Raw genomic sequence first — 144179 nt, forward strand, 5'->3', positions numbered from 1 at the left:
CAGAGCCAATTGCGGGATCCATGTGTGTAATCACTGTTCCCCACACACTCTGCATGGATTCCCTGCTGTGTTAATGAGGGGCTCCATATAATGTAATCAGGAATGTAGTGGCAAAGTATGGTGAGTACCTATGACAGGTATCTGTCACCCCAGCATGCTCCACCTATGGTTGTGTGAAGGTGTAGCACATTATAGTGTGTGGCTCACTGTGACATACATTCCCAATGCTGGAGCACATCCATTAAACATCACTTGGACATACCATTAATAGGTGTCATCCATATGTAAACTAACTGAGTTATACATTTGATTGCAGTATGGAGTAACTGCCGTAGTACAGTCCACATACAAAACACCATAACATGTGTACAAATCCCAGATGCCCAAGTGGTAAATGCACTGACTATCATGCATGTTCCCGGTTCCACATCCTGAAAGGGGCGTTACGTAATCCCGAAGGCACGAATAATGGATGTTGGATGCAGGTCATCAGATCAGGTTTAGCACATTTTAGCGGGTTCATGCATTGGCAAGTGCTGGTAAGCGTCGGTTAAACACGACTATACGGATATGTGCGAAACAGGGCTAAGCTTTGCTGAATATCGCACAAATCACAGTCAACGATGTCCAGAACAGGTGAAACTAGCATTATTCACCCTTGTACTAATAGTGCCTGCTCTGAAGGGTAAAATGACCACTGCCAGGAGTAGAACATGCAAACATGTACACAATCGCCTAACACTAAGCTACCCAAGATGTACCAACGGCAGGTGTGTATTGTGACAGGTTAAAACACAAACATGCGGAGTCCAGGAAACAGTATACACCACCATGTACACAATGAAAGGTGTGTTCTTCCTCTCACTCTCTCTCTCTCTTTACATATATATAATAGAGATAGAAAGGGTGATACAGAGATATATGTCGATATATACGGATTCACCTATATCTGCAAATAAATAGATAGGTCAATGACATGTACACAACCATGGAGGTACAAATAAATAGGATACTGTCAACTATCGAATGTTTCACATACCGACACGCTTAATCACAAGGCTTAAAGACCGTAAGACCACACTACCGGAACACTAGAACAGCGAGTAATATTATCACAATGTTAAGGGACATTTAGTTATAGCTGCTGGTGCTGCGGTCCAGGTGGGTACTGTGTTCAACTGTGTTTGTGATTGCTGTAGACTGTGTAAGTGTGTGTTGAGGATGCCGTGTGCGTTTCCGTGGGACTGTAATGTGTGTGTGTGTGTGTTTGCATCGTGTGTCGGTTAGTGCTAACTCGGAGGTAGATCATTATGGTAGGTGTGGTCATAGCTGGCCATAGGCATACGATTACCACCTGTCCCACCTAAAGAGGGACAGCCCCTCCCTGGGCAGTTGTGTCCTGACAACAAATATTAAAAAGGGCAAATGTCCGAGATTATAGGACATAATTATGTCCCATATATTATGTAATAGTTGCATTAAATAGTTATTCCTTTGTCTAAAATACGTAAATGTTACATTAAACATGATAAGTAGCTAAAGTGCTACAAGAATAAGTATGTACTTAGGATAAAAGTACGTTCTATCCTGTGTACTGACCGTGGGTATGTGTCGGCCTGTAAACACCGATGTGTGTCCTGCAAATGTCCCACTATGGCCATTTGAAAAGGTGGCAACCCATGCCAGAGAGGTTCAGTCACCAACACAACTGCAATGAGTGCAAATATCTGTGACAGAAATACACGAGACAGCTGTCATTTAGTAACATTCCCTTACATAGTGAAGTATCAACCTCACCTGCATGCTATATAGGAACCAATTAACAATGGCTCAATGTATAAGCCCTCAACAACCATAGTTTTAGTGTACTAAATGATAGGTCTTCAATTAGGGAAGGAACCCACACACACATATATGGAATATGTAGACATGCAGTCCCCACAAACCTGTATATGCTATGTACACCCACCTACAGCTCCCCCACACCTGAAACAATTGCAATACAGACTGTAATAACATCTCAAACATCCACTCACTCAATTACATCTGCAGAAGCGTTAACATACCTTGTGAAAGACACATTTGTAATGGCGCCATGTGAAATCGTAGCTGTTGTATAATGGAACAGACGGTGATGTTACAGGTTTTGTTTGCAATAGTCCCTTATCAGATGGTTGAGATGACAGGTACACTCGCATGTAGAACCACATACTCTAGCCATCACACACAATCCACAGGGGGCATGAATTCAAAATATCCGTGTCTCTCCAAATAGCAGTTGCAATTCCTCACAACAAAACACATACAGGCCATCTCCCTGAAGGTAGGGCAAAAGGGCAATGCCCAAGTGGAGAATTCAATTATACCACACAGTTGCCGCATAATTGGCAAATGGAGTAGCTGCACAACTGATGTGCATGTAATAATTTACTCAGGAACACCAATTGGCGGCAGGATACCACATGTTACAGGTATCGACGTATATAAGGATGCCTTGCCATACATTCAAACGTATGCTCATACCATAGAACCGTTTAAACAGTAAAGGTGTAAGAGAGATATTTACGAAGACTTGGAACACTAACAAGGTATGTAGAACACTCAGTATGTTAATGTATGTAGAGTCTGTTTTGTATTTATTAAAGTGTATGCAATGCATAAAGTGGGAAAAGGTATTATGTAGTGATGTCTTGTTGAGCATAGTAATGCTTGTAGAAATTGTGTGTCCTGCTGTGGACCACAAGGTAAACATCTCATACACCGCAAGGGATGCTACATGAGGGCTCTAAACACAACAATTCCACACTACCCACTGTCAGTGGTAGGGTTTGTCCAACAAGTACGTGCCATATCAGGGGATAGTATATGTTGATATACTGTCACAGTAGGCATGTGTATGGCCATATAATGAGAATAACATGCCCAAGGTGGTCCTGCTGTGCAAGTATGCTTTGCATTATGGGATAATGTTTAAAATATGTGTAATGTACAGTATTGTAGGTAGATATGTCAGATATTTTACACAGCATAACTGTTATATCATGCAAACAAAAGACATGTCTATTGGCATGTACAATAAACAATAACAGGATACATATGGCTTGTCATCATGGGACACTGTAACAGCATGATAGCTAATTGAAATGGAAGAGCTACTCAATTATCCATGCACAAAGGACATGTAATAGCTTCACAGGTTCATAGTTAGGTACTATGCTGTCTGGCCAAGTCCATTTGTAAGCCCAACTACAGTGTTTTCACCGGCGGCACCTTCCTAGGGTAGTGTCCTGTGTCTGTGAACAGCAGAGCCATGTGTTATCTGCACCTGTATACAGTACAGCCACTGCAGTGATCCCTGGCATACATGTGTGTCTCCCATCCACCCATCGAGGTGTCTCATGAAGAGTGCTAGTGAGTGTCCCTGCTTGATGTACATAGGAATCATGTTCCAAAGCATGGTGAGTGTCTGGTTCAGGAATGTATCCCTCAAGCACGTCCCAGTCATTGTTGCATTTGTGTACATATCCATGAGCATGTTGCTCTCAGTGGCTTTTGCTTACGTTGCTTATGTGGAGTATAGCCATCAATATTGTTGTGGACATGGGCCCTGTATGTTCAGCAGAAGTCACCCCTGAGTATGCAAATGTGTACAGTTGTGGTGTCTGTAGTTGTGCCGCATACGTCATCCTTCAGAGGTCAATAATCCTCATGATGTGTTAATGTTGTGGTATGTACAGTCATTGCTGTTCTGTAAGGTACACCCCAAAAGGGGTGTTATACCCTTGAACGTGTGTCATACGTCAGGAGTATAGAGGTACAATGGGTGCCTTTGTTCCAGCTACAAACCCATTACAGATAAGGGTGGTCACATAGAAGGATATCCACACCACATTGGCCATATGGTTATCAAAGGAGTGGGTGCTGTATATGTGTGTACTAAGATTCCATATAATGTCACATGTATGTAGGGGACTACCACCTATGTGATAGTCAGTGGGTGATTGGTGTAATCCAAAGGGGATGTCTATGCACCTTGTGTCATGCAGCTTGAGGCCATGTTATCAACACCGGGTATCCATCACAGTGACACCCTTATGGAGGGTGTCTGTATCAGCTGGTGGATCAATCATGGCTCCTTGTTTGCAGTCATCTGGAAACCTATTCAGGGAAAGTCCCTCTGTGCTAGTCTGTACCTCAGGGAAGCATATACCGAATATGAGGGGCCCTATGACCGAGGACTGTGTTACGCCAAGTGTAACTGAATTACAGTAGGTACTACGGTATGCTACCCTCATTGTGTGGGTCCTGTCAGTGAGCCACTTTGCATAACATCTTGAGACATAGGGGTCGACGTGCAGGTGGATGTGTATGTTGTCAATACCAGAATGGAGAACGGTGTTGAAAGCCAATGAGAGGACAATGTAGGCTGTGTGGACCCCCTTACCGTCATCAACTACCCTGGTAACTGTATCAAAGGAGTCCACCAGGTGTAGGAGCCATGGTCTGGCCCTAACAAATCCAACCTGGGTGGCATCAAGGGTCTGGAGCCCACCAATGTCTCTGTGAATGACTTCCATGATGATGTGCCCCATAGCTTTGCAGAACAGTCCAGTCAGGTGTATAGGGCAATAGTCCCTCTGGTTCATTATGGCGTCACCTGTGTGGAGTGTGATAACTGTTGCTGTGTGCCATTCAGGGTCCACAATGTCTGATACAAGGCTATTAGTGAATCTGGTGGCCAAGTGGGGAGCCATGTCATTCTGAGGTTTGTGTAAATTGCAGCCTGGGATGTTGGACCGTCACATGGATTCTGTGTTCCAGGCCTTAGAGAGTGCAGGTTGGAACTGCGTAGTTGTGACTGCAGGGACTTTGCATTGTTCCTGTATATATTTTGGCCCTGTAGGGAGTGAGAGGGTGTAAAGTTAGCATTTAACCTATCTGCCAGGATGTTGCCAATATCAGTCAGTTCTGTAATGTTCCTGCCTAACCGTCGTATGTCAGAACAGATGTGGGTATTGCCATTGAGTACTAACATACCTCCATAATGCTTTGTGGTGGTCCTTGGAATGTGTCGCAGTAATGTTTACATAGCTAGCTTTGGAGGATGTGATAAGGGATCCCGGATTCCTACTGAGGCTGACCAGTGAGCTACCCCACCCACGGGATTGTACTCCACCGCAATAGCCTCCACCTTTTGTTGTACATTATGTCCATGGAACTGGACCCCCAGAGTGGCGTCCATTATCTGGTGGGTACCATCATGGCTCTGTTTGGGATAGCATGATCCATGCAATTGTGTAAGTGCTAATGAAGTGCACTGATGTATGTTTCAGCATTTGTAAGTACATTGTCCATCTGCACGGGTGTCATGACGTTTACTACCGCTGTCATAAGACATCTGAAGTAGGCCTTGTGGAAATCTTGTACTGTGTATTCCGTGAAGGGTGTGGTGCTGGGATGTGGATAACAAGGGTGATTATAGCATACGTTCAGAAACTTACCAATGAGGGGATAACCCCAGGTGTGGAACACCAGTCACATGTTGGTAATATCCATGTCTAGGATATTGTTGGCCTTGGTGGTGGTGTGTATGGGTTGATCCAGCCAAGTGGAGGTTATGAATCCCAGAAAGTGTTGGTCTAATGTGTCAGTACATGAGTAGGTATCCCAGTTAAGTGCGGGGTAGTGTCACTCTCACATCAGTAGTTCCTGTCTGAACCTCACTGTCCAGTACACCAAGAAATGAGGGCCGGTAGTCGTGGGGTATGGTGTGGACTCCGTAGCAAGTTACAATGTGTATAGCATTTCTGGCTACAGTTAGTTGCACGTGGATCACCTCTGATGCATTGTGCTAAGTAACCAGCCTGGAGGTGTGTACATCCTTGTGAAATATGTACACACCTCTGCCGTGGGTGTTCCGGTCCTGGTTACATGACTGAAAGGTGTGATCTGCGTATAACATGTCAGTGCAGGTGTGCTCTCTGGAGCCTAGAGGCAGGTCCCAGTCACTGCAGAGATATCGAAGTGGCCCATTATAAGGAGTGCCTCGCCTGAGTGCATTAGAGATAAAGATATCAAGCATTGAATAACATTACCCCAGGTTTTGCTTGCCTGTTTCTGTTCTGCTGGTGAATATGTTATTGGAAACTGTCCAAGACAGGCAGTATAGGAGCAGCAAGAGCCTTACATGTTATCTGTAATCCCAGGGCTGACAGGTGCAGGTCATCTGTGCCAAAGCATCGTGTTTTGTTGACCATGTCATTCAAAGCAGACAGATACTGGGTACCTGTGGAATGACAGCAGAAGCATAGGCAACTGTTGAAGTGAAACATTCAGTTGTTGTACAGTGGTATCAGTATGGATGAATGCAGAATGCTTCTCAGGGCTTGGGCGATACCTTCTGGGCTACAAGACCGGAGAGCTATTGCATGTCCCTGTACATGTAGTCCAGGAAGTTATATCTCAGGGCAGTCACACTAACATGGAGAATGACAGTCAAATTGTACCTGGTGAGGTGTGGCATGGGTGCATAGGTTATGTTTTGGATCCTGTTACCCGACAGCCAGATGTAAGCGACTATCGCCTTGTGTAGCCTGCTGAGTGGGACATCAGTGTGACCACCTACAGAGTCACCTATGACTGGTGTGTTGGGTATGTTATAACACCCTATTGGCTGTAGTTGATGGGGACACATGAGTCTGTGGGCTATAAGTAATTGGTGTTGTGTTTGGTGATGGGGACTGCCTCTGTTGTCTACACAGAGAGTATGGAGATGTTCAGAAAATGTTGTAGTCATACTATGTGTGGCCTGTGGTGGTGGAGATCTAGTGAGACTATGTGATGAGTGGGGTGTGTTGCAAATGTTTGACATCCCCACATGAATGTCAGGTTCAGTCTGGGTTGGAGAGAGCATTAACCCCAGCATGGCTACATATGTGCATCTCCCACAGGCTGTAGTGTCGTATGTTGGGAGGTGAGCATTGACTGTGTACATGAGACAATTGCTCTATTGCCTCATATTTCCCATATTCATCATATTGACAGGCATTAACACTGGTAAGTGACACTTGGACATACCTGTATATTCAACCATGTCTCACAAGATATGTGAGGTATGTGTGTACAACAGCTGTTGTACTGTAAGCAAGCTGGAAATGTTGGGACAGACAGTGTACTTGTAGAAAATGAGTTGGAATGGGTGCTATAGTAATTAGTAGCTCATGAAGTGCTTACATGTTCTGAACAAGTGCTGAGCATGAATATGCAATACAGATAGGGTGTTGGATAATATAAACCCACTGCAACCCACAAGTGGATATGCCAGTCATAATTGGAGGCACTGCACTATTACCCTGCTGAGTATGGTCTGCAAGTCTATGAACCTTTATCAATGTAGATGTTAGCAGTACAGATGTAGATGACAGTACGGATGATTTCACACTGCATAGCATACCTGTGACAGGTCATAGGACATCATCACCCATACTGTGTTCCAGCTACATTGAGTATACTAGATGTACCTTTGTATGTCACAGGAGTGTTCTACCAGTAGCCTGTTGACAGAAGCAACACTACAAAAGGTGTCTGAGTGACGTGTGCATATCACACCAGTGGCAGCTACAGTAAAACAGGGTTAATGATTTGTACTACCCCTCATTATAGCCCATACCACACAGACAAATGGGAGATATCTGCATATGTAAGGATGTGAATGGCCATGACCTACGAGCAATAGCTGTCTCAGTGTTGTGGACAACATACAGAATGGGCTTTGTGGGTGAGGTGCGTGACATATGTGCACAATCTGACAGCTGCTAATAGCATTGTCACCGCTAGGTGAATAACCTTGTACCCATTAACTACCACCTAGGCAGCGGTCAACATTATAGACACTGTGTGTAAGGGATGGTGCTGTGCAGTTCACCTCCCTGAGCTGGTGACATCTCCAGGCCTATTAGGTAGTCATACAAGGCACCCATGTCATGACAGGGTGCCATCCATGAGCATGGAGATCATTGGACAGGCATACTCAGCACTCGGGTGACCAATATCGGATCACATATCACCTTTAAGGGGTATTGGCCATGCGTGGATAGGCAACACCAGCCTTCACAATCCTCACCTCCACTATGCAGCATGCTGGCTACCTTGCATAAAGACATGTGCAACACTGTGATGTTGGACATGCTACACATACATATCCTGATCTGAAAGACATACGTCATGGACAGCCACCTTCCTACTACAAGGATCGCCACATGCTGGACAGATCCCTGTACCATACATGTTACATACGCCTGCCATACCATGCAATCCTGTCCATCAGTGCTGCACATGTCATCTTTGTCATGCATGGTGCGATGACCACATGGTAGATGTATCATTAACTGTCTGGATCAGTAATGTGGCACTGATGCAACAGGCAGTGGCAAAATGGCTGTCGGATACAGCTAGAAAACCTTGCCCGTACATGCTATAGTTGATAACCATCCCTGTGAATAACGTCCGGCTAGCCATTATCCCATGTGTATCACATGTGCAACACAGGCGATACGTGGCAGGATGTTGAACTGCTGTACAGTGCCGTGTAGATGTATATGGCAAAACACATGCATGTAAAGGCCTCTGTGCGCATGTCTGCATTGTCACTGCTCATGTCCGTTAAGGCAGTGTATGTGTTGATATGTGACATATACACAGCATCAACGTCACCAGCATTACTGTAGACTCATCCCAGCATGTGCTGATAGATAAGAACACCAGTACAGGCAAACAGACATGCCCACATCAAGACAGCATTCACATGGAGTATGAGCAATGTAATGAGGTGACACACATATATGGTGATGATATCTAATGCACAACGGGTGTTACATGTGTGTGACACAAACATGTCAGTCATGCCAGTGTCATGACTATTTGCAAAGATAACTGTTCATATGTACTAGATTTAATACAAATGTATGTGCAGCTGTATCTCTGTACATCTCTGTGATACCATGACCTGTCTCCACCATTATGTCTTCCAGATAATGCCTCATTCATGCCTGCTAGTGTATAGCTGGCTGGAGGATGATGCCCTCATACCATACCCCCATGATAACTATGAGGTGCTGTTCAGCCATGTGCCACAGCATGCCCAGCAGCGGGACGACCTGTGGCAGGAACTTGACAGGAGGGTTAATGATGTGGGTGGCCATAACCGCACCTACCAGCAGGTGCGCAGACACTTCATGGACCTGATACGACATGCAAAACAGCGTGCCAATACAATCACCAGGGAACAAGGTAGAACAGGTGGTGGGCCACCAACCCAGCCCCCACTCACACCTACCAAGGAGCTACTGGCCTGCCTGGGGACATCCTCAGAACAGCATCCACAAACACTAGCTGCCATCATGGAGGTGGGTGTCTCCCAACCAATGAGCCTGGAGTTGCCTGGTAAGTCACTACTGCACATATAACTATTATATCCCATTTAGTTGCATGTGTCACTGTACAATATGTAATGTAACATCATATGCAAGGTATGTTTACACACATGCCGCATACTGTAGTATGCTACCCTGTGTATGCAGACATGTGCATACTATATGCTATTGTACAGGCAAATGTGTTAACATGCACAGTGCATCCTGTAGCTGTCATACAGTCATGGATAATGTTCAAACTGCTGTCTCACCCCTATACAGGTACCTCTGGCGTGCCGCACAGACATCAGTCTGTTGCAGGTAAGACAGTTATCAGTAGCAGGCATGTTAATGCATTGATCTATTCGCCATGTGGCCAGTTAACACATGTACACATAATGTATGGTCCAGACACGATATACAGGTCGCATCTGTCATCAATCACACTGGCTACCCATGTGCAATATATCCTAACTAAATGAAACACCGACATGAAGCCACAGTATCTGTCATTGCTAGATGTGTGGACAGCTGTGCATACAATGGTGGAGGTGTTGTTCAATGTAGGAATATGTACTATACATTGGAACAACACATGTGTGGTACACAAACAGTACCACACAGTGAGCTGGGATATGGGCAGCCCACAGGATTCACCATTGTGGAATATGCCCCTGCAATGGGTGCACACATTGTGATGTGCCATCTGACATATCCCATACATGTAGTGTTCCTGCTGCAATATTGTCTCACAATCCCATAATACATACCCCACATACCAAACATAAAACCCTTTGTCTGCATAACACTTTGGACAGTGATGCATCTGACATCTATGGGTGTATGTCATATGGGACAACACAGACATGTGAGATAGGCAGCCATCACAAAGATTTTGCCAACACGTGTTCACACATGGCCATGGAGGATGGCCAAAGACATGTAGCAACACACAGTAGATGTGATGTGTATACACCCTGTTGCACATTGTCCACACATGGTCCAACTATAACCTTTGTTGAATGGTTACATAGTTGATGTGGAACACTGGACATCCTAAAAGCCTGTGCACAGCTTGTGGAGTTGTCACTTAATTTGACCATATAAGATGTGTTGAACATCATGACTGTGTCATAGCATGACAGTAGTCACCTGTACAGCTTCCACAGACATAGACACCACATCAGGCCACAGATACCATACATTTCCCTTGCTGCTGTTGGACATCACTGTCAGCCGTGCACCTCATGTGTGTGGTACATAAATGTCATGTGGGACATGGTGTATTGACAAGTCTGCCATGTGTGGACACGGTTGCCAGGCAGCTAAGACATTTTAGTAGTTATGCAGGGGTGTCGTCCGTAGGTCTTCCAGTGACCTGTCACATGACACAGCATGGTTTAGTGTGTATACACCTCAGCGACGTGGGTCACAATCCACAGTAGTTATGTAATGTGTATGCTTGCAGTCATGGCTATGCACTGTGTGTGTATTCCACACTGTATAGCAATATAGATGCCTCATGATGCCATGCAATGGCACAATGTCTGTACTTCACACTGTATAGCAATTTAGATGCCTCATATTAACCTTCAATGCTCATGCACATCTGCTAAAAGTGCATTCTATCTGTAGGGCATACAGACAACACTGCAATGTGATACCCATTACACCGCTGCACATGTGTTGGGACACCATTGTGTCAGACATGTATGCATGTCAATGCACACGTAAGCAGATTACATGTCATACTACATGTTAATGTCAAGGTCACATCAGCCATGTGTACTGTTAACCTGTGCTGGTCCACATGGTGTATCACAGGGATGCATGCTTACTACCATGATTGTGTGAACTACATGGCTTCTGATATGACACCTGCTTGCTATTGTGCGCAACCCAGGGATGTATGCTAACTACCACTATTAATGTCTGAGCTGCATGCTGTCTGCTGTATCACATGCATGCTGCATGCCATCTGTCAAATCACATGCATGGTCTGTCTTTGTGTCTGTGTGTCTGTGTCTGTGTGTCTGTGTGTCTGTGTGTCTATTGTAATGTAGAGTCTTTCTTTGCATTCACAGGTGATGAAGGTGTGTTATCCTCCTGCGGTCCATCTGATGTTAGTGTCCCCACGGACTCTAGCAGTGATGAAGATATGCATGAGGTACATGCAGGGTTGTCAGGGGCTGAATCTGTGCCAATGGTTGCCATCCCAGCCATGTCCCCCTCTTCCCCGCACACAGTTCTCATGCCAACACATACCCCATCACCAGTGGCCATAGAGGAAAGACAGTTAGCGTGTGTTAGCTTGGTACAGGAACGTGTGGTGGCTACAGAAGGTGTGTCTTCACACCATGGTGTCAGTGTAATGACTGTAGATGTGCCACACAGGCATGTGGCCAGAGCTGCTCGTAGGAGGACCTCTGGCAGACATGCACCTGCAGGACAGAGCACAGCAGCTGGTGTCACCAGACGTATGTTTCAGACTGTAATGGCGGCACAGACATGTGCTGAATGGCAGAACAGAGAAGGGCAGAGGCTTCAGAGGGCTGCTATCCGTTCTTTAAATGACAACATCCAGGCATTGGCAAATGCTCAACAACAGATTGCTGACATTCTGGACAGGCAATTGGGTGATATGGTTGGAAACCTTGACCGTGGCATGGCAATCTGCGAGCATGAGCTGTATGTGCTGGAACATCTGGTAGGAGTGAGGCATAGGCCACGTGGACGTAGGCCAGCTACACCACCTGGTGCAGGTCAATGTGAATGAGCTACCTCACATGCCCGCACCCACAGTGCCAGTAGCAGCAGTGCAGCTGGTGCTGCGTGGTCCACACCAGGATACAGCAGGCCACGTGGACGTGGCCCTGGACGTTCCCAGTGGGGACACGGTTCCAGTGGGCATGTGTCATCGGACATTAGCCAATCTGTACCTCTGCCTGGTAGTGCCCGTGAAACCCCTGGCAGGCACAGGTCACGTGGCCATGGCCAGATACAGTGAGCTGTACACCCTGGTCTGTACAATCTGGAGCTGTCAATAATACCCCTGTGTAGGCCAGACACATGGCAGAACTTTGTGCACACATACACGCACACATCAGAAACATCTGTAGGGCACCGCAACACCCACATGCATAACAACCACACATGTCCAATCAGATCACCGGCCCTAACTCACACACATGATGTCATCCACTGGTGCAGCCTATGCCCCTGCCAAACATTATCACCCTGTGCATATGATGATGCCTGTGCCACATCCCTGTCATTCACACCATCAGTGCAGGGACATGCTCATATGGTCTGATGCACAGGGTGAACAGAATAGTGAGATAAGTGTATATTACATTTGTTGTGTACTGTTGACACTCTCCAGACATACCATGTAGTACAGGTTTAGAATGCATTGTTATATGTTCACAGTATGTGTCTTGGTAACAACAGTAACAGCATGTTGGTAATTATGCCCTGCTTCCCTCCTTAAGGTCTAATTGCATGTGCCATTACGTTACAGTGTTTGCAGTTAGAGTGCATTGTAAATGTGGAGTACTCACAGGCATGTGTCTTGGTAGCAGTGTTTGCAGTTTCCCATGTGTAAATGTGAGTACTCACAGGCATGTATGGCAATACCAGCATGCTATCGTAGCCTCAACCTCACTGTTAGAAAGGCTACCATTGCACAGATGTCCACACATCTACTGATCCAGAAGCATGTGAGCTGTTTAATAGGCTACAGTGGCTAGAGGTGACATCCATACCAGGTCACATCACAGGTACAGTGACATGGTGCAGGGGTTTACAGCGGTCTGGCTGATGTCAAGGTTAGAGGCCAGTTGATAGCATGAGGCCTCACTGTGTAGCAGTAATACACTGTCACATTACAGGATGAGAACACGCACAGATATACACAGAAACACATAGTAACATGCCCACACTCACGACGGCAACTACACTATAAAGCACACTCAATAGTGTTGAGGTGAGGACCCCTGCCTATGTGGTAATCACCTTCACAGTACTGTGCACCCACATGATGCGACACAGAGAATGAACATGTACAGGTAGCCAGTAAGGCTGAGACCGACGGCATCAACAGGATAGTAGACTGCATCACCATGAGGGGTTAGGGATCCTGTCTGTTCTGTATGGTAGCATACACCCTCACTCCATGCACCAGACAGCCATACATACATACACACAAACACTGTGGAGTCCACAAATGTCATTCACATACAGATAGCTGACGTGTGATACATACACCACCTCTGCCTATGTCTTGCTTTCTACACTGCAGTATGTACAGATCTCTACAACAGTGTACATGGGTATGTAACAATTGGGATGTATTCCCCACCATACGTGGCATATATGGTCACACAAGCAAACACACATGGCAGTACTGTGAATCATACACCTGCTATATGATGATACGTCTGACAGACATGCAGCAGTATTGGCCGCATTATGTGTACCAACGCTACCTTCGGCAATTGTGCTGCTATATGCATACGGGTGGATGTAAGTGTTACAGGTGTCAAGTGATTTACAGTCTGTAACACCCTGACCGCTGTGTAGGTTGTATGTCTTCACCTTCAAGTAACAGTAATATAGCGTACTGTTTGCACATGTGATGGTAGGATGGCTTGTGACACACCTGTGAGCTGTCTTCAGCAAACACCATCTGCAAAGGTGGACCACCACTTTATGTACACACATCCATCCATACTTGATGTACATCCTACCGTACTGTCAGTATTTCACCATATACAGGTGTCAATGATGGGGCCGCATTGCAACTGCATGTTGTAGTTAGACACAGATGAACTGCATACATCAGCTACTGCACATGCATGGTAGCTGAATGCACACCACTACATGTATATGTGTGTTGGTCCTACATTCCTGTCATGTAGCCATGTTTGTATGCATTGCAATTGGTGGACATGTGTGATGACATACATGACACATGGACTGCTGTATGATATGATGGTTGTCATGGGTAACTAGTACAGAGGGAATGTTACCTCAGTCAACATTGCTACCTTATGTACTGTTAGCATTCAACAGCCATGGACCTACCTTCCATGTGCATGTGTGTGATTGCTGTAGCCACTTGTCTGCATGGAGGACAGCAAAAGCTATGCTATGTACATATGTGTTTTGTGTGTGTGTGTGTGTGTGTGTGTGTGTGTGTGTGTGTGTGTGTGTGTGTGTGTGTGTGTGTGTGTGTGTGTGGGCCATGTACATATCCATGGCAATTACATGTATGTCATATCCAAACATGAGTGTTTTTTGGTGTACAGCAACAGTCATCTGTTATAGCTGTATAAGACCCAGGGCCCGTGTTATGTGTAGAGCCAACCTGGTTATGAACAGTGGTATCATTGCATTGCATAACACATGATGGAACCCTGTCAGTACATGTGTAGTCTGCACAGTTGCTGTAGACCTATGTACAGTCCACTGGTCATGAGTAACATGGTATTGTAGTAATGTATGGATGTGTGTTGCTGGTCCAAGGACATGGTGATGTCTGAGGGCTACATAGTAGAATGCGGCATTTACCACTGTGATCTGCACCTGAGACATCTGTGATGGCTCTTGAATGTGTACTGGTCAGTACATGTGAGTGGCCTTCATGTACGTGGGGACACTAACACCTGGAACGGTCCGTCATGGTCTTATGGCCCACATGTCTGTATCTGAGGTATACAGTGGTAGTGCTATTGTGCACAACTGTGCCATATGCCAGGTGTTTCTCACTGCAGAGATGTCCGTATTCCCCATTGCTGGATCTGGATTGTCAGCTGTGATTATGAACGCTACACATCTAGAACTGATGACCGGTGTCAGATATATGTAGTGCAGCGTTCGTGCTAACACTGTTCACTATCGACACACGGTGCCCTTCCATGTTTAGAATCCGTGTGCTTACAAGACAGCTCTTTGCTACTACTAAGTGTGTGAGCATGCCCAGTATGCCGTTGTGTAGATGGACACACAGTACATTCCAAATGGACGTGTGCTACTAAGTGTGTGAGCATGCCCAGTGACACCTTGTGTCGGTTATGTGCCTCTGTGTATGGGTATGACTATTGAAATCCTGTATAGCGATAGTGGTCATCCAGGCAACAGATGTCCATACCCCATGTCAGGATGGATTCCTACATTGAACACACTGGTTGACTGCCTTGTAGGGTGTACTGTCTGTGGCGCGTCTCGTATCTATGTAGTGTTGTAATAGTGCTCCGTAGATAGGCAGTTGTCCCGCTCACACCACTGCCGTGTGTTTGTCTCTGTCTACCTTGGGACAGTAATATGCTTTTAGACTGCTCACTCTCCATACATTCCCTATCTGCATATTTGCCTTTGCTGATGATGTCATCCACCTAGAAGTATGCCTCTTGGAGTGCTGTGTTCCAGTACTCTCGGTAGCGCGTTCTGTAACTGTGTAATGCTGTAGTGTGATAAGGTAGCTAGGTGTATGTTCAACTCCCAGCCCTGCCAAGAGTGTGTGTGTGTGTCTGTGTGTTTCCAGCTGCCTGGGGACAGAGTAATGCTTTTAGACTGCTCACTCTCCATACATTCCCTATCGGCATTTTTGCCTTTGCTGATGATGTCATCCACCTAGAAGTATGCCTCTGGGAGTACTGTGTTCCAGTACTCTCTGTAGTGTGTTCTGTAACTGCGTAATGCTGTAGTGTGATAGGGTAGTTAAGTGCATGTTCAACTCCCAGCCCTGCCAAGTGTGTGTGTGTGTTTCCACCTGCCTGGGGACAGAGTAATGCTTTTAGACTGCTCACTCTCCATACATTCCCTAACGGCATCTTTGCCTTTGCTGATAATGTCATCCACCTAGAAGTATGATCTAGTGAGACTATGTGATGAATGGGGTGTGTTGCAAATGTTTAATGTCCCCACATGAATGTCAGGTTCAGTCTGGGTTGGAGAGAGACATTACCTTAGCATGGCTACATATGTGCATCTCCCACAGGCTGTAGTGTCGTATGTTGGGAAGGTGAGCATTGACTGTGTACATGAGACAATTGCTCTATTGCCTCATATTTGCCATATTCATCATATAGACAGGCAATAACACTGGTAAGTGACACTTGGACATGCCTGTATATTCAACCATGTCTCACAAGATATGTGAGGTATGTGTGTACAACAGCTGTTGTACTGTAAGCAAGCTGGAAATGTTAGGACAAACAGTGTACTTGCAGAAAATGAGTTGGAATGGGTGCTATAGTAATTAGTAGCTCATGAAGTGCTTACATGTTCTGAACAAGTGCTGAGCATGAATATGCAATACAGATAGGGTGTTGGATAATATAAACCCACTGCAACCCACAAGTGGATATGCCAGTCATAATTGGAGGCACTGCACTATTACCCTGCTGAGTATGGTCTGCAAGTCTATGAACCTTTAGCAATGTAGATGTTAGCAGTACAGATGTAGATGACAGTGCGGATGATTTCACACTGCATAGCATACCTGTGACAGGTCATAGGACATCATCACCCATACTGTGTTCCAGCTACATTGAGTATACCAGATGTACCTTTGTATGTCACAGGAGTGTTCTACCAGTGGCCTGTTGACAGAAGCAACACTACAAAAGGTGTCTGAGTGACGTGTGCATATCACACCAGTGGCAGCTACAGTAAAACAGGGTTAATGTTTTGTACTACCCCTCATTGTAGCCCATACCACACAGACAAATGGGAGGCATCTGCATATGTAAGGATGTGAATGGCCATGACCTACGAGAAATAGCTGTCTCAGTGTTGTGGACAACATACAGAATGGGCTTTGTGGGTGAGGTGCGTGACATATGTGCACAATCTGACAGCTGCTAATAGCATTGACACTACTAGGTGAATAACCCTGTACCCATTAACTACCACCTAGGCAGCAGTCAACATTATGGACACTGTGTGTAAGGGATGGTGCTGTGCAGTTCACCTCCCTGAGCTGGTGACATCTCCAGGCCTATTAGGTAGTCATACAAGGCACCCATGTCATGACAGGGTGCCATCCATGAGCATGGAGATCATTGGACAGGCATACTCAGCACTCGGGTGACCAATATTGGATCACATATCACCTTTAAGGGGGTATTGGCCATGCGTGGATAGGCAACACCAGCCTTCACAATCCTCACCTCCACTATGCAGCATGCTGGCTACCTTGCATAAAGACATGTGCAACACTGTGATGTTGGACATGCTACACGCACATATCCTGATCTGAAAGACATCACGTCATGGACAGCCACCTTCCTACTACAAGGATCGCCACATGCTGGACAGATCCCTGTGCCATACATGTTACATACGCCTGCCATACCATGCAATCCTGTCCATCAGTGCTGCACATGTCATCTCTGTCATGCATGGTGCGATGACCGCATGGTAGATGTATCATTAACTGTCTGGATCAGTAATGTGGCACTGATGCAACAGGCAGTGGCAAAATGGCTGTCGGATACAGCTAGAAAACCTTGCCCGTACATGCTATAGTTGATAACCATCCCTGCGAATAACGTCCGGCTAGCCATTATCCCATGTGTATCACATGTGCAACACAGGCGATACGTGGCAGGATGTTGAACTGCTGTACAGTGCCGTGTAGATGTATATGGCAAAACACATGCATGTAAAGGCCTCCATGCACATGTCTGCATTGTCACTGCTCATGTCCGTTAAGGCAGTGTATGTGTTGATATGTGACATAGACACAGCATCAAGGTCACCAGCATTACTGTGGACTCATCCCGGCATGTGCTGATAGATAAGAACACCAGTACAGGCAAACAGACATGCCCACATCAAGACAGCATTCACATGGAGTATGAGCTATGTAATGAGGTGACACACATATATGGTGATGATATCCAATGCACAACGGGTGTTACATGTGTGTGACACAAGCATGTCAGTCATGTCAGTGTCATGACGATTTGCAAAGATAACTGTTCATATGTACTAGATTTAATACAAATGTATGTGCAGCTGTATCTCTGTACATCTCTGTGATACCGTGACCTGTCTCCACCATTATGTCTTCCAGATAATGCCTCGTTCATGCCTGCCAGTGTATAGCTGGCTGGAGGATGATGCCCTCATACCGTGCCTCCATGATAACTATGAGGTGTTGTTCAGCCATGTGCCACAGCATGCCCAGCAGCGGGATGACCTGTGGCAGGAACTTCATAGGAGGGTTAATGATGTGGGTGGCCATAACCGCACCTACCAGCAGGTGAGCAGACACTTCACGGACCTGATACGACATGCAAAACAGCGTGCCAATGCAATTGCCAGGGAACAAGGTAGAACAGGTGGTGGGCCACCAACCCAGCCCCCACTCACACCTACCGAGGAGCTACTGGCCTGCCTGGGGACACCCTCAGAACAGCATCCACAAACACTAGCTGCCATCATGGAGGTGGGTGTCTCCCAACCACCGAGCCTGGAGTTGCCTGGTAAGTCACTACTGCACATATAACTATTATATCCCATTTAGTTGCATGTGTCACTGTACAATATGTAATGTAACATCATATGCAAGGTATGTTTACACATCATGCATACTATAGTATGCTACCCTGTGTATGCACACATGTGCGTACTATATGCTATTGTACAGGCGAATGTGTTAACATGCACAGTGCATCCTGTAGCTGTCATACAGTCATGGATAATGTTCAAACTGCTGTCTCACCCCTATACAGGTACCTCTGGCGTGCCGCACAGACATCAGTCCGTTGCAGGTAAAACAGTTATCAGTAGCAGGCATGTTAATGCATAGATCTATTCGCCATGTGGCCAGTTAACACATGTACACATAATGTATGGTCCAGACACGATATACAGGTCGCATCTGTCATCAATCACACTGGCTACCCATGTGCAATATATCCAAACTAAATGAAACACCGACATGAAACCACAGTATCTGTCATTGCTAGATGTGTGGACAGTTGTGCATACAATGGTGGAGGTGTTGTTCAATGTAGGAATATGTACTATACATTGTAACAACACATGTGTGGTACGCAAACAGTACCACACAGTGAGCTGGGATATGGGCAGCCCACAGGATTCACCATTGTGGAATATGCCCCTGCAATGGGTGAACACATTGTGATGTGCCATCTGACATGTCCCATACATGTAGTGTTCCTGCAGCAATATTGTCTCACTATCCCATAATACATACCCCACATACCAAACATACAACCCTTTGTCTGCATAACCCTTTGGACAGTGATGTATCTGACATCTATGGGTGTATGTCATATGGGACAACACAGACATGTGAGATAGACAGCCATCACAAAGATTTGGCCAACACGTGTTCACACATGGCCATGGAGGATGGTCAAAGACATGTAGCAACACACAGTAGATGTGATGTGTATACACCCTGTTGCACATTGTCCACACATGGTCCAACTATAACCTTTGTTGAATGGTTATATAGTTGATGTGGAACACTGGACATCCTAAAAGCCTGTGCACATCTTGTGGAGTTGTCACTTAATTTGACCATATAAGATGTGTTGAACATCATGACTGTGTCATAGCATGACAGTAGTCACCTGTACAGCTTCCACAGACATAGACACCACATCAGGCCACAGATACCATACATTTCCCTTGCTGCTGTTGGATATCACTGTCAGCCGTGCACCTCGTGTGTGTGGTACATAAATGTCATGTGGGACATGGTGTATTGACAAGTCTGCCATGTGTGGACACGGTTGCCAGGCAGCTAAGACATTTTAGTAGTTATGCAGGGGTGTCATCCGTAGGTCTTCCAGAGACCTGTCACATGACACTGCATGGTTTAGTGTGTATACACCTCAGTGACGTGGGTCACACTCCACAGTAGTTATGTAATGTGTATGCTTGCAGTCATGGCTATGCACTGTGTGAGTATTCCACACTGTATAGCAATATAGATGCCTCATGATGCCATGCAATGGCACACACTGTATAGCAATTTAGATGCCTCATATTAACCTTCAATGCTCATGCACATCTGCTAAAAGTGCATTATATCTGTAGGGCATACAGACAACACTGCAATGTGATACCCATTACACCGCTGCACATGTGTCGGGACACCATTGTGTCAGACATGTATGCATGTCAATGCACATGTAAGCAGATTACATGTCATACTACATGTTAATGTCTAGGTCACATCAGCCATGTGTACTGTTAACCTGTGCTGGTCCACATGGTGTATCACAGGGATGCATGCTTACTACCATGATTGTGTGAACTACATGACTTCTGATATGACACCTGCTTGCTATTGTGTGCAACCCAGGGATGTATGCTAACTACCACTATTAATGTCTGAGCTGCATGCTGTCTGCTGTATCACATGCATGCTACATGCCGTCTGTCAAATCACATGCATGGTCTGTCTTTGTGTCTGTGTGTCTGTGTCTGTGTGTCTGTGTGTCTATTGTAATGTAGAGTCTTTCTTTGCATTCACAGGTGATGTAGGTGTGTTATCCTCCTGCGGTCCATCTGATGTTAGTGTCCCCACAGACTCTAGCAGTGATGAACATATGCTTGAGGTACATGCAGGGTTGTCAGGGGCTGAATCTGTGCCAATGGTTGCCATCCTAGACATGTCCCCCTCTTCCCCGCACACAGTTCTCATGCCAACACATACCCCATCACCAGTGGCCATAGAGGAAAGATAGTCAGTGTGTGTTAGCTTGGAACAGGAACGTGTGGTGGCTACAGAAGGTGTGTCTTCACACCATGGTGTCAGTCTAATGACTGTAGATGTGCCACACAGGCATGTGGCCAGAGCTGCTCGTAGGAGGACCTCTGGCAGACATGCACCTGCAGGACAGAGCACAGCAGCTGGTGTCACCAGACGTATGTTTCAGACTGTAATGGCGGCACAGACACGTGCTGAATGGCAGAACAGAGAAGGGCAGTGGCTTCAGAGGGCTGCTATCCGTTCTTTAAATGACAACATCCAGGCATTGGCAAATGCTCAACAACAGATTGCTGACGTTCTGGACAGGCAATTGGGTGATATGGTTGGAAACCTTGACCGTGGCATGGCAATCCGCGAGCATGAGCTGTATGTGCTGGAACATCTGGTAGGAGTGAGGCATAGGCCACGTGGACGTAGGCCAGCTACACCACCTGGTGCAGGTCAACGTGAATGAGCTACCTCACATGCCTGCACCCACAGTGCCAGTAGCAGCAGTGCAGCTGGTGCTGCGCGGTCCACACCAGGATACAGCAGGCCACGTGGACGAGGCCCTGGACGTTCCCAGTGGGGACACGGTTCCAGTGGGCATGTGTCATCGGACATTAGCCAATCTGTACCTCTGCCTGGTAGTGCCCGTGAAACCCCTGGCAGGCACAGGTCATGTGGCCATGGCCGGATACAGTGAGCTGTACACCCTGGTCTCTACAATCTGGAGCTGTCAATAATACCCCTGTGTAGGCCAGACACATGGCAGAACTTTGTGCACACATACACGCACACATCAGAAACATCTGTAGAGCACCGCAACACCCACATGCATAACAACCACTCATGTCCAATCAGATCACCGGCCCTAACTCACACACATGATGTCATCCACTGATGCAGCCTATGCCCCTGCCAAACATTATCACCCTGTGCATATGATGATGCCTGTGCCACATCCCTGTCATTCACACCATCAGTGCAGGGACATGCTCATATGGTCTGATGCACAGGGTGAACAGAATAGTGAGATAAGTGTATATTACATTTGTTGTGTACTGTTGACACGCACCAGACATACCATGTAGTACAGGTTTAGAATGCATTGTTATATGTTCACAGTATGTGTCTTGGTAACAACAGTAACAGCATGTTGGTAATTATGCCCTGCTTCCCTCCTTAAGGTCTAATTGTATGTGCCACACGCTACAGTGTTTGCAGTTAGAGTGCATTGTTGTATATTCACAGGTATGTGTCTGCAACAGCACACGCTGGTAATAGGTCTAATTGCATGTGCCAATAAGTAGCAGTGTTTGCAGTTTCCCATGTGTAAATGTGGAGTACTCACAGGCATGTATGGCAATACCAGCATGCTATACGTAGCCTCAACCTCACTGTTAGAAAGGCTACCATTGCACAGATGTCCACACATCTACTGATCCAGAAGCATGTAAGCTGTTTAATAGGTTACAGTGGCTAGAGACGTGACATCCATACCAGGTCACATCACAGGTACAGTGACATGGTGCAGGGGGTTTACACAGCGGTCTGGCTGATGTCAAGGTTAGAGGCCAGTTGATAGCATGAGGCCTCACTGTGTAGCAGTAATACACTGTCACATTACAGGATGAGAACACGCACAGACATACACAGAAACACACAGTAACATGCCCACACTCACGACGGCAACTACACTATAAAGCACACTCGATAGTGTTGAGGTGAGGACCCCTGCCTATGTGGTAATCACCTTCACAGTACTGTGCACCCACATGATGTGACACAGAGAATGAACATGTACAGGTAGCCAGTAAGGCTGAGACCGACAGCATCAACAGGATATTAGACTGCATCACCATGAGGGGTTAGGGATCCTGTCTGTTCTGTATGGTAGCATACATCCTCATTCCATGCACCAGACAGCCATGCATACATACACACAAACACTGTGGAGTCCACAAATGTCATTCACATACAGATAGCTGACATGTGTGATACACACACCACCCCTGCCTATGTCTTGCTTTCTACACTGCAGTATGTACAGATCTCTACAACAGTGTACAGGGGTGTGTAACAATTGGGATGTATTCCCCACCATACGTGGCATATATGGTCACACAAGCAAACACACATGGCAGTACTGTGAATCATACACCTGCTATATGATGATATGTCTGACAGACATGCAGCAGTATTGGCCGCATTATGTGTACCAACGCTACCTTCGGCAATTGTGCTGCTATATGCATATGGGTGGATGTGTTACAGGTGTCAAGTGATTTACAGTCTGTAACACCCTGACCGCTGTGTAGGTTGTATGTCTTCACCTTCAAGTAACAGTAACATAGTGTACTGTTTGCACATGTGATGGTAGGATGGCTTGTGACACACCTGTGAGCTGTCTTCAGCAAACACCATCTGCAAAGGTGGACCACCACTTTATGTACACACATCCATCCATACTTGATGTACATCCTACCGTACTGTCAGTATTTCACCATATACAGGTGTCAATGATGGGGCCGCATTGCAACTGCATGTTGTAGTTAGGCACAGATGAACTGCATACATCAGCTACTGCACATGCATGGTAGCTGAATGCACACCACTACATGTATATGTGTGTTGGTCCTACATTCCTGTCATGTAGCCATGTTTGTATGCATTGCAATTGGTGGACATGTGTGATGACATACATGACACATGGACTGTTGTATGATATGATGGTTGTCATGGGTAACTAGTACAGAGGGAATGTTACCTCAGTCAACATTGCTACCTTATGTACTGTTAGCATTCAACAGCCATGGACCTACCTTCCATGTGCATGTGTGTGATTGCTGTAGCCACTTGTCTGCATGGAGGACAGCAAAAGCTATGCTATGTACATATGTGTTTTGTGTGTGTGTGTGTGTGTGTGTGTGTGTGTGTGTGTGTGTGTGTGTGTGTGTGTGTGTGTGTGGGCCATGTACATATCCATGGCAATTACATGTATGTCATATCCAAACATGAGTGTTTTTTGGTGTACAGCAACAGTCATCTGTTATAGCTGTATAAGACCCAGGGCCCCTGTGTGTAGAGCCAACATGGTTATGAACAGTGGTATCATTGCATTGCATAACACATGATGGAACCCTGTCAGTACATGTGTAGTATGCACAGTTGCTGTAGACCTTTGTACAGTCCACTGGTCATGAGTAACATGGTATTGTAGTAATGTATGGATGTGTGCATGTTCAACATGGTGATGTCTGAAGGCTACATAGTAGAATGCGACATTTACCACTGTGATCTGCACCTGAGACATCTGTGATGGCTCTTGAGTGTGTACTGGTCAGTACATGTCAGTGGCCTTCATGTACGTGGGGACACTAACACCTGGAACAGTCCGTCATGGTCTTATGGCCCACATGTCTGTATCTAAGGTATAGAGTGGTAGTGCTATTGTGCACAACTGTGCCATATGCCAGGTGTTCCTCACTGCAGAGATGTCCGTATTCCCCATTGCTGGATCTGGATTGTCAGCTGTGATTATGAATGCTACACATCTAGCATTGATGACCGGTGTCAGATATATGTAGTGCAGCGTTTGTGCTAACACTGTTCACTATCGACACATGGTGCCCTTCCATGTTTAGAATCCGTGTGCTTACAAGACAGCTCTTTGCTACTACTAAGTGTGGGAGCATGCCGAGTATGCCGTTGTGTAGATGGACACACAGTACATTCCAAACGGACGTGTGCTACTAAGTGTGTGAGCATGCCCAGTGACACCTTGTGTCGGTTATGTGCCTCTGTGTATGGGTATGACTATTGAAATCCTGTATAGCGATAGTGGTCATCCAGGCAACAGATGTCCATACCCCATGTCAGGATGGATTCCTACATTGAACACACTGGTTGACTGCCTTGAAGGGTGTGCTGTCTGTGGCGCATCTCGTATCTATGTAGTGTTGTAATAGTGCTCCGTAGATAGGCAGTTGTCCCGCTCAGACTACAGCCGTGTGTTTGTCTCCGTCTACCTTGGGACAGTAATATGCTTTTAGACTGCTCAATCTCCATACATTCCCTATTCCGGTGTCTTTGCCTTTGCTGATGATGTCATCCACCTAGAAGTATGCCTCTGGGAGTGCTGTGTTCCAGTACTCTCGGTAGCGCATTCTGTAACTGTGTAATGCTGTAGTGTGATAAGGTAGCTAGGTGTATGTTCAACTCCCAGCCCTGCCAAGAGTGCGTGTGTGTGTCTGTGTGTTTCCAGCTGCCTGGGGACAGAGTAATGCTTTTAGACTGCTCACTCTCCATACATTCCCTATCGGCATTTTTGCCTTTGCTGATGATGTCATCCACCTAGAAGTATACCTCTGGGAGTACTGTGTTCCAGTACTCTCTGTAGTGCGTTCTGTAACTGCGTAATGCTGTAGTGTGATAGGGTAGTTAAGTGCATGTTCAACTTCCAGCCCTGCCAAGTGTGTGTGTGTGTTTCCACCTGCCTGGGGGCAGAGTAATGCTTTTAGACTGCTCACTCTCCATGCATTCCCTAACGGCATCTTTGCCTTTGCTGATGATGTCATCCACCTAGAAGTATGCCTCTGAGAGTGCTGTGTTCCAGTAATCTCAGTAGCGTGTTCTGTAACTGCAAAATGCTGTAGTGTGATAAGGTAGTTATGTGTATGTTCAACTCCCAGCCCGGCCAAGTGTGTGTGTGTCTGTGTGTTTCCAGCTGCCTGGGAACAGATTAATGCTTTTAGACTGCTCACACTCCATACATTCCCTATCAGCATTTTTGCCTTTGCTAATGATGTCACCTACCTAGACATATGCCTCTGGGACTGCTGTGTTCCAGTTAACTCGGTAGTGCATTCTGTAACTGCGTACTGCTGTAGTGTGATAGGGTAGTTAAGTGTATGTTCAACTCCCAGCCCTGCTAAGTGTGTGTGTGTGTGTGTGTGTGTGTGTGTGTGTGTGTGTGTGTGTGTGTGTTTCCACCTGCCTGGGGACAGAGTAATGCTTTTAGACTGCTCACTCTCCATACATTCCCTAATGGCATCTTTGCCTTTGCTGATAATGTCATCCACCTAGAAGTATGCCTCTGAGAGTGCTGTGTTCCAGTAATCTCAGTAGCGTGTTCTGTAACTGCAAAATGCTGTAGTGTGATAAGGTAGTTAGGTGTATGTTCAACTCCAAGCCCTGCAAAGTGTGTGTGTCTGTGTGTTTCCAGCTGCCTGGGAAAAGAGTAATGCTTTTAGACTGCTCACACTCCATACATTCCCTATCAGCATTTTTGCCTTTGCTAATGATGTCACCTACCTAGACGTATGCCTCTGGGACTGCTGTGTTCCAGTAAACTCGGTAGTGCATTCTGTAACTGTGTAATGCTGTAGTGTGATAAGGTAGTTAGGTAGTACGTTCTATGTTCTAATCCCAGCCCTGCAGTGTGTGTTTCCAGCTGCCTGGAAACAGAATAATGTTTTTAGATAGCTCACTCTCCGTACACTCCCTATCGGTGTCTTTGCCTTTGCTGATGATGTCACCCACCCAGAAGTATGCCTCTGGGAGTGCTGTGATGCCGAAACTTGGTAGCGCGTTCTGTTACTGTGTAATGCTGTAGTGTGGTAGAATAGACAGGTAGGTGCTCGATTCCAAGGCATGGCAGGTGTGTGTGTGTTTGGCAGTTATACCCTATGTGTTGGTATCTGTGGGTGGCTCGCTGCGGGATGTGTTCAGTGTGTTTTGCTGCTGACCTATATAGTGTCCACAGCCCGTATATTCTGCCAAGACACTGGGCTGTTAACACATACATTCGCCAATAGGTCTGGTGAGTAAATGTCAGCAGCCCTACTCTTACCCTTAACACAGTCTGACCCGTGTAACGCAACAAAACACACATACCTTGATAGTAACAACACTACGTGATGCAGGTGGCACATGTAGTTTCCTTTTCATTCCTGTCTAATGCTTTGCTGTCATGTGGTCCGCTGTTGTGATATAATTGCAATATCTACATATGTGTGTATATGTATATGTGTATGTATGTGTATACATATATATATATATATATATATATATATATATATATATATATATATATATATATATACATATAATATATATGATATATGTAGATATAGAGATAGACATAGATATAAACATATATGTCTGGGGACTTCAGCACTATTGAATGTTTGTGCCGGATGATCTGTACGTGATAACCTCGGATGTATGTATATCTGCCATGGCGTAGTGGTAATGCACATCGTCTGTTGTGTGCAGGGTCCCGGGTTGTAGTCATGTAGACACCGGTTATTTTGTTGCTGGGAAGACCATGGGACATCAAATATGGTGATAGTAAGGCACCTGTTACCAGCTGTGTACAGATCTGAGTGACACTAAGCAGTGGTTATTAATTTGGAGGTTCGGTATGGGTCATATAACTATTCATTAGAAGACTATACTATGCAGATGAGGTTGACAATAGTGTATCCCATTTATCCCCAGGGTGTGATGCAGATCCCTGGAGTGTATGTGTGTAGTTAGCCAGGTGCAGGGCTCGAATATAGTTGACAGCATGGGAGGGAGGTCAGGCATACTGTACATACATTGCAGAACTGTGCCTCGGGAGTGCTCCTGCCTTAGCACGCCTAAGCTAGGGGTGTGTCTATACCTGCCTGGTGACATTGGGAGGGACAAAAGCAGTAGTGGGGTAGTCAGGGTGTACAGGCTGCACAAACAGGTGATGATCAGCACAATCAGCAGATGACTTGGCCAGCTTGCACCTGAACAGTACGGTAATGTGAGCAAGCAGCATACACACAGGTTTCTTCCGCACTCTACACCACTGGTGTATACCCGTGGGGACATTTCACAACACAGTCCAACCAAATGAGAAGGGCTGCAGCAGGCAACATAGACCAACATGTGCAGGAGGCTGAGGGCAGTGAGGATGTGTATGCTGCTGAACAACCCTTACTGGGGTGACATAAGATTTTATAGACCCAGGGTGACTTACCAGGGGCTACATGAGCTGGGGATTGTGGAGCACTATAGGGTGGACAGAGACCTCCTACACTGGCTTGTTGACCTGTGTCTGCCACACCTGACACATCAAGCAGGCCGAGGGAAACCCATCACAGTGGATACCACGGTATGTGTTGGCCTAGGTATACTAGCCACAGGTACCTCACACAGCACAACTGGGGATATCATGGGGATCTCACAGGCATCTGCATCCAGAGTATTGCAACAGTTCACAGACGCCATTTCAACACATGCTAGTGAGCACGTACATGTCCTCAACACATGTGATTAGTAGACCAGCAATATGCATCCCTTCAACCACATGGCTGACTACCCTGGGGTACTGGGTGCTATAGCCTGCACACACGTACACATCAAAGCACCACCCAGTGAGCAGGGTAGGGCCTACATTCACTGCAGGGGCATACCCTCCAACAGCTAGGCCATATGTGATGGCCAGGACATTAGATTGAATGTGTGTGCTGTCTGCCCTGGAAGCTATGATGATTCTGATATATGGCTTCTGACAGAACTGTACCACACCTTTGCCAATATGGACATCCACTACAGTGTCCTAGTGGGGGATGCTGGGTAACCAATGTTGTCATGGCTGATGACACCCATCAGCAATGCACACACACCTGAACACTCACACCATAATGAGGCAGATGCACAGGCAATACATTTAATTGACCATGTATTTGGGATGCTCAGGTCATGGTTATGGTATCCGGACACATCCAGTGAAGCCCTGCAGTATTCACTAGCTACATGCACACTATTTGTTATGGTATTTGTTATGCTACACAATCTGATCCTGCAGTAACAGTTGCAGCAGGAACAGCATGGGGCAGGGCCACATGGCCCAACACCACTGCCAAGGCCTGTACAGGCACAGTGTGACTTGGCGAAGGAACTACCTGAGCAGGGCCCAGTTGACAAAAGGCCGTGCACAGTATGACCTACCCTTGGCAAAAAGGCAACACAAGGCATATGCACTGACACAGTAGGTACCCACGGATTTCCCCTCTCTGACCCACACACAGTACAATGGATGCCACACATGACACTACCTGTGCTCGGCCATGTATAGGAGGTGCACTGTGTGCATCTGACATAGGCAGCCCTCCAGCACCGTCTTCACGTCCAGAACTCCCCCAGGGTACGTCCATTGACCTAACAATTGGCAGTTGTATTAGAATGTGTATTTACCCGTTGCTATGGTATGTATGTGAGCATACAAGAGACTTTGGTGGCCGAATGTTAGGGCAACAGACAGTACATGTCCATAGTGGCACCATGACATCTGTAGCACATATGGGGGTCACAATGGTAGCTAGTAGTACATAGGGTGTCCTAACCCACTGCAGATTATGGGCTGAACATCATGTGTGTCCATACAGCCCACACACATTCCATGCAGCTGGACAGGTGTGGACCAATACAGACAAATGATATACAATGGCCTATGGCTATGCCCAATGAATGACCCAACCCCTAAAGACACACACAGACTACAGCAGGCCAGGCAGTTTGATGTAGGTTGTGAATGCTAGGACGTCCAACACCACTATGCTGGTATTTAAAGCTGGGATCTGACGTACACTGGTATCCCTCCAACCAGCAATTTAGATAGGTCCACACACTGACATGGAGTACCTGGCATACCAGTACAGTAGCGGCAGATGTGTACAACTGTCAGCTGTGCTCCCAGTCCAACCTACACATGTGAGAGTCATGTGCGCAACCCATGGTGCTGTGTAGGACTGTGGATGCGGTTGGATGTCCCCCCACGCTATGCAGACATTAGCAACTGTCAATGCCACATGACCATTAGCTACCCTGCAAACACAGCATGACACCTGTCTGTGTAGAACGGAGGGGTCAGCAACACAGTACTATCTGGACATGTGACACATGAGATACAGTTGACCATACTTGGCATGCTCACACACATGACGGTATGATGGTAATGCCGGCTGACAACATGCGTAACAGTCATACTGGGCATGCTCACACACTGAAACACAGGACAGCCAGGCATGCATACACCAGTGGTCCAGACATATCTGCCAGTACATTGCTATACTGTTGGATGACTGTGCTGTATGGTGTGTGTGTGTGGTCTATTGTCTGTACATATGCCATGGTCTATTGTTAATTCACATGAGCTATGTGCGCAGGGTACTGCTACCAACACATGAATAGGACGGTTCTTTGTTTGTGGACAGACAGACGCCTTTGGATACGGACTGGGTAAGACACATTCCAGCAGGTGGGAGCAGTTGTGCGTGGGTTTGCACAGTGTTAAGCACTGCTGACCTCTGGTTACAGCACCTTATACCCATTTAGACTCCACATTTCTTTAACAGTGCACTACTGGCATACTGGTAGACAAACACGCTTACAGCCGCATGCTCACCGACAATTGTGCTGACATTTGTCACTCACAGTGGGTGTGTGCAATCCCTTGTGATGCGTATTACATTGGACTACATGACTGCAGTATCAGGTCTGTCTAACCATTTGGCGACGGCAGGTTTTCGACTGTACAGACTCGGCTGCCTGTCCAGTGATGTAATCATATTATATGCGTGTTCCTCATATGATCTGCTCCCATCTGCCTGATACATGAGAACCGATACTCTGCAATGCTGACATTTGAATGTTATTTTGTTAATGCAGCTGTCTGCCGAGTCATGCTACTGCATATTTACTGTACATTTTCCACCTTTCGGATTGCACGATGGGAGACTGTAGGAGTAACACCTTTCCCACTTTGCATGGGACAGTCCCTCATTAGGCATATGTCATGTGACAATACTCTAGCCATTGCAACTGTCCTGATTAGGGGACATTCTCATATTCAATGTGTCTGTAGTGGTTGCTTGTTACAGGTCTTGTATACCTGACACGTCGATATATTATATGTAGTAGCATAAGCAACTTTACTGCTGCTAGACTATGCTTTGATTTGTGCTGATATGTATATTTCTACACTATGCATGGCTGTAGGTATGTTCTGCCCTAGTACGTCTGACATTTCTACAGAGCAGGTCCCACTTTGGCCATTCAAAATGGTGGCGGCCCTATAGATCCTATATGTAGAGCTATCACATGTGTCAAGGCAACACATACCGACAGTCAGTAGTAAACTGACGACTTCAACGGTTTGCATACATTAAGGTTATTCTTGTAGCATTATAATTGCTAATACTGATTCATATTACATGTAGCTGTTTCTGATACAACAAATTAATTTCTGACACCACTACACACAACATATGGCCTCCTTTCCCGAACTCACAGGCCATGTGCCATAACATTCATTTTGCAGGACACAACTGCCCAGACGGGTGTGTCCCTCAAAGGCATACGGGTGGTAAACCTCATCTATTATGCTATCATCTACCTGAGGTGATCAGCAAATTATGCACCTTCCGTCACTAGCAGACCTCACATACCAATGGGGGAGAATGAACACGGTATCAGGAACACTGCATAACACCCTGTGGGACACATTTAGATGATTGGTTCTATTAACCAGACACATTGACAGTCACAGAGCATATGTATTCATTCATGTTTGTCAAGGTACATGCTGTTTATGACTCATACATGTTGTCATCTGTCATTACCTGTATTCTGCCACCTGTCCACCTAATATCACTAGTTCTGGAATTGTTTAGTTGGACTTTGTTACATTCTGATTCATATCTATGGACGTCCATGCTAATCGGGTACATGGCACTGATTTGGTCCCTATGTATTCCCCCGATGGTTTACAGACTATCCGGTAAATGTGCTCTTCAGCTTTGGGAGGTATAGGCATCTGCTGTGCCCACATAGGAATATTAATGACTTCCACTGGGCGGGCCTACTACATCTCTGCCAACCAGCACCTGCACACTTAAGCCCATTATTGCATACCCATGGTTCACCTACCTGGCACCCCTCTACAGCACTCATGACAAATACTTACTGTGAGTGCAGCTGGGGTATGAGCACACCCCTACACATTGCCCATTCTCCCCGTCTCGGGACACATGTCGTAAGTTTTGTCAACCCATGTATTATCACACTTGCAAAACCTACTGTTCCATGTACACCTACATCCTGCTCACATCGATAACCATGGGTTCACATGTACAGTGAATTTTTGGGGTCCCACAAGGGACACCATTATCCATGTTTAACGCGTAGACCTTGCAGAACTCTCCCACTGGTACTTTCCTGTCGGTGATTTGGACAGCAGCAGTGTATTTATCTTTATTGCCTGTCTGTATGTCTGAGCAGCCTAGCTGGGCAGTGTGGGGGGTACGATGTTTATTTATTGGACCTCCCAGTCACACATGCCCGGTCTGTAAATATGTTACCCCTAATTGCTGTAAAGTAACCTAGTTATGTACATGTGTATATCTACAATGACATATATATTTGTTTTGTGTGTATGTGTATATATCAATACCTGTTGTATGTATATATATATATATATATATATATATATATATATATATATATATATATATATATACATATATATATATATATATATATATATATATATATATATATATATATATATATATATATATATATATATATATATATATATATATATATATATATATATATATATATATATATATATATATATATATATATATATATATATATATATATATATATATATATATATATATATATATATATATATATATATATATATATATATACATCTGTGTGTCCATTAACCTATACATTTCCCGGACATAGACACTTACACATGTGTATTGGGTTTTATCTCTGCTTCAACAGCATACTATTGTCTTAGTCATTATGACACCGACACTTCACTCTGGTGAACTTGTGATCAGTATACTGCACGTTATACAGCGGACAGATGTCACACATTTTTCATGTCTGGGGTGCCGCTGATAAGTGTGATGTGATGCAGTTTCATTCGACCTATTACTCGTATGCGCAGCCTATTATTCCTGCTACTGTGTTTGTTTCTGTGCACATTCATATCATTAATGTTAATAGAATGAGTGTTTGTGTTACTGAGATTGTATGTCAACATATTGATGTCTGCATGTAGTTGTGTCTTTCTGCTTTTCCCAGTTTGGGGTTGTCACAGCAGAACTCCGTTCCACTCATGGTTGGCAGATAGGTTTTACGTGCCGGGTTGCCAGCCCTGATGCACAACGTCCAACGACGATACGCCCATTCACTCATGTCTCCATGCAGACGCTCTATCTGGGAATCACACCTATGTACTAGCTGACCTCCACGGGCCACTCCATTGCAACTGGCGCAACATACCCTAGCACTCCTGTGTCCATAATCGCATATCCATAGTTTCTTCAGCACACCCGTGTTGATTTTCCATGCATAACAGCCATTATCCACCTGATATCACAGCCATGACACACCTTTACACATTGCCCTCTCCAGAGCGTTGGGACCCTACACACATTTTGTACCACCTCGTGTATTCACAGGGTCCCCATCCATTCATATTTGCACATACGTGCCTTTCCTGGTGTTATGGATTATGAATGATTTGCGGGTTACAAGTGTAGGTGGTCGCAACATGTACTACATTCTGTCTGTGTATAATGTTGAAGTAGCACTTCAACGATGTTATGGCCACTGGTATAACCCTGCCTCTGGTGTGAATAGCGGTGCTCTACTCACTGTTGTGCAGTTTTATCTGACATATGCTGCAAGCACTTTATAATACCTTCCTTGCTCTAGATTCCCTTCACAACCCTTATGCTTGCTTTCGTCTTTCGATATATATATATATATATATATATATATATATATATATATATATATATATATATATATATATATATATATATATATATATATATATATATATATATATATATATATCTATGTATATATATATATATATATATATATATATATATATATATATATATATACATACATATATATATATATATATATATATATATATATATATATGTATAATTGCATATTTCTTTATGTATGTGGATATTTATCTATACACACCTCTATCCATCTATCTATCTATCTATCTATCTATCTATCTATCTATCTATATAAAAGTTACAGCTGTACAAGACAACATACATTTGCTATGCTGCAAGCTGCTTACACCCGTGCAGGTGCACTTGCATCTACTTATTGTGAGTTGCATATGTTTACTGCCACTTCTTTGTGATTACATGTGCCTTATTCTTTATGAAAGTACCACTTTGATTGATGGAATCCGGTTAACGGCCCCATGCGACACACACAGTCACCTTTACATGAATAAATGTTGGCTTTACAGCACAGAGGCATTCATTACACAATAAATTAATATGTGCTATAGTCGTACTTGAACCGGGAATGCCTTTACGTTAGGTGGATGCTCTAACCACTACACTATTGTTGTTCTGCCTCATTTATATGTATACCCATGGTTCATAGCTACTCTGACATACGCCTCACCACTTCACTTACACGGCAGGCATCCATTCTCCTGCTGGGAAAACCACAGTACTACACATCGGACATTCCCTATTTCCTACTGATCTGGACCTGTGCTGCATGTCTACTCACTCCAAGGATATTCAGAACTCCTACACTTATAGTCTTCACACATACGTTTGTTGGATTGTCAGTGTGTTCATGTGCTGGTCCGGGTTTAGACTTGTCCGACTGGTGATAAGAACTGCCCTGTACCTGTTCAAATATCAGACATAGCACATGGACAGAGTTAGTCCAGATTTTAACATTCTACCTGTGTTTACAGACGCAGGTGTTTGGGCACCTCTGACCACATTATTACGTTGGCACTACATAATATAGGGTGGGGAGTGGTTCCACTACATAATACAGGGAGGGGGGGATTCCAATGTTTCCCTTCACATTTGACTATTTCATTCATTCATTTATATATACAATGAATATTATTCTGGACATCAGTTATAAATTCACTACAGGCATGCAATAGTCTTGTAAACAAATGTGACGGTTGGTATACATATGTGTACGGACCTCTGTGATACTCGGGGACTAGTTTCTACAGTGACAGGGACAAGGCTATGACAAATCAGGGACAATCACGGACACTTCTACCATATTAGTACTATTAACTTGGAACGTGTTAACAGATTCGTATTACTACTTATTTTCTGCAGTTTAATGCGTCTGTTACTCTTAATTGTTTTAATTAGTCATTCTCATTCAACACCTTTCCTCCAAAGGTCACTGGCTTTATGAGTGATTAAGAGGCTGGTCAGTTATTGTGCGAATGCTCTGACCATTGGTAGGGTTGACACATTGTCATATGTACAGGTTGGGATATATTCTGGGGACACCAGATTGTTTAGGCCAACACATACCCATGGTCAGTGCAGGTTTAGAACATTCATTATTTTCCTAGCTGAGAGCCTATACCTTTAGCACTTTAGTTGTTAGTCTGTTTTTTGTATGAATTACATATTTTCTATCCTGACATGACTGCTTTAGGCAACTGTTACATGCAGTATGGTACATAGTTATTTCCTACAATCACAGGACATTTGGCATTGTATCATTGTTGGTCAGGACACACCTACCCACACAGTGACTGTCCATCACACAGTGGATCAGGGGGTATCCTGTTTACTTCAGTGCCTTCATCACCCTATTTCCAAGTGCCACTATGTGAATGTGTCCAATATATTCTCTCAATTATTCATGTGGTAACACGTGCTTCACGGGCAGGTGTTTGATCTTGGGTAGTAGGTTTTGCATGACCGTCTAGGGCTGGACAGTCTTGTGCACCACTACTGCACATTCAAACTTGTGTCCAGATGTCTACAGAACTGGACATCATGTCTTAATACCCATTCTGATGTTTACACAAGTTACTTATCCCATGAGGAATATCCAAAAATTTAACAAGACCAGTACCGACCATTCTTTTGGCTTTACGAAAATGTGCTGGGGGCATGCAAGGGATACATAGTTTGCAATCCTGAAACTGCCTAGGGTGACACTGCCTACTACATATGAGTAGTGGTCACTATATGTAGATGTGGCTGTGCCAAGCTAGTAGGCCAAGTATGGCTGGATTTGGTGGACGTTCAGGTATGGGGGCGGGTTGTGTGCTGTGGAGGGGGATGATGGGTATTCCATTATACATCCAGCTGTGTTGCATTTGAATGGGCTGGTTCCATCAGGACCAATCTGTGGGCATGTGCCGGTGACATTTCTGTACATTTGTATTGCACATTTTAATATTCATATATTTGTGGGATTGTGTTCTACAGTATGGCTTGTCAGGTTGTATTGCAGATGTGTATACATGTTCTTTGTCTTTCTTTTTGATTCACCTGCTGCTCCCTCATACACCTCCAGTTCACCTATTCTGCATATGACACAGTCTTGCCTTTGAGGATTATACCATTACCCATCCCCCCACACACATATTCCTGACACTCCATCCATCACTGCTTTGGTTGATGGCCCATGACACGGTCAAGGTAACACATTACATACACTACATATGTCAGGTACCTGTATGGTTGTGTGAACTACCCTGGCATGTTTCACCTTCCACATGCTATACATCACGCACATAGGTACACGCCCATACTTAACATTCATGACATGGTTGGTACACCTGGGTAATACCCGTTCAACTGTGACACATCCTGACAAGTATGGCTTGGACCGCTGATGTACGGATTTTGGCCAACTGCTCTGATCATTGGTAGGGTGCCACCTTTTCCTATGTCCAGGATGGGATATATTCCAGACACGTATCTGATTGTACTGGACAACACATACCCACAGTCAACGCTATGGATAATACTGTTCTTTTAAGCCTATATGTTGCCTTATTGTTTTAGCAGTTTATATGCTCCTTCTGTTTCATTTTTTTTTCTTATTCTATTTCTTGTCACATATGGTATGTTAAATATGGACATACCTATTGTATGTGACTATTACATGCATTGTGGGATATAATTCTGTCATACGGTCGCTAGATATTTACATTTATTGTGGTTTTATTATGGACACATCTGCCCAGCTGTGTACTCTCCCTCACAATGTGGGACAGCTGGTGACCCTGATCATTGGGCTGGACATAGCTATTGGTGGTGAGCTAACATGATGCGTTTCACTTCCACTTGGTATAACTATCTACACTGCATTGGACTACGGGCACACGGTTTTCATTGTCATTTGTTCGAGGGATGGGGACCCGCTATTCCCTACCGTGCATTTGTGTTTGCTTCTTCATTTTGTGTTCGCAGGAACTGTCTTGCGTGCTTTGCATATGTTTCAGTATCCACGGACACTGACAGATGTGATTACTATTGCATGCAAATTGTTATATGCAAGCATTTTAGGTTGCACGTCGACAGCTGATATTTCCACACCTCCGTGTAGCACTTCGACATGCCCTATGCACTCACGCTCGTTTCCTATGCACGTGGCTGTGGTAGCAGCGCGCCTTCATTAATATGCATTTGGTGCTGCTGTGCCATCTTCACGCCACACGGTTGGCGTAAGCCTAATGCCGGCCTTGCGCCGAGCTTCATGAATCCCGGGGAACATCTCATTCAAAAACTTACATTGATCAAGAAACAAATTATTTTTTAAATCATCCTAGCTAATTAGAAGCTTTGCCCCTTAACTAAAGCCTTCTTTTGATGTGGTGGATGACAACTGTCATAATGTAACAAAGTGTTGGAATATGTAGTATTACGATATAACGTAAAGCCAAATTTCTTATTTAACCTATCTTTGTATATCATCACATCCAAGTAATTTATTTATTTATTATTTATTTACATTTGTTTAATGGGAAATTCCAACTGGACACGGGTCCTTTTTCAGTGGAGGCCTGGGGAGAAGCAGCAGAGTACATGAAGAACAATTTAATATACACACAATAGCAAATAACACATACTGCAGCAAAAATTAGCTATACATACAAAATGAAACATAGTAATGAACAGATATAACAATATCTAGCTAAAGGCTAGGAATAAAGGTAGGATGTATATACTGATTGTACTAAGCTCAGACAGATACTGTTCTAAACTCATATACCTAAATCTTATATAGAAATATTTCATTAAACTCAAACAGATATAAATCAGAAGCTCCATACAAAGGTGTAACAAGCTAGAAGGGCTAATGGGATGGAAGGGGAAGTTAGAGGAGTAAGAGAGGAGACTGCGTGAGTAGTATATGTGGTAGTGAGAGGAAGCTACGTGTAAGTCATTTGGATATGTATTCAGAGTTGCGATGAAGTGAGGTAGTTAAGCATGCTATAACAGGTCTGAGAGACTGAGTGAGGAGGAAGGGGAGGGTAAAGGGTGAGCCAGAGCCTGCAGAGGCAGGAATGCATTGATCAGATGGTGTGAGACATGGTGGCTGGGGGGGTCTATATTAGAACATCGACTGTTTAAAACGTTGAATGTTCTAATATCGACCTCTATTCAGCGAACACTGACAATATAACACATGCAGAACAGCAAATTTATTCCCAGGGAAAAAATTTGCTGTTCCGACACATATACACACAACACAAACACACCAATCAAACAGCAATCCATACACATAGTTCTAAAATCCTACATCTAACCCTGCACTAAACTGTACACAAACCACTAGCTATCCACATACCTTAACCCAAACCCTAACCCTAAGGTCCGTCATTATCGCATACTCACCTGACCCACGCCCTAACCCTAACTCACCTACCCCATGCCCTAACCCTTACGTCTACACAATCGCAGACTTACCTGATCCTGACCAGTAACTTTCCACCACAGTGCTGAACATAGTGAAGCCACAGGAACGGCCAACCAAATTCCTTCCCTGGGAAGAAATTCGGTATTCTGCAGCTTCGCTATTTTCAGCGTTCGCTGAATAGGGGTCGATATTAGAACATTTGAATTTGTGAAACTTTGATGTTCTAATATAGACCCAGCTAGGGGAGGGGAGAGGAAAGAGAGGTAAAAGGAGGGTTACTAGTCAGGATTGGTGCAGGGGCATAACCAGAGACTTTTTAAGTGAGCTTTTAGTGCAGTCTTGAAGTGATTGCAAGAAGGTAGTATGGTTGTAGGGGGAGGGATTCTTCCATAATCTGGATATGATGCAGGAGAATAGTGCTTCTCCCGCTGAGTTGTTGGGTTTGGTCACTAGAAGTAGATTTTTGCTGTTAGAGCATTGAGGTCTAATGGAGTTCTAGGGCTGGAGAAGGTTTAGAATGGATGGGACTTTAAGATGATGGTTTACTAACTTGTGGGCAAAGGAAAGTTGATTCAGGTGAAGAAGTTGAGGAAGTTCAAGCCAGTCAAGTTTTCTATGTAAGATACAGTGGTGGCTACGTTAAGATGCACTAGTGCCAAACTTAGTAATTTTTATTGTAGCAAGCTTTGAGCTTGTTTAGGTCTGTTTGTCTAAGGTAGGTAAGGATAGAAGAAGCATAGAGTAAAGTGGAGATTAGGAGGGAATTGGCAGCCAAAATTCTGGCTGTCTTTGTGAGGAATTGTTTTTCTCTGTACAATGCACCTAGTTTTTTGTGAACCTTTTTATGGTAAGAGAAATGTGAGTGTCAAATCTGAGATTGTTTTCAATCTCAACACCATGTAGTATGGTGTGTTCTGATGGGGAGATGATGGTATTGTTTCTGGCTAGAATATAAAAGTGGGGGATAATTGGGTTAGATTTAGTGGTTTGGAAGATAAGGAGTTTAGTCTTGCTCAGGTTGAGTATTATCCGCATTAGATAGCCAGTTTTCTACAGATGAAAAGGCTTCTTGTGTGATCTTGTGAACTTCAAGTATAGTTGGGGCTGAGCAGATGAGGGTGGAGTCATCTGCATACTGTATAAGAGAAGCATGATTGGTGGCTGTGAATAATTCATTGGTGAAGAGTGAGAATAGTAGATGACCAAGGATAGAGCCTTGGGGAGCACCGAGTGTTACAGGAGGTTGAGGATATAGATCATTATGCCAGACAACTGATTGCTGGCTGCCAGTTAGATAGCTGTGAAACCAATCAGTAGCTGACTGGGAAAAGAATAGGTTAGTGAAAATAGAGATTACTAGTTTATGTGAGACCATGTCAAAAGCCTTGGATAGATCCAGAAATTTAGCAGAGGAGAAAAGGTCATGATTTTTATGATGAAGGATTGCATTAGTGAAAGCAAGCAAGGTGGTAGTAGTGCTGTGGTATGGCCTGAAGCCATGCTGGGAGTTGGAGAGGAGGTTATTAGCTAAGAGGTAGTCTAAGACTTGAGAATGGATGTATTTCTCAAGTATCTTGGAAAGTGGAGAAATGATGGCTATGGGGAAGTAACTGGAAAGTTCAGTGGAGGAACCACCTTTATGGAGGGGAATGATGTGGGATATTTTCCACAGTATGGGGACATAGCTTTCTGATAAGGACCAATTACTTAAGATAGAGACTGGATAAGCTAGGGCTTCTGCTGCTATTTTTAGGTATTCAGATGGGAGATTGCCAGCTGCAAGTTTTGTAGGCTTAAGCTTCAATAGAAGTTTTTTTTTATATAGGAGGTAGGCACTGATGAAAAAGAAAATACTGTGGGCAGAGTATTTGGTTTTGATGTAGGGAGGGAGGGTAGAGGGCTGTGTTATATAGTCAAAGACAGAATGATTTCAGTAAAGTGTTTATTTAATGTTATTCTAAGTCTTTTGGTTATTGCACTTGGGCTTCAGACCAGTTGTTTTACATTAAGGTTTGTGGTCTGCACTGTTGTGGCAGGACAGGTAGCTTACATCCTTCTAAGTTGGGAATTACTGATTGAAGGCTCAGTGTCTGTTATTCTAAAAGTGTATTAGTTCTGGTTTAAGCACTTGGGCTCCAGGCCATTTATTTTACATTAAGAATGTTTGTGGTCTGCACTCTTGTGGGAGGAGAGGCTAGATTCTACCCTTCTGAGCTGGGAATTTCTGGTTAAAGGCTTACTGTGCCTACTCATTTGAACTATTTTATTCTGATATCAGTGCACCTTGTCTGCTGTAGCATAGACTAGATTCAGGCCGGCTGAATCTAGCTTTGTTTGTATAACTTTGAGCACTAATCCAGGCCATCTTTTTTGGAAAAGGTTCCCCTGCACCCTCGTGGCAGGAGTGTGCGTTTAGAACTTGTCAGATTGAAGACTGCTGGAACAGGGCTCAGTTTTGAGTGTTTTTACTGGTTAATTGGGTCATTTGTTTAAATCAATTTTCTTGTTTTCTATTGTTATATATAACAAAATTGCACTTTATTCATCTGCTTTTACTGTAATTGTGTTTCTTCCCACTTTACTACATTATTTTGCTTGTGCTTCTTCTTAAAAGTACTCAGTTGTATTATTCTGCTGCAGTTATTACTGCTCAGTAGTAGCCTGATTAAATTGTAACTGTTATTCTAAGCCTTTTGGTTTAAGCACTTGGGCTTCAAACCAGTTGTTTTACATTGAGAAGGTTTGTGGACTGCATTGTTGTGGCAGGACAGGTAGCTTACATCATTCTAAGTTGGGAATTGCTGATTGAAGGCTCAGTATCTGTTATTCTAAAAGTGCATTATTTCTGGTTTAAGCACTTTGGCTTCAGGCCAGTTATTTTACATTAAGAAGGTTTGTAGTCTGCACTCTTGTGGGAGGAGAGGCTAGATTCTGCCCTTCTGAGCTGGAAATTTCTGGTTAAAGGCTTATTGTGCCTGCTTATTTGATCTGTTTCTTTCTGAAATTTGTGTGCCTTGTTTGCTGTAGCCCAGAAGTTAGTAGTTTATTGTCCATTTTGGGCTAATTTCTATCTCTTTAATTTCCCTGCTATAAAAAACGCATTTGAGCGGTTTTGTATGGCGAGCAGTGCCGGTTAGCTACGGTTAAACTATTCCTGGACCCACGAAGTCTGCTCTTCAATTTTTCCCTTGGAACTAGACAAACCTTAAACTTAAGCACTCAAACTATTCATTTCACAGCCCAGCACTTGCTCAAAACTCATAGCAAGCACTAATTAACCCTAGCACTAGACCCTCTATACTGTCCAAAAGGACAAGGATCTCTATTCCTCCCTACCAGCTAATCAGTAAAACAGCTCACTTTACTTATTCAGGCATGTCCAAAAGGCAGCCTCAGGTGTACTCTCTAGTCCTTCTGGTGAATCTGGGCATTTTGAGGCAATGTTACAACTGCCTCATGTACACAGACAACCCCTCTCGTCCTACCACCAAATACTAATATATGCGAGAGATGCAATTATACGGGCAAACTGGAGGCAAAGCTCTCTCAACCCAAGACTGGAACTGACAGTCAAGAGGAGAAGGAAAAGACTTGCAACACACCACCAGTCTCATATAGACCTACTAAACCAACACCGGTAAATAACACACATAAATACACAAAAACATACTCGCAGGCTCTAAATAAAAATTTGCAAAAGCAACAGAGACCTCCAAAACAGACACCCAAGAAACCTCCACAACCCATCACTAACCATGAAACACATACTTAACATAATCAATGTGCCATGCAATCACAGCCCTTAAGGAAAAATAACATAACCAACACACTAGTAATAGGCGACTCTATAGTCAGGCACACTGATGTCCCACTAACTAGCCTGGAGAAGGAGAAAGTTACAGCTAGCTGCCTGTTGGGTGCCATGATCAGCCACATAACACAAGCACTCAGGTCACTCCAGAACAAGTACAAATACAGCTCTGTCATTGTCCATGTTGGTGTGAATGACGTGAGGCATACCTCTCTGGACTACATGAAAAGAGACATGAAAGAGCTCTCTGATCACATAGCCCAGGCTGGTATGACCCTGACCCTGAGTAGCATCCTGTCCTCACCAAGAATGATGCCACAGTATAGAGAAAAAATGATCAATTTTAACAATTGGCTAAGTTTCTGGTGTTATTCAAAGGGGAACCAGTATCTGTCCACCAGGGATGGCATGCTCGATAAGCCACATTGCTTCACAAGAGATGGCTTGCACCTGTCACCCTTATGCTTTTGAATACTGGCCAAGGCGCTTGCTGCCCCCATAGTGCCTTTTTTAGACAAGGCTGAAAAGACAAATCCACCACCATAAATAGCACAAGTAACCAAAAACTGAGGGTAATGCTACTCAACGCCAGAAGTCTAAACCTCAAAATGCATGCACTCGAGGCACTCCTCAGTATGGAGAACATCAATATCTGAGCAGTGACAGAAACCTGATTTAAGGCTCCAGAGAGCACCCCAGCACTATCAGGCTATGACTCATACCATACTTTTTGGCCACAAAACCAGAACCGAAACACAAAATGTGTGGGTGTATCAATATTCCTCAAGGATACTCACACCTCTAGGTTAGTGGCACAGCACAATGCCTCAGAGATCATCCATGTGCAACTAACAATGGGCAAAACTGCAATTTAAATTATAGCTTGCTACAGATCACCCACCATGACCCAGGACCCCCATTTTGTGTTTCTGGAGACACTGGTAAATATGAATGTCCTACCAAACACCCTAATATTGGGTGATTTCAATTACCCAAACATTAACTGGGAGAACTACTCAAGTACTAACTCTCTTGCCCAACGCTTCCTAGAATTTATAAACTCAAACACCATGGATCAACTGGTCAACACCCCCACCAAAGGTGAAAACATATTGGACCTGGTCATCACCAACATGGCTGACCGGTGTTCTACACCAGAGGTCAAACCCTCGCTGGTTAGATCAGACCATAGACTAATAACTCTGGATGTCCACATTCTGCCCCACCCTCAATCAAGGAAACTACCGTGAAAAACTTTTCAAAAGCAAACTTCACGTTACTTAAAACCGAGGTGGAAAGGTTCACAGCCCCCATGCTAAAGGACAAGCTGTCCAAGCTGCTGAATCCCTTACAAAGACACTCTATGAGCACCTACAAGAATGCATGGATCATGCTATCCCAAGCAAAACCAAGACTCACTCCTCCAAGAAAAGGAAAACAGTCTGTTGGACCCCTGCCATAAACAAGCTGTACAATAGAAGGAGAGTAAACTAGTGCAAAAAAAGAGTAAAATCCCAAGAAGGAAAAAGATCCTTGATTAATATCAGCAAGAAATTACGATCCCTCATAAAATCATGCAAGGCTAGCTTCAAAAGAAAAATTGCCAAGGACTCCAAAGATAACCACAAAGTGTTCTTTAGCTATGTGAAGAACCTAAGTGAAAACTCTCAGATCTGCTCTGAGTTAGTGCAGAATGGCACAAAATATACTGAACTGACTGATATTGCCAACATTCTGACAGACAGGTTTAGTGCAAACTTCACCCCCTTCTCACCCCCTAAAGGGCCCATAACCATATCAAAAAATGTAGTACCACAGCAATCACTGACACACAGGTTAAACAGCTCTTTCCAAAGCCAAAAATGCAGCTTCAGTGGGACCAAACAGTGTTCCAGGCTGTGTCTTACATGAGCTCCAAAATGAGTTAACTCCTGACCTAAACACACTGTTCAAACTCAGCCTCTCTACAGGCTATGTACCATAGAGTGGTGCACAGCAACAGTTATCCCACTCCACAAAGGTGGAGCCAAAACGGACCCTGGGAACTATCGCCCTATAAGCCTGACTAGCCTGGTCTTCAAGGCTATGGAGTGCATTATCATGGAATTCATTAACAGAGACATTGGGAACCTTCAAACATTGGACCCTACCCAGTATGGCTTTTTTAAGAGCAGATCATGCCTCCTAAACCTGGCAGATTTCTTTGAGACAGTTACCAAGGCTTTAGACAATGAAAAGGAAGTCCACACAGCCGACTTAGATCTCGCAAAGGCTTTCGACACCATTCCCCATTCTGCTATTATAGACAAACTCACCAGCCTGAACATAAACCCCTACGTCAAGAGATGGGTTGCCAGTTGGCTAATGGATAGAACCCACACGGTGAGAGTTGCAGGCTCTAGGTCCGACTTTAAACCAGTTACAAGTGGTGTATCCCAGGGCTCAGTCCTGGGACCCCTCCTGTTCAGTATATACTTCTCAGAGGTACAGGCAAGCACAGGAGGACTATGGCTGACCATGTTCACAGACGACTGCAAACTGGGGGCCATAATTGACTCTCCAGCTGATACAGACATCCTCCAGAAGGGTCTCACTGAGACAGATACCTGGTGTCAAATTCATGGCCTCAAGCTAAATGCCAAAAAGTGCATAGTCATACCCTTTGGAAAAAACAAAGTACCCAAGAACTACCACATACGTGGTAGTCCCCTAAATACAGAGGGGACCCAAGTAGATTATCTCTCCTTTGATAATCATATTGCCAAGGTGGTTCAAAAATCCTTCTATGTGGCCCACCTAATCACAAAAGGGTTTGCATCTAGAACAAAAGAGGTTATTGTGCCCCTTTACTCATCACTCATCAGACCCATCATAGAGTACAACTCCCCATTTGGGATGTACCTTACAAGACACCTGCAATAGCTGGAAAGACCACAGAAGTACCTCACCAAGAGGATTACTGGCCTCAAACATATGCCCTATGCAGCCCAACTGAAGAAACTCCAGCTGTACTCGGTTGCATACCGCTTACCCAGAGGTGATCTCTGCCTGACATACAAGGCCATGTCCAACCAGGAACTGATGGACATGCTCCACCTAAAAAAAAAACAAATCCCTAAGAGCCACATACTCTAGGGATCTAAACCTCACCACAATGATAAATAGGACATGCTGGGGGGGGATAGATTTTTGTCCCAAAGACTCCCCATGCTTTGGAACAGGATTCCAGTCTGCATTAAGTAGAGACCCTCACTAACACTTTTCAAGAGAAACCTTGATGAGTGGATGGGAAACAGAAAATTTACCCCAGGGATCACTGCAGTGGCTCTGCTGGACAGAGGTACAGGGAACTAATGGCTCTACTGGACCAAGGCACAGGGAATTAATCTAAAGGGGCAGCGAAAGCCAACACATTCTGGATAGGCTTGTAGATGCCCTCAGGCAGATAGCCTAGTACTTACCTATGAACTTATGAATGAGTCAGTAATACTGCTGGAGAAAGAGGGAGTGGTGAGTGGGGGGGTGCCTACTTTATCTGGGTGGAGAATGGAGTTTATTGTGGATCAGAACTGCTTAGGGTTGTGATTGGAGGGGTTTAGGGCAAACTGATAATAATGGGTTTTATCTTCTTTTATTTGATTTTTGACCTTGTTGCACAACTCTAGGAATGACTGTCTAGAGGAGGAGGGTTTTGTTAGGCACCAGTGGTCCCAGGCCTTATCTCTGATTTTCGTTAGTGCCCTGGTGCTTTTTTTGTAGCCAAGGGGAGTACTGTGTTTTGATTCTAGCATTTCTTATGGGAGCATGTGTGTTTAGGATGTTTATGAAGGTACTATTGAATAAGTGAACGGCTTCATCCAGATTGAGGTATCTTAGTTGTGTCCAATCACATTTTTGAAAGGATGAGATACATGAGAGATGTTAAAGTTTACCCTATTTCAGATTTGCCTATAGATGATGAGTTTAGCACAATTTAAGTGGTGTCTCAGAAGGAATGTTGGAGTGTGGTCACTGAGGCTGTCTGGTAGACAGCCAGCTAAGTATGAGTGAGGGCCTTAATTGACTAATATCCATTCAAGAGTAGTATGTTTGTTAAGAGTATTTATTTATCTGGGTAGGTGACTGTTTTAGTTGAGAGAAACCATGAAGGTTTAGGTGCTGGGCTAAATGATTGTTGCTACAAGATAGTCAGTTGATATTCAAATCACCTATGATTATGGTTTCCTGGAGTAGGGAATGATTAGCCAAATTCAAGAGGTTTTCCAGGGATGGGATGTTTTGGCCAGGTGGGAAGTAGCATCCTATGATGTTGGTTGTTTTATTTGAGTTTAGTTTGAGGTTGGCATATAGGATTTCTTCATTTCCAATGTGGGGGGCAGATGTGTTTAAGATCTGGATGTTGAGGTGGTGTTTAAACATTAGACCCACACCACACCCTTTCTTAGATTGTCTATCTACTCAAAGAATGTTATAATCTGTTGGGAGTATTTCCTCACTTTTGTTGTGAGGTTTGAGCCAGGTTTCAGTCAGGATGAGAATATCAGAAGAGTATAAGGCTATGTTGGCATTTAGTTCATGGGTTTTATTAGTTATAATTATGATATTTAGACACATGAACAGGAGGTCAGATGGCTTTCTGTTGGATGTTAGTTGTGAGAAGAAGCAGCTATTAGGCAGATTTTTAGGTGAGGAGTTGGTAATGGTAGAACCAGGGTTAGGGTGGATATCACCACTGAGGGTTAATATAGATAGGGCAGTAAATATAAGTTTTATAAATCTGGTAATTAACCTGTCATATTTTAGGGATAATTTTGTTTGAATGTAACAGGTGACTGGTAATATGGTGGGTGCATTGGGACAGAGATCGTGGTGGTATGATTAGTGTAATTCAGTGGGTGATGGATAGAAGTGAGAGTAAGGATGCAGTGATAGTGATAGGGTTTGTCTATTATAGAGTTCTGGTAGGATGTCAGGTGTGCAAGAAGAGTGCAGGTAAGGAATGTAAGCACATTAGGCAGTAGCATGACTGTGTCAGATGAGCAGTTAGATTGGAAGTGGGTGGGATACTGTGGGTGACAGAGGAGATAGGTTACTAGTATTTTTCTGATTGGTTGCTGATTATTGGGAGGGGTTAGTGCCTAATATAATTCTAGATGTAGTGGGGGCAGGTGAGATTAGGGGGCAGAGTGAGGCATGAATTGAACCTGTGCATAGCATGGGTGAACGGAGCAGGGCTTAAACCCCTTGTGTCCTGATGGGAGACTAGTAATTTAAAGATGGCTCCATAAACAGCAGAAATCTAATATAGACTTAGTATTGGGGGTGGGAGTGTAGAAAATAGGGTGTGGACCAGGTGCAATGCAAAGAAACCAGCCAAACCAGAGAGACAAGCAGTGGAAAGCAATGAGTAAAGGCCTCAGAGGGGTGAGTAGTAATACAAACTCTACTTGTAAAGTGAAGGAGAGCAGAGCCAGCAAAGTTTGTTAAGGCTGGGGTGTATCTTTAAATTGACTTGCTTATTAGTAGCCAGTTTATGCACAGATTAGAGTAGGGAGATACATTAGCAATAAAGGGGAATGTATAGAGATGCAAATAAACAGGTGGGGCTCAAGTGATACAAAACTAAGGCAAACAGCACTGAAAGGGTTGCTTGAGGGTTAAGTTTTAATCACAGAGAATAGGAAGGACCTGAATTTATTGATTCTCTCATCATCGAACTCCATGGTAAATCTCCAAAATTTTGTACTAATATAATCAAAAAGTTCTATCAACTTAGTCTCACTCCCTTTCGAAAAATGTCATCCAAAAAATCTTCCATAAAAAACCTAGTTTTCATTAAAACTTGAAGAAAAAACATACTTCTCCCATTGGGACCACACTATGTTTGCAAAAATGGGGGCACATCCTGCTCCCAGTGCTACCCCCTTAACTTAAAAATCTGGTTTTCAAAAATCATAAAATTGTTTTCTAATATCAGTTCCATCAAACTTCTCAAAGTGTTGACCTTCCTAGTGGAGAATCCAGAGTTCTGACATAAGAACTCAGAAAACAATTCCAAGCCTTCTTCACATGAAAGCACTGAAAACAAGTTACAAACATCATTTGTAGCCAGGATTAATTTATCAGAGAATTTATCACAAGAAACTCTTTCTTATTATGCTAGCGCCCATTTAAACCCACTGGACAAAGTAGGGGCAACAAAAGAGTACTGTCTGAGTGACTTATTCAAAGTCACTAACTAGACAAATGGAGGTAGATTAATTTAAACCCTGCATTTTTGACTATAGGAAGCAACTAATTAGTAGAGCTTAAACATAAGTATCAGACAACTTTAATTAATATAAAAAGTTAATAGAACAACAGATATTGTACAGATGTGCATTTTCTGAGCAATAAGTGCTATGGAACTGGCATTACTAGATGCAGTGATTTATCAAAAACTGATGGTATAGCAGTTAGTACAGAGGATTAATGCTACAAACACTTAATTTGCTGCTTCCTGTAGTCAAGGGTAGAGGGGTTAATCTTTTCTGCCTTCACTTGCTTGCTTAACAAAAAACCACAGTGCATTTTCTGGAATCATCAGTGATGTATCTGATTTTATGAAGTTCTTGAGGTGACTTACTCTTATGTCCTTGTATTTCTAAATGGATGAAATGAGAACATCTGGTTAGCAGATAAAACAGCACTAATATCAGATCATAGCATTATTTAAAATCTAGCCTTAACCCAAGACACCACTCAGGTGATCCCTGTAAAGCAAAGTCCATAAACCATAATAGCCCAACCCTAATACAGGTCTTGATAACATGGATTTGCAATTTTCTAATATCTCTATTACCAGTTTGGTAGATATGGCCATCCTGAGACAAAGCAATAATTGTCTCGTACACAGGCAACTTTTTCATCCTTCAATAAACAAAGTATTCAAGAGGTGTATATACTTAACTTTTACTTGGAGGCAAAACTCTCTTTTGCAAGCAAAATTATCAAGAACACACATACTACATCCTTCCCACTTACCACTCACCACACACATTGACCTTTTTATGCTGAGGCACTTAAAAAAAAACTCTCCATTTCTCAAAGACCTCCTCTGCCATCAAACAACAACACCTATCCTCAGCAACCACTAAAGCCCACACCAAAAACAACACCTAACACCACATATACACCTACACCAAATGGTCCCCCAAGAACAAAGCCCATGGGGCAAGAAAACACTTTTACTAATACTCTTGTCATAGGGAATTCTATTGTATGACACACATATGCGCATCTCACCAGACTGGACAAAGGGAGGATTACAGACAGTTGCCTATCTGGAGGAAGAATCCGCAATACCACCATGCACTCAGTCAAGGCATTGCACCACAGATACCAATATGATTCTATCATAGTCCACATGGGTGTAAATGACCTGAGATGTACCTCATTATATTATAAAAAAGAGACATTATGGATTTCTCTGAATATGTGTCACAGACAAGTAAATGCCTTGCATTGAGCAGCATTCTACCTTAACCAAAGTTGATGCCACAGTAAGAACAGAAAAGGATTGATTTTAATATCTGGTTTAGATTCTAGTGTCATTTGTGGGGAATCCAATATCTATCAGTATGGAAGGACATGGTTACCAGGTCACATTGCATCTGTGCGCTGTGAGGTTTCAGATATTAGCAAACATTTTATCCTCCCCCCAGGGCTTTTAGGCAATGTCAAAATAACAAAGCAGCCAACACATAAAAAAAAAAACTCAAAGCAATCCTAATGTGTTGCTTTTCAATGCTAGGAGCCTAAACAAGAAACTTCACACCCTATAAGCTCTTTGCACCCTGGAGAATGTGGACATCTGTGCTGTCACCAAGTAATCTGGAAGTGGAAGGCTACCATGCCTTCACATAATTTCAACCAAAGCAGCAAAGACAAGTGCTAAACATGTTTCAATCTGCATTATCAACAAACACATCTCTAGGTTGGTTAAATAAGATGATACTCTGGAGTTCATCCATATCCTGAAGATCAAATATATTGGACCTTGTAGTCACTAACATGGGAGAGTGTAGTACACTCCACTCCCACCCCTGTGTCACATTCTCATGGGTGACCACAAGGCTGTCTCCCTCAAAATAAAAATCAGCAAATATAAAAAAGAGGGTATATTTTTTGAAGTAATGTATGAAAATATTTGGTGTGGAAGATGCAGATTTAGTAGTAGGAGCTTGGAGAAAATTTACATATTATTCTCCAAGGCAGGAACATGTACACTTAATTGAAAGTTTTAATAATCATCCAATAAATATTTCAGATTATGTACCAATGATAACTAAAATAAAAATGCAGGGTAATGAAATAAAATAAGACACTGGTTCTCCCTTCCTCTCTGTAAAACAGAGAAGAATTTAAGGAATGCATAATGGAAATTAAACTGGACTTATTAGGGAAGATAGAAATTTATTCGGAAAATATAGCTAGGGTCTGGGCTAAAATGAAAGTTGAGTTTAAAAATAAAAGAAAATGAGATATGGTTAAGAAGCAAAAAGAATTAATCATATGAGCTGGCAAAGGTTAAATTATTGCACAATAAGGAGAATGTCATAGAACAAAAAGAGGCACAACTGCAGAATGCTAAAGAGTAAATAAGGTCTGCCTGGATAACATGCATGAGTTTAAAAGATTGCTGTTAGGCAACAGTTTTTTGATAATAACTCCAGAGCACAAAAGCTATGATAAGGTTACAGGTAGAGGAGGCTCAGTTGTTAACAGTTAGGATAGGATGATAGGAAGAGGTGAAATAAAAATGGTGATGTATAACCAGTGAACAGGAAAATCAACAGGAATAGATGGATACATGGTATTCCTGCTGAAGTCTGGAAGCTAGGAGGGAAAAAAAGTTAAAGATCTGTAAGGCTTTGTTTAACAGTATTTAAAAAGGAGGAGAAGCAACAACTGTAATACCTAAAGATGGTAAAGACCCCAACAGATGCAGCTTCATATAGGCCCATTTCAATTTTAAGCCATGTTTATATAGTGTCTATAATGGCTAAAAGAAAGGCAAATATGTTATCAAAACTGATAGGTGGATATCATTGTGGTTTTGTGGAGGGGAGGCAAATATTTGTCAACATTAATAGAATAATGATGATCCAGAGGGAAGCAAAATGTAAGAAAATATCAGTATTGTTGGTGGGCCTTGATGCGGAGAACATTCAACAGAATAATCTGGGACTTTATGAGTAGGGCAATGGAAGCATTTGCATTCCTTGACACAATAATAAGGTCAATTAGGAGGAGTCTAAACAGAGGAACCAGGCAAAGGTGTTCTGTTTCCCCTTTGTTATTTGCATTATATTTAGCACCATTCGCAAAGAAATAAGTGATAATAATTGTTATAATAATCAAGACAAATTGGCTTTTTTGAGATGATATTATATTTTACTTGATAAAACCAGAAAAGGATATTTTAGTGTTGTAGAACATTTTGAGATAAGTTCAACACTTTTTTGGTTTACAAAATTAATTAAGATAAAACAAAGGCAATAGCTATAAACTATGTACCGACACACTAATTGGTTCAGCAATTCCCATATTTATAGGGACATGATAAGATGAAATAATCAGAAAGATGGGTTAAAAAGGATTCTGTTATAGCAGCTAAGGAAATGTAAGAAGATTAAATGATAGATAATACAAAAAACTGAGAAACTGGAAGCTCTGTTTTACGGATATGGATAGCAAGATACAAGCAGTGAAAATGTATTCAAAGAACTAACCAACACGTGAGTGGAGTTAGAAAATCCTGCTAAGAGGGAGGACTGCAATTAGGAGTATAGTGAATAGGCAAGAGAGGGCTTGCATTTACTGGTGAAAACTGGCAGATGAACCAAGGTATCAGGAACAAATAATTAGGAAAAGGTAATTGAATGGGAAGAGGCTAAGAATACATTTGATCTGCAAGTTAGAGACTACCTTCCCTATGAAGGATTGATATCAGAGTATAGACATTAGAATGGAATAGTAGGATCCTAAATGTAAGACCTGCACTGGCAAAATTTTTAGTTGAATCTAGATCATAAGCTAGTGTTAGAAAGGGGATAATTAATAGATCATAGGAAATATTACGTGATAACTATAGGAATCTATCAGAGGAAGTTAGAAGGGATTGGGAAGAGAAACTGGATAAGCAATTCACAAAGAAATAATGAGAGAATATATGTATGGTTCCTAAATATGCAACAAAGTCTAGAAGATTTAGGATTTTTGCTTGGAAGTGTTTGCAAAGGTATTATTATATCTCAAGCAGACTCCAAAGAATTTTTCCTCAGGTAGATTACAAATGCTGGAGACATGATGGGGAAGAATGAGGTAATTGGAAACATTTTCCTGGAGTGTAATGAGTTGGCAGACTTTAAAGATTCCATGCAGACTACTCTGTCAGAAGTACTGGATGAACAAACTGGTGCAACTAAGGAAACTATTTTTTTTTCTGAGCTGTGATGCATGAAATGAATTGTCTAGACATAGTAAGGCCTTGCTGAGTTTAATTCTGGTGGCTGCCAAAAAAGTAATTACTAGAAAATGGATCAAAGTCTAAAACAACCACATTAGAAGTAATGAATATAGTAACAGAGATAAAAGAACTGGAAGTGGTATATTTAGAAAAGGGTAGGAGCATATTACATAGAAAAAAATGGAAATTTTGGGAACGATACATGCAGAATAATGTTTTGGAGGAGGAATGAGGTTTAAGGAAAGGCAGGAAATGAATGAATAATGTAATGTTCGATTATCAATGAGTGTATACAAGATCATATGTGAAATATAATGCTTACAATGGAAAACATGTCATTATTGCTTGTTTTCATTTATATAAATATATGAATGCCTGTGTCATAAGTGATAATAAAGATGCTTCCTTATTTAAAAAAAACAGGAAAGCCCAACTAAACCCATTAACAGTTAAGAACTATTCCAAAGCAAACTACATCCTATTAAGCAATGGTTTGTCAAAATTCATGGCTGTCCCAAACCCCACGAATGCAGATACCTATGCAGAATTATTTAGAGAAACACTGTACAAATGTGTGAATGGCTGCATTGAGGCTAATGTACATACAAGGCGTAAGCTCAGATCTAACACCAAAAACAAACACCACTGGTGGAATCCTTGCTGTAACAGAGGAGATACTGGGTGAACAAGTTGGTGTAACTAAGGAAATTATTTTTTTTGAACTATGATACAGAATTGGAATTACCTAGAAATAGTAAGACCTTGTGTAGTCTAGTTATGATAGCTGCAAAAATATAAATTACTAGAAAATGGAAATCAAAGTCTAAACCAACTTTACTAAAAGTAGCAAAGATAGTAACAGTGGTAAAATAACTGGGATTGGGAACTTAAATAAAGGGTAGGAGCAAATTACCTAGGAAAAATGAGAATTGTGGGATCAATACATCAGAGGAGTAACGCGGTTAAAAAGAACTTAGGATTTGAATGAGATATGTAATATTTGACTACTACAGTTGTGTCAGTATGGTTTGTAATCTATAATGTTTGCAACTGAGATTGTGTCGGCATGGTTTATTTTCATTTATATAAATGGAAGAGTTCCTATGTCATAAAGTGATAATTTAGTAAAAAAAGTTCTTGTTTAAACAAACAACAAAAAAAAAACAGAAAACAAAAGAAAAAATGCCTTGCCCAAAACCATAAAGAACAACTTTCATAGAGCTAAGTGCTCTCTGATTCAACTAAACAAAAAACTAGGAGGTGTAATAAAGTCTATCAGGGCCATTTACAAAGTCAGGATAGCCTCCCTGGGTAAGGACAATCCCAGGGCATTCTTAATTTATGTCAGAAACCTTAACATTAACACTCATCAATGTGCATAATTGGTGGAAAGTGTCACAAACTTCAATGACCAGGGTAACATAGCAAATCTACTGACTGATAAATTTAGTCCTAACTTCATCCCCTCACACTACTCCCTAGGAAATCTTTTGTAGCATAACCCTCAAACTATCAACAGGGAGCAGGTCCTGGTGGCACTCCCTAAGACAAAATCACTGCTTCAGTGGGCCCCATTAATATCCCTTTTTGCCTCCTAAACACCCTAAAACAAGATCTAGTAGGACAACTTAAGGCATTCTTCAACTACAGCCTAAAAACAGGTTACATACCAAGTGAATGGAGGGTACAATGGTCATCCCTTTTCATAACGGTGAACCATCAATCCACCCAAGGATCTATAGACCCATCAGTCTGACAGGTCTTTCCTGCAGAGCCACAAAATGAATTATCATGGAAATGACCAAAAAGGACAATGATAATGTACAGACACTGGCCCATCCCAGTTTGCCTTTGTTAGGAGAAGGTCTTGCCTACTTAGCCTGGTAGACTTCATCAAGATGGTCACCAAGGCTATGGATAAGGGGGGAAAAGGTACATACTGCCTATTAAGGCATTTGGTTCAATACCCCCTCAGGTGTTGCTGACAAATTCTCAGATCTAGGTATAAATCCCTTCATAGCTTGAAGGATTAATGACTGGTCACAAATAGAATTCAAGAAGCCAGAATTGATAAAACCACCTTCATCAAGAGACCAGTCACCAGTGAATTATCCCAGGGCTCCATGTTGGGTCATCTCTTGTTCTGCTTCTTGGAAGTAAAAGCTAATATCAGTGGCCTTTGGCTCATTAAGTTCACAGGGCTATCATAGTATCCCCTCACGACAGGAACATCCTACAAGAGGATCTAACACAAACAAATGATGGGTGCCAAAGCTACAGATTAAAACACCATGGAAAGTAATGCATTATTGTGCACTTTGTGAAATCATCCACCGAAGCTAAATATTCCTTCAATAAAACACTTCTAAGAGTTGACCCAACAGACAAAGTTCTAAGAATATATGTAGACAGTAATCTGACCTTCCACCACTACATAGCCAAGATAGTAAAAAAAAAAAAAATATTCAGACCCATCATTGAGTGCAATGCCCCCTTTGGCATGTACCTAACCAGACATTTGCAACAGTTGGAAAGTCCTCAAGGATCCTCACCAATACATTCCAGGGTATGAATGCCCTGTCCTACACAGATTGTTTTAAGCCTCTATCTCTGTACTCAGTCTCCTACAGATTACTGAGAGGCAAGCTATACCTAACATATAAAGCATCCTTATATCCAGCTCTGATGAATCTCTTACACATCCACAAAACAAACAGCACCAGAGACACTAAATCCAAGGACATGAACTTTGCCTGTGACATAAATAGAGCATGCTGGAGAGACTGGTATGTGTCTCAAAGGATATCTTCGCTATGGAATAAGCTCCCCAAATACGTGAAACAAAGTTCATTTCTGGCCATATTCAAAAGAAACTCAAAATGGATGAGGAAAAGGTGCCTCACAATTGGTTCCAGGTGCTTTGTTTTTTTCATATGCAAAAGAAACCTTGATCATTGGATGGGAAATCACAAATTAATTCCCGGTCTAGCCCACATTTCTCTGATGGACAGAGACTGACAGTAAGTAAATTAATCCTCAACTAACATACCCCCACCTCATAACCATCAGGTACCTCTTAACTAACACACCCCACCATATAGATGCTCAAGAAACTTGGGGACAAAACATGGTTGGACTGCACTGCAAGGCTTATAAAGACCTTGGTGGTCATTAGCCTAGTATAAATCTATGTACCTATGAACCTATGAGTGACTGCTGTTATATATACACAGGGACACAACACACACACACACACGCACACACGCGCACACGCACACACACACACACACACACACACACACACACACACACACACACACACACACACACACACACACACACACACACACACACACACAGACTGTTGCAAATCCTCTGAGGTAATGTCTAATCCTTAGGCAAAAAAAAAATCTTAATCCAGTCCTGTAAAGCAAAACTTAGTCCAGTCCTGATAAACAAGTAAATTGTAAATACAACCAAGCAAAATATCTTCAGGAAAAATCTAGTCCTTCAGTGAACAGCTTTTATGAAATGATCACACAGTTGTTTTAAAGAAGCAGCATTCTTCTCATGGCTTGTGCCCTTCTCATTGCCCCATCAGCTATGTTGGGATTTATGCATATAACAGTAGTCAGTGTGCCAAGTAGACCCACTTAATTAGATTTTGTTTCTTGTTTATTTTTTTTAATGTTTGCCAGTTTCTTCTTTTTTTTTTAATATTTACCCTGGGATGTTTTGCCAACCAATCAGATGGGTCCTTCTGAAGCTGAGAACCCCAGGGGTGTACCAGATATGTCCCTATTATAATCCTCCACTGCAGACAGTAATGAAAATGGCACCTTACGCATTTGCAAAGTTTTCATGAGTTATCAAACAAATTCTACAAAATATTATGCCTTAGCAGTAAAAGCAGATTAATCTTGAACATGTTGCAGTTAAGTACATTTACAACTGATATTCCTATCAATGTGTGATACACTCTGCCTTTAATACATGGTTTTAGTTAATTTATGCATGTCTTGGAATTCCACAGAAGAACAGAGCCCAGCAAAGCTTGCAACAGTGAACTGAGGCAGATTTGAGAAATACTTAGACAAGTGATGCTCAGCCATGCTGAGCTCTATGACTTGCATAACAGCACAGCTGTGTATTCCCTGTTACAAGTGTAACTGTGTTCACCTTGTTATGGGTGAGTTGTGCTGTGCATGTGAACACTTACAATTGCTCTTCACACCCCAGTTACACTCCAGCATGCTATTCCTTGAGCATGACATTTATGCCTGCATAAGATTGTCTAGGACCACTCCCAAATCTCTCATACTATTGTGATTCCCTTCTAATGCATTTTCCCTGCACAGTTCCTATTACAGGGCTAATGCATCAAGTCAAATAAATGTAATATAAAACAATCCTAGGGATATTATTACATAAATTGCTGTGTGACACCCCCCCCCCCCTTAACTGCTGCGTGATTTAATCCCACAGTAACTGAGTAGCCTTGAGCTTACTGCAATATCACATTTAAAGTAGATTAACATTTATCTGGAAAAAAATACGTTAAACATTTTTCCAAGTGCATGGTTCTGTCCCGATATAACATTCCAGGAAGGTTCCCCTTTATTTAATAAAGAACAAATAGCAACACAAGCAACTGGATCACAGCTCAGTTGAGAGACCAAACAGAATTTTAATTTTAAAGCATGTGATGTTGGGGCAAATATATTATACTGAACTACTGAAGCTGAAGGAGCTGTAGTATATCAATAATAACTAGGTGTGTAGTGAAACCATTTCCTGCCAATAAAACAGCAGTTGTAAGCATTTACTGCTGCTGCTGCTATATTTTATTGCACATTGCATAAGACATCTAATTCCAAAAAGTAATACAGTTATTAATTCAAATCATGTAATAAACAGAACTTTCAAGTACAATCAAGAGTTAGTTGTCTTAATCCAGTCATTGCATTTATAAGTAAAAAATTGCAACGTTGCTTAATAAAAAAAATTGTAACATTGCTTAATACCATTTCCTTCTTAAATAAGTAAACAGTGCATTTTCTGTTATTAAAGGAAGCACTGAGCCCATATCTTGTCCTCATTTCTCTTCTTCCTCTATTTGTCCATTTCATTTTTTTTCTCAGTTTTATCTTACTTTCTTTTACGGGTCCAGAAGGTCTTAGAGCAGCTCAGTTGCATGCAGCTTAGGTGAGGGAATACTCACCGCCTCCCCCTGCCTGCAGATCTATGCCTTTACAGATCAGCAGCCTGGTAATCCATGCACAGCATGAGCTTCTGGGGCTGGCTGAGGTAGCAGTTGAGAGGGCTGTGGAGAGGCACCAACCCACCGCAATCTCTCCTCCAGTTGGTACAATACTCAGTGACTTGGTTGGCTTTGACCACTGAGCAATTGGAGAAATCTTCCCACACATCATTGCCTCCCTCTCCAGGTCTATCACTGACAGGGGGTTATTGAGGTCCTCCAGACCAGGGTGGCAGCTGGCTCTTGGCTCATCTCCTCATTCCTTTTTTGTCAGCCATCTGTGTATCTTGTCAAACCTAAAGTAATCAAGCCCACCATAGAGTTTCTGTATGGCCTATCTTTTTTTTTACATTCATGTGTTCATTTCTGCTTCCATAACCCTTTCTCCTCCACCTTCTCTATCTTTACTCCTTCCCAGACTTCCCTCCTACACAATCCTATCAAAGTGTTCCTCCTGTACGTCCTTTTTTCTCCATCTCCCTTATTTCCAGCTTTCCTATCTTCCTGCTTTCCAGCAATTTAAAAGCCCAGACAAGGTGTCCATATAAGGACACCCTTTACAGTGAATAGCAGAAACATTCATACAGTTTTGGGAAAGCCACAGTCCAGCAGTACTCAACTCAGCTAAGTGACACCTCTCATAGAAGATAATATCTGTGAAGGCCCACTTCCAAGGTCTCTTGCTAAAAGTGCCCCAAACAATTTATGAACTTATGTATAAACCAGTTGTTCTGCACATACCTAAGCTACTTTCAACTGATGCAACATTGCTTTGAATTTGTCATCCTGCCATGGACTTTTTGGCACTGGGTTGGGAAGTTCTGTAACCAGTGCCACTTGCTCGTGCTTTGCTGAATTAAATACAGGAGCAGTGCAGCTGTTTGCAGTTTCCCATTACATGAGACTGATTACCACTGTTCGCTTTATACTTGCACTTATACTTTGCATCAGACATGTAAGTGCAGTCAGCAAAACAAGTACTGGAACTAATTTTCGCTCAGTCCTCCAGTTCCCTATTGAAAAGTTTAGAATTAAATTGGCTAAGACAAGAAAAGCATCTAAGCCAACTAGATGCAACCTTGACAGTATTCCAAGTGAATAACTAGTAGAGATGAAGAGTAGATTAAGTGATTACACCTGGTGGATAGAGATGGATAGACATTTGCAATATTGCCCACGAGGTGGGTGTGACGATTGAGGAGAGATGGGCGAAGGCTGCCAGCCTAGTCAAATAGAATTTGATATATAATTCTGGCATTTGTAAATAAATGTAAAATATAGGCATTTTTTCTTGAGTGTAAAAGAACACTGTGAAATGTGGAACTGCAAAATATGTGACAACATTGCACTCTACTGGCCCAGTGAAGCATGTTGTGACCCTTTCATGTTAGAATTCGGCTCCAGTGCGGCTGGATGAAGGTTTCATGCCCATTGTTTTAAGGCTAATGTTTATGACCAGAATTTAGATGTGGAATGTGCTTTATTGCTCTAGTTTCTGTTAGAATATACATGTGAAATGCCTTGTATTGTAAGTTCTGAGCAGGTGTTAAATTGCTAAATAATGCAGTTTGTGGCCTGGGAACTCAGACCAGGTGTTATGATGATGCAATATGAATACTGGGAAAACCTAAGTGTCAAAAATGATGTAATTTGGGAGGGTCTTAGAGACATGTTTGTTAGTAATGTTTAAATACTACTTCTCACAAGAGACTGAGAGCATTTTGACTTTGGACATCTAACTCAGCACTCTGCCTTAAGCTCACATGTAAGTTTTTAGCACTGTGATTTCTTGTAGGAATAGTTAAAGCTAGTAAAGATTAATTATTTTTCTTTGAAATCAGACCTGTCCTACTGTATTATTTTAAGTTTCTGTGTGATCTCTGATCTCTTAGATATCTCTGTGGTGTAGTAGTTTTGTCTTGTGTATTAATTATTTATTATTAAATATTTTAAAACCTACTACCTGTGGCTGGTTTGTGTAGAGATAAGCTCTAGAGTACATTGCATATTTATAGAAGTTATTGTAATAGGCCACTCTAAAATAAGCCTTAGACTGTATAGTCACATTACCAATTGGATAATAATATTGCACAGTAATAATTGGGCACCCTTTTAAGGGCCTTTTAGTAGCTGATATTATTAGCTGGGTAGTGGCAGGGATTACTACTGTATGGTCTGGGTAAAGGGGCACAGCTGGAGAATCTGTGTCAGCCTTTCCCAGGAGTGACTGTGAAGTTGTATAAATGCTTATCTCAAAGTGTGTGTGTGTTGTGTCAACTACTTGGCAGGCGTACGAAGCACTGGTTGGACAGAGAGGGTACTGAAGGTTCTAGCTTGCTCAGCTAGGTGGAGACTTGGACCCTATAGCTGTGCTAGTGGGGGGTCTTATTGGGGACCTGCTGAGCAAAGGAGCAACCAGCCCCAGACAGACTGTGATCTCTGTGTGCACTTAAGGGGAATTGCACTTTACTGTGTGTATTAGTTATCCTTTTTCTCTTCTATAAGACAACCTCCCTGGTGTTAGTGGTGAGGATTTAGGCTCCTTGATTGCTGGGCCAGGGTACAGTTGTCACAAGTGTTTGGCAGTGGTGGGATCTACTTCACATACTAATTTGCTTATAGTGGTGTGGGTATAGCAAATTCCTGTAGCTTATGTACAGTGATCTCTGAAAGTGCTTTGTACTATTAAACAGCCATGTAGTGTATACTCAGAGTTCAGATCACAATTGTTTTATTTCTTTTGTTAGCTTAGTGTTAGTCAGGGTGAGCAGACAGCATGTCAGCAGAGGAGTATGGAAAGCTGACAAGGAGCCAGCTGGCGGAGATGTGCCAGGCTAGGGGACTGGTGCATGGAAACCTGACTAAAGCAGACCTGATTGCAGCCTTGGTTACAGCTGCATCAGAAAACAGCAGCTGGAAGGACAATCAGACTGACAGTGGAGATACAATATCCTCGGAGAATGGACAGCTCAACCTTTCTGCAGTGGACTTAAAAATCCAGCTAGAGCTAAAGAGACTTGAGTTGGAGGCCAGGCATATGGAACTAGAAGCAGCCGAGAAAATGAGGAGTCTACAAGCTGAGGAAAAGGAACGGCAGAGAAAGCATGAGAGGGAAACTCTGACTCTTCACCAGAGTCATGGAGGTAATGGGGAAGGGAGTAACTGGGCCTCAGAAGCACAAAAGGTCATTCAATTTCTTCCACAGTTTAAAGAGGGTGATAATTTTGATAGCTTTATTCATATGTTTGAGCGGGTATGTTAACAGTATGAAGTTGACCAAAGAGTTTGGGTACAGTTCCTGACCCCCTTACTCCATGGTAAAGCTGTAATTTCTTTAGCAAAAATGCATGATGCTGACTGTTTTGATTATACTGCTGTAAAAAGACACTTGTTGGAATGTTTTAAGCGAACACCTGAAATGTATAGGAAAAAGTTTTGTGAGCATGGACGCAAGGCAGATGAAAATGTATGTGAATATGCTGATGAACTGCGCACTTATTTTCATAGCTGGGTGAGTGGATGTCAGGTCATCACTTTTGAAGGGCTGGCAGACCTTTTGGTAAGGGAACAAGCCCTTAGCACTTTGCCTGAGGGCATGATGATCTGGATAGCTGATAGACAGTGTGCTACTTCAGAGGAGTTGGGGAAGAAGGAAGACCTATACCTAGTAAGCAGGGCAGCCCTGCACAGGAAAGGGACCCCAGTACTGTTCATGGGTCTAAAGGAGCCCATGATGGGCAGCACAGACTGCCCCAACAGAATCCACCAGTAGCAGGGGAAGCCACTAGTCCAGGTACATGTCCAGGACCTATGGTGAAATGTTTTGAATGCAACCAGTGGGGCCATGTGGCATACAGATGTCCACAGAGGCAAGGTGGGGAACCAAAGGTGAGGGAGCCAGTAAGTGGGAAAGACAGAATGCCAACAGTGGGTTGTCTTGAGACAACAGGGGTATGGAACTACCATCCTGCAGATGTCCTAAAAGGGGAGCATTTGGATGAGGTAGTACTATTTACTTATGCAGTTACATGCAGTGAGGCCAGGAGTTAAGCATGTGGGTCTGGTAGCCTGGGGTGACCCAGACAGACTGCATAGTTGCAGCCAGGACTGTTAGGTGGTTACTTCAGGGAGTGAGCTACACTGTAGTAGTGAGACTGAATGTGACCCACAGCTGCTTGTGGGTACTTATGTTCCCTTGGACAGGGTAACTGCAAAGGTAGAGGTGAGTAGTAGTACCCAGGCTGGCAGTGAGGCACCACTGTCAGAGGATGCCAGAATTCTTGTGGAAGGGGAGCTGGAAAGGGTTACAAGGAGAGACTTGAGACAGGCTCAGCTCTCAGACCCTACATTGCAAGCCTGAGGCAGGTAGCTAGGGAGGCACCTGATTCTCAAGGGAAGGGAGAATCTGTATACTGGGACAAAGGGTTACTATACAGTGAGTGGACTCCTGAGCGAGGGCTAGAATATGAGAGAATACAGCAGTTGGTAGTGCCTAGAGCTTACCATCTGGTGTGTCTAGCCATAGCCCATGATATTCTCTTTGCAGGTCATATGGGCATAAAATGTACAAAGAGGTATATTATGCAAAACGTCTATTGGCCTGGAATTTCCAGAGATGTAACAGGGTAATGCAAGACCTGTGAGCAGTGCCAAAAGGTAGGCAAGGCAGGAGACAAGGTGAGAGCTCCTTTGATGCCTTTGCCTGTGATTGAGGAGTCATTTCAGAGGGTAGCTATGGATATTGTGAGTCCTCTGAGTACCCCCAAGTTCCACAGGGAAAAAGTATATCCTAATGATTGTAGATTATGCTACATGATACCCTGAGGCAGTGGCTTTGTCCTCCATTGAGGCAGATAAGGTGGCAAATGCTTTGCTAGAGATTTTCAGCAGGGTAGGTTTCCCAACGGAAATACTCTCTGACAGGTGCCAATTTTATATCAGACCTGCTGGCTTGTCTGTTGAAGTCCTATGTGGTGAAGCATATGAAGACCACCCCCTATCATCCCCAGACTAATGGTCTTGTTGAGAGGTTAATCTCTACAATCAAGTCCATGCTATGAGCATTTGCAGATCAATTTAAGAGGGAGTGGGACAAATATTTGCCCCAGCTTTGTTTGCTTACAGAGAGGTTCCCCAGGAATCCACAGGTTTTTCACCCTTTGAGTTGCTGTATGGGCATAGGTTGAGGGGACCTCTAGATTTAATTTGAGATAATTGGAAAGGTGAGTGTGAGTCTCACAAGGAGTCTGTTGTGGCATATGTCCTGAATCTCAGGACAAGGCTCTGGGAACTCATGGGCCTGGCCCAGGAGAACCTGTCAGAAGTCCAACAACAGAAAAAGGTGTGGTATGACAGGAATGCTCGAGCTAGAGAGTATACATTAGGGCAGCAGGTGATGGTTTTCATTCCTGTCAGATGCAACAAGTTGCAAGCAGCTTGGGAGGGACCCTATAAGGTGGTAAGAAAGGTAAGTGATGTTAACTACATGGTGGAAGAGCTAGGCAGCTGGCAGGGGCACAAATTGTACCATGTTAATATGATGAAACCTTACCATGATAGGGAGGCCCTTGTGCTGAGCATTTGCAGTGGATTGCAGGAGAAATCTGTGAGAGATCTTGTGACTGATCTCCTCAGTGAGGCTCAAGCTGACACCTCAGTGGAAGGGCTAGCAATGTCCTAGCAGCTATCTTCTACCCAGGTATGAGAAATCTGAGCAGTGTTGCAGGAGTTTGGGGGCATGTTCACCAGGAAACCAGGGAGCACCCACCTGGTGCTGCACCAGGTGAATACAGGACCCCAAAGGCCTATCAGGCAGGCCCCTTATAGGGTGCCTGAGAGAGTCAAACAGACTCTGAGGGAGGAAGTACAGGAGATTTTGGAACTAGGGGTGACTCAAGAGTCCAACAGTCCCTGGGCCTTGTCAGTGGTCTTGGTGCCAAAGAAGAATGGCAGAACCAGGTTCTGTGTGGATTACAGGAAACTAAATAGTCACACAGAATTGGATGCTCACCACATGCCTAGGACAGATGAGGCCCTAGAGAAGCTGGGTGGGGCTAAGTATCTTACAGCCATTGATCTTACCAAGGGTTAGTGGCAGGTGCCCTTGACTACCAGTGCTAGAGAGAATTCAGCCTTTGTGACTTCTTTTGGCTTGTGTGAGTTCACAAAGATGCCCTTTGGGATGAATAATGCCCCAGTGACTTTCCAGAGGCTGGTAGATCATATCTTAGCAGGAGCAGGAGGGTTTGCCCTTGCTTACATGGATGATATTGCTATCTACAGCCATTCCTGGAAAGAGCACCTTCAGCATGTGAGGGAGGTCGGGGCAGACTACAGAAGACAGGGTTGACCATTAAGCAGAGCAAATGTCAGTTGGGTATGGCAGAGGTCTCCTAATTTAGACATATTGTGGGGAGTGGTAAAATAAGGCCAGAACCTGCCAAAGTGGAAGCTATTCAGGCATGGCCTGCACCTGTTATCAAAAATCAGATGAGGGCATTCTTAGGGACAGCAGGGTACTACAGAAAATGTGTTCCCAATTATAGTACCATAGCTGCTCCTCTCACAGACCTGACAAGAAAGAACAGACTAGATAAGGTAGTGTGGATCCCAGCATGTGAGCAGGCATTTCAGAAGCTTAAGAAATCTTTGGGAAGACCCCCTGTGTTAGCCAGTCCAGACTGTAACAAAAAATTTGTTGTGCAGTTGGATGCTTCAAACTATGGGGTGAGGCTGTACTTAGCCAGATTTCTTCAGAGGAAGAAGATCACCCAGTGGTTTATCTCAGTCATAGGCTCCATCCCAGGGAGGAATGCTATGCAGCGGTGTAAAAGGAATGTCTAGCCATAGTGTGGGCACTACACAAACTTTAGCCTTATCTGTATGGAAGAAAATTCACTGTGATGACAGATCACAACCCTATAACATGGTAAAATAGAGCCAGTCAGCAAGATGCCAAGTTGCAAAGATGGAGTCTGGGGTTGCAAGTATATGATATGTCAGTGCAGCACTGCACTGGGAGCATCAATGCCAATGCAGATAGGCTCTCAATACAGGGAATCAGGTGAGGTACACCCAGATCGGCATGACAATCTCAAATGATGTTTCTCAAGGGGCACTTGAAAAACTTGCTTGAGTTCCCCGGGATGGAAGAGATGTGATGACTGGGAAGAGATGGGCGAAGGCTGCCAGCCTAGTCAAATAGAATTTGATATATAATTCTGGCATTTGTAAATAAATGTAAAATACAGGCATGTTTTCTTGAGTGTAAAAGAACACTGTGAAATGTGGAACTGCAAAATATGTGACAACATTGCACTCTACTGGCCCAGTGAAGCATGTTGTGAACCTTTCATGTTAGAATTCAGCTTCAGTGCTGCTGGATGAAGGTTTCATGCCCATTGTTTTAAGGCTAAAGTTTATGACCAGAATTTATATGTGGAATGTGCTTTATTGCTCTAGTTTCTGTTAGAATATACATGTGAAATGCCTTGTATTGTTGTAAGTTCTGAGCAGGTGTTAGATTGCTAAATAATGCAGTTTGTGGCCTGAGAACTTAGACCAGGTGTTAAGATGATGCAATATGAATACTGGGAAAACCTAAGTGTCAAAAATGATGTAATTTGGGAGGGCCTTAGAGACATGTTTGTTAGCAATGTTTAAATACTATTTCTCACAAGAGACTGAGAGCATTTTGACTTTGGACTTCTAACTCAGCACTCTGCCTTAAGCTCTCAAGTAAGTTTTAGCACTGTGATTTCTTGTAGGAATAGTTGCTAGTAAAGATTAATTAAGCATTTTGTTTTAAATCAGACCTGTTCTACTGTATTATTTTAAGTTTCTGTGTGATCTCTGAACTCTTAGATATCTCTGTGGTATAGTAGTTTTGTCTTGTATTTTAATTATTTATTATTAAATATTTTTAAAACCTTCTACATGTGGCTAGTTTGTGCAGAGATAAGCTCTAGAGTACATTGCATATTTATAGAGGTTATCGTAATAGGCCACTCTAAAATAAGCCTTAGAATGTATAATCACATTACCAATTGGATAATAATATTGCACAGTAATAACTGGACACCTTTTTAAGAGCCTTTTAGTAGCTGATATTATTAGCTGGGTGGTGGCAGCGATTACTACCGTATGGTCTGGGTAAAGGGGCACAGCTGGAGAATCTGTGTCAGCCTTTCCCAGAAGTGTCTGTGAAGTTATATAAATACTTATCTCAAAGTGTGTGTGTCTTGTGTCAGCTACATGGCAGGGACACGAAGCCCTGGTTGGACAGAGAGGGTACTGGAGGTTCTAGCTTGCCCAGCTAGGCTGAGACTTGGACCCTATAGCTGTGCCAGTGGGGAGTCTTATTGGGGACTTGGTGAGCAAAGGAGCAAACAGCCCTAGACTGACTGTGATCTCTGTGTGCACTTAAGGGAAATTGTACTTTACTGTGTGTATTAGTTATCCTTTTCTCTTCTATGAGACAACCTCCCTGGTGTCAGTGGTGAGGATTGAGGCTCCTTGATTGCTGGACCAGGGCATGGTCATCACAGTGGGAACAAGAAAAAATATTCCATATAGAAATAAGACCAAAAAGGCAAAGTGCCTGTCTATGGAGGCCTTAGAAATAGATCGGCAAAGAAGGAAATCAAAAGGCAATGGATATAGGGAAATATGTCAAATTGAAGGCAGAGTTTCAGAAAATATTAAGAAGAGATAATTGAAAAGTCCATGTAAGAATGAGCATGACAAAAGACAAAGATCAGAGGGACACAGCAGAAGCACAAGATATTAAGAAGAGGTGCCATGAATATAGAGAATGACTATGCTAGAAGGAACCTGAATTTACTGGCACATATGATGTTATGGTCTTTGAGGTAGAGGCAGACATCTTGGAGAGTGATGTCAAATGGGCTCTAGATGGCCTTACAAGTAACAAGGCTACACTAAGTGAAAAAAAAGTCTTAGATGAATTGTTTAGTCTTCTGCAAAATTTTGCTGTACAGTGTTACTTAATTAGCCAGAAATTTGGAAAGTACACTTATGGCAATTAAAATGGACATTTTAAGTTTGAATTCCAAATTCAAAAAAGGGCAGTTTCTCAAATTATTGAACAATTGTACTCATTTCACATGCTTGAAGTCATTCAGAGTAGACAAGCAAAAAAAAAAGACCAAGGAATGTCAGGTGGACTGCCTGGTTTTAGATTGGACAGAGCTACCAGACATGAAATAACTACTAGCTGATATAGAAAGCAAAATATTTCCAGTTAAATATAAACTTTAGCTTTATTAATTACTCCAAATCATTTAACTGTGTGGACCATTATAAACTGTTGCATGTTCTTAGAAAAACAAGGATACCAGTTCACCTTATTTGCCTCCTGAGGAATCTGTATGCAAAACAAGAAGCAATATTTGGATTTGAATATAGCGTAACTGCAGGTTCAAAACTGGGAAAGAAGTATGATAAGGCTGTATATTGACACCCTAGTTATTTAATTTATATGCTGAACATATCATGCTAAATGTAAGGTTAGATGAAAAATGATAGACTCAAAACTGATATAATAAATATTGGCAACCTCATATATGTAGATTACACCAGTCTCATTTAGATTCCAATCTGTCCCAGTTTGAACAAGATCATGGCTTGATAAATTGCATCCCATTGTCAAAATAAACTGTCAGTGGGAAAGGAATTGTTTTTGCTAGTGTTACTGGAAATGTCAACAACATCAAGCTAAGGAATTCGAAAGCATTTAATCTCACAGTCACTGTTAACAGAAGCAAGATTTATGTTGAGGTTGGTGCTGTGTGATCTGTTGTGATGTACAATGGAGAGAGTGAAAGAGATAAAGAGACAGAGAGTAAGAGAAACAAAGATGAGAAGAGGATGCAGTCAAATAGAGGTCTTTAGATAGTAGCACCTTTGTAATTAGTGACAAAGAATTTTTTTAAAGGCGTATTTTACTTATTTAGTAATGTGTACATCCTTGAACAGGTCAAGCTTTCTGATGTAAAGCAAAATAAATTCAATAAATCTAAATAAAATATATAAAGCCAAAAATTATAGTATCATGCATAAATCATAATAATAGGTATGATAAAAACCTTAGCAATATAATCTGCTTGTCTGTAGAAGAGGATTGTAAGCAAACAGTATAGCTATGGTGAGATGAAGGAGTAGCTGCCCCAGATGTAAAGTGTTATGGGGCAAGATTGGCCAATCCTGATTGCTCTTTAGTGTATGGTGGCATTTAGAAATAAATGACTGTCTTACATTTGCATTCAAAACTGGGGCTCCAGTTCCATGGAGCTTACACTGAGATCAAATCTTTCAGAACCAGACCAGACTTACACTGGCTGCAAGCCATACCTCTCAACTGTACAGATGTTTGAATAATGTCCATATTTTTGCCTCATATTTTTTTTCCATTTTTCATAAAATTGTGATTTTTCTGGCAAATAATTGGCAAGTCATTAAAGACTGAACTCAGAAAATAATGACAGTTGGGTTTCAGACTTCATGCACTTCAGAACATTCATGCTAATGTAACACCTGTTATTCTATCAACTTTCTAAGTTTGTAAGAGTAATATTTAAATTCTTTCGCAATTTTGGGATTATGTTCCCCCATTATTTATAACTTTGTCCAGATTTTATGCTCTAAGAGGTTGAGAGATATGGACCAACCATTTTGGCCCTGTTTGTTATTGTACTTTGGGCATGTTATAAACTGTGGCATCACTTGCTACATATGTTTGCTGCATTTTAAAGCAAAAAAAAAACATTTTTTTGCAACATTTCTGAATGGGATAGTACTTTGTATGTGGTATAAGCTATTGAAACTGCTTGCTGCAAAAAATATATATTTTGAAACAAACTTGAGTGTTTTTGGACTCTGTGTGTGGTATAAATGTAGATACAAATGTAGAAAGCAATTTGCTACAGTTTAAAAGAAGATACGTTTTTTTTTTTATTAATCCTTGTTGTGGGGCATGGTCCAATACTTAGGGTCAGCACTGGGTGCAAAGACAGCTAAATACACCACTGTAACAAGATGTCTCATTTTAAACATTTTGTTATGTGTTCTTCAAATATAAATGTCAAGAAATTCACCTTACAAGTCAGCCAAAGCTCAGCAACATATAATACAGAGGATTATAAGGATGTCAATGATCATGGCTTGCTTATTAAGTGCTTGCGACATGTATGGCAAGGAAAGCACCATAAGAGCAAAGCATCCATGTCCATACTGCTGTCAGTGATCATGACCTGCTTATTAAGTGCTTGCGACACATATGGCAAGGAAATCACCTCAAGAACAAAGCATCCATGTCCATACTGCTGTCAGTGATCATGACCTACTTATTAAGTGCTTGCAACATGTATGGCAAGGAAATCACCTCAAGAACAAAGCATCCATGTCCATATTGCTGTCAGTGATTATGACCTGCTTATTAATTGCACAAGACATGTATGGCAAGGAAATCACCTCAAGAACAAAGCATCTATGTCCATACTGCCTGTCAGTGATCATGACCTGCTTATTAAGTGCTTGCGACATGTATGGCAAGGACATCACCTCAAGAACAAAGCATCCATGTCCATACTGCTGTCAGTGATCATGACCTGCTTATTAAGTGCTCGCGACATGTATGGCAAAGAAATCACCTGAAAAACAAAGCATCCATGTCCATACTGCTGTCAGTGATCATGACCTGCTTATTAAGTGCACAAGACATGTATGGCAAGGAAATCACCTCAAGAACAATGCATCCATGTCCATACTGCTGTCAGTGATCATGACCTGCTTATTAATTGCTTGCAACACATATGGCAAGGAAATCACCTCTAGAGCAAAGCATCCATGTCCATACTGCTGTCAGTGATCATGACCTGCTTATTAAGTGCTCGAGACACATATGTCAAGGAAATCACCTCAAGAACAAAGCATCTATGTCCATACTGCTGTCAGTGATCATGACCTGCTTATTAAGTGCTCGCAACACGTATAGCAAGGAAATCACCACAAGAGCAAAATATCCATGCCCATATTGCTATCAGTGATCATGACCTGCTTATTAATTGCTTGCGACACATATGGCAAGGAAATCACCTCAAGAGCAAAGCATCCATGTCAATACTTCTGTCAGTGATCATGACCTGCTTATTAAGTGCTCGCAACACGTATGGCAAGGAAATAACCTCAAAATCAAAGCATCCATGTCCATACTGCTGTCAGTGATCATGACCTGCTTATTAAGTGCTCATGACATGTATGGCAAGGAAATCACCTCAAGAACAAAACATTCATGTCCATACTGCTGTCTGATCATGACCTGCTTATTAAGTCCTTGAGCCACTTATGGCAAGGAAATCACCTTAAGAACAAAGCATCCATGTCCATACTGCTGTCAGTGATCATGACCTGCTTATTAAGTGCTCGAGACACATATGGCAAGGAAATCACCTCAAGAACAAAGCATCCATGTCCATACTGCTGTTGTTTGCTGGTCAGTGCTGGCAGATTTGACTGCCTAGCATATGACCTGACCTTAACAAGTTAAGCACAGGTGGATTAGATCAATAATAACACTTAACTGGTTTGTCTCTTTCCAGTTATCAGAGCATAATCATTGCATTCTATGTTGTAAAAACTGCTTATGATCAGAGGGTATGTCTTGTGCTCATGGCTTCTGGCTGGTGAGTGAATGTGACAGTGAGAGCAGACTTGTAAAGGACATTGCTGGGCATGCATTCCAGTAGCATGCATTCTATCTGAAAGGCTTAATATATATTTTAACAGTCTGGGTGGAAAATTGTGATCGGGCAGAGCTGTAACTAGATTGCCTGACACCATTAGCAGTTGCCCAATTATTTGAAATGGCACTTCACATGTGCCTACAAATAGAGTATCAGCATTCATTTCTTAATGGTATTACTGGTCTACTGTACTATCAGCATCTGGAGTTTGTCCCACCTAAAACGTTTTACCTGGGGTAGTAAACACCTTTGCTCCATCCTAGCTATACCTCTATGAACAGGTATCTGATAATAAGCACCTTCTTATCTGTTCAATAAAATAGACGTTAAGACATTTAGCTTGTAAGAAAAACTCCAGAGGTGAATCTTGACATATATTTTAAGAACACATAGCAAACTACTTACCTGACATCTGGCCATAATTATTTGTAATGTAAGAAACTTTCTTGTTCTTGTTAGATACATTTTTATTAATTTCCTGAGTCTTGCTTCTTTGCATTTCAGAAACTTTTGTTACTTCTCTGATATGTTTTTTGTGGATAAAGTAATACATTTTCAGATGTTTTTGCTGACAGTAGTCTCTCCTTTGATAATCACATTGCCACAGTAGTCAGGAAATCCTTCTATGTGGCACACCTCATCACAAAAGGTTTCTCATCCAGGAAAAAAGAGGTCATTGTTCCCCTCTACTCTTCACTCATTAGACCCATTATAGAGTACAATGCCCCTTTTGGTATGTACCTCACAAGACATCTACAGCAACTAGAAAGGCTGCAGAAATACCTCACAAAGAGGGTTACTGTCCTCAAACAGATGCCCTATGCAGACCATCTCAAAAAACTCCAGCTTTACTCCATTGCATATTGCCTACTCAAAGGTGATCTCTACATGCTCCACTTAAGGAAATCCCAATCCCTCCAAGCTACACACTCCAGGGATCTAAACCTTGTCACCGCAATAAACAGAAGATGCTGGAGGGATAGATTCCTGTCCCAGAGACTTCCCATACTCTGGAGCAAATTACCCATCTATATCAAACAATGCTCCTCATTAGCACTCTTCAAGAAAAATCTTGATGATTGGATGGGAAATAGGAAATTCACCCCGGGGATCACCTCTGTGGCTCTGCTCGACAGGGGCACAGGAAAATGATTTTCTTGGGTGGCAACACCCAGGGTACCTTTTTTTCTAGGTTTGTATAGACCCTAGAGCTGATAGAATATTACCTACCTATGAACCTATCAACCTATGAAGTCAGAATCTGACACACAGACACACAAAGACACACACACAACACACACACCCACACACACATACACACACATATGCATGTACAGGTACACATACATACATACATACAGAGGTATACACAGAGACAGACATAACCACACAAGCAGAACCAAATGAATAAATAAATAAATGCAATATGTGACCTTCACAGGCTGTTGATCATCAGTGAGTAGTGGAGATGGCTCAATTAAAAATTATTTGTGGGAAGACCTATGTAATGATGAGGAAGATGATTCGAGACTACAAACTAGAAAATATGGGACACGTTGCATTAACAGTGTTGTGCAGTGAAGGAGTTAGTGAAGTTGTGAGAAATCTATTAGTAAGTAGTTATTCAAAGTTTGTCAACATGAGGGAGGAATGGAGATCATCAAGGGAACATGGGGTTAATGGGAGATAATGCTGAGGAACAGAAGTTAGGTAAAGGTGTTGAGACAAGCATAGAAGAGATGACTGTTAGCGCTCAATGAGGCAAAAGTGAAAAGGAAAACAAACCTATTTTACAACAAAGATCATGTTTCTCCTTATTTGTTGCTCCATTGTCTATAATACAAAGAGAAGCTTTGGCCTTAAAAGATGATCTGTTGAATTTTCAATTACTCTTAATTTTGCTTTCAGTTTTAAAAATAATTATGCACTTATGTGCACTGCAGGTATATATATAACTTCTTATGCTTGATGGAGCCATTCTTTGAAATTACAAAAGCCATACTGAAACTGTCCATTGGTTATAACATGAAGCTGTCACACATACTATTACATATATAATTAAGTGCTTTCCTAACACCCTTTGGTGACACTGGTGGATGCAAGCATTGCTTGTGGCAGGTGGTGGGACATACATTTAGGTATCCTTTTTGTTTCAAGAGGCATTTTCTGTTAAAGTTAGAAGAAATACATTTACTTACAAATTGTACTACTTCAGGTAGTATAATCTGTACTACTTGTATTTTAAGAACTACAAATTGTATTACCTAGAGGATAAAACCCCATTTTGTGTATTTTTCTGTATATATTATCATTTATTACAAGCAATCTAATTTTAATATAGAAATAACATACTGTTTATATTAACTTATTTTGTGCTAAAAATTTCCTGGATTTACGAAGCCCTTTATAGTATGCAGGATTCGTTTAAGAACTAATTTTGGCAATATGGCCGACATGCGATCCAGGAACGAGCTCCCGGGATGTGCACGTGAGCTCTTAGGCTAATCCTGCATGGACAGAGCTCCTGCATGCAAATTACCCTCATTTACAGGTGAAAATCATGCAAATGAGGGTAATATGTGATCCAGGAAGCTGGCAGCCGTCCATGCAGGACGAGTGCAGTGTGCAGAAATGCACCCGGTTAGTAACCGAGTACAGTTCTGCAATCTACAAAACGGAGCTATGACAGCTCCAAATAAAGGCTGCACATCATTGAGGAAGCATGCCAATGTCCAAGTAGAAGGCCACTGGCATTGCAAACTGTTAAAGAAAAATTAACAACTTTTAAATTTATTTTCGCTGATCTCGCCTGGTTAAGCATAGGGCAGTGACACGCAAATGGGATTGGGGGGATAATAAAATAAACCTAAAATAAGCATTCTAACTGAAATCAGTATTCTGCCATGCAAGTCAATGGCAGTCAGAAGACAACCAGGCCAGTGAGTAATGGTTGCTAAGGGGGGAGACTCAGTGTGGGACATGTAACTATGCATTAGCAGGCAATCCTATGCAAATGAGGGAAGGGTTAGTGAATCCCAGATTTTCCTAGGGTGTCAGGCAGGTCTCAAGAGTGTAAGAGTATAAATATCTAGGTGCAAGACTAGAATATACGTGATATCATGGGGGGGGGGGTGTGTGTCAGGCATACTGTAAGTGAATTGGAGACCTGTGGCTCGGGATTGCTCCTAGCTTAGCACAGCTAAGCTAGGGGTGTGTCTAAACCTGCCAAGTACTCTTTACAAAGTTTAAGCAGGTGTGCATGCCATGCACCGGGTTTTACAGGAAGAAAAAGGAAGTTAAATCAGGAAAAAGAAGCTCTGTGCACATTGGTGCACTCCGTTTGCATGGTGCGCACATGGGCCTAAACAGGGATGCAATGGGAAGGGAAAACAGCAGTAGGAAGGTAAGAAAGGAGAACTAGCTGAGCTGCCAGGTGAAATGCATCAGAATCAGCTAATCACACAGAAAGCAGACCAGCCCAGCCCAGAACACCATTATAAACCAAGGAAACACCTTCCCCTTGGTTTATCCACGCTCTACACCACCGGTGTATACAAGCGGGGAAATTTTAAAACCAAACCTACAAAATGAGAAGGGCTGCAGCAGGCAACATAGAACAACAAGTACAAAAGGCTGAGGGTGATGAGGATGTCAATGCTGCCGAACAACCCACAGTGAGGAGACAGAGAAGAGTGTACAGACCCAGGGTAACCTACCAGGGGCTACATGAGCTGGAGATAGTGGAGCGCTATAGGGTGGACAGAGACCTCTTACAGCAAATAGTTGAGCTGTGCAGGCCACACCTGACACACCACACTGGCTGAGAGGAACCCATCCCAGTGGATACCAAGGTATGTGTAGGCCTAGGTATACTAGCCGCAGGTACCTCCCAAACTACAACTGGGGATAACATGGGCATCTCACAGGCATCAGCATCCAGAGTATTCCACCAGCTCCTGGATGCCATATCAGAACATGCCAGTGAGCACGTATATTTCCTTAACACACGTGAGGTGTTGACCCACAATATGCATCTCTTCTACCAAATAGCTAACTACCCTGGGGTAGTGGCTGCTATAGGCTGTACGCACTTATGCATCAAAGCACCACCTGGTGAGCAGGGTAGGGCCTACATCAACCACAGGGGCATCCCCTCCATCAACTGCCAGGTCATATGTGATGCTCAGGGCATTAAACTGAATGTGTGTGCTGGCTTCCCTGGAAGCTATGACGATTCACACGTATGGCAATTGACACAGCTGTACCACAGATTTGATGATGTGGACATCCCCTACGGTCACCTAGTGGGGGATGCTGGGTACCCAATGGAGCTGTGGCTGATGACACCCATCAGAAATGCACACACACCTGAACAACAATGCCATAATGATGCACACGCACAAGCCAGACATATAATAGAGCATGTGTTTGGGATGCTGAGGTCACGGTTCCGGTGTCTGGACACATCCGGTGGAGCCCTGCAGTATTCACCAGCTACATGTATTCAAATAGTAATGGTATGGGCTATGCTACACAATATAATCCTACGGAAACAGCTGCAGCAGGAACAGCATGGGGCAGGGCCACACAGCCCTCCACCAATGCCAAGGCCTGTACAGGTACAGAGTGACTCTGAGGAGGAACAACCTGAACCTGCCCCAGTAGGCAGAAGGGGGCATGCCCAGTATGCCCTGGCCTTAGCAAAGAGGCAATGCATAGCATATGCACTGACACAGTAGGGCCCAAGGGAATGACACCTCTCTCTGACTCGCACAGACAGTAAAAGGGATGCCAAACATGACACTACCTGTGCCCTACCATGTATTGGGAGTGTACTATGTGCATCCGACATAGGCAGCCCTCCAGCACCATCCTCAAGTCCGGGACATCCTCAAGGTAAGTCAATCAACTTACCAATTGCCAAATGGAGTAGAATGTGTTTTTACTTGTAGCTATGGTATGGATGTGAACATGCAAGGGAATTGGGTGGCCAGATGTCAAGGCAGTAGACAGTAGACACCCATAGTGGCTGCATGAGATCTGTAACACATACTGGAGTCATCATAGTAGCCAGTACTACACAGGGTGTCAAAACCCACTGCAGGAAATGGCCTGAGTGACAGGAGTGTACATAAGAGCCACACATTCCAGTCAGGAAGGATCACATACCCAGCAACAGTCTCAGCCAGCAGGACAGGTGAAGACAAACACAAACAAATTCTGTACTATGGCCTCTGAATGCACCCTATGGTTAACCCCTCCCCCAGGCCTAGACAGACAGACCTCAGCAGGCCAGGAAGTTGGATGTAAATTGTGAAGGCTAGGAAGTCAGACACAAATAAGTAGGTAAACAAAGCTAGGCTCTGTACTACACTGGTAAGCCCTAGCCAGCAGGATAGGTAAGACTACAGACTGAAATGGAGTACCTGACATACCAGTACAGTCCTAGCAAATGTGTACAAGTGTCAGGTGCACCCCCCCATCCAACGTACACATAGAGTAACAGTCAGGTGTGCCCCCCCACTCCTGTGTAGAACAGTAGAAACAGTCAAGTGTCTCCCCCTGCTATCCAGAAATGTAGCAACAGTCCATGGCAAATGACCAATGGATACCCTGCAGACACAGCATGCTACCTGTTGGTGTGCAACAAAAGGTCAGCACCACAGTACAGATAAACTGGACGTGATCCACACATTGAACACAGACGGCCATACTGGGCATTCTCACACACAGAGGAATGAAGGCAATGTCAGTCAACAACATACTGAGAGGTCATACTGGGCATGCTCACACACTTAAACACATGAAGGCCATCTCTGCAAACACCAGCGGACCAGACATATCTGGAAGTTGCAGTTCTCTGTGCGGACACATGTCAGTATGCACCACTCCTGCCTTGCACATACAGTGGATAGGAATACAGACAAATATGTAAGGACAACACACTATAATAAGCCACAGGTACATGAGCATATATGTGTGGAAGAGGGTGACTGTGACAAGGAGCCATGTGGGTCTGTCCCAACTGGCACACAGCCAAAGGGCTCCCAACACATGAGGTGCGGATGTAACCCACTGCGGATACTAGCCACCAGTACCTGTCAGCATGACAGACTATGTGGTGTATGTGCCAGTTGAGCAACAAGACTGTACAAGGAAGCAGCCATCTAGTAGCTGTATACATGCACCTGTGACATATGACCCCATGTGTGCCCGCATGTGGCATGTCAACCCCTACATGAATGGGGTATGGCCCATGCACACACTGCCCTCCCCATAGCAGTAGTATGACAAGCCTGCTGAGGTCATCCAATGTGAATTACACCTTTGGGAGAGCTATAGCTCAGTAATATGCATGGTGCATCCCATAACTGTGTACAGCTGTAGTGACAGAGTAGTAAGGTAGTAGTACTAACCCCAGACTTGTCAATTGTGTGATTGTATGTTTGTGTGTGTGCCTGTCTGCCTCTGACTGTGTAGAGAGAAATGCTTGTTAGGCTACTCATACTCCATGCAATACATATATTCAACTTTGGCAAGGCTGCTGATGTCACTCACTTAGAAGTACACCTCTGGGAACATGATAGCCCAGTAATCACCGTAGCATGTCCTGTAACTGTGTACTGCTGTAGTGTGATAAACTAGTTAGGTAGGTGTTTGAGCCCCAGCCCTGGAAATTTGTGTGTGTGTGTGTGTGTGTGTGTGTGTGTGTGTGTGTGTGTGTGTGTGTGTGTGTGTGTGTGTGTGTGTGTGTGTGTGTGTGTCTGACTGGGTATAGAGCAATGCCTTTTAGGCTGCTCACACTCCTTACAATACAAATACTCTACTTTGCAAAGGCTGCTGATGTCACTCACCTAGAAGTACACCTCTGGGAACATGATAACCCAGTAATTGCCATAGCACGTCCTGTAACTGCATACTGCTGTAATGCGATAAACTAGGTAGGTAGGTGTTCGAACTCCAAGCCTGGAAATGTGTGTGTTTGTGTTTGAGTCTGTGCACGTGTGTGTCTGACTGGGAAGAGAGCAATGCTTTTTAGGCTACTCACACTCCATACAATACAAATACTCTACTTTGCCAAGGCTGCTGATGTCACTCACCTAGAGGTACACCTCTGGGAACGTGATAGCCCAGTAATCGCCATAGCGCATCCTGTAACTGCGTACTGCTGTAGTGTGATTTAGAACTGTGGTAGTGTTCCATCTCCATCCATGCCAGTTCCAGATGTGATGTGTGTGCAATGCATTATAGGCTACACACTTGCAGTACATTACAAATGGCCTACTTTGGTAGTCCTGCTGATGTCATTAATTGTGAAATACACCTTTAGGGAAGATGTACTTCAGTAATGTCCATGGCGTGTGATATAACTGTGTAGTGCTGTAGTGTAGTAAAGTGTAGTAGTAAACTAGTTAGGTAGATGTTCTACTCCCAGACATGACAGGTGTGTGTGTTTGTGTTTGTAACTCGTATCTTGTGGAGAGGTGGTTATGAGTCTGTGGGCAATTTGGTCGGGTTTTGCTAATTTCATTTATGCTGGCCCTACAATATATCACAATGTCAACTATACAGGGATAACAGATGTAAATGGCTGAGAGGCTGGGATGCAAAGCCATACCCATATATGTGACATCAAGGCCTGCCAATCACAGTTAGCAATCCCACTGTGCCTTCACATGTGACTCACAACGGACATACCATGCCTGACAACATGGCCTGTATGGACAGATGACATTGACATCAGGAAATGCTGTTAGCATGTTATCAATGTAGGTGCAAAGTAAATCTGCTGACCAGTACCACTCCCTGCCACACGTAGGTAAGACTGGCACATCTGATGATAAGCTGTGCTCACAGCATGGGCCAGAAACCCCAGGTACAGTTCTACATGTCACTGTACATGCATGTGGGAGGTGTGCACATCCTAGACACCATCCAAGTCATGGACTAGGGAACACAGACATGCCAAGTGATGCACAGCATTGGCCACACACAATAGTTACCCAGGTGACTGGAAGACGGGAGCAATACCCACCTCTGCGGGCTAATGAAGATGCTACATGTCTGTGCCACAATGCTGACCATTGTCATGTGGGCTGATGCCAAGGTTTACCTATTGCCTACCCTTGTATAGCCTGCTGGCACTGTTGGCCACCACGCACATATGCAGACATGCACCCATGCATGTCTGAACTGGACCCTGTGTGGTCGTGTGTGTGTTGTATGTTGTGTATGTCCACATCCACATGCATTACTCCCCCTGGGACACAGTGAAGCATGCCGCCTTATGTCTGACACCCCCTCATACTCACTGGCCATACAACCTCCATGTCATCCGTGTGATGCATGCATTCCATGCACACAGATATGTTGTGGCATTCCCACTAATAACGGGTTGCACAACTGGCCTTGCCAAGTGTGTTAATGTGTGTGCGTCCCTGTGTGAGTGTGCCTGTGCTGACACTTGCACCTGTTCATGCAGACTGGCACGTGTATGTCACCTAATGTACATCTACCATATCCCTGTTGCATATATCACTCACCATCACATATATGTTCTGAGTACTCCCCACCAGATAACCCATGTGGCACATCCAATAACAGCATCGAATTGTGATAGCACTGCATAGCTGTCGGGTGATTGATACCCTGTGCTGGTAGGTGTGTGACACAAACATGCGTCGGATTTACCCTCCCAACCCTCCCTGATATGCATTCACCTCTGTCTGCCTCCCCCACTCCCTCTCTGGCAGATGTGGAGGGCCACACCTGCATTGCTTAGGCAGCAGCATGTGTATTTAACGTGATGCTCAAGATCAGCTGATGGCCTCTGCATGAACTGCAGCCCTTCCCTAGCTGATTGCATGTGGAACAGGTGTGGTAACATTCCCATAGCCAATTGCATGGAAATGCACTCCAATACCTCCAATACCTGGGAACATCCTGGTGGTGTTGGCCCTTGTCTATCACTGTGAGCAGGAGCTAGAACTGTCATTTAGCAAACAGCATTTCAGATGGGTTGGAGATTTACCTCTAACAACATACACTGTGGGAAGAGGGCAACAAACAAGAGTGGGATGTGCCTGACCTGAATACGAACTGTAAGTGCTGCTATATTGCATATGGAGTAATGCTGGATCAACAGTGTTTGTCTGGATATGCCTGTCATACATGTCACAATACCTGCCATGTCATTTCCATGTATATCAGGAATCCCCACCTGCAGGCTCATCTGCAGACTGGGCAGTGTTGTGCCTTTGGTGTCATGTGTTAGCCACGATACAGCTATCTGTGGAATGCAGAAGGTAGTGTGAGGAATGCAGTCTGTTGATGTTGAAGGCCATGACAGCTACTGACTATATATCCCTCATTGGACATATGTTGCAACAAACCCCGTTACAATGGTAGATTAATGGTTTATCACAACAACATGTCTATACTGGCCCTGTGTATGTGCTGTCAGCCACACCTCTGTCAACCTTTGTATGTATGTATGTCATGCATGAAGTGGTGCATATGTGCTGTACACCGTAAATAGTGTCATCATATCTGATAATACGCCAGTGATATATCAGAGTGCTGCACATGTCATGTACAGTAGGGGTTACACTTAATGCCATACCCTGGAAATCCTGTGGATGTTTGTACAGTACTGAGGTCTGTGTAGTGATGGTGAATGTGGGCAGTGTGTGTATTGTTAATATGTGCTATGGCCTATGTTCAGACTGTGGTAGATGTCATTGTTCTAGCTCCCCTTCTATCTGTTTTTACATGCTGCCCCACTGTATGGTACCGTTTTACCTTACATGTGTGTAGGGCCATACACACACATGTCCCATACCACAGACAGCCATCAGACCAGACTATGTAGCAGCCCAGTTTATGTAGGGTAATTCGGTGAGTGGCACATATGAGGATAGTGTAGGACAGATAGTCCATATACTGTACTATTATACTAACGTATCATATGTGGATGTGGCTGTGTTCACATTGGTTGTGGTTATGCACTGTCACACAGGTATATCCTACCCTGTGTTGTGACATGGCTGTCAAGCCTGCTATATATGCAGGTACTGTGCAATGATAACCTTAGGATGTCTGTCAGTAGCCAATGGAACACATGTTATGAGCAGATGTCACCTTTCACACACACACCATGTCTATGACAACAATTCCAATGACAGTAGGAAATGTCTATTAATATTCCAGCTATACATACCAGACATCCCCTTGCACTACTACATTGGGATTATAGGGGCTGGGGTAGGGCTACACTCCTTGGCCAGGACATATGGTGGGATGATATGGACATGTACTTATCCAGATAGCTATATATATATATATATATATATATATATATATATATATATATATATATATATATATATATATATATATATATATATATATATATATATATATATATATATATATATGAGTACACATGTGTAGTACTTCCAGTTACCACTGTCATGGCAACCACCCACTATGAATCCCTACATCATGTGGGCATATTCCCTGTACATTCCCTGTGTGATGGACATCTTTCCTGTGCATGGGCATCAATGTTACAGGCAGCAGGTAGCAATACCTCTTAGAGGAGAACCTGCACACTCAGGGCAGCCACATATATGAAGGAGGATAGGGACATACAGACAGACTGTGAGTAGAGTGGTGTAATGCTTTGCATAGTGCTGGTGTTACAGGGTGTGTGTGTACGTGTACATATTAGTTTACCTTGGACTGTAGTCTGTCTGCATAGTTAGTTCACTACTGTGGGCTTATCCTTTAACTGGACAGAGGTGTGCCTCTCATGTGTTGTTTGTCTGCCACACAGGTCCTGTGTCGGATATTACACTGGCAGTGTGCGTGTTGCATGCTAGCAGTACATGGCTGTATCCATTTGTGTGCCTGATGTCATATTCCTGCATTAGGGTATGTTGCAACACATCCTGTAACACCAGCATGTTCCAGGGTGTGTAACTTTAATATTGTGGATATGGCCCTGCATTCCTGCCTTTGTCCTCCACATATATGGCAGCCTTTGTCCTGGTTTGATACGGGTAGGGGTTGTTAGGTAATGGCCTATCATTAACTACTGCTAGCATTCCTACTATCATCCCAGTCATAGCGTGGACACCCACATTTATTGGCCAGGGACCATACATGTGACAGATACACTGACATTACCACAAGTAATGAATGTCCCCCTAGGGCTTGACTACAGGGTGTAACTGGAGGCTGCTGAACTACATCTGATATTGTTGACTGCTACGTATCATGCAGGCAAATCTGTTGTCAACTGTTGTACAAATTGAAGGGCTTAGCCTGGACATCATAGTATGTTATATATCTGCACTGTCTGTATCTACTGTTCTGTGTGGGCCTTGCATCCATCACTGGTTATACACATCAATATCCATGTGCTGTCAGTAATGGCATACATTATTGAATGGTACACAGATAAAGGTTGTCAATTTATACATACCTGTGTGTCATGTTATGTCCTTTGAAATGTGAGTGGGTATATGTGGAATGTAAGTATCCCCTTTGTGGGGCTGGTTGCCACACCACACATGTCACAGGTACTGGTTATAGGGCTTGTGGCTGGGGATATACATTGCACCCAGTATGCCCACTACTGCTACACATGTATGGCTGCTAATACCCTTTGTATGTGTATATGTGTATGTACCCATATATCCCATACATCTTATCTATCTATATGTATTTATATATATATATATATATATATATATATATATATATATATATATATATATATATATTCATATATAGATAGATATATACACTGAACATATTAATCCATCTATGTACGATTACTGTTATATGGTTATTTGTGAGTCATACATACACATATACATACCTATAGCTGTCTATCTCTCTTCATTTACAGATGTATCTCTGTCCATATGTCCATGCATGTTTAGCCTATATGTGTGGCCTGTACCTCATTCTCTTGGCAATTGACATGGATGGCCTTAGAACTGAGGTCAGCCATTCGTGCCAACACGTACGTGTTTCAGACGTATCATATCCAGCAATATATATGTTCTACCACATATAACTGTGTAACTTGCAATGTTTGAAATGTATTAGAGTAGGATATGACAGATATTCATATATATATATATATACCCACATTATGGCACACTATGTCCAGGATTCATGCATTAAGAGGTTGTGTGGTGTGTTATTACTACATTCTCTGTGTTGTTGACTGATTGTGCTGGATGATATGTATGTGGAGTGAGTGGTTATGTACATCTGTCATGGTTTAATGGTAAATCACGTAGTGTATGATGTGCAGAGTCCCAGGTGTAAGCCTTCTAGAGGCTGTATATTGTGTATCAGGGCAGAACACCGGCTGTCGGATACAGAGTGAGTTAGGGACAGTTGAGCGGTCATACACTGGTGTGCGTGGATTTGCACAGAACTAAGCAATGCTAAGCTCAGGTTGCATTTCCTTACACTCAGCTAGAATCTACTTAGCTCAGTCTATGTAGGCAATGCGTACTCCTGCGTGAATACATGTGCACACACTTACAACTGCTTATCCATGCGTACTACTACTGTTATGCACTTACACATCCTTACTAGTGCCTTAGTCATTATGTCACTTCACATGTGCATTTAAGGCAGTACCCTGTGCAAATATAAATGTTACTTAGTAGGTTATGCAGCACAATGAAGTTAACATATGGATGTCACATGAAATATAGGATGTGCTGCAGTGGGACTCGACCCGGGAAGCATGCATGTTAGGCAGATACTCTGGCCACTACATAATTGATGTTTTGCTTCATTTGCGTATGTCTACCATAATGTACCATAATGTTATACCCATGTTCCCTTTCCCCGAACCATGAGCTCCACATACATGGCATCCATCCATTCCCCGGTTGCTAGCCCTGCCATACCACACCTCCACACATTTCCCTCTCTGCACGTCTTGATAACACCTCCAGTATAGTGTCCCCAACCAAGCATCTGCAGGCTCTTCATCTGTTTAGTCCATGTACATACGTATACTGGAGAAACCACTTTATAACACACAGCAAAGCTTTCAGGCATAAAAAACCCTTCTTCAGTGCATTACAAATTACAAATGAATAGCATACTGAATTTATACAGGGTCATTATCACATGACCAGCAGCCCCTTGGTCATATGACATACAAACAAATATACAATATAAAATCATATTTAAAAAACATATTTAGAAATCTTAACAATAAAGATACTATTTAAGTTTGGTATGTTGTAAGTGTTTGAGAACAGGTTTTAAAGTAATAACATCATTAAGTCCTGGTGGTTGATCTGCTGCTAGACTAATTATCCATTCATATTCCTTCAATTCAAGTAAATTATTAATATCACCTCCAAGTAGGTGTTGATTTAACAATATGAATAACTCTAAATGAAAATCTATGATGAGTACCATTTTCTAATACATGCTTATATAATGCATTTGTGGCTACTGTTCTCCTTATTTCTGATCTATGCTCAACTATCCTATCCTTGAGTTTTCTTGTAGTTTTACCTATGTAGAACGATGGGCATTGGGAGCAAGTAGCCATATAAACAACAGACGTGGTAGTACAAGAGGCTTTTAAGTTAAAGGAATATAATTTATTCGTTACTGGATGTCTAAACTGATGACTGGTTTGATCAAAAATATCAGGACAGCATGTACAATTAAGGCATTTGTAAGTGCCAGGTTTAACAGGCACCGAGATGGAAGAGAAATTTAAATCCTTATAACAAATTTTTTGTTTTAGGGTTTTCAAGTTTCTATATGAGAAATGTGGTCTATCACCTAAAACTTTTTTAACATTCATACATGCCATAAGAATCAACCAATTTTTCTGTATAACTTGTTTAATCAGATGTGTTTTAGCATTAAAAGAAGTAACAAATCTAATTTTGGTGTTACATTGCCTGTTATCATTGATTCTAATTCCTTCTAGATAGGTAGGTCTAAGGGTAGTATTTCTATCAGCTATAGTTTTATTTTTTAACTCAACTAGCAACCTACTATCGTAGCCACTGGATACAAATTCCTTAAACATATCTTCGAGCGGTGAAATAAATTTTATATCTTCTGTGTTCAATTTACTCACTCTACCAAACTGGGAAGTAACTACACTCCTAAAAACATGTGGTGCATGCATACTCTTAAAGTGCAAGTAACGTCCCGAGTGTACTTCCTTCTGATAAACGCTAGTATGAAAGCAGTCTTGTGACCTATACAACATTAAATCTAAGAACACTATTTTCTCTTCTGAATATTCATCTTAAACTTCAAAAAGTCCGTGGTATTGTTTAAGTATTGTAAAAATTAATTTAATTCTGTCTGTGTACCTTTCCAGATCATAAAACAATCGTCTACAAAACGTTGGTAAAAAGCAATATTATCAACAAACTGGTTATTATCATTTAATATAAACTTCTGTTCCCAACAGTATAAAACTATGTTAGCATATGTATTCGCTGTTGATGTTCCCATAGCTACACCCGACAATTGTAGATACAATTGTTTATTAAACAAGAATATAATATTAGTTAGAACCAAGTCAAGCAAACTACAAATATTTTCTACTTTACGCGATGTTAAAGAAGACTGTTTCGTCAAAAATTCTCTAATGCAGTCAATTCCAAAACCATTGGGTATTACTGCAAAGAGTGAAGCTATATCTAGTGTTACTAGTAGCATATTGCCTTTCAATGTTTCCCTAGCTGATGGAGTATGATACCATTTACGTAATTTCAACAAAAGATCTGTAGTGTCTTTAAAACTGTAGTACAATCATTTAAAAATGGATAGAGTTGTTTCTGTAGATATATAGATATTGGCTCAGTAAGCCATCCTCCTCCTGACACTATGGGTCTCATGGGGGGGGGGTTATTTACTGATTTATGTATTTTAGGAACGCCATAAAGGCATGGTATAACAGGGCATGGAACAGTAAAAAAGTTGAACAAATCTATATCAATATCATCTTGTAGTTGTAATTCAAATATTGCCATGTTAATATTACTAATACACTTCTTGACGTCATCATTATTAATACATTTAAAGGCTGTGGTATCATTAAGCAAAGATAATACTGAGTCAACATAATCAACCTTATCCATAAGTACAATAACGTTTCCTTTGTCTGCTGATTTAATAATAATATTATCATTTGTGATTAGTGATTTAAGTGCCATATGTTCTTGATAAGACAAATTAAAGCACTTTGATGTTATAGAGTTATTATATAGTTCTCTAATTTCTAACTCACATATATCATGAAAAGCAGTTAACACAGGTATACTGCTAGGAATGAAGGCACTGTGGCTATTTTAATTTTTGCATTTCATGTTTAGCCCATTTTTCATAAAATTGTGTTTTTTGGCAAATTACTGGCAAATCATTAAAGACTGATGATAGAAAATAATGACAAACATTTGAGTTGCAGATTTCATACCCTTCAGAAATTTAATACTAATGCAAGACCTGTTATTCTATTATCTTTCTAAATTTGTAAGAGCAGTATTTAAAAATTGTCCTTATTTTTTGGTCTTTGTCCCACTTCTGTATGGCTTTGTCCCGATTTCTTGCTCTGATGTTGAGAGGTATGAGAAATGTGTCGGGGCCATCACAGTCAGCCAGAGACATTTCAAATTGTGACATAGTTGTTGCACCCCACTCCCCCATGTAGGAGGAGTTATGCAGTGTAAATGTGCAGATTATCCCCCCATCCAAGTTAGACACAAGTACTACAGTGGCTGTAATCTGTCCTTGATTTTGCAGAATGTTCTGTTTTTTGTCATATTTTTATACTGCTGATTTATGCTTATTATTATTCAGAAAGTGCAGCGGTTAGCATTGTCACCTCACAGCAAGACGTTCTCCCATTTGATTTTTGGTTGGAGCACCTTCTGTGTGGAGTCTGCATGTCCTCCCCATGGTCGAGTGACATTAAAATAGACATGCAGGTAGGTGTGAGCATGAATGGGCATGTCTTCTTTGATGGTTGGGTGTTGGGCTGGCAACTTGGCACCATAAAAATCCACTGCCAATCATGAGCAGACGGGAGTTCTGCTGTGGCGACCCCTAACCGGGAAAAGCCGAAAGTATTTTTATTATTCAGAAAGTGCATGTTGCTCTGTGTTTAAGTAGCAATGCTTAAATGACCATCAGGTAAGCTTGTCTGAGATTGTAAGATGCAAGTAAGCTTTAATAAGCATATTGTTAAAGAATTTCCAACATTGAAAGCCTTTCTGTTGTTGCCATGCAGGGAATACTTAAACAGCTAGATAACGTATAAGCCTTGGGTATTGAAATGCATATGGCAGTATTTGTAATAAAGGACAGGATTACATTATTTTAAGAAGCTCATTACATTTGTTGGAGACTTGCAGTCATCTTTGCAGGCTTTACCTGTAAACTAAATAGACTGCCAATCTATCATGTGTGGTCCATAACTTGTGCAGTAATCCTTTAAGCAATGTATCTTGAGCTTGTTTCTTGTTTGCTTTTCATTTTTTACTTCGATCATGTTTTCCAATGAAACAAGACGATAGTTGTTGTCAGGCAGCAGGTCTTTTTTGGACAAGAAACATTTTTACAAGTGGGGGAATCACAGAGATTGCTGCTTTCAGCATGCTACTTGGTACTTTAATAAAGCTGAATATAAATTATAATTAGAACTGCAGTGCAAGGAGAAGTGGTTTGAGATGAGTGCTGCTTGTTTTTCTTATACTTGATTTTGACTGGCATTCCAGTAATGTATTTAAAAAGTAATTTATTTTTCATGCCTCACAACCTTTTTGTTTCCATCTAGATATTAAGTAAGCTGTCATGCAGCCAACACATTGAAATACTTTTTTTCTTCTACACTTCATTTTGTCTTGATTGGACTCTCATAATGACGGTTTGGCACCCAGGGCAGCATATTTAATTAAAGTTACAGTTTTTGTGGTTTTGAGCATATCTCCACCCCTTTCTAGTTGGACACACCACTTCCCATTGACCCCACCCATTCAGCTGTCTCCTGCAGCCCTGCTTTGATTTGAAGTCACCAGCTGCCGCTGCAACTACCCCTCCATCAACTGGGAAAACTACTCAAGCACCAATACACTGGCCCAAAGCTTCCTGGAATTCATCAGTTTCAGTGCCTTGGACCAGCTCATTCTGACCCCCAGTAGAGGAAGCAACATCCTTGACCTGGTTATTACTAACATGAGCGACCATTGCTCTACACCAATAATCAATCCCTCCCTGGTTAGATCTGACCATAAACTAATCACCATGGAAATCCACATCTCACCCACACCCCCACAAACGTTAACCACCTTGAAAAACTTCTCCAAAACTGAATTTGGACTTCTAAAAATAGAGGTGGCTAACTTCATGGCACATATACCAGTGGAAAATAGCTGCATGACTGCTGAATCATACACCAATGCACTGTACGGACATGTACACAAATACATGGAACTAGCCATACCCAACAGAATCAAGACGGTCTCCTCCAAAAAAGGAAGCCAATCTGGTGGTCTCCTGCCATTAATAAATTCTACAACAGAAGGAAGAAACTGTTGCAGAAAAAGGTGAAGTCCCAAGACTGGAAAAACTCCCTTATTAGCCTCAAAAAAAGTTGAGATTCCTCATCATATCCTCTAAAGCCAGCTATGAAGACAGAATTGCAGCACACACTAAAAACAACCACATAGCCTTCTATCTATATCAAGAACCTCCACGGCAATACCTAGATTTGGTATGATGTACTGCACAATGGTACCTCCTATATTCAGCCAGCAGATATTGCCAACATACTGACTGACAGATTCAGTACCAGCTTTACCCCTCTCTCCCTCCCAAAGGACTATCACAATACTGGAAAAATGCCAGGCACCCAGCATTACTGCAGCACAGGTTAAAGCTGCATTGTCCAAGGCCAAGCATGCAGCTTCCATGGGACCCAATAATATCCCTGGCTGTGTTCTACATGAACTACAAAGCAAACTGGCACCACATCTGTGTGCCCTGTTCAGTCACAGCCTCACCTCATGCTTTGTCCCTACCAAATGGCACACTGCTGCAGTCATTCCTTTCCGTAAAGGGGGAGTGACTACGGACTCTGGGAATTATTGCCCCATTAGCCTGATGAGTCTGATATGTAAAGCTATGAAGTGCATCATCATGGATCTGATGAACAAAGATAGGGAAAATCTCCAAACTCTAGACGAAATGCAATTTGACTTTGTGAAAGTGAAATCATGCCTGCTCAACCTGGTTGACTTCTTGAGTCAGTCACCAGGGCTGTGGATGAAGGTAGGGCAGTGCATACAGCCTGCTTTAATCTGGTCAAGGCATTTGATACCATTCTTCACTCTTGAATTATTGATAAGCTCACAAAACTAGGCATAAACCCCTATATCAATAGGTGGGTTGCAAATTGGCTCACAGATAGAACATAGTAGTAGACTACAAGTCAGACTACCAATCAGTCACGAGTGGAGTCCTACAGGAATCGGTCCTGGGTCCTCTCCTGTTCAGCATCTACTTCTCAGAAGTCCAGGCCAACACAAAGGGACTCTGGCTGACCAAGTTCAAAGACAACTGCAAGCAGGGACCAATTATCAACTCCCCAAGTGATGCAGACATCCTACAGAAAGGCCTCACTGAGGCTAATGACTGGTGTCAAAACCATGGCCTTAAGCTTAATGCCAAAAAATGCATCATCACCCCCTTTGGTAAAAACTCAGTTCTCACTAATTGCCATATTGATGGGAGCCCACTGAACACTGAGTTTGTTATAAGATTTTATTTATTTAATTTTACATTTGTTAACCAAGAAAGTCTGACTTGGAACAAAGCCAATTTTCAGCAGAGGCCTGGGGATAAATGCACCAGATGCATGTCTTTGTAATGTGGATGGAAACCGGAGTACCCAGAGGAAACCCACACAAATGCAGGGAGGATATGCAGACTCCACACAGAAGGCACCCCAGCCAAGAATCGAACCAGAGAACCTCTTGCTGTGAGGCAACAATGCTACCACTGCACCACTGCGCTGTAAGATCTCTAGGGCCCAGGTTGACAGCAACCTCTCCTTCGACCACCACATTGCCACTGTGGTCAGAAAGTCCTTCTATGTGGCACCTCTCATAACCAAGGGTTTTGCATGCAGGAAGAAAGAGGTCATTCTCTCTCTCTCTCTCTCTCTCTCTACTCTTCCCTTATTAGACCAATCATCGAGTATATTGCCCCATTTGGCATATACCTCACTAGACACCTGCAACAGCTGGAGAGACCACAGAAGTACCTCAGGAAGATGATCATAGGCATTAAACACATGTCCTACATGGACAGAGTCAAAAGACTCTAGCTATTTACTGTCTCATATCACCTACTTAGAGGCGATCTCTGCTTGATTTACAAAGCCATGTCTGACCCAGCTCTGTTAGAAATACTACATCTAAAGAAATCCCAATCCCTCCACACCACATGCTCCAGAAACCTCAACCTCATTACCACAATTAACAGAACATGCTGGAGGGACAGGTTCCTCACCCAGACACTGCCCATGCTCTGGTATAGACTTCACATACATGTCAAGCAGATCACCTTGCTGACCCTCTTCAAGAGAAATCTTGATGAGTGGATGGGTAATAGAAATTTCACCACGGGGATTACTCCAGTGGATCTACTAAATAGAGGCACTGGGAATTAATGTCAGGTGGCACAATGCCAGGGCACTTCTACAGCCTAGGCTTGTAAAGGCTCCAGGGACATTAGCCTAGTACACACCTGTGAACCTATGAAGCTATGAACTTTCCCAAATTCTACAGACTACATAAACATACAAACACTGAAATGGCTGAGGAAATAATTGAAAACCTTAATGCTACTCTAGGATGAAACTTGGAAAAACTGAAAAACATCCCTCAGTCACAACTACAGAATGCTATTCCAGCTTATGAAATATCACCCATCAAGCAATCCATAGGCATAAAGCCATATTCCTCAAATCTAAACTAGCCACACTTATAAATTCTCCCAGACACTTCTGGCATGAATGAGAACTTATTTGGGAAAGCTCTTTCAAAGGAACTTTCCACAGAATTACATATTACCTGTTATGCTGTCATGTTTATACCTTCTGACTACCTGAAAGAATTTTCCAACTCCCCTCCACACACAACATTCTTTGCTCTACCTCCCAAATACAGTCTACCCCCCAAAGTACATTCCGCCATTCCCCCATTCCATGTTACTGCAAAGGAGCCTACTCTATTGCTTGAACAAATCCCACTTAACTATCTCTCTGGTCCAGACTGGACCAGAAAACTTGTACCCCTGGTTTCTTTATTACTAGACTGCATTGTCACCCAAAAAAAATACATCTCTAACCTTAGCCTCACAACAAACTCCATGATCTCAGTGGGGGAGTTAGCCTCCATCAGAACTGTTTTTAAAGAGCCAAAACCCACCTTCAACAGACTCTACTGGCCTATAGGTACGGTTTTTGCACTCAGCAAAGTACTTAAAAAACAAATTTGCCTACCTACCTCCAACAAATAACATGGATTTTGGCCTGGAATGACTATATTTAAAGCAATCTGGACTCTAACAGATGACATACTCACCAATATGGATAAAGGAAGTCGTACTTATGCCATTTTCCTTGACCTGATTTGAGTCTTTAACATGATGGACATTCAATATTACTAGCCATGTTCACAGATATTAATATCACCACAGATGTACAGTGGTTTAAAAACTTCCTGACTAACAAATCCTCAATGTGAAGATTGACTCTTTTCTATCACATACTGTCTTCATTCATTCAAGTGTAATAGAATGATCAATAGATACTCTTTCATATTTACAAACAAACTATCCCTTGAACTATCACAGTTCCAGTTACTTTCATATGACAATGATAAGGTTATATGCATATTGAACACAGTACAACAGGTAATCCAAACCTAAATGCAATCTGATCTTTGGATCTAAACCAATGGCTGGCCTCCAATAGGCTTGTCCTCACCCCCCCCCCGACTCCACAAAAAAAAAAGTGTGTGCTCTTTTTAACTAAGAAAAGGCTTTCCAAAGTTCACAACTCTCTCCAGCTTTTTCACCTGCACAACAACCTTATCAAATCCACCACTTCATTCAGGTACCTACCCATCAGGCTCAAAAAAAATCTTTTCATTTTTAGGTGCATACAAAAAGACTTAGATCTAAAATAAGCAACTTCTTTTCTGGGCCCAGTCAATATCATAGTTACATTCACCACCAATGGGTGCAGCCATCAGAACATTGGGAAATGTATACTGATTACACAACTCGAGTATGCTTTGTATAATGATTATACAACTTGAATATGCTTTGTATACTGATTACACAACTTGAGTATGCTTTGTATACTGATTACCCAACTCAAGTATGTTTTACATACTGATTACACAACTCGAGTATGCTTTGTATACTGATTACACAAATCAAGTATGCTTTGTATAATGATTACACAACTTGAGTATGCTTTGCATCCTGATTACACAACTCGAATATACAACTTGAGTATGCTTTGTATACTGATTACACAACTCAAGTATGCTGTGTATACTGATTATACAACTTGAGTATGCTTTGTATACTGACTACACAACTCAAGTATTCTTTGTATACTCATTACACAACTTGAGCATGCTTTGTGTACTGATTACACAACTCAAGTATGCTTTACTCTTGTATGCTAACCTCTCTAACAAAAACACACCAACACTACAGACATTATATAACAAAATATAAAATATACTGCTTTATCACCAGTTTCCATGAGATTAAACACAACTGAATTACTTTATCACTGTCTCCCAGTATAAGCCTCATCCAGCCTACGTCTGAGCTCCCAACTATTCAGATTACTTGCTCAAGAAGCCCCCTTCTCCACTTGCAATGAACCTTGTAACTGGCATTCCAAACTATACTTGTAGTTTTTCTGTACTTATTCCAAAACTGTGAAATCCCTTCCCTATGATCTCAATAATCATACTAACGATGCTAAATTCTGGCGCCAACTCAATCAGTATCTGAGCAATACAAATGCAAATGCCAGAATGCAGGACATATCACTTGATCAACATTACTCTGCACTTGGTAATTGCTAATGTCACCCCATTTATACCACAGCCCTGTTGGTCACCACTACATTTCTGCTTCCTATAAACATGTATATAGCTGTTCTGTCGCCTTACTCACTGTCACTGAATGTAACTTTCTCAGTCTCTCTGTCCCCTTGACTTCTCTTTTAACATTACTTATGTCTTGGTCTGTCTTCTTTACATCTTGTGCTGGCCCCTACAGTTCCCTAGGTTAAACCTCCATCTCACTCTTTTCTTGCTAATCCTCTGATTCTGCTATTCTGTCTATTACATGTACACATCCACATAGTGTTGCATTTGTTCAAAGTATCTGTCTCTCTTTTTTAGAACTAGTGTGTTCCATTGTTGCTTATAATTATTGCTTTTATTTTCTGAGCCTGTAATTGGCCATGCTGTGATCAGTGTTCTACCCTAGTAAACAAGAAGTAAATAAATAAATAAAGGATTCTTTGTTCTGCACCTTAGTTTCTAACTCCTGCTTTTCACTTTATTTGTCAAAGCATCATAGGAAGGTTTGCTGGGGAACCATATGTGCTCAATGAGGAAGAAACAGCAACGCAGAAAGGAGCTACTCACTTATCAAAATAGTTTCTAGCAGTAAATTGAACTTTTTGTGGCTTGAAAAATTACTTGTTATATAGGCACTTCAGTTTGGTAAGATATGCCTTTTTGACAAGGGTAAGCAGACACAATGGTGGTAAAATCAAGCTGCACCTTTAGACATTCTCCCAGCAGCCTTCTCAGTATACAATGACTCATAGACTTGCTCTAGGCTGCAGAAATGATGAGCATTATGTTTCCAAAATTCTGGGGTTTATGTGAGGGGCATAGTTGTAACATGTTGGTTATATTAAAAAAAAAAATATATATATATACATATATCTATATATATATATATATATATATATATATATATATATATATACGGAATGTTCGCAGATGGAAACTTGAAACATGGATGTTCAAAATTTCCATCGTCCGAGCATTCCCATGTATGAAAGTTTATATCAGCGAATGCAAAGTGCATTTGCTGATATAAACTCGAAGTACTGTACAGAGATTGTGGCTCAGTGCAGTATGGGAAATTAATTATTTTCCTCACTGTAGTGCGATCTTGGAGTTGGAATATATAGTTAGCAGGGGGTGTGGGGGGCAGCCCATCACAGGGGGGCAGGGAGGGTTTGCCCCCCTGCAAAAGCGTGATGTTAGGTATAGGAGTTTTTACCTGAACTCCTATATAGACGTCATGTTGTCTGTTCAGAAGCAATGTCGAATCTGCTGAATTCATTCATCTGTTTTGACATTGTGCCGTTTTGTACATTTTGACTTTCGGTTGGTTTTTCAGCTTTCCGAATGTAAATAATTTTGAATTTCATCATTTTAATAGTAAACCATGTATGTGTATATATATATATATATATATATATATATATATATATATATATATATATATATATATATAATGATATGATACTGTACCCATACTGTGTGTGTGTGTGTGTGTGTGTGTGTGTGTGTGTGTGTGTGTGTGTGTGTGTGTGTGTGTGTGTGTGTGTGTGTGTGTGTGCATGTGTGTGTGTGTGTGTGTGTGTGTGTGTGTGTGTGTGTGTGTGTGTGTGTGTGTGTGTGTGTGTGTGTGTGTGTGTGTATCTAAATGTATACTGCGCTATAGAATGTGGCAGTATTCTCAGAATAAGTGGCTAACAAATAGCTAAATGATAATATCTTCATTCCCATTAGTAATGATGTTAGAATAGGAAACTGTCTGGATGGCAAAATTCAGGAAGTTATTTCAGCAAATGTAGGAACATTTGAAAGAAGGCCTGCATCTAAAGGAAACCTGGAAACATGGAGTGGGTTTTTAGAAGATATAAAACCTAACTTTTTTCAGATGAATAATGTGGTACAATAGTATTTATACTTGTGTTCTGCTCCAAGCTTAACAACTTTATATTAAACTGTATTTCATGCATTTGTATCTGGATACATGGTTTCTTTCAATTTTTAATCGTGCAACATTGAATCATGTGATAGCCAAAGAGTTATATATAAGCCATGTGACTGTTTTTAAATTTGTCTGATGAAGCATTTTATACTATAGAAGATAAATCTTACTTACTGTCTATTTTAAGTGGCTTTTTGTGCTCAATAAAGCCTGTTTTGGATATTGCATTGGTTTGGATTGTTTATGAAGTGAGAGAGGCCAGTTTCTGCTAATCTGTGGAGTACGCCTTGTAGCAGTATTTGTTTTTCTAGATGTGATGAAAGTACTTTTCCTTTCTAGATGTGAAAGTTGGGCACAGGAGATGCTGACTGGTTTAGTGTCTTTGTGTTTCAGGACATATCGTGGGAGAACAGTGAAGACTGGACATCGTTATAAGAGACTTAGTAAGCTACTATTTTCATACTCTTGAAATTGCAAAGCCAAGTGGGCTAATATTTTTCTTTGAATTGTGTTTGAAATACCTGTTGCCTTCACTCTTAGATATGGATTTAAGAGTGTGAAATTTCAGTCACAAATCAGAAATGAGATAACTGAGTAATAACTTTTGTTGGAAACAGACATGTCCCTGGCTTGGATGAATGCATTAACATCAGATGTCATTTAATAACTTTATCAATAGCAGAAAATCCATTTATTACTTAGTAACAAAAAGCTGTACCTTTAGTTTATAAAAGTTGCCAGTATGTACTGCATTTAAGCGTGCATTAATTATTTATTTATTTTTTTACTAATTCTGTTTGTGATTGCGATGCTACTTGGACCATTATTTTGTTTTGCATTTTTGACTTGTGAAAATAAACCTGTAAACAATGCATGTACATTTATGAAACAATTAATTTAGTGTTAGGTAATTATAATAAAGTTATTTCTGTGCCAGGAAAGTTTTAATGTGACACTAAAGGAGTGCTTTCTGCGGTGACCTGCATGTCATGTTCAGCCTTTTATATAGTCATACTGGAAAATCCTTTGAAGGAACGAATCAACCAACACCTCTACACAACTAAAAAGAAAGATATTACTAATACTTTAAGTAGGTACACTTCAAACTGTACTCATTTCAAGAAATGTGTCTTTTTTATTTTAGAGAGAGTAGCAATTAATAGTAGACGTGGGAATTGGTCAGCGTTCTTGGAATCTAAAGAGGTCTATTGACAAGTTCTGCTTAATGGAACAAAACCACCAGGGATCAATAACAGAGATTCTGTTAGTATTCTATTAGTATTAAAAGTGTATAAAGTTTGACAACTGTTAGGGGGAAACGCAGACATTAAACACAATAATAATGTTACATATTGCATTTACATATACAGATATATATATATATATATATATATATATATATATATATATATATATATATATATATATATATATATATGTTCTTACATTTATATATTTATATTATTCTACACTAGTATATATGCTGATTTATATTTACAATGGAGAGAAAGAAGGTTGATATATTGTGTGTGCAAGAAACCAGATGGAAGGGGAGTAAGGCCAGGTGTATAGGAGGTGGGTTCATATTGTTCTATCATGGTGTGGCTGGCAAGAGAAGTGGGTTAGGGGTTATCCTGATGGAACAGTATGCCAAGAGTGTTTTGGAGGTGAAAACAGTGTTGGCTAGAGTTATGTTTATGAAGCTGGAAATTGATGGTGTAAAGATGACTGTTGTTAGTGCATATGCTCTGCAAGTTGTGTGTGCGATAGATGAGAAAGAAAAATTCTGGAGAGAGTTGGATGAAGTGGTGGTGAGTGTACCCAAGGGTTAGAGACTGGTGATTGGGGCAGATTTCAATGGGCATGCTGGTGAAGGGAACAGAGGAGATGGGGAAGTGATGGGTAGGTATGGTGTTAAGGAGAGGAATGCAGAAGGTAAGATGATAGTGGATTTTGCAAAAAGGATGGACGTGGCTGTGGTGAATATGTTTTTTAAGAAGAGGGAGGAGTATAGGGTGGCGTGCAAGAGTGGAGGAAGATGCACACAGGTAGATTATATCCTATGCAGGAGGGCCATTATGAAGGAGATTGGAGACTGTAAAGTGGTGACAGGGGAAAGTGTAGTTAGGCAGCATAGAATGGTGTTCTGCAGGATGACATTGGTGATCAAGGAGAGGAGGAGGAGTGTGAAAGCAGTGCCAAGGATTAAAGGTGGAAGTTGAAAAAGGGTGATTGTAAAGTGGAGCTCAGGGATGAGGTAAGACAGGCACTGGGGGACAGTGACGAGTTACTGAATAGCTTGGTAACTACAGCAGAGCTGGTAAGGAAGACAGCTAGAAAGATGCTTGGTGTGACATCTGGACAGAGGAAGGAGGTTAAGGAGACCTGGTGGTGGAATGAAGAAGTACAGGAGCATATACACAGCAAGAGGCTGACGAAGAAGAAGTGGGATTGTTAAAAAGAAGAAGAAAGTAGACAGGAGTAAAAGGAGATGAGGTGCAAGGCAAAGAGAGAGGTGGCAAAGGATAAGGCTTAAGGAGAGTTGTATAAAAGGTTGGACACTAAAGAGGGAGAAAAGGACCTGTACCAATTGGCTAGACAGTGGGACCAAGCTGGGAAAGATGTGCAGCAGGTAAAGGTGATAAAGGATAATAAGAGAAATGTACTCACAAGTGAGGAGAGTGTGTTGAGCAGATGGAAAGAGTACTTTGAGGGGCTAATGAATGAAGAGAATGAGAGAGAGAGAGAGAGAGAAGGTTGGATGATGTGGGGATAGTGAGTCAGTAGTGAAATAGATTAGCAAGGAGGAAGTAAGGACAGCTATAAAGAGAATGAAGAATGGAAAGGCTGTTGGCCCAGATGACATACCAGTGGAAGCATGGAGGTGCTTAGGAGATATGGCAGTGGAGTTTTCACCAGATTTTTTAATGAAATCTTGGAAAGTCAGAGGATGCCTGAGGAGTGGAGAAAAATTGTTTTGGTACCTATCTTTAAGAATAAGGGTGATGTGCAGAGCTGTAGTAACTACAGAGGGATACCATTGATCAGTCACAGCTTGAAGTTATGGGAAAGAGTAGTGGAAGCTAGGTTAAGAAGCGAAGTGATGATTAGTGATCAGCAGTACGGTTTCATGCTGGGAAAGAGCACTACAGATGCAATGTTTGCTCTGAGAGTGTTGATGAAGAAATATAGAGAAGGTCAGAAGTAGTTGCAATTTGTCTTTGTGGACATAGAGAAAGCATATGACAGGGTGCCTAGAGAGTTGTGGTATTGTATGAGGAAGTTGGGGTGGCAGAGAAGTATATAAGAGTGGTACAGGATATGTATGAGTGTAGTGTGACAGTGGTGAGGTCTGTGGTGGGAGTGACAGATGCATTTAAGGTGGAGGTGGGATTACATCAAGGATCAGCTCTGAACCCTTTCTTATTTGTAGTGGTGATGGACAGGTTGACAGATGAGATCAGATAGAGGCCCTGTGGACTATAATGTTTGCAGATGACATTGTGATCTCTAGTGAGTGTTGGGACCAGGTTGATGAGACCCTGGAGAGGTGGAGACATGCTCTAGAGAGGAGAGGAATGAAGGTCAGCAGGACTAAGACAGAATATATGTGTGCAAATGAGAGGGAGGATAGAAGAATGTTGAGGATGCAGGGAGTAGAGGTGGTGAAGGTGGATGAGTTTAAGTACTTGTGATCAACAGTTCAGAGTAATGGTGACTGTGGAAGAGAGGTGAAGAAGAGAGTACAGGCAGGGTGAAATGGGTGGAGAAGAGTGTCAGGAGTGATTTGTGACAGATGGGTACCAGTAAGAGTGAAAGGGAAGGTCTACAAGAGGGTAGTGAGACCAGCTATGTTATATGGGTTGGAGACAGTGGCATTGACAAAAATGTAGGAGTCAGAGCTGGAAGTGGCAGAGTTAAAGATGTTAAGATTTGCACTGGGTGTGACGAGGATATACAGGATTAGGGATCAGTATATTAGAGGGTCAGCTCAGGTTAGACAGTTTGGAGACAAAGCCAGAAAGACGAGATTATGTTGGTTTGGACATGTGCTGAGTAGGGATGCTGGGTATATTGGGAAAAGGATGCTAAGTATGGAGCTGCCAGGTAAGAGGAAAAGAGGAAGGCCTAAGATAAGGTTTATGGATGTGGTGAGAGAGGACATGCAGGTGGTTGGTGTGACAGAGCAAGATGCAGAGGACAAGAAGAAATGGAAACAGATGATCCACTGTGCTGACCCCTAATGGTGAACAGCCGAAAGAGAAGAAGAAGGTATTTATTTTTGCCTTAAGATATTTTTGTAAGTATTTTTATCTAAGGTAATGAATTTACAACCTAATTCCCACTACTGAAAACACAGTTCTAGATACTGTACAAATCAAATGTGTGCAGATCAAAAACTTGTCTGTATTAACACCAGGAGTTTATCAAAACACAGTAAAATACATCTGGCTTCAAGTCTGCAACCCTGACATTTTAGCAGTCTGTAAAAACTCACTTCCTCAGAGCTGCTCTTAGTTTGGATACTTCTCCTGACTTATACCGAATCTGCTGCATCTAAGGTTACCCACTGCTAAAATAATGAAAATAAGTTTGCTTTACACTTCTGCTGATTATTTTTACTGTATTTAATAAGACTCTTGTATTAATTGTTACATTTCTCACACATTAGTAGAGTTTCAAAGCTAAGCCATGTCCACTGCTGCTGTAGTACTTAATTACATTGTGTCTGTTAGTTTTATAGGACAGTAGTATCTAGATTGTGTGGTTTCCCTGCACTTAAACTCTAAGACCAGCATTTTTACATTAAGAGGGTTTTCTGACTGCATTCTTGTGGCAGAAGTGTGCTGAAAGCTTATTGTGTGTTTTCCTCATTGGTTTGCATGCCTTGCTGTTCTAAAACTTGTTTCTCTGATTCTATATAAGTCCTGTGTTTGTGCTGCACTGCCCTCCTTGCAGTGGCTGTTAGTAGTGCCCTGTATAGATGCAAATGTTATCAAGTTAAAATTTTCCTTAAAATAACTCCCTCAGCTAGCTTCCCCAGTCCCCCTGCTTCTCTAGGAGCATATGAGTTGCACACAGAGCAGCATCTCCTTGTTGGACAGCTGCAGTCCCATTGAAAATAGCACCCATCCTTTGTCCGTGTGCTATCATCCCAGTCCAGTAAAATCTCTCCACTCTTCTTCCTGGTTAAACCAATAGTAAAAAACCTGAAAACATGGATATGTACTTCCTGCTATCACTCCGGCCAGCCTGGTGGGCATAGGTATCCTGAAGCAAGGTAGCAATTGCCTCATGTATCGTGGCAATCACTTTATCCAGAAACAAACAAACAAAGAAACAGTATGTGAGAGATGTAGTTACACTATGAAAATTGAGACCCGACTCTCAAATACTGACAAATCAAATGAGAAACAGGTTGTCAGCACACACACACCTCATTTCCCTCACTAAATAAGGTCTTGACACTTAAACTTACATATGAGACGGTATCCCCCAAGTAACTTACTAAAATGTCAGAGGCATCCCATACACTCCCCTCAGAAACCACATGCAAAAAAAAAGTCAGCACTAACCACTACACATAAAAATACACATCACAGTGTCTCCAAAAGCAACCCCCTAATGCAAAACAACACACATTCAAATATCTTGCTCATAGGAGACTCCAGCGTGAGACACACGGATGTCCTCCACATCAGGTTGGAGAGAGAATTACAGTTAGTTACCTGCCAGGGGGCAGGATTCACCAGATCACACAAGCATTTGGGTCACTCAGTTAAAAGTACCATTATGACTTAGTCATAGTCCATGTGGGTGTGAATGACTGGAGATGTACCTTCATGGACTATATGAAGAGAGACATGATGTACATGTCACACGCTGGTGCGAGCCTCACACTGAGCAGCATTCTACCCTCACCAAGAATGATAAGACAATACAAACAGAAAATCATTGACTTCAGTAATAGGCTTAGCTACTGGTGTCATTCCAAGGGGATCCAGTATTTCTCTACGTGATCAACATGATCGACAGAACATGCTGCTTTGCCAGAGATAGTCTGCACTTTGATTGCCAGGCATAGTCACCCCCATACTGCCTTTTTTAAGCAGCACTAAGCCAACAGACCTACCAACACAGCAAATTTGTCTAATGCTAAGCTGAATGTTAGCTGTCTTAACAAGAAACTGCACTCCCTGGAAGCTCTCCTCACCTGTAGAATGTGGACACCTGTGCCATTACAAAAACATGGTTCAAGGCTGCAAAAAGCACCCCAGCAGTATAAGGCTACAATGCTTATCACATTTTCAGACCACCCTCTGAAAAGGGAAAAAAATTAAAAAAGGTAGTCCAATTTACATAAAAATAATCACACCTTTAGATTGGTCAAGCAGGATAACTCAGTTGAGTTATTCCATGTCCAGCTGACCTTAGGCAAAATCCCCCTCCAGATCATTGCTAGCCATAGGTCCCCAACCATGAAGCATGAAAACCACTACGCATATCTGAAGTTACTAGAATCACTTAGCATTCATCCCAACACACTAATCATGGGGTGATTTTAACTACCTCTCCATAAACTGGGAAACATATACGACTACTAACATACAGGCTCAGAGATTCCTGGACTTTGCCAACATAAATGCTCTGGAACAGCTGTCTCCACTCCCACTAGGAGGTAAAATATTCTTGACATAGTACTCTCAAAATTGAGAGAGTGTTGCACCCCTCTCTCCAGTGTAATGTACTCATTGGTAAGATCAGATCATAAATTGGTCTCCTTTGAAATAAATGTAATCATAGAAGTTCTGCCAAACCCTAAAAACCTAAAGAATTTTTCCAGGACAAATTACCTTCTATTAAGTGATAGCATAGGTAATTTTAAAGCTATCCCTGACAATGAAAGCACAGATAGCTATGGATAAGTATACAAGAATGCCCTATACAGCAACTTAAACAACTGCATAGAAACAGCAGTACCTGACCGAACTAAACCCAGGTCTAGCCAGAAAAACAAGCCACCCTGCTGGACCCCTGGCACAAATAGATTATACAATAAAAGGAAAAAATTCCTGTCTTAAGGTAAGTGGGTGGGCACATAGAGAATAAAATCCATCACTAGTCTCAAAAGGCAAATCAGGAACTAGTGAACGTCTGAATATAAGACTAAAGTAGCCTCCCCAGCAAAGGATAGCCACAGAACATTTTTTAGTTTTGTCCAAAGTCATAATGGAAACACTCAACAGTGTGCCAAGCTGGCTGAAGATGACACTACCTATATACAGCCAGAAGAAATATCAAACTTGCTGGATGATAAATTCAGCTCAGATTTCACCCTTTCCTCACCAACAGTCACTACCCATGAAATACCCCTAACATCCGTTTGCCTGTTATCACAAAAGAACAGGTTTCCACTGCATTCTCTATAGATAGAAATACAGCATCAGTGGACCCTGACAGAATCTCAGGGTACCTATTAAATAGCTTAAAACATGACCTAGCAGACCCACACGTATCTCTCTCTAACAACTGTCTCCAGACAGGCTTTGTCCCAGAAGAGTGGAGGACAGCAGGAGTTATCCCTCTGCAGAAGGGGGACCATCAACTGACCAAGAAATTACTGACCCATAATTCTGACTAGCCTCATATGTAATGGTATGGAATGGAGAGTCATGGAACTGATTAATAATGACATAAGAAATATCCAGACTCCAGTCCAAACCCAGTTTGGCTTTGTCAGGGGCAGGTCCTACCTGTTCAGTCTGTTGGACTTCTTTCAGAAGGTCACCAAAGCCATGGATGAAGGTAAGACCATGCATACCACCTACCTTGACCTGACCAAGGAGTTTGACCCATTAGCCCACTCAGGTATTTTAGATGTTGTTGTTGTTTCTTCGGCTTTTCCTGGTTAGGGGTCGCCACAGCGGAACTTCTGTCCACTAATGATTGGCAGTAGATTTTTATGTGCCGGGTTGCCAGCCCTGATGCACAACCTTCAACGCAGGTATGCCCATTCACACGTCTCCACACAGAAGACACTCTAGCTGAGAACTGAACAGGACAATGTCTTACTGTGAGGTGACAATGCTACCGCAGCACCACCACCACAGTCCACTCAGGTATTTTCTTAGATAAACTCTTAAAATTGGGCATAAACTTCTATGTCACCCGATGGATAACCAAATGGCTCACTGGTAGGAAACATATTGTTAGAGTAGGGGAATCCACATCCAGCAAGAGGCCCTTCCCATAGAGGGTATAACCATCATGTCATATGTGGACCAGTTGAAAAGCTCTATCATTGTATTTAGTTTCCTACAGATTACTTAGGGGGTTATCTGTGCCTTACCTACAAGGCAGTCTCTGACTCAGCCCTGATGGAAGTGTTGCATATTCGCCAAATAAATGCATGAGGATTACCCTCTCCAAAGATCAAACCTGATCTCTGACATAAATAGATCATGCTGGAGAGGCAGATATGTGTCCCAGTGAGTGCCCCTCCTCTGGAATAGGCTTCTTTCACATGAAGAAGAGTACTTCCTTCACCATCTTCAAGCACAATCTGGACTAGAGGGTGGGAAATCACAAACTCACTCTTGTGGTGGTGCCCACATCCTTTCTGGACAGAAGCAGTGTATAAGTCAAAACTCCACTTGCTGATGATTGTTATCTTTCCCCTAGGGAGAGAAAATTGATAAAACTGACAAGGCTTGTAAGGGTCTTGAGCCATTAGCCTAGTAGTCATGAACCTATGATCCTATATTAAACTTTGTTGAAGGTGTTTTTTATTAATTTGTTTATAGAATATACTTTTCACAGTATTAAGGTTTTAATTAATTGTGTTTTTTGATTGCTGATACATCCCTATTCAAACAGGGACCATTATGATCTTCTTCATTTGATGAATTTCCAAGCAATAATAAAGGAATGAAAGCTGTCATCAAAATGATACTAGGGCATTGATTGTGTTTCTTTTTCCAGCCACTACAGTCTTTTTAGTTTGAATTCTGTTGTGTGTTTTACTATAGTGCTTATATATATATATATATATATATATATATATATATATATATATATATATATATATATATATATTTTATATATATATATATATATATATATATATATATATATATATATATATATATATATATATATATATATATATATATATATATATATATATATATATATATATATATATATATATATATATATATATATATATATGTGTGTGTGTACGCTTGTATATATACATATATATATATATATATATATATATATATATATATATATATATATAAATGTCAGTACACTCACTTTCGTATAACTGAGATCAGAAACTCAAAGTTTCACATGAGTGAAACTTCACAATACCAACTGTCAGAAGACTGAACGTGTGAAATGCTGACTATCCAAGCTGAGCAGATCAGGAAATCCGCTCATTTGCACACTGTAGTGTGATCCTGGAGTTGGCATATTTAATTTGTTGAGGGGTTTGGGGCATAGACACCCATGGAGGGGTGCAAGAGTGAGCCACCCTACAAAAAAACGTAAAAGTAAATAATTAATAATTATGTTTCTGAAATGTATGTTTCTGTGATGAATATTCATGTCAGTGCTATAGCTACAGTCATGAATATTTAGTGGGACTTTTTTATTTATTTATTTATTTTTTAGATTTGTGGGTCTTGGTTGATGAGCGGGATTTAGATGAGGTGAGTTAAGTTGTTTAGGTTTTGATAGGGTAGTGTGCTGTTTCTATATTGGTAGTGGTTAGTGTCATAGTTTTGTTTCCTGCATCTTGTGCACTATATTTTAAGTTTTGTTCGGTATGTAGTGCGGGCATTTAATGTTGCAGGAGAATATTTGTAGGACATGTCTTCACAGTTTCTTTATTGTACTGTATTGCAGGCTGGTCTGTGGTTTACAGTTTCGGTTATGTGGAAATCAGGTTTTTGACTTGTCAGGATTTTGAGATTTCGGTTTTGTGGTCTCGGTATTCTGAATGTTGGTTATGTGGTATTTGGGGTTTGTGAAGTTGACCCATATATATCTGCCTCCAGTGTCTCTTACAGTCTATGCCGTTAGTGTGAGGGGAGAAGTTTTGTTTTGTTTTTTTTTGTGGGTAACTAATATTTCATAATGGCTATTTGACTATGCAGTTAGTGTACATGAGTAAAGGGATGTGTGAGGGGTCAGGGCTGAAGTCGCCCTCACTGCACGTCTGATTATAGTGCTAACTGGAAAGTTCATTATGTAGGTCGTTTTTGAACTTTTGTTTTTTAATTGAGCAATTGCAACCTCAAAGCTGTAATGTTAGCACTTGCTGAAATATTTATCACTGTTGTATAGTAGATTATGTCGATCGACAACTACATCATCACCAATTCCACATTTATTATATATATATATATATATATATATATATATATATATATATATCTATATATATATCACACACACACACACACACACACACACACATATATACACACACACACACATATATATATATATATATATGTGTGTGTGTGTGTGTGTGTGTGTGTGTGTGTGTGTGTATGTGTCTTACTAATGTTCAAATACACTCAACATGGATATGCACAATATTGGCCATGTGCCAAGTTATCACTTGATGAAGTGTAAAGAATGCATGGTGTTCATCTTTAGTGTACTAAGCAAACTGACAGAGGAACTGAGAAATGCTTTAAATTTAAAGCCACTTCTAACTCAGTAGGAGACACTGATTAAACAACATGGATCTCAGGTTGAGACATTACCTGTCATGTATGCAGCCTGTCTGGTGTACTACCATTGTGATGTTACTGGGATCCCTGGGAAAAAAATTGCTGTTCTGAGTGTTCGGGATTGTAACCTTTTGCTTATATGGGGTCGATAAATCAGCATTCACTTTTTTAAGCGTTCACTGATTTTAATATAGACCCTTATACTACATTAAATATATATATATATATATATATATATATATATATATATACATATATACATATATTTGGATTCACTTCATAATCTCAAAATACGTAAATCTCGAATTTCAGTTTTTTGAGACCATGAAATCGAATCCACACAACACCAAAACATGAAAACCGCGAAACCCAAAACTGTGAAATTCAAAACACCTAAAACACAACACACACCAGACCACACATATACCACATCACAGCATAAACAAACAAAACAACACACATCCACAAACCTACAACACAAATAAGCAGGGAAGCAAGCCCCCATGGACCCCCTCTACTTATATATACTAACTCCGAGATCGCACAAACAGTAAACAAAAGCAAACACACACACACACACACACACACATATATATATATATATATATATATATATATATATATATATATATATATATACATGTGTCTATATCTCATGAGTGAATACACTAATGATCAAATTGCTATTTATCAAGCTCAGTTAATCGAAACCTCAATTCAATGAATGATCATTTAAGAGAAATTTCTCCAAGGGAAAGAAACTAGTGGGCTAGCTAGCAACCACAAAAAAACTACACAATTTAAAAGTCAACACAGTGGGGTCTTTGCCTCCCTCACCACACACACCCCTAACTATATATACCATCTCCGAGATCACACTACAGTGATCATTCGCTGAATTGAGGTTTCGATTAAATCAGTTCTATAAATATCAATTCAATCATTAGTGTATTCTATCAAGTGATATATATATATATATATATATATATATATATATATATATATATATATATATATATATATATATATATCCTTTCAGTCTTACCATCCCTATTTTCCTTCTGTATGTTATTCTGCTTGCTGCAGATCTGCAGACCCATTTGTCTCACTTCTTGTACATTCATATGTGTCTTCTAAGCATTTCCATAGCATCACAACATAGCACATTTGTGTTTACATACATGCATACTACTTGTTCACCTGTTTAGTCCTATATTAATTTGGAGGACTCTCTCTTTCTACATTGGCATTATCATTTCCACAGGTGAGTTTCATAATTAGCAGCAATATGGGCCTCATATAACAACATAATTTATTAACTGCATCCAAGCTATATTACTTTCTAAGTTTCAAACGGCAACAAAACAAACTATTAAAATACGACAAATAAAATCAGAACAAGTGAGTAATCCAAAGCTTTAATCCAGTTGTGAAGTGCTTTTCGTCTTCCCTAGTTCGAAGACTTCTTCAGACAAGGTTAAAATCACTTTTACACTGTTATATAGGTAAAATAAAAAAGGCGCCAAAAATCAGCGCTTAATTATAAAATTACTTGCAGCTGCCCTTAGAAAAGAGCGACTCTGTCTGTTTATGTGAAACAATATGTGAACTGGAAAATTTATCTCTTTATCATGTATTTTAAAGCTAAGAAGTTTGTTGAGGTAAAACTGTTAAGATCCATCACACACAAGAGTGCTTCCATATTTATTTACTTATCTTCATTCCCTTATGCACACATATACATATTTTGTTCCTTATCACTAGCTTTTTAGACTTTTATATACAAAAAATCTTTATTAGTATTAATATGCACTCATTAATAGTTTAGAATATTGTACAGTTTGACATCCACACTTTTTAAACAATAATTATAGTTGTAACCACACAGATTTTCTAGTTCACGTATTGTTTCACATAAACAGACAGATACACCATAAGGGAGTATTTCAGTGAGTTGTTAATTTGATGTCTTTATAGCACTCACTGTTAGAACTGAATGCCGTCTGTGATTAGCATCTTGGGGACTTTGTCCCTTTAAAAGTTTCTGTGATAAGGAACACACCCTCCCTTTTCTGGCAACGTACTAGCAACACGACGTAAGTTTCTTGTTCATGGTAGTAATTATCCAGGCTACAAAGTATAGATGTTTACTTCGTTAATCATTATTTTAGGTAAGAAAATATATTTTTTTAGTTAATACACACCTTTTATTTTGTGATTTATTTTGTTTTTGATTTATTAGATGTACATCTATTCTTAAATATAGGTAGGTAACATATGTTTCCATAAGTGAGCGTGAGGTTCACAGCCATTCCCGTGGTTTGTTTAACGTTATTTAGTACTTAGTTTTTTTTCCCCTTTCCATATAGGTTGTGAACAGCCCATTATGACTCTTGTTCCTTTCAATATTATGTAAATACTTCAGAATGTGTTGGTTACTGAGACTATATGAAGTAACATAACATCGGTAACAATTAGCTTCTTAGTAGGAAGTAGTTGGTTAACTACTTCATTCAATGATTTCTATTTTGAATGCTTTTTTGTTTTCAGTTATGGGTATCTTTTTCTGTATGTTTGGATGTCTTCTTTGTTTGGACGTCTTTTAATAGAAGTGGTTGTTTAGTAGGTTTTACATTTATGGGTCAACCGGATGCAAAATGTTAACCCCAGTGTATGGAAAGACTAGTATTAACACGCTGATCATTTTGCTTGAATTTTGTAAGTGCATTCACTGCGATAACTTTTTCATTCTAAGTATACAAGAATTAATGGGGATTTTTGCAGGACTGTATGTGATTTTTTCCTCACTTCATTGTTTTCTAACCTGCAATATCTGGTAGTGTCTCTCAAAGTAGTTGCGTTTTGCACTTGTTGGTTTGAGCAGTCTACGAAGATAATATAGATAACAGTACACTATGATGTTACATGCTTTGTAAACAGATTCACTTTACATACGTTTTTATATGTTTCGTAATCACTTTACCAGTTTTATGTTGTTTATTTTTAATCCATGGAGATGATTGTTTGGGATTTTATTTAGGAAGGATTTTATTAGGAATGTTTTTAAAGTACACTTTTGTATTGCAATCATTAACAGCTATGGGAGTCACTCTTTTCTAAGGGCAGCTGCAAGTAATTTTATAATTAAGTGCTGATTTTTGGTGCTTTTTTTTTTACCTATATAACAGTGTAAAAAGTGATTTTAACCTTGTCTGAAGAAGTCTTCATACTAGGGAAGACGAAAAGCGCTTCACAATTGGATTAAAGCTTTGGATTACTCACTTGTTCGGATTTTGTTTGTCATATTATATTACTTTCTAGACAATACTTGTTAATGGCATACTGTGATTATACTAAGCATGCAGGGTCAGTGTTCTATTATGTATCTTTTTTTTTTTTGTTTGCTGTCCTATTATTAATTCTATCACTTAAGCATACAGGATCATAGGAAATGTAAGGTCATTAAGTTAAAAGATCCTTTACATCTTGTCAATATCCATCTTCCTGCTTATCCCCATTTCTCAAGAATACACCTTTTGCTGTTTGCATAGTCTTGGGTTCATTTAAATATGCAGAAGACCTGACAAGTGTATGTAACCAATTACCAAAATATCTAATTAGTGCAGATAACACATCTTAGTGCAATGATATCCCTTCTAAATCTATTTACTCCTTCTGATGGGACTGAAATCACTTGAAAATATATGGGGATTCCAATGTAAAACAAGATGGACTAAAACATATCAGAATTTTATATCTGCAGGCAAGATGTGATAAAAAGTTGAATGTTAAAGGTAATACAAACACATTACACAAGCTAACACATTGCACAAGCTATTATTTCTTTTTATCTTAATGATTTCAAAAACAGACCACTTTTACAGAATTTGCATAAGGCAAAAATATCTTAGCTGCTTGCACAGGCTTAACTCCAAGCAAACATGCAGAAGTGCTGACAATACTATAGGTTTCTGGGTACTTGTTCATTATCAACACAGCAGGACATTTTTACTAAATAAAATCCAACCATGAAGGGGACTGGTAGTCATTAAAATGAAAATAGATAGACCCCTTCAGATAATATTAAACAAAAAATTTCAGCTTTTTTATCATCTTGTCAAGCTAATTTTAATGGTTTAGTTTTGCCTATCCTAGAACTGAGCTTTGCTGTTTAAATCTAATATTTCATATTGGATTTTGTAGTAGCAAAAATTCAGTAGCATATTTGTTTAACTGAGAACGTTATTATTGTCTTGTTTACATATGATATGTTAATTTATATCTGTGACATAAAAACACGCATTTATAACAGAAAAACACTATAAGCTGCTTGCAAAAAAGCAAAAGTGTGTAGGGAGGAAAAATTAATATATAAATGCATGAACATTGCATTTGTCAGTAACTGCTAATTAATAAGTGTAGAACATTTATATTAGTTTTCAAGAAATACAATGAGTATGATGAACAGGGGACATTAAGGCATTTCAACTCTTTTGCAATAATTTGGAAAAGGTTAAGTTATCATTCCACATATAACATCAGAGTAGCCCAGCCCTTACATGCATTCAAGCTTTTGTTAGATAAAAACATTCTTTTGTTTTCTTTAAATTGTTCGATGCACTATTGGAAATCTACTGTACAATGTGGTTCTAAATATTAATCTACTCCTCTTTCAAACTCAATAATCTTTCATTTTGTGGTATTTAGAATTTCATTTAACAATGTATACCTGCTTTGAGTGCAAACATGGCCAATGACATGCCCAGAATAAGATGTTATCTTAATTTTAGTGGCAGTTTTATTTTTTACAGTATTTGTTGGGTCATGTAACTTTTTCAATCTTTTCAAAAGAGTATATGTATAGAATTCCCACTGTAAAATAAAAAAATGGTTTGTAAAATTTAATACAGAGTTCGTGAACAAAAACTCTTCATTTCCTGTTCTGCAATCAAATCATTAATAAATGTGTATTCTCAGTTTCTTAATTCAGGAAAAGAATATAAAGTACTGTCCTTTACCATATTCTTTAACAATGGTTGTATAAATGTCTTTCAAGTTTTAGGGCTTATATCTATGTCCTGTAGCAATCCTAAATAAAAGAAAAAAATCTAATTATTTCTACACATTTCTTAGTTTTTTTACAGCCAATATATATATATATATATATATATATATATATATATATATATAGAGAGAGAGAGAGAGAGAGAGAGAGAGATAGCTATAGATATATAGATATAGATAGATGTAGATATATATATATATATATATATATATATATATATATATAAGTAAAACTATGCAGCTGTTTGCTAGCAACTTTGCTTTTGAGCTGCATATACCTGCATATATAAACAAAGGTTACATATGAAAACTGATTGGGTGGTTCACAGTATTGTCTGAAGGCAAGAGTTGTTTTCCCTATTAAAAAAGAAAAAAAAGCTGCAGAATGTTTAATAGATGTTTCCTGTGGTAACTGTATCAATTAACCAGGCTGAGAGAATTGGCTCAGACAAGCACTGCATAGAGTGTGTCCGCCAGTGTTTTATTATCAAGTCTATTATGATGAGCTCTTGTCCCAGACAAAGGGAGAATAGAAAAAGAACTCAAGCTGACAAATTAGACTTGAAATCAGTTTGATTTACATAATAGCTAGAAGTTCATTAATAATAGAGTTTTAATTATTCATGGTCTTCTTTCACTAGAAGCACCACTTTTCCTCCTGCTGTGCTGGCAGTCTGGATTAGCTAAAATGAAACAAAGAAAAATGCTGGCTGCCCACACTTGTTATAATCCTGCCTGATTTACACTAAAATGGAAAGAGGTAACCTGTACCCATTGAAGAGGTTCTGAGGCATTGGTTTAAAACTTATATTGTCTTTTGCTTATTTTATGACAAACACCGCAGTATTGTTATCCAAAAAATATGATTTTAAGAGCCTGTATATTTGTTATTGTATTTTTATAAACAAAAGATTTATTAAGGTATTTTACAGAGCACAAAACACTCATATACTGTCATGCTTTACATCAAATATGACAACATAAATTTGAAGTAAATTTCTTTATAATGCTGTTCTATTTGTCTTTATAGTTCTCTACTTGAGCCTTCTTCTAACATTCTTGTCTTACCGTTTCCTTTGTTTCATGCCTATGATCCATTGCTTATCATATAGTACAATCTGAATTTCAAGATGCGACACAATAAGGATTCCCATGGCAGGGGAAAATTAAAATTCGGTAGCAGATGAATATCAAAATGCACAAAAAGTACATTTTCTAGGAGTGTGAATTATGCCAGGATTTGATGTTTGCAACCCACACTTAATCTAATAAAAAAATGTATGCATTTCCTGACAAGCTAACTTGTTTACATTTGCTCCAGCATTTTAATCTCTTCTTTCATTTCTTAAATATACTTCCCTGTGGTTAATGACCTTTATAATTATTCACTTCATTAAGCTATAACACATTTGATACTAACAAAAGCCATGCATGTCTTTTCTTGAGATATACTGTGTGCTCGCCATGCCATTAAGTATGGCAGATTTTAGTAAATTGTCCTTTCCTTCATTGCTTTCACTTAGTCATCTGCTTGTCTTACAGTGTGTTGCAGTCTATTTTATTGTGTCAAAACCAAATTACTATGCATAACATATCCAGCATAATTTTGTGCAGCAGAATAAATGAACAAGTGAGTTTCCTCATCAATAACCTTAATTAATTAAGTATAATAGAATCATTGTAATGAAATGCTGTGTTTATTAATACAGCTATGTAGAGTTATCACACTCATGATGATCCATGTAAAATTGCATCAAACTTTCAAACTCTTAATAGGTGTTTTTACAAAATACATCAAGCAAATTAATGGGAGAATTGGGGCTGGGATGCAGTTTAAGAAATGTTACAACTAAAATCTATAAAAATAAATACTTATTCATAATATTTATCATGTTGCTCTAATCCTGGGATATTTCACTTTTTCACTGTTTTACTCAGGGGCTGCAATGAAGACTGTTTCAACGTAAATAGTTGCACTATCTTGAAATAGATATACAGAATGAAGACTTATTGCCATTATATCATGCCATGTCCTTTATTAGCACTAAACAGCTATCTTCTTTTAATGTTCCTCATTGCTTTGCTGTGATCATGTGCCATGCAAATGTGGGGCACTCCAACTGGGTTTTACACAAAAGAGTGCACAACTGGCAGGATTTAAATGGGCCTATTATCACATGGACATATACTTGAGCAGTTTGCACTTGACTGTGCTGTTATACTTCATTATTTTACTAATCCTACTTCTCTAATTTCTGAGCTAGCATGTGTTTCTGTTTTTTTTTATTTGTTTTGTTTTGTTTTTTAAAGCTGACTTAAATTCTAAAACTGTAACCACAAAACAGAGATCAAAAACCACGGTAAATACATTGATGGAGTATTATTTTATCTGAAAGCTTTGTGTTTTATATGAAACTATTCAATTCTGTAGCTTATGTAGAGCCCATGAATTTGTTTTTGTTAATGCTAAAACTCTCATGATGGAATGGCATCCACAAATTGTATTAAGTCTGCTTTCTTTTCAACTACTATGTTATGGTGAAGTGCATTTTGCATCTTAGCAACAAAAGCCTTTGAACATCCTAAGACTTGGGTATTTAAAAGCATAGAAATGCAAAAGGAAATTATGTAATAACTGGAAAATGTGAAAAGAGAACATGTGTCTTCCTTTTAAGAATCAAGTGTAATACAATCTGCATAGACCTTTGATTATTCTTAATGTGATGTTTATATCAGTAGAATGTGATGTGCATGGAATAAAGTTTATTCTGCATAAGTTGCTTAAGAAACCCCTGTTTTCAGAATTTAGCTGTAGATAATATTTACTGTGAAAAGATTTCAGATATGTTTGACATTTTTCTTTCAGCAGGAAGATATTAGGCTTAGTTGGCACTGGGCATAATGCCGGGAAGTACTGACATTACCAAGGTTGTTGGTGGTTTTATGTAGTGGCCATCATATGAGAAGTCAGTGACCATAGAAGAATGTGTACAGATACATTAAACACCAGAAACAGAAATGCCATCTTTTAACATTTAAGAAAGTATGCCTGTTATTGAAAATGTGTGACATCTACTTCACAAAGAGTTGCTATTTCTTTTTCTTGAGGATATAACAGATAATTAGTTTATACTAGTCTCTAGTAAATTGATCATCCTTATTTTCAAATAATGAATAAAGGACATTAAAGAAAGTGTGTTGGTATTCAGATATAATATAACTACATACTTGCCAAAGGAACCAATGAGGGGCCATCACTGGTGAAAAACAAAGTACGTGATTTTAAGATATATCATTTTAGTGATGTGTTGGTTAACATGGAACATGCAGATTTATTGAGTCAAGGAGGAACATTTGTGCCCTCTTCTAAAGTTAAAACAGACAGTCTGCTGACTAATTTTAAATTATATTTCAGAAGACTCAATTTAAGATTGAATTTCAATGAGCAACAGGTTTATTGTGAACAAAAAACATGTGTTTGGAGAAGTGTGTGTTTTTCCTTTATTATTGTTTGAAAATTGATGGAGTTTGATTTTTGGATTTTGAACTGTGGAAAGCTGAAGTCTGAAAATGGGTGTAATTTGAATGTTCTTGAGCTTTGTTTATTAATGGAACTGGCCAACAATAAAAACTTAAGGGTTATGAATCCTGATAAAGGAAGGGAGTGTTGTTATGAATAAGCATGAGTATTTAAATACAATGCATAGTCATTTATCCAACAATGGTTTATATGAAGAAACTTCTTTGAATTTTATACATCTGACTTATCAGAGAATCAATTTGCTGCAGGACTATTTAGAGCAAGGTGAAATTGGGCCTGAATTGTTTGATTTTTTTTCAGGTAAAATATCCTGTGGTTGGTTGTATTTTTGGTATTACTAAAATGCATAAGAGTTCCACGGATCCACCTATGAGGTTCATAGTAAATGTAAGCAAGTCAAAGATCCACCCCCTAGGAAAATATATTGATTGGAAATTGAGGAAAAATTTAGAATCCTTTGGCCACATGTGTCGGGACTCTTGGGACTTTTTTTTATTAAAGATCAAAAATCTAATAATGTTATTTTTATTACTGTGAATGTGATTGAGTTGTTCAGTGCGATACCACATTCCATTGGTTTACAAGTTCACCTATTCCTATAACCCTGATAGGTTTAATTATCTAGATGTTAAACTTTCTAAAAATTACACTGAAAAATTTTTTTGTTAGTACTATCTATAGAAAACCCACACATCATAATAACCTATTGCATTTTGAAAGCAGCCATCCAGTACATCAAAAAACTGGTATAGTTAAGGGCCAATACATTCATCTGGCCAGAATGGTTTCTGATGATGGTGAATTTAGAAATGACTGTTTTAAATTAGGTGAAATGTTTTATACAAGGGGATACCCTGAATACATGGTTTCCAATGTTATGGTAGACATGACAACTAGAAGGGAGAAAGGTGAGATTTTACCCTTAATTAGGTCTACCTATAATTCGGTATCTGAAATGGTTAGGTACCAAAAAGATGGGTCAATTGATAATCATCCTGTTTTTGGTTTTTGTTTTTTTTTTAAATATTTTTATTCATTTCCAAAAACAAGAAAACATTAATGCAGGTTATTTATGACAATGAAGTATTTACAAATTATTTAAAAAGGCAGGCTAAAACCTCTAAACAGATATCAAACATTAAAACCAAAATAAAGTATTTACAAGGGTGTCTATTCTTGACATATAATTGACTTTCTATACAATTGTTTCCTGATTATAATCTGCTGCAGTCATTATTCTCCAGTATTTCAGTTACTTTTTGCCATGCTACGTATAATGATGTAGTTCTTTCAGTTCTTCCTTTAATAGTGTTCATTTCCAATTGCAATACTGCTGACACCATATTCATGAATTGCTTAAAAGTTGGAGAAGCTTTGGATTTTCAGTTTGATGTAATGTTCTTCCTTGCAATAGCTAGGAGAGTCCATAAGATTACATATTTTGTTCTTGGCACACAGTCGGGTACAGGTGCATTAAACAAAATAATAGATTTGGAAATCTGGAATTTATCATTGAATACCATTTGCAGAAAATAATTTATTTTATTCCAATATGGTTTAATCAAATGGCATTCATAGAACATATGTTGCCAGTCTGCTTTTATTGATAAATCACATCTCCAGCAGCCAATATTTTTCTTAAACATAAGTTCCATTTTATGAGGGGTTACATAAGATCTGTGTATGAATTGCCATGTAAAAAGTCTCCAATGTAATGAAAGTGATGTCTGCTTTGGAGAGAGAAGAATTAGTTTTTTATCTCTGTCATTTGGCACATGTCCATTAACTGATCTATAATAATTCCATATTTTGTCATTATTATGCATTTTTATTTTTGTTTGTTTTATAAATAGATGATAAGTATCCCTTTCCAGTAATGGGTTGATTCGTTAGTAATATTATATGTTCTATAAGGTTAGGAACATTTTATCTTATTGATGGTTGCATTGTTTCTTGTTTGCTTAATATATACTGTCTTAATTCTTGTACATGTAACCACTAACTATCTTCCATATTTAATTTCTGTTTAATCTGGTCTATTGTCAGAGGTTTTCCAGAGTTTAGCAACTGATGCCAATATATTAATCCCTTTTCTTTAAGCATGTTGACTACTTCCATATTAAATGTTATTATATTACCTTGTGTGTACGCTACTGGATATAAAAGAAATGACCATGCTTTAATATCAGGATTGCTATTAATAAGATTTTGGAAAATTTTTAATGTATAAGTAATGTATTTGGAACTTATATTTTTATTCTTATGTATCATCATATATTCCTTCATCAGCCATAGAAAATTGTTTGGTACGAAATCTGTATACTTATTTGCTACTACAAATCCTGATTTTAACCAGATTCTCTCATGAACTAGCTTCCATTTTGATGTATATTTTGTATTTAGCCATAATGATATTGTTTTAATAATGGATGAATGCAAATATATTTCTATGTCTGGTAAACCTATGCCACCTATATCCCAATCATCTAGATGATACTTCATAGCTATCCTTGTTTTTTTGGATACCATAGGAATCTTACCATTAAATCATTTAATTGTTTTAGGTGTGATTTAGCTGGTGGCAAAGAACAAGCTTGTATGACATAAAGAATGTTTGGAAATATGATCATTTTAATTATATAAAGCCTTTCTTCCATTGAAAAGAAGAATTTATTCCATCTTTGCATTAGATTTTTAATATTATTTAAGGTCTCTTTATAATTTGTTTCAATTGTAGTATCTAGGTTGTTAGTTATTATAATTCCCAAGTATTTAATTGTATTATCGGTAGAGATATATTTATGGTATTTTTTTATTTAGATCTTTTTTATTAGCATGTATAAGCAATACATTTGTTTTATTCTCATTAAATTTAAGAATTGAAAAGTTTTGAAAGTTTTGAATTGAGTCCCATAATGCTTTTAAACTGCTATTATTATTTTTTAAGGTAATTAAAATATCATCAGCAAAAGTTGAATTTTAAGCTCTAGGCTGTTGTCTAGTTGTATTCCTTCAATATTTTTATCCATACGTATATTATTTGCTAAGGGTTCAATGACTAGCGCAAACAATAACGGAGAAAGAGGGCAGCCTTGTTTTGTGCCCTTAGTTATTTTAATAGATTTAGACAGACAAGATCCCAGTTTTATATAAGCCAATGATTTTTCATATAATGATTTTATTAACAAAGTGAAGTTGTTTGAGAAGCCATATTCTTCTAAAACTAACCACAGATACTCCCAGTTCACTGAATCAAATGCACTATTTATGTCTAAGCTAATAACATTCATTTTGTTTTTTGTAACATTTATATAATCAATTAAGGAAAGAATTATTTTAATGTTGTCATAAGTGTTCCTATCTTTTATAAAACCTGTTTGATCCTCCTCTCTCAAAAGTGGTAGTAATTGTTTTATTCGAGCAGCATGTATTGCCATAAAAATTTTATAATCTATATTAAGAAGTGAAATGGGTCTGTATGATGAATATTCACTGGGATCTTTATTTTCTTTCAGAATTGGTGATATTAATGTGTACTTCCAAGAAGGAGGAATGTCTTTACCATTTTTAACTGATGTAAAGACATTCAATAACAACAGCAAAGCCTCATTTGATAGTAATTTAAACATTTCTGGGGTGATATTATCTATACCTGGAGCTTTGTTTAATTTTAGCTTATTTACTTCAGCTTTAAGTTCTGTCATTGTTATTTGTTTATCTATTAGTTGTACCTGCTCCTCTAATAACCTAACTTTAACACTGTTTTTGAGAAAAGCTTTCAATGCTGAATGTGTTTCTGTTTTCTCATTTTGATTATTAAGTTTATGAAAAAATAGCCTAAAAGCTTCTAGTATTCCTTCTAAATCAGATACTTTATTTTTGGTTTCTGTAGTATGTATTTCCTTGATTTGATTTGTTTTAATAATCTTTTTAGTCCTATTTGCTATTCTTCATTGGTTTTTAGGGTTCATTGAATAGTAACATAGTTTAATTTTTTCTAAGTTGATCATTGTTTTGTGGTGTAGCGCCTCTGAGTATTTTTTATTAGTATCTTCTAGTTCTTTTATTAAGTTGGTGTTTCCATTTTGAATATCAAGCTTTAAATTATCTACTTTTGACTGTAACTCCATTAATTCCTTATTATACTGTTTTTGTTTATTTTTATACCATCCCACCACTCTTCCATATAGGTATGCTTTCAATGCATCCCATATATATATATTTCAGATACATCTTTTGTAAGATTGATATCTAGGAATGTTTGTGTCTCTTTAATATAAAATTCCTTAAAATCTTTGAGATTTGTTATGTAAGATGGTATTCTTGTTACTGATATCCTTCTCTTGAAACATAAGTCTATCTCAAACGTTATGGTGTTATGGTCAGAAAATGGACATGAAATTGTCTTGACTTTATTTAATTTAGAGGTTAAATCCTTTGTTATGTACACTCTATCTATTCTAGAGTATGTATTATGTCTATGGGAAAAATGTGTAAAGAATAGTGAATCTGGGATAGCATACTCATTTATGTCAACTATATTAAAAGTTTCAACAAACTCAGATAACAACTTTGTTAAAGGTGATCTCTTACATATAGTTTTAGTATTTGTGTCAGTTTCTTTTATAATGCAATTGAAATCTCCAGCTATGATTAAATTGCCTTTGGTATATTGTACAATATCTTCTAAGTGTTGTTTGGCCACGCTAACACCTAGTCCTGGTATCTAATAAATATTCACTAATGTATATATCATTTCATTGATAGATATTGTCACTAGACAAAAAATTCCTGAGTTGTCATGGAACGTGTTTATGATTTTAGGCATTAAAGTAGATTTTTTTCCACAAAATTGCTACTCCCCTTCGCTTCTGATTATAGGTGGAACTTACTAGTATTGTATAATTTTTATTGTTTATTTTATTTATGTCTTCCTGTGTAAGGTGTGTTTCCTGTAAAATACTAATTGCTTCACATAGCTTTAAATATCTATAAAGACTTCCCCTTTTGCAGCTATTATTTAAACCATTTACATTAAGAGATATACATTTTGCAATTGGATTTATATTAGCTTTGCTTTTATCCATATTCATATACTCGTAACAATGTGTAGATGTGTGTACATGAAGAGAATGACTTGTTCTTTCTTCTTCCAACAGTATTACAATAAATTATAGACACCCAATAAAAGTAAATTACAAGATCATAACTGAGAACAATATAAGATAAACAACCACCAAACCGCTCCATGAGAAAAAACATCTCATCCTTGAATGATCTAATCATTCAAGCGATCTCTCTAAGTCTGCATTTCAGCATCCTCCCCCGGCCCTGCCATATGGTAGTTTTATAATGAAAAGTATCATATATATTTTAAGTATACATGTATCTGTCTTTACAGATTACTTAAATACAGTCTTTATCTATTTTTAATATTTTATAAAACACTAAGGCAACACAACTATACATAGATTTAATACTTAACTATTTGGTTGTGTTTAAATTGTAAAGGAAAATCTTTTATTTTAATATATCTTTTGTGTAGCAATAACGGTTATGCATCTTAAAAATAATATGCTTGCTGTCTATCTCCCTTATAGTGTGAGTGGCATTCATAGGTATCAAATTTATTGTAATGGTCTACCTATATATATATATATATATATATATATATATACACACACATATATATATATATATATATATATATATACATATACAAACATACACATACACATATATATATATATATATATATATATATACATATATATATCGAAACCACACAACACCGACAACCACATCACCGACACACATATTATAGTCCATAAACAAAACCACACATAACCGACAACGAAATAAAAGACGGTACACAAACACGAAACCCCATACACTGCACACACCACAATAACAATTAAAACAAAACACATCCCCATTCCACAAACCACACACACAACACAAGCACACCAAAATCCTTACAAGCCCACACTAAACCTTACCCTAACCCTAAGGTCCACACCTAACTCACTTAACCCACCCCTATCTCCCTAACCCTAACTCACTTAACCCACCCCTATCGCCCTAACCCTAACTCACTTAACCCACCCCTATCCCCACAGACCGTCAATCTCCACACTTACCTGCCTCGCACCCTAACGTCCGTCACTACCGCATACTCACACAGCCTTTCCCCATGTCGGCATCCTCGGCGGTGGTGTTGTCATCCGTCGTGTCGGTCTTCTGCATTGTCGATGTTCTGCCCCTCGCGATTCGTCGGGGTCTTCTTCTTTCGATCTTCTGGCTGGGAGCTCGAATTCGTCTGGGGTCTTCTGCGCTGTCGACGAAGTCAGGTAGAACCATATATATATATATATATATATATATACACACATATATACATACACACATATATGAATACATACATAAAAAAAAAAAAAATGTTAAGCATTATATGCATCAGTTAACCATGCCACAAGTTGATTAAATCAGAAAGTATCCGTAACAATGAATATAACGTTACATTTGTATTGTCATTTATCAGTAATCTTATAGTTTTCTTTTAATTCAAAAAGTCATATTTTAGTGGTATGAATGCTACTAATTTGTTTCTGGCATTGGTATTATATAGTTTAAGACTATATTTCTTGGCAATTCCTATATATTTATTAGTGCCACTGGCATATTTCATCGCTAGTGTACCACATATGTCATATGTCAAATAGCAACTCATACTCCTTATGATATTACAGGATTTATCTGCAGCGTTATAACTGTAAGGTTGGAAAATATGAGAAGCAAAGTAGGCTTTAAATATGCTATAACACAATTGTTTGGTACTTATTACTGTCAACTCTTCTACATACACAGGAAAAGATAACCTTATATGACCATCAACCCTTTTCCTTCATTTTTCTCTTCATCCTTCTATTCTCCATTTTTAATAAATATTTGTTTCTATTGTGGCTTCTTTGAATTTAGTGAGGGTACTCCATTTCATATTATAGATAATATACAACGTTCAAACAGAGAACATGCCCAATATAGAGACATATTCTCAACTCAAGTGGTCCACACCATACATTTATAAAACTGCAGTCAGAAATATACTAATGAATATGCAATAACTAGCAGCTTTGCAGCATGTGTGTGTCTCTAACAAGTACATACCTATAGGATATTAAAAAGAATAGATAGCACGCTCTTGTTTCATAATTAACAAATGCACACAGCCTGGTATTTACTTTCATAGACAGAAATTAGACCTGTTACTTATATGCATATCAGGTACCAACAGCAATATGTTAGTAAATGCCTATGATATTCAAATCATATTTTAATGCTGATTGATATGAGATGTAGCTGACAATGGCTTTAGCGTTTGTGATGTTATATAATATATATTCAGTATTATAAGTAAAAGTATGTTGCATGTCTATTTGCAATCTAAGGTTCAAGGCTGATCAATTTAGACATACAAGACAATCTCTTTAGCCTTGGTTATATAATGGGAGTTACTGTGTCTCTACACAACCATTGATTTTCAGTGAGGATGTTCAATATTAATATAACTTGCCTTTAATAAAAGCATACTTATAATTCAGCAGTTCATTCATATATATATATATATATATATATATATATATATATATATATATATATATAAAACAATATCATAAGCAAGACTGAGATTTTTTTCTTGCTCATTACTGCTTAATGATTGTGCTACTTGAACAATTTAATATTTACAGAGTATCTTGATAATTAAACAGCAACTCCTTTTTACCCTTAAAATGCCTAATAACACATAGCTACATTCATGAACCTTAATTGACTTACTATCCTTAAGGTTGAGTACACTAGCTGCAGTGTGTTTACAAATATGTTATATAGTTCCAGTCAAGGACTTAAATATATTAAATTTTTATAAAATTAAGTTAAATTATAGTAATTTACGTGGGTGATCTTATCAGAAAAGATTATAGTAAAGTCTGTATGTGTTAACTATTCATACAGTTTCTTCCAAGTGATATACTTCTTTTTAAGCTTTGTGTGCTGTTTATGTGTACAATTCAAAATAAATAACAAATATTACAATATAATAAAATGTCATGTATGTGTTGATACCTTCTAAATTCATTAGGTACTTCAGTGTACTTTTAATATTTGTTAAAACTGTAAAAGCACTTTGCCATCTCATAAATAGTGTGCTGGTTACTTTAAGTAGCTTAGGAGCTGACACCACACCCATACTGTCTTGTTTTAGTGCTGACATCACTCATGACTGTTTACTTTCATTTTGTGCTGTTAGAAGGTTTAACACACTGTAATGGATTCTAACTGAAGAACCTTCATTCAGGGGTGGTAAAATAAGAGTTCCCAGCTCGTGACCATGGCAGGAGTAAGTGAAGTTTTAGGGCTTTTTAAACTGAACACCAGCTCATTAAATGTCTATTAGTTTTCTTAACATTAAGGGCAGATATACAAGCCAAACAGTTGTTTGTTAGTCAAAAAGGCACTTTTAGCATCAAATAATAGATAATTACTTTTCAAGGCACTTTTTGACAGTTATTACTATCAGTTTTTATATATTATTATGTGTATTAAATACATCAGTTTAGATATTTCATGCAGCTAAGTGTAAATAATATAAAAAGGAATCATGCTCATTTAAACACACCACATTAATATGTCAGTGTAAATACATCATATTCTATACTAGCAGTAAAAGGCAGGTAATTTATAAATGAACTATCTAAACATCATTTAGAGTTAGAAAAATCATGACTGTAAGTATTTACACTGTAATAGAGAAAGATATGTTACCTTGCCTTCTTTAGGGTTGTTTCCTTCAGTTATAAAATGTCCTGCTTATCTTGTATTTATATTGTTTCAAAGACTGGCACATGTGTAAAGCATGAATGCTTTCAAAGAACTTTTTTGCCTTACAGAGCAAATAGAAGACAATAATGTTTGTGTTTTTCATATGTCTTTTATCGTTTCTTCTTCTTGTCAGCAGTGCTCCATTCATTTTTTTCTAATTGATGCTTAACCCCAAATTGGAAGAAATCAATTTCTTCCACATTATCCAAGGTTTTATTAGCTGAAAGATAAGAAACTGTTGCTTGCAGAGTGTCAAACGTTTTAGGACCTTCAGTAAAAATATTTTTATTCTTGCAGGGAACAGCAAGTGGACTTTAAGTTGGCTTTTTTTCAATTCCTTTATCAGAGGGAGACATTCTTTTCTTGCAGTTATAACTCCAGCAGAATAATCATTATCAAATCTGATTATGTTGTCTTTGTATTTAACTGGAGAAGTTGACCATGCTGTTTTTAAAATAAGTTCCTTATCCTGTGATGAAAAAAACTTTACTATTATTGATCTTGGGTGATTTTTGATTTGATGGTTGATGAAGCAGCTCTTAAGGATCTGTGGGCTCTTTCAATTCCATAAGAAAGAGCTTCAGGCAATTTTAAAACTTCTGGTAACCAGGTAGTAAGGAAAGTCACCATGTTATCTCCCTCTGTTTTCTCTGGTAGCCCATAGATGCGAAGGTTATTTCATCTGGACCTGTTCTCTAGATCCTCTATTTTATTTTGTAATGAAGCATTTTGTTGTGATAAAAAATGTAGCTGAAGATCTTGTTCTGAGAGTCTGCCCTCAGTATCATTTAAGGATCTCTCTATGTCAGCTATTTGAGACTTTTGTTGCATCATTATTTCTTGTAGTTGCTGTATTTGTTTTGTAGATCTCTCCTCAAAAGTGTCCAGTTTGGTATTCATTTTGTCAAATTTCACTGACAAGTCTTGTATAGCATTTAATAAAGACTGTATCTCCTTTTTCATCGTCTGGTCCTGTGTGGTATGCTTAGAAAAGCTCATTTTCAGTAGATTCAGATACCTTCCTTCTTGTTTTTGATAGGAAAAATAATGTTTAAAGCCAAATTTTTTGCACTGTAGACTTCTAGTGATATTAGTAGAAGTAATTCAACAAAATAGGTTTGTCTACAATATCTAGTTTTTAAAAATTCCTGTCAGAAATATCTTTTGAGTGCAGAGCTGAGAAAAGATGCTGCCAACCAGTCTACATCCTAGCCATGCCCCCCCTGTTTTCGTTTTTGAAGGATGACTGGAGGATTCATATATTCGGGATATGTTGACCAAAAACTAGGTAATTGTTTCCTGTTTTAGTGATGTTTTGGAAAAAATAGGAGAAAAAACAGTTGTAGTTTATAGGAAAGGTAATACTTTATATAGTAACAAAAAGCCTGGTACATATAAATACATTTTTTGTAGACATCAGTATATTTTGGTGGGCAAACAAATATTGGTTAATGGGGGAAGTATAAGGACCAGGGTATATTGCGATTGTAATATTTCAGGAGATTGGTATATATAGCACTTTGCCAGAAATGTAAACATTTTTATGTGGGTAAAACTCAGAGAAAATTTAGAGAAAGAATATATGAACAAGTATTGGACATCTAAAAGAAGAACCAAAAAAATACTCTGGCTAAGCACTTAACACTTTATCTTGAACATTAACTTTTATTTTTTGTAGTGGATCACATTGTGAATAATCCAGGGGGGTGGGGCATGGGAAGATCTTATAGAAGAGAGGGAGTTATGGCGGCAACTCAGATTGAATGCTATGGTTCCCCCGGATTTAAATGATCATATTTCAAATAGTAGTGTTCTTAAATTGAAGTGATATAAAGTTTAGGTTTGGAACATGTCAATGGAATTTCTAGTTTTTAATAGTGTTTATGTAATTATGATTCAATAATGATTTCAAGTTTTAACATTTTAAGTATTACAGTTTTACATTTTAAGAGCATTAATCCTATTTTTATTGATTGAGTCTTCATGGTTATGTGATTGGGATAGGTTGTTTATAAAAAGGATGTATGTAGTATGGTTCAATGATTCTGATGACGTCTATGGTAATAGATGAAGGCTCTTAATCCTGTATTTATTTTGTTTCGTTAAACAATTTTATATTTATTATTCATCTGATGTGAACTGGACTTTTGTGGCCTCTTGGATTTGGGTATTGTTTGGATTTTAGTGGCAATAACTACAAACTTGTATACAATTGCAGTGAGACAAGGAAAGTACTCTGTCTGGATGGACCATTTATTTTCAGTATCAAGACAACTACAGGGTTTAATTGCCAGTATTACTATGCTGGTTATTTGAGTTCCTTCTATGAAAATGCCCAAAAAAGATTTCTCAAAAATCTGGTCCAGTAAATAAAAGAAAATCCAATAAACTGAAAAAGCAAAGAAAATGAGAATTACTCTTGTGCATTCCCTATAATGAAAGTTATTATAGAACATTCTTTACAGTTTTCTTCATATTTGTCTGTTTGTCTATTTGCTCCACTCATACGGGTCCTAATGTACCAAAGGATTGTTTTAACTTGCATCTTTTAAAGGATTGCTCCCCATATGTAAACTTGTGGAATACAAAACCACAGTTCATTACTCATTAGGAACAATATTATAATAATATTTAAATATAACCATTATAAATTCATTCAGACTTAGGTTTTTGACAAAAAAGCCATGAATATGTTTTATTTTTCTACTAGAATGGCTCTATCAATAAAATTATGGTAGTCAGTTTTCTAAAGAACATGCAATGTTTCTATAAATAATCCAATAAATGACCCATTAGACTGAATAATTATAATCTTTTAGTCATAACACAATGCAGTAACTACTGCAAAATTACCAGTTTAATACAGCAGTTAAAGTGAAATGAGGCTGCCATCATTAAAACTCCAGGTGAAAGTTAAAAAAAATGAAAGCACTTATTTACATCACCATTTTCCATAACAGTTCCTATACATTCTACCTGTAAAATAATTATCATGATAATATAACAAATATAAAAATGCAAAAAATATTAGCAGAAAGAGTACTTCTTTATGTCACAGTGTCAGCAGCACAAAATGGACACCACTGATACAATCCAAATATTTATGCATGCATATTAAGGTTTGTGTGTGTGATATGTCCCACAGTTATCTGCAGTGAGCTGTTTCAGTACGAGTGCTTCTGAAGAAAATAGTTGCATTGTACAAGAAACTTCACAAGAAAAACATAATAAAATTTTTCAAAGATGTCTGGCATATGTTTATCATTTTAAGCCAACACAATTGTAATTTACATTTAAAAATTTAGTCCCCCCTCTGAATTCTTACCAATACCAGCCTTTTATTCAGTCTTCCCAACTTCCAACTGTTCTCTCTTCTGTATTTAAAATATTCACTTAAATTATGGATCACACTGGGATATTACTCCTTTAAGCCATAGCCAGAATGGGTATGCTGAAATGATGCCTACACCACAGGATGAATTCACTGATACACAGTTCCTTGATGAGAGGTGGAGAATTATGTTAAGGCACACCTCTCGCCCTACAAAGCATGCACATCAGGGCTCAGTGCTTCTCCCCTCACTCATAACCTAGAATAGGAGGCAGTACTCATACCCAGGTGGTACAGTCCACTAACAGTAAGGAATCCATTCTTCCATTAAAGAATCTTCATGGGTGCCGATATTTGTAGGATGTCTATTCCACTATTTCACTTCAAAAAGATTAGAACCAAAGAGATAGAAACACAAATCAACCAAATACAAATAGATACTTCCCAGGCTCAGATGACCTAGTCCCTTTGATCATTCATCTTTGTAAGGACCTCCCACTTTATCACTCACATATGCAAACTCTTTTTATCTAATAAGATTATACCTCAAATATGGAAAACAGCAATAGACACCACTATTTCAAAGCAACCCAAGCCAACTGCTGCTTTGCAATACCGTTCTATCTCAATACTCCCACTATAGGTAAAATACTAGAAATATATCTACAACAGAATTACTGCTTATTTATATCAAAACTATCTTCTATACATGAAGTAACATGGATTCTGGTCTGGATGCATCACCTTAACAGTTCTCTACTTCCTCACAGATGACATCCTATCCAGTGTGGACAAAGACAACCAGACAGGAGCTGTCTTACTGTGCTCACAAAAGCCTTTTTAATCATAACTTAATATTTGAGAAATACACTGAAATATTCATTATTGATGACCAAAACATTGATTTTTTAGATTTCCTCACCAATAGATCCTATAAGGTGAAAGTAGGCACTGCCAACTCTAAAACAGCTCCTCTTATGAAAGGAGTCCATCAGGGTTCCACCTTAGCCTTTCTGCTATTTTCCATATTTATCAACAAGGTCCCATGTGCTCACCCTCAGATACTTCCAATACTTTATGCAGATAACATGGTCATCTACAGGTCAAACAAATTCCACTCTGTTAAACAAACTCACCCCCAAGATGCTCTATATATTCTCCCATTGATGCAATGGTGGTGTTAGAAGAAGGAAGGAGGAGCAATCCCAGAGTGAAGAAATAAAGAAGGTGTTTTTTGTCAGTAGATTTCCTCCTGTTTCCCATGTATTAAAAAAGTTAGTTAGAAACACAGATATAGTCATAGATGTAAAGTGTGTCCGAAGATAAAGAATTTGCATGGTAGGAACATCAATGGGAGAATATATAGGGCAATGCAGAGTTTTACCTGCCAATCTAGTGAGATAGTTTATATCATAGGTTGTGGTTGTTTACCAAGCAAATGGTATATTGGACAGACCAAAAGACAGGTGAAAAACGTATTTTGGAACACACGGGGGACATCAGACACAGGAGATTAGATAGTCCAGTTGCCCATCATTTCTGTTCGAGTCATGCAGGCTCTGAGTCATCTTTGTTTTTTAGTGTACTGGCCTAGCCTTCATATCAACATGGAGAAGCATATAATGAAAAACTGTTAGCTTTAGAAATCAGGTTCATCATTAATTTTAATATATTATTTTCTTCAGGTCTTAACCAGGAGGTAAATATCAATGTATAAAATATATTTTGATGTATAAAATTGATGTTTTGTCAAAAAATGAATTATGTAATTGGTGGTAGTATTTGAACATATTATTCTTTCCTCAGGTTTCATATGGTAGATAATACTAATGTATAAAATTTAATACAAAGCTTAATTTAAAAGTTTTGTTATATTTAAAATGTGTAAAGTGTATTTGTGTCTAGACTGGAAAACAATATTAATAGTGTTTTTTTAGAAAAAGGATAATGTCACTTTAAATGGAATGGATTTAATTTGTAATGTAATTGTGACTAATTATTCAATGCATTCATGGTGATTTGGTATATAAATATGTGCTTTATGTGTGTATGTTATCCCTTGAAGGCTTTTTAGCCGAGGTACCAGGAGACGCCATTAAAACTGTTAAGCACTTTTTCCATCGGAGAGTCTTCATGTTTTGTTTTTTCCATTAATGAATACCACAGCTTAACACTCACCAAACCTAAATGGCTTGAATGTACATCTGATAGCCAGCCTCCTACTAGGTTTACTAATTCACAAAGCCCTTTCTCCTGAGATACCTTCCCCTTTCATTTATAAAGTTTCCACCAGTCCCCCCACCACATATAATCTCAGTGTTACTCAATCTCAAATTATTGGTGCAAGGTTTATTTCTCTTAGCCTCTGTTAACAACTGAGTGCAAATCACATCATCAGACACCACTCTCTGGCTGATTGTGAGAAAAGATCTGTGAGATCAGTGCTCTACCCTGGAAATCAAATACAAATACAAAATACAAATACACCATACTAATTCCAAAAAACTAACTTTATTACACTAACCATGTATTCATTGCCATAGTACCTAAACTATGGGACTCCATTCCACTCCCAGTCAGAGACATCTGAATGTAGTCAGACTACAGACAATAGCTAAAGGAACAACTCTTCACACAAACAAAATGCAGCTGCACTCATACAGGTCATGTTATATGAACACTGCAGCTCTCTCACATACCACTTTATCATTGTTTCATCCCTTCTTATCTCATGCTGTCATCCCATTACTTACTGCGTCTCATTTATCCTGCCTCCTTCCCATTTTTATTTGCATCTATCACACCTCTGTCCTTTCCATTCCTCAACCCCACTACATTCCTCCCTCTCCATTTCTGTCTTTTCTCAGTGGTATCATTTCCTGCAACTATTCCCACTTGCCTCTTCTGATGCCTTCATACCACTCTATATAATGATATGCTGCTATCCCTGTAACATAAATCATCTCAATCATTATGACTAACTTTTATCCAAAACTGTTTGCTAAGGATAATTCTACTTTTCCGTATATGTTTTGACTTTACAAACTGCTTCCTGATCTAAATGTTGTAGCAGATTTTTGCATCTGTAAGTATATAAACATTTTGTAGCATACATTAGTACCTGTACATATGCTTTGTTAATTTCTTACGTGATCCTATTCACTCAGGCTCTGCCTGCAAATGGCCCATTAAGATTAGTTCACTACCAAGGTAAACAAATACAAGTAAATAAATAAATAATGCCAGGCCAGTGAAGCATCATCACTACTGTTATATTCAGCTATTAATCTGGTTACAGAATGTCTGTGATTTGTTCCTCTTATTTCTGCTGTGATCATCTTCAAGTTGTCCATTATTTGTACATGTAATGAGGATTGCAATCGGTCAGTATTGGCAGACATTGATTGAAATACGAATATGGATGGAAAATCATTTGTCCTATTAACATTACAAGCGATAGTAATATTTAAAAATTGTCTTTGAGTTTGAATCTTTTCCATCCTATAACCATGTTTGGATTTGTCCAAACATCTTGTGCATTGAAGCTGAGAAGTACGAGCCATACCATATAGTGCCATACCCCTCAAATACTTTGCTCAATAATTCTGGCCAAACTAAATGTTAGTGGGGAGAGAACGTTTCAAAAGGTTATGCTATGGCTATTTTTGTTATGTAGAATTATTTCTTATTTATGTGTTTGTTTGCTTGAAGAGTTTTTAATCAAGGAAGGGCAATGGACTATGTGATGTACTCAGCAGGAAGTCAGGCAAACTGCTGAAGAGACATTAGACAAAGTCACACTGAAGGAAAATTGCAGTTTTGGGATAAAAACAATACACGGTCAGAAGCAGTGAATTAATAAATTCAGGTACTGGTAGTCTCCATTAACAGCCTGATATAGAGATTAACTATAAAATAATTGACATGCTTGATATCACTGAGAGAACGTGACAAAACCAGGAATCAATAGCAGATATCATTATGTTCTATATGTGGCACATATCGAATCACTAGTCATCTGTGAAAACCATTTCTACAGTGGTTACACCACTGTACTGTGCTTGTGCTGCTCCCTGAATTCATATAGTGAGTAAGTGCCATATAAAAGATCATTTATTTATTTATGTATTTATTTATTTATGTATTTATTTATGTATTTATTTATTTATTTATGTATTTATTTATTTACTTATGTATTTATTTATTTATTTATGCATTTATTTATGTATTTATTTATTTTTCTTTGCATGCCATACTGACTCCTCCTCCTCCCTTTTCCTTATTCTTTACATTACCTCCTTCTCCCATTCATAGAGTTCAGTTCACAGATTTCACTTTCAGTGACCAAAACATGTCAACAAAAGAAACTCAGACATTCAAAGAGTGACCAGTTGTTTTCCACTGATTAGTGTAACACCAAAAATTCACTTGTATATAAATGTTCTTTATTAGGTTTCTAAATGAAACTCTGTTTCAATGTGGAGCTTTTTTGCACTGTGACTTTTTTGAAAACAGACTGCATAGCTCAGATGGACCATTCTGGTTAAAAATGTAAACTAACTAACTAAGTAACTAGCTAACTAACTTAGCTAATTTATGCCAGGCATGAAATCCATGAAACAACTGATTGCGTTTGATATGTGGAATGACTTTTAAGAAATAAGCTTGTAAAAATATAAAGTTAAGTGGAACTAAGGTTTTGATAAGTCAACTTAGGCAAGCACTCCTGCCATAAAAGGTTAGGTATAACTCTACTATATCTGCAGGATGAACAAGACAGGATTGTTTTTATTTGGGTTCCTATCAGATTACCAAACTTTCAAAACTTTGAGCATCATACGGCTGAGACCATAGGATCGAAGTTTTGAGACTTCAAAACTAAAATAAAAAAAAAAAATAATAAAATATATGGGTCAAGCCACCATGCACCCCCACACCCCCTGCTAATTAAATATACCAACTCCGAGATCACACTACAGCAAGGAAAATAGTAAATTTCCCATTCCTTGCTGTATGCAGATCTCCATTCAAAATGTTTGAATTTTCAAAACTTTGATGATATTGTCTCAGCCATATGATGCTCCAAGTTTTGAAACTTTGGTAATCCAATAGGGACCCCTTTAATCGCAGCCTTTATAAAACCGCTGACTTATCTTGTCTACATTTGTTAAATTGCAAAATTTGTCCTGATAATAATTACAAGTTCAAACTAGTAGTACACTGCTTTAGAAGCAGTGGGACTTAATGCTACTTATATTAGGAATAGAAGGTGAGCATGGTCTATACTGCCACTTGAAATGTTATTCTATCATTTGGTTGTAACTCTGATGAATGTTTATATTAATATTGTATTAATTGGAATTAGTTAATTAAATGGTTGCAATGGCAATTTCTATTGTGTTTACTGACATGGGTCTTTGGACAAAATTGTTTACTAGGTTTTATAATGTAAAGCAAATTTTAGGTGAGTCTTTAAACAACAATTTAGATTTTCATAGGTGAAGGTGTTGCTAATTTTGAGCTGATGTCATCAAGACTTACAGCATTATATGTGGCCAGATAAAATGTCATACCATACACTGCACAGAACTGTGTCATACAAAGCATATAAATGTACTGCATGCATACTTCTCACCTTCTTTTTCTTCTTTCCTTCTCTGTCTTCCATGTATATAATACATTAAGATGTAGCAAACAGGTTAATTCTTCTCTGCATAAAACTTCACAAAAGTAGCACACCTTCACTTTGATTTAAGTTTAGAGAAGAGGCTGATATTGGGATGTTTATCAAGTCTCCTCTAGAAAGTATGTAGTGGAATCATTCTGTTACTAGGTGAATGTGACATGGCACATGATGGTGTTTCATTAGATATCTATCTTTATACACATAGATACAGATAGAACTATACTTTGTATATGTATGTATTTATGTATTTATTTATGCATTTATTTATTTATTTATTTATTTATATGTAAACTATATAAACCCACTGACCACATGAGGCCCTCCAAAATTTGGATTACTACCTGTAACATTGTGGAATGAATGGGAAAACATGTGTAATACCTATTAACAGCTTACTTACAACTTCAACAAGAAAGGTCACAGGACAACAAAAATGTAACACTTTAAACATGTGAAATGCTCCCTCGATGAATTAATATGATTCAGTGTTATTTATAATGAACATCATTTAAAAAGAATCTTAAGTGTGACAGACTCTTTGAATGTGGAACAGCAAGGAACATGAACTTTGTAAGACACAGGCTAAGGAACATTCCTCATAATGAGGTACACTTGGGAGGTGTTCAAATACTGCTTTATTGTCTTACTGAGGGTCACAACATTTTTGAATGGAAAATGCAAGAATCAAATTCAGGACTAGAGAACAGGGCTTATTAATAACTTGCAGGCTTAACTAGGTGAGGTAAACTGGAAAACATAGATATAGTTTACTCTTTTCTGAAAAACACACATAATGGTTTTAAAAAGACGTAAATCACATCCACGAATGGTGATTTCCACGAAAAATAACATCGACTCATTAATATGAAGTAGGTTGCATGATCGACACAGCAACGTTGACAAATTCTGTTGACCTTAAGGTGGAAATCTCCCATGTACGTCCTTTTAAACAGACATACAAATGAACATCGACATTCCGACAGTCACTCCTACCATGGTCGAGGAGGTGGCTGTTGAGCAAGTTACTGTCGACCATTTGATGGTAAACCGGTTTTAATGCTTCTGTATAAATAAAATAAACTCATTCTTTTATAGACTCAAATGCAGTGTAATAAAGGAGTAACATACATTATGTAAGTTATGAATAATGTGCATTATTTTATTTATGTATTTATTTTTTATTCTTTAATTAATTCCCCTTATACAATGTCATTAAGACACAAACTCTTTTAAAAGGTAAACAAAAGAAAAAATCTTTATTGTGACATGAATATTTTTATTAATATACAATCATTATGATTGCTGGCTTACCTTCAGAATGAGACTCCGCTTATCTCAAGGAAGCGCCATTTAAACTTATACATATAGATTCATTAATTTCTTGTGATGCCAGTTTGGAATTTTGAGAACAAATTCACGTAGTTAGCCTTCTGTTGGTGTTCTTGGTGTAGGTGAAGCATGTACATATTTCTTTATCCTAGTTCTTATTCATGGTCAAAGGTGAATATGGCAGTCGTGGAAAGAATAAAAAGAAAAAAAATACTTTTAAGCAAATTAAAGGTCAATTGCCCAGCACAACCACAAACAGTCAGTAGACATAGTACACCCTTTACCAGTACTTGCAGTGTTGTCTGTAGCTGTCTTCTTACTTTACTACCCAGCCAAGAATACCAGGGTCAAAGAGAGTGAGTACGTCAAATTTTACATCTGCCAAATCAGATAATTGAAAATATGAATTGTTTACAGTTCCATTTAGTTTTTATTTAATTAAAAAATGCTTCAATCAAAAAAAAATGATGTTTGGACTTCAGGAAAATGATAGTATGAACTTTGAAAAGGGATTTCTTTCACCTTCACAATCAATGCAGCAGTTTATTGGTTGTGTGTGAGCTACAGAGTCTCAAATTTCTGCAAATAGGGCAAAAATATAAAGCAAAATTGGACACTGTCTTCATAACCATAGACAACTGAGAGATATGCAACCCTGCATTTTTCTTATCTTCTTTGCTCAATAATTCTGTACATACCGTAAACTAATGGGGAACTAAATTGTAGATAATGTTTTAAAATATAACTCTAATTCACTTAAAAAGTTACTAGAACAACATGATTTGCATTAGCATACATTTCTCAAATAATAACATGTATAAAGCTCTTATATCTGAAATTATTGTTTTCTCAGTAATCTTCAGTGATTTGCCACAAAATCAGTGACAAGGTAAAGAATATGTCCAAAAATTAGACACAGTTGAGAGGTACAACTCCCTGCTTACATCTCACTTTCTTTGGACAACAAATTCTGAACCTAATAGAAAATAATGGGGGGGGGGCAAAATAATAAAAATCAATGATATTTTTTAAATATTATGGTAATTCTCTTAAACAGTTAATAAGACAACAGATTTTGCATCAATATACGATTTAAGTATCAAACGTGTAGCTAGCTATTCTGGTGTCCCCCCAAAACTTTAAGTTGAAGACTTGTGGTGACAAAAAAAAAATTGCATTTTAAATTGTAGCAACCTGCTTGTTAGTAAGCAGTAGCTGCAGTTTATGCCTCAATGCCTGCCAGTCACAGAGTGCTAAATCGCTTCAGTTCTGACCACAGATAGTGGCACTCACTTGCTGGTTATGCAATGAATAGCGATCTGCTTCTGCAGTTGTGCTTGCTAGCACTTTGCATCCAGTGGGGATGCTACCCTCACACCACCTTAGTTACACTTCTAATGTCAGGCATTATTGACTTGCTTGTAATCTTCAACAATTAAACAGCAGAAAATCATGCAAAAATAAAAAAACTTCTTCAAAATCATGGGTAGTTAAGAGGCATAGCTCCATGCAATAGCAGTTTTGACTCTCTGGGGATTTCAATTCTGTGGGTAGTTTTACTCCCGATCCTAGATGTGTTGGGAAAGAGAGGAAGCATAGCTCTTGACAGTGTGTGTGAGGCTGGCATTGGGTGCAGATAATGAAGGCACTGAGCTGTTAATGATCTGGTTTCTGCAGCCAAGGGTATACGGGTTTGAGTTCTTTGACCTCCACAGGCATACTGTGTGACTCTGATCAAGTCACTTAACCAGATAGTACTCGTAGATCGCCCCAGAAGATTTATGCAGTGGGCTTAGTGGGCTTACCTGGTTAACAAAACAGATAACATTTAAATGCAATGTTCCTGATTTTGAATGTTAAATTTTGCAGGTTCAATATTGTTCCACATTAAACAGCTATGTCACGTTTTCAAAATAGCAATGGTAGACGATATTGCATTGTATTATCTTATCAAAACATGTTTTTGTTAGTATGTAGACACTGTAGTTATCCATGCTGTGAGATAAACATTCTTACATGAACAATGCAGAGGAGATCTATCAGGGATATTATATACAATTGGGGTAGGGTGCATATAATGAAGCTGTGCAAACTGATTTGCCTGAATATGAGTGCAATGTCAGCAGAGGTTTTCAACAAGTGGGATACAGGTAGAGGCTCATGGACAACAGAAAAAAAGTACACACAATCATGGACAATATCAGAATAAAACCACCTGTAATCTCATTTCTCTGACATAACATATGCGATTCTTAGTGACTAGAGATGGTTCTGCAGAAAACACTTTTACAACTTTTATGACAGGTCAGCAATATATGAGGGTAATCTCACACACAATTTTGACACTGTAACATCTGCTAGAGGTGTTAGGAGGGACACTGCTATATCTGTATGTTTCTTTATGACCAATACAGTTAGTTGACTGGTGTGCATTGCAAATATATATGGCACAATCCACATTGTCATGAATCTTATCCATGCCATCAATGTTGTCATACAGCTATATATGTACTGTGTGCATCACCTGAACAGGTATCACAAATGCATCTGGTGTAACACCTTGATGGGGCTTCTGCACCATCTGACAGTAATGTTTATGCAACAAAAACAATACCTAGGTATGGCCACTAAGATGTGTGACAGCTCACCTTGGCAAAGGTGGTACACTTCAATTACACATCACTGGAAGATGTGTAGGAGAGTACATAAAGAATGATGCAGTGTACTCAGTTATAGGTGAGATGAAGGCTGTGAACTATGCAGGTATTATGGCCTTTGATGTGGGTGTCCTTCACATACTCAGTAGTTGTGCTACATCAAAGGGAGTAGTCAGCACTGTGACCTTATGCTGGTGGATGTTCTACATACCATCTACCCTAGGACACCGGCCACATATCTATTGGTCTGATTATAGGGTGCAATGTCTACATTATCCTTGGGTTGTGCATTTGTTTTCATAATGTTACAAATCCCCCCAACGTTTTTGTTTCATTGCAGGTGTTGTCATGGCTGTGGCAGCAATCATTGCTGTCTGTTGATACTGTCTGTATTACACTAATATCTCAGTTGGAGTCAATGTGTGCCTACAGTCTGTAGTCATTCAGACAGCTGTTTGGACACAGGACGTGTATGTCACTTGTGATGTCTGTGACTTAAATAATGGACAGGAAAGGGCCTAGCAGACAGCACTGATGTACAGACCTGATCACTGGACCTGACATATATGTCACGTCACACATTTCAACATGTTTGGATACCACATATGTGATCCACTGGTCTACCCACTTAGTGATATAGGTGTTTATGACCACATATGACAGTGTTGAGTCAATACCTCAGTGTGGATTTGTGTCAAATGCCTTGGCCTTGCCAAGTTCAACAGGATAATAGTGTTGTCATCATGCATGTCCTCGATGACTACTCTGAGGACATCTAACAGACGTAATAGACATGGAGTAGCATTAACAACTCACAGAGATCTGTTCCACACAGCCAGAATATTACTACTGTCCATTTAGAAAAGGTCATGTTGGTCCACCTCACAGATGAGGAGAGTCAGGATGTGTCTATACATGCATGCATATCGGCTGCTGCCCCCCCCCCCCCATCTCAGATGGATGCATATTGATGTACACCCTTCTATGGCAACATAGCCTGTGTGGAGGGTGTGCTGAAGCATGTATTCAACCATGTCAGGAAGGTGTATATGCCGAGTCATGCTATAGGTGATCTCTGATGCTGTCACAGCTCATTAGCTGATTGATTCTGTGTGATATGCCTGGATGAAGGTAAGACCTGCATACTGCCTATCTTGATCTGGCCTAGGTTCTGGACACAATCCCCCATCCAGATATCATTCCAGCTGGGGATTAACCCTTAAGTCACTAGATGGGTAACCATTTAGTTCACTTACAAACTACATACTTTGAAAGTTGGTAAATCAACCTGCACCAGTAGAGTTGTCACCACTGGCATACCCCAGGAATCTGTGCTTGGCTCTTTACTACTTGGAATCTATTTCATAATAGTTAATTCTAAAGTCATGCTAAAGTATACAATCTTTGGCTTACAGCATTTGCTGATTTTTGCATACAGTATTATTGAGTCCAGCAATGATGATAACATACTACAGGAGGGGCTAACATGGACAAATTATTGGTGAGAAAGCCACACATTCTACAAATACATGCAAAAATATGTCTTTATTTTTTCCTTCTCTAAAGTGGAATTCTCTGCTAATTACAGCATTGATAACACTCCCCCTGTGCTGAAACCCAGTGATGAAAAACCTGGGAACACATGCAGATGGTATGGAAAGGCTATGTTTTGCATGTCATAAGTCATACCATTGTATTCAGATTGAGGATTATATAACAACACAGTACTTGAACCACTTCAGAACACTAATAGAGTATAATGCTCCCTTTTGCATGTACCTCACCAGACACATGCAGCAGCTGGAGAGACCACAGGGTTTTCTCATCAAGAAAATGCAAGGCCTACAAATCATGCCATGACATATGTGGATAGACTGAAGGCCAAATAAAGTTAAAACTACCAACAGAAAAATTTTAACAAAACACAAATAAAAGGTCATGCTACTAAATGCTAGGAGTCTAAACATGAAACTGCACTCATTGCAAGCATTCCTAACCCTGGAAAATGTTGACATCTGTGCAGTCACAGAAACCTGGTTTAAGCTGCAGAGAGCACCCCAGCCTTACCTGGTTACTCATCCTATCATACATTCAGACCCCAAACTGTGGGCAGTTAAGCCAGAGAAGGTGGAGTTTCAATATATATTAAAGACATACACACCTCCGGGCTTGTCAAACAATATGACGCACAGGAGACACTCCAGGTGCAGTTAACCATTGACAAGACCCCTATTCAAGTCATAGCTATCTACCAGCTCCCAAATCTAACTCAAGATGCCCAATCTGCCTATTTGGACCTGTTCGAATCTATCAAGATTCAACCCTTTACCATGATCCTGGGTAACTTTAACTTCCCAAACATAGATTGGAAGAGCTACACATGCCAGAACACAAATGCCCAGAGATTCCTTGATTTTGTCAATGCAAATGCCCTGGAACAGCTAGTTGATACTCCCACAATTTAGGTGATAATGTCTTGGACTTGGTATTAACCAACATGAGTAACCACTGCAGCATCCCTATTGTATCATCCTCCCTGGTAAGATCTAACCATGAAGTGGTAACTTTCGAAATCACCATCTCCCCCAACCCTGCTTGAGGTAGGATCTGACATAAAAACTTCTCCAAAGCTGATTACAGCCTCCTGAGGGATGGCAGCCCCCTCCCCCTCTGTTCCCAGCACCCTCCCCCTCTATAGGAACTTACACCAATTTCCAAAACTACAACAAAGCACTAAGCAAGCATTTATATAGATGCATGGAATAAGGAATACCCAACAGGACTAAATCATCCTCCGCAAGGAAGAGTAAACCTGTCTGGTGGACATCTGCAATAAATAAACTCTAAAACAAAAGGAAAAAAATGCTGTCCAAGACCAAGAAGGACCAGGTGTCCAATTGGAAGTAATGTCTCCTTAACCTGAACAAGCAAATAAGAGCACTAGTGAAATCCTTCAAAGCAAACTTAAAGTCCAAATTGGCCACATCTACTAGAGACAATAATAAGGCCTTCTTCACATATGTCTGCAACCTCAAAGGAAGCACCCAGATCTGTTCAGAACTGGTGGTCAAGGACACCACATATAAAAAATGCCATAGATACAGCAAACTTGCTGGCTGACAGATTCAGTGAAAACTTTATCCATCTGCCCCCCCCCCCCAATCAGTAAATCAGGACATCCCCAGTACCTGCTGCCTTCCCCTTATATCTATGGAAGAGGTCATCACTGCTTTCTTAAAGGCACAAAATACAGCCTCCATGGGACCCGATAACATCCCAGGCTGCATGCTACATGAGCTCAGGCAGGAACTTACAGCGCCATTAGACACCCTAGTCAACCAAAGCCTGAATACTGGCTTTGTCCCAGCTTAGTGGAGGACAGCCACTGTCATCCCTTTAGACAAAAGAGTTGCCTCCACTGATCCTGGACATTACAGACCCATCAGCCTAAGTAGCTTGATCTGCAAGGCCATGGAATGGATTCTCATGGATTTCATTAACAAGGATATTGGCATCCTCCAAACACCTGATCCACACAGTTTGGCTTTGTCAAGGGGAGGTCATGTCTGCTAAATTTGGTTGACTTCTTTGAGGCAGTCACCAAAGTTATGGACAAGGGGAAGACAGTACACACAGCCTACATTGACCTGGCCAATGCCTTTGACACTATTCCCCACTCAGGCATAACAGGTAAACCCTCTCAACTAAGTATCAATCCATATGTTACCAGATGGGTAGCACTGATAGAACCCACCTAGTCAAAACAGGGGAAGCCACCTCAAGCAGTAGACACATAACAAGTGACGTACCCCAGGGTTTGGTCTTGGGGCTTCTTGTTATTTGGGATATACTTTTCTGAGGTGTTGGCCAAAACCAGTGGGATATGGCTGACCAAGTTTGCAGATGACTGCAAGCTGAGTTCGGTCATCAATTCCCCTAGTGATGAGGACATCCTCCAAGAGCGTCTCACTCAGACAAATGACTTGTGCCAGAAACATGGCCTCAAGCTAAATACCAAAAAAATCCATCATCTTCCCATTTGCGGAGAGTGATGTCCCCACAAATTATCACATTAATAACAATGTCCTAAGCATGCAATCAGTCGTGAGGGATTTGGGCATCCAGGTCGATAGCAACCTGACTTTTCACCATCATGCTGCTTCCTTTGTATGGAAGCCTTCTATATGGCCCACCTCATAAGTAAGAATATCTCATCCAGGGACAAGGAGGTCATAACATCCCTGTATTCTTCCCTTAAAAGGCCCATTATTGAGTACAATGCCCCTTTCAGCATGTACCTTGCAAAGAACATGTGGCAGCTGGAGAGACCACAGAGGTTCCTCACCAGGAGAGTCCAGGGCCTCAAACATCCACCATACACAGATAGGCTAAAAGCCCTATCCCTCTATTCAGTTTCATACAGAATCCTTAGAGGTGACCTCTGTCTGGCATACAGGGTGATCACAGAACTCACCATGATAGGACTGCTACATATCTGCAAGTCAGGCTGCACTCGAGTAACCTGCATGTGTGGCCTCAACCTGGTCTGTGACATCAACAAGACTTGTTGGTGGGACAGATTTGTGTCACAGAGACTCCCCCATCTATGGAATAGACTCCCTCTTCACAACAGAGTACCTCTTTTTAACTGAAACATGGATAACTGGATGGGAAACAGAAAATATATGCCTGGGACTCCCCCCATGTTTCTGCTGGACAGCTGGACAGGGGCATGAGTACTGATTTGTCTAAATATGGACTAAACTCTTGGCTAGGCTTATAAGGGCCCCAGGGCCAATAGCTTAGTAACCACCTATGATCCTATGATCCTATGTAAGCTGCATCGTATGGGATGAGGTGACTTCTGCTTGGCATCCAGGTCAGTCTCTGACCTTGCCCTGGTGAGAACAGTGCACATTCACAAATCAGATATAGTTGATGACATCAGCAGTGTCTAGGTGAGGAGAATATGTTAATAGCAGTGTCCCACATACTGGCGTAAAAGGCCCTCTCTAATGTCAAACAAGTGCACAAATACAAACACACACACCCCAGATGACTGCAGTGAGAACAGAACCCTCTACCTATCTAGGTACACAGACTACAGATCTCAATAGTTTATGCAAGCACCATGGTACAAGTCATCATCTTCCTCTACTCTTCCTCATTAGGCCAATCAAGCATAATGCCTCATTTGGAATGTACCTCACTAGACACATGCAATAGCTGGAAATGCCACAAAAGTACCTCATGAAGAGGATCCTAGGCCTTAAACACATGTCCTACATGGACAGACTCAAAAAAATCCAGCTATTCTCTGCCTCATATCATCCACTAAGAGGTCACCTCTGTTTGACCTACAAAGCCATGTCTGACCCAGCTCTGTTAGAAATGCTGCATCTAAAAAAATCTAAATCCCTCTCCGCCACACACTCCAGAGACCTCAACCTCATTACCACAATCAACAGAACATGCTGGAGGGAGAGGTCCATAACCCAGAGACTGCCCATGCTCTGGAATAGACTTCCCATCCATGTCAAGCAGAGCACCTCACTGGCCCTCTTCAAGAGAAATCTTGATGACTGGATGGGAAATAGAAAGTTCACCGCGGGGATCACTGCAGTGGCTCTGTTTGATAGAGGCACTGGGAACTAACATTGGGCAGAACAATGCTAGACAGATCTATGGGCTAGGCTTGTAAAGGCTCCAGGGCCATTAGCCTAGTACACACCTATGAACCTATGAACCTATGAACAAGACTGCAGGATGACTTATAGCGGATGACATCAGCAATGAATGTTGGAGAGAAGATGTTGGGAAGGCTGCATGAAATGGATGTGCATGCACATGTGTAAAAATACTGTAAATCCATGGAATTGGAGTGGTAACTCTAGGATGCACACTTATGTTGTTGTGGTTAGATAGCCACACACACACACACACACACACACACACACACACACACACACACACAGTTGATTGGAGTGAAAACAGAACCCCTACTTAAGTATACAGGGGTACTCAGTGCTGATCACAAAATCACTCTGCTAGCAATGACTGTCTAAATATGATCAGTAAGGGTACTTGAGTTTTAACACAACTAGGCTTGTAAAGGCACTAGGGCCATTACCTATTAACCTCCTATGAACCTATGAACCTACATAAGTCAGTACTTTATGCAAGTACCATGGCACACGTCTGACTTTTACAAGGCTGCAGGACAACTTATAGTGGATGACATCAGCAGTTTATTTTGCAGGGAAGATGTTGGAAGACCTGCCTGAAATGGATGTGTAGGCATGCACAAGTTGAGCTGCTCATCGCCTCTTGGCATTGGTGTGCGATACCAAACTACACTCAAACATAGAGGCCAAAATGTGAAAATGTGAAGGGATCCATTGCTTTTTTTTTGGTACTTATGTGTGTTGTGTGTGTGATTCCATTTGTTTGCCCAGATTATAGGTGTGAAAATGAGGTAGATAGGAAAGTGGTGAAATGGGAAACAAGCAGGGCAAAGATCATACAGGAAGCAATACAGGAAAGTGCAGGAGGGAGTTAGGCAAGAACCATAGCTATTCATTTCTTCAACAGTGTAAACTGAAAATATGTGCAGAATATTAGCTGAATTTATACTGTCATCTCCAGAAAGAGAGGGTGACAATAACTTAATCATGTTGTACAGGCAATTGGATCATATCAAGTGTATTAAGAATTCAAATGGGTGAAATTGAGAGCTATGTATGGGACAGTATTTTTTGTGGGACAAGTGCCCATTTTTCTTTAATTCAGTGAGAGAGGAATGCTGGGTAGGAGATGTTATTTCTGGGTCAGGTAAGTTGCGTAGATAAGAAAGCAAATGCAGACAAACAAGACTCAGGGATGGCGAGGGATACAAAATGTTGGGGACACTATGATTGGGGTGAGAGGGGACATCTCAGGCTCACTCTCATCAAACATGGAGACAGTGAGAATCTAGTCTTGATCCACTCAACGGCCATCACTGTCCCCTTACTGTACTGGTGGCTGGAGTGCTTGACGTCTTCTCCTCCTATATACCATGAGGGAGAGCAGCCACTCCATCCATCATAGGTGTACACCAACGGTGAGGTGCACAACCTTAATCACCAACCCTGGCATCTCCTGGTAGTTGATGAAATCTCCACCTCTACCACTACTCCTGGAGAGGTATCACAGCACTAGCTGCTGGGGGCAGTACTACCTGAGGGTGCAGGTAGAGCAGGAGCAGCAGAGGCAGTAGTGCCAGTTTGGGTGACAGATGTACTGGGAATTGGTGCTGGAGCCAGTGGAGTGGGGGCAGGCTGATGCACTGGGACTGGCCTACTTTGCTGTGCTGTGAAGCATTTACTGATTTGTTACAGGTGTATGACATGTAGACATTTTGATGACACATAACAGAAAATAAAAAAAAGAGGAAGTAGTTGGGGTGAGAGGAAAAAATATATAACATTACTATATTCAGCATCCACAAACTTTACAATAAATGCAAAAAGTTGTTGTGTAAGAAAACAAAGGTAAGGCACAAGGAATGAAAAAGC

Source organism: Protopterus annectens, chromosome 5.part1 (genome assembly GCF_019279795.1).
Source record: "Protopterus annectens isolate FY-2018-M chromosome 5.part1, PAN1.0, whole genome shotgun sequence".
NCBI lineage: Eukaryota > Metazoa > Chordata > Ceratodontiformes > Protopteridae > Protopterus > Protopterus annectens.